This window comes from Maylandia zebra, linkage group LG5 (assembly GCF_041146795.1).
Source record: "Maylandia zebra isolate NMK-2024a linkage group LG5, Mzebra_GT3a, whole genome shotgun sequence".
Taxonomy (NCBI): domain Eukaryota; kingdom Metazoa; phylum Chordata; class Actinopteri; order Cichliformes; family Cichlidae; genus Maylandia; species Maylandia zebra.
Window position 1 is genome coordinate 29,525,690 of NC_135171.1, and position 144,179 is coordinate 29,669,868.

At 39.1% G+C, this 144,179-nt stretch overlaps 3 protein-coding genes and 2 long non-coding RNA genes across 7 annotated transcripts; 3 read left to right on the forward strand and 2 right to left on the reverse strand.

Moving 5' to 3' along the window:
* Nucleotides 1-3,190: 3,190 nt before the first annotated feature.
* Nucleotides 3,191-54,022, forward strand: rims4 (regulating synaptic membrane exocytosis 4). Of its 2 annotated transcripts, none has more exons than XM_004548853.4 (6): nt 3,191-4,465; nt 31,337-31,481; nt 38,482-38,594; nt 40,264-40,365; nt 42,698-42,834; nt 46,813-54,022. In XM_004548853.4, exons 1-6 carry the CDS (start codon nt 4,369-4,371, stop codon nt 47,029-47,031), a joined length of 813 nt encoding a protein of 270 aa, XP_004548910.1. In that variant the 5' UTR covers nt 3,191-4,368; the 3' UTR covers nt 47,032-54,022. The 2 variants fall into 2 exon arrangements, with proteins under 2 accessions (XP_004548910.1, XP_004548909.1); XM_004548852.4 differs by having other exon boundaries at nt 3,192-4,465; nt 42,695-42,834.
* Nucleotides 54,023-63,667: 9,645 nt separating this feature from the next.
* abraa (actin binding Rho activating protein a) lies at nt 63,668-68,896 on the reverse strand. The gene is made up of 2 exons (XM_004548854.6): nt 67,837-68,896; nt 63,668-65,374 (listed from the first exon to the last, which is right to left on the reverse strand). Exons 1-2 carry the CDS (start codon nt 68,467-68,469, stop codon nt 64,937-64,939), a joined length of 1,071 nt encoding a protein of 356 aa, XP_004548911.1. The 5' UTR covers nt 68,470-68,896; the 3' UTR covers nt 63,668-64,936.
* A 27,169-nt stretch (nt 68,897-96,065) lies between these two features.
* On the reverse strand, nt 96,066-98,190 carry LOC101485527 (uncharacterized). Of its 2 annotated transcripts, none has more exons than XR_013098669.1 (3): nt 98,072-98,190; nt 97,897-97,945; nt 96,066-96,977 (listed from the first exon to the last, which is right to left on the reverse strand). It is a non-coding gene; the product is annotated as an uncharacterized LOC101485527 (long non-coding RNA). The 2 variants fall into 2 exon arrangements; XR_013098668.1 differs by having other exon boundaries at nt 97,891-97,945.
* Nucleotides 98,191-99,179: 989 nt separating this feature from the next.
* On the forward strand, nt 99,180-103,325 carry lsm3 (LSM3 homolog, U6 small nuclear RNA and mRNA degradation associated). The gene is made up of 4 exons (XM_004548855.3): nt 99,180-99,296; nt 101,800-101,910; nt 102,083-102,178; nt 102,573-103,325. The coding sequence occupies exons 1-4, from the start codon at nt 99,276-99,278 to the stop codon at nt 102,651-102,653; spliced, it is 309 nt and encodes a 102-aa protein (XP_004548912.1). The 5' UTR covers nt 99,180-99,275; the 3' UTR covers nt 102,654-103,325.
* A 34,913-nt stretch (nt 103,326-138,238) lies between these two features.
* On the forward strand, nt 138,239-142,658 carry LOC101485994 (uncharacterized). The gene is made up of 2 exons (XR_191120.3): nt 138,239-138,458; nt 139,652-142,658. It is a non-coding gene; the product is annotated as an uncharacterized LOC101485994 (long non-coding RNA).
* The last annotated feature ends 1,521 nt before the right edge of the window (nt 142,659-144,179 follow it).

The following is a 144,179-nucleotide window of genomic DNA, read 5'->3' on the forward strand; positions in this document are numbered from 1 at the left end:
AAAAGAAGGAGGAATAAAACAAGGACAAAAGCAGGAAGAAAACACAGCGAGAGGAACAAAAATAAAAAAAAAGATTTAAAAAAAGAAAGCCCATACAAGGGGTTTGGATCTGGTTGATATCGACTGACCTGTCCATTTCAATTTTCGCCTGGCAGATGTGAATGCTCACCTTTATATTGGAGCTTCATGCTGTCTTTTTACTTCATGCTACGTGAAAAACATTCTTGTTGCTGTTTTTCCACAATAAACTCTTTATTTGTAGCATCATTAAGTGCAATGTATTTTTCCCTCCCATAGGTTGCACTTTAGTATCCAATATCTTTAGATTGGTTTTTGTCCCTGTCTCCTTTGAATGGATTTGTTTAAAAACTCTACAAGCTCCGAAAGGGCTCATTTCATTAGTGTTTTAGACATGTCTGTCAATTATAGCCTGTCCAATTTTAATTTACATGTGGAGAAAAAAAACAATATTTAAATTGTTCACATTAAACATTTATTGTCAGTGCAATTGATTCTTCAGGTGACTTCAGCTGGACAGATTGCATGTCTTATTGACATATTGGCAAACTAATGTAATAAATAAAATGTGGAGGACAAAAGCAATGAAATCTATGCTAACAGGATAGCCACAATAAGGAAGCTTGTGAAAGCACTGTCTAGAGATCTCTACAGAAAAAATGTAAAAAACAGCATTAAATTTTGATAATTATTTTCAGTCCCTATAGATAACTCAGTTAACTGTTAACAGTTGTAATTTCAAAATAAAAAATAGCACATCACACATACACAGGTGTGCATGTGTTTTTTGGAACTGGGATTTTCCAGTCGTATACACATGAAAATGCAAGAAGGGAAATAGAATTTAATTAAGCACTGTCAAGACCAACTTGCAGAGATATTACTCCAATCTTATATTAACATTAGCCTATTAGAAGCATAGAAACAATAACCCATTCTGAAATTTAAAAAAAGTATGTATATGCCCAGAAAGTACATAGTTGCATACTTTTGCCATTGCATGATACATTCTTGTAGTTTCTCCATACATTTAGTTTGTGCAAAGTTCCCTTTTAAATTTGTCCAAAGCACATAGAACATGCTGTGCTGTGTGTGGACCTTCATGTATTTCGGAATAGGTTTTTTTTGTTGTTGTTATTATTTTCTTTTTTGTTTTTTAGCTGTACGAAGTCCTTCTGGGAAAAACTACAAACCTGTCATACAAACAAATATTACAGAATATGATTCTAATGTTTTTAAAGTTAGCTTAGCTTTTACAATCTGCAGCAGTCATACTGATCCACATAATAGTGACAGGAAACATTTTTCTGCAAAATAATAACAGTCGCCCAAAGGAGGCTATTAATACACAGTACTGAGGTGTTTAGTGTGGTTTTGCTTCTTTTACAGCTCTTAAACAGTTCCTTTCTTTTGAGTCCTTGTCATGAAACGGTAAATATATTGTTTTTATTATCACTATAGTCATTTTCAACAATTCTCGAGCCAGGAAGCATTGCAGAATGGTGAAGATATCCAGACAGAGTTCATCAACATCCAGGAAACTGTCAAAATACAGAATACCCATCTGTTCTATGATCTGTCTGGCTTACTTTATGAAAACGCCACTGCTACACGTTTAGGTTTGGGCACCTGTATCAAAAAAACCCAAAACAAAACCCAACCTGTTTGATTAGGTTTCGGTAATAAAACTATGTGGTTCAGTTGAGGTTATAAAAAATTATATGTTTAGGGTCCGGCATATATGGTACAGTCACACTCGGGCAAAACAGTGGTTAGAGACTGAGACTGCACTATGACCACATTTTTGTGACTATTGCAGTGCAGCTCATTGGCATTGTCTTTGAAATAAGACATAGTAAGTTGTTGTGTTCAAAACAACTTTGGTGTCTCGAGATGCAGTAAAACGGCTATAAGATGGAATCAGTTTCCTCTCAGTGTGGCCTGTTTGTGATCGAATGGAGTCAAGTTGCTCATCAATTCAATCCTGCAATCCATTTGTGATAATAAGCTAATAACTGATAAATCAGTGAAGACTGCAAGCTGTTGCCTTCTGATGCAAATCTGGGAATCTGTCTGTGTTTATAAATCAGCAATTATTAGCATTAGCAATTATAGCCAAACCTTGGGTGAGAGTGATTGCTGTGAGTCCTGAATCGCGATTTTTTTTTTGGAGACAGGTTGCCTCCCAATAGTTGACCTATGCAATTGTCGTGTGATTGAAAGTGATCCCCAGAGGTTTAAAGTGTTGCATAGTCAACTTCTTCATGACAAGTTAGTCACAGTAACTAATGAAAACTGCATGGCTAGGTTTAGATAATATAGCCTACTTGGTTACACAATATCAAAAAAACTCTTACTCTTACTCAGTTGTGCTGAGTGTAAATAAAAAGCAGGGCAGTCATTTGCGTTTTTGTGACTATTTTATGTGCAACAGTTTACAACTTCTTTAACATCAAATTAATTTCCAAGAAATACCATAAACAGCAGTTTTCATAGTTGCATCTTATTTTTTTTGACCACAGTGCACATTAAACATTATATTTATAATTTTTTTTCTAAATTATGTTTTTGATCAATAGATTGAAAGCAACATCCACATTAAGCTTAATTAAATCTTATTAGTGTGTCCAGCTGGTTAGATAGAAATGCCTAAGGGTTTCTCCGGATATGAAAACACTAAGGGAAAATAAAAGTACAACCACTGACCCATTTTGAAGTTGTGTTTTTGTGGATTACTTTAGGAGGGTTGAGATCCTAAATAATATCATACCTCAGCTTCATCTTTCAGTATGGAAATTAAAGAAAGATGTATTTTTTTTACCATTGTAAAAGTGACTGCTGGCTTCTTTTATGCATTTGTGATATTTTCTCAAAAAAAAAGGTTAATGGTTACTGAAACATAAGGAGAACGAGTGAGAGACGATGTGCACTTGTACTGCCCTACATCTCCTCGACAATCCCCAAGCCACACCCATATTCCCTCATCCACATTTTGATTGGTTGGGCTGCAGGCAACAGTCTGCACTCTGTCCCCTCTCCCACCGCCTTTTTCCTGCCTTCTTGCTCTCTGTCTCTCCCCCCCGTTTCTGCTTTCCCCTCTCATCCATCCTCCCTCCCCCTCCAATTCCCCCCGCTCCATCTCCCTCTCCATGCAGCTTGCCAGTGAATGAGTCCAGTCAGACACAAGCTGTTTAACAGTGCAGTCTCTCTCTCTCTTTCGCTCACACATCTCTTTTACTCTCTCTCTCTGTCCTCTCCCGTCTCTGGAGCAGACAGTCAGTGGAGCATCGGCACGGCATCAGAGCGGCACAGGACTGACGGAGGAGGACGAAGTCGACAACTGCTGACAGAAAACAATTAAGAACATTTACGGCAGAACATCAATTGTAATACAGTTGAAAGCAGAGCAGAAGCAACAGATTGCCCTCACTTGCAATTGCTGCTACAACTGATGTTCTGGGCTTGGAAATGAAGCAGACTGGGAACAGCTCCTGGCATCTCGTGGTCAGTTTCTCTGTCTGAAAGAAATGCTTTTGCTCTGTACAAAGAGGAAGGAATTAACAGTGCTGAGCGACAGGAACCAAAAGCTTTGATTCAGTCGTAAAGCAACACGTTGCTGGGCGTCAGCACCACCTCCACCATCAGTGTCTCCTCACATCCACATCTTCCTTTCTACACTGGGATCTAAGGAAGAAATTCGAGCTTTGAATGCACAAACAGGAGGATGTTAGACTGGCATGCAGAGTGCAGAGTTTAGGGAGTTTTGCTGTGAATCAAAGAGCAAGATCTCGTTTTAACGGTGCAGGTGAGATCGGGTGCCGTCAGTAGTTCCACCTGACTCTCATTTTGACTTCTGACGACATGAGAGACATGAAAAGGACAATGCACATGAGGATCAACAAACCAGAAGCCAATAACTAGAGGAGAGATGACAGGAAAAGAGAGACCTAACCCTGGAGCACACGGTCACAGATAGATCCATAATTATTCTTTGAAACTATTTACCTGATCAAAAGTGAGCAACCTTGACGTATATCTTTCCACATTTCAGATTTCTATCATGTTTTTGCACCAGAGGACATTAATTTCACATACAGAGAAAGACGAACAGCAAAAACTTTATTTCATGTCAACTTGTGCCACCAGTCAGTGCAAGTAACTTTCTGCACCGATTCAAGTCGGTGTGAGTGCCTTGGGGCTCTCATTTGACTGTTCTTTTTGGAGTGAAGTGGATCTGCCGTGGGGGGCAGCTGACAACCATCCAAGACGCCGCGAGCCGTACTCCGCGTGAAAAATGCCCAGCCGCGCTTGGCCAAGCCGGCCGACCCGGGCCCGACGACGGGCCTCTACATGGAGAGGTCGCAGAGCCGCATCAGCCTGTCAGCGTCCTTTGAGGCCCTCGCTATCTACTTCCCCTGCATGAACTCCTTTGATGAGGATGATGGAGGTAAGTGGTAATGAAACACACACACATATGCGCAAACCTGCAAAGGACATCAACATGACTGATGGATTAATTCATAAAACACAGGCCTCCAAGATACATTATTTGTGTCTGTTAGGCAGTGAGTTATGTAAAACCTGCCAGAACTTGAAGGACAATCTCCTTTCAGCATGGGTTCATTGATCTAAAACCTAATAGGTAGTTTTTTCCTTTTTTTTTTTCAATTTTTAATATTCAATATTTTATCAGTCATTTTTTTTATAGTGGATGGAGGTCATTTAAAAATACCACATAAGAGAGCAGTGCCTAGCACTACAACCACAAAGACAGTAATATATTACTTTAATAGGAACTATTATCTATCAATATTTTACTGAAACAAAGTGAACAACAACTAAAAATAAAAGCAATCATCCTCTGAGACTGTCTGTCTATATCTGCCCCACTAGAGGCGCTAAAGTTATAAATATGGATATGTCATGTCTGCAGAGACTCTTGTGGCTTTGGTTGTCATTGTCAGTTTAAGCATTCTGTCAGGTATGAGAGTAAGCTGGTATTACTGTGTTGGACTTTTAGCAGAACTGTGGGTAGATAATGTGCATTTTCTACTATTCTAACACTTTGAAGAGCAGATATGTTAAGTGCATAAAAAGAAGTGAAAATCTTTACCAGTGATATCGACATTACATCTCTGTATGTGTGTCTATGACTGAGCGTGGCGCTGTGGTATATCATGTGTTGCATATGTTTGTCTCTGCGCTGTATACCACATATACTGTACGTTCATGCCTCTGTGGTTTCATTGTCAGGTTCTCATTGTTCAGATTGTCATTGCAACTATGCAGAGGGAGAAAGACAGCAAAGCCTATGCACACTTATATCCACTTTCATTGATGAGATTGCTGGTAGGATAAAGTAATTCCTCAAACTGGATGCATTAGATGATGTAATGTATTTTGCTCCTGAACTGGTATTATTGCAAACTACGTAACCTCTGATTCACTGTCGTATTAATCCTGCCTAGAAAACTGCATTACTAGTATCTTTTCTAGAGCCCAATTCATACTGGATTATTTGGCAGAGTATGCATTTTTTTCTGTTTCCTGTTGTTTGTTTGTTAAGTAACATTGGAGGACAATGAGCTGTGGTGGATAAACTGTGTTATGACTGTCTTTCCAAAGGAAACCACGCATCGTATCAAGGTTAACAACATATGTGGAAACGAATTGACATAAAGGGCAAAAGTGCTTTTAATCCATCTAAAGATATATATATATATATATATATATAAAATCCTGGTAAATTGGCTTCACCAGGGTTTTTATTTTTGGTATAAAGAATGTAAATGGGGAACACAATGTTCATGTATAAAAAAATTTATAAGAAACTTTTCATTGTAATTGAAAAAAAACAAATTCCACACAGTTAACATGAAAACAACAGTGAAAAACACACAAACACCTTCCTTACAATCCACTTGTTGTGGCTGTTTGATTGACTTGATTACCTTTATGAAATTACCTTTGTTTGGTTATAATGCATGTTTTTACCACACTATTAAGAAAAGTCATGTTAAAATGTATCCCATATGTTCATACAGTATATATTGCCAAATGATTTTGAAAATCTACACAAGTTTGGTGCATATCATTCTTAAAACACAGAAGATCAAAATTAAAACAAGTCTTAAATTATTTATGTGTTACTCTGTTTTGAAGACTTGGTCTATTTGTTAAAATGTAACTCTAAAACCAATAACTTTTAGAGTTACATTTTATGACAAACTCTTATTAATGTTGTCCACACACATGCAGAAGTGCTTTTTATTGTTTTTGCGGAAACCTACACATTGCAGAGATAGCCATAGATCTAAAAGCTGTGAGATCAAATAACAGGCTGGCCCATATACAGAGATGTGTATAAAATGTTCATCCTTAAGGACATTTTAACTGTGAATTTAAAAGTGTAAATGCTGCTCTTGTGTCACAGACATTTCTAAATCATACAGGAGAGATAAAAGGCCCAAACGGCAGCAGTCTGCATTTTTCTTATTTTAAAGACAGTTAGAAGTATTGGAATAGTTGGAACATGAGCCATTATTGGCTGAGACCACCTGTTATAATTATTTACATAGTAAATCATAGCAGTTTTCAAACCAACACATGCAGCAGCTGTGTCTAACCAAACCAGCGCTTAGAGGACTGTTTTTAGAAATATTGTGTACACCTGCGCCTGCTCAAGAGCACACAGACACACACACATTAGTGTGGTTATCTCTGTTGACTTCACCTGGACCCACAACACCAACACCCTGGAGAAGGACCAGCAGTGGCTGTACTTCCTCCGTGTGCTGAGGAAGAATAACCTGGACCGGAAGCTGCTGCTGGCCTTCTTCCCCTCCTCAGTGGAGAGCGTGCTCTCCTGCTGCCTGGGTGTTTGGTATGCAGGGGCCACAACTGAGAACAGGAAGGCTACGCAGAGGGTAACTAACACCACCCAAAAAAAATAATTGGCTGCCCTCTGCTACCTCATGAGGCCATAGCCAAATCCTCGTGTGTCAGGAAAACCAGTGCCAAAATCACAGGTGAACCCTTACACCCCGCCCACCACCCGTTTGACCAGCTGCCCTCTGGTCAATCAGGTCCCACACCTCCAGGATCACAAACAGGTTCTTCCCCTGGGGCATTCAGATTGTTAACAAACACTATCCCCCCACACCCCACCCACCTCACCAATCTGAGCCATGGTATGAGTAACCCCATGACTCAGGCCTCTGACATAGGGACTCTATTCAGACTTTTCTTTGCACTACTTTTAAGAACTTTGCAACTATTTTTTGTTCTCTAATGTCTGTCTTTCTCCTATTTTTTTGTATATATTCCTCTTGATTGTTTATCTTTCTCCTGTTTGTTATTTATTCCTGCTGTCTACTTTTTATATTTTATTCAGGCACAGTTGGTGTGGAGCACCCACAATCTCATTGTACATGTAGAATGGTATTCAGGATGAATCAAAACTAATACTCAAGCAGTCATTTCATGGTGTAAGCACTGCACGGGAAAGCTCAGTCTCTTACCAGCACAAGCACGCTCTTCTATGAGCACTCATGCATTGACAAATAGACGTATTCCCATGTCTAGACAAACAAATTTATATGTACAGGCATTTGTGATCGTAGGTATGCTGTATGAGCAAATACGCAGGTAAGCCTCAAGACACAAGCGCGCACACACAGGAACATGAAAGCAGTGTGTGAGGTAATCAGAGCGAAGCGACAGGCCGTGGTTTGTGGCTCTCCATCTAATTAAATGCTAATATGGCTGCTGATTGTGGCTGACTGCAGCTAAATAGAGGCCTGATTGCAGGTTAATTCTCTCTCTCCCGTTTTCTGTCTCATTGTCTCTCTCACATGCTCTCTCAAGCCTTCACTCCCTCCCTGAGCCATTTTCACTCTGCAGTTTTGAAATCCTGTTTGCAGGTTAGCTCTGTCTTTCCACCTTAAATTGCCTTTTAATCGCTTGACTTCTTGTTTCCCTTCCCCTTCCTTTTTCCCCTTCCCTTGCTCTCTTTGTTTCATTTGTCCTCTCTCTCGCTTCATTTCAGCTCAATTCAAATATGCTTCTCTGACAGCACAGGAAGGAGAGTACTGTTCTAACAACAATAAGAAAGAACAGGTGAAAAAGTAGAAGCAAGGCAAGACAGTAGCCCTATCTGCAAGGGTACATCTCACTGATGTGCTGGATTTAAATTTACTTTAAAAGAACTGCTAAAAGCAATTGTAGGATTTTAGAAGCCATCACAACTACTTGTTTTGACGGTCAGATGAGGAGAAGAAATTGCTTGGCTTGAGTGTGTTTTATAGCTAAAACACATCCATTTTATTCATGGAAGTATTTCTTAACACTTCTGCAAATTGACCTGTGTCCTGCTTGTTTGTTTGCTTAGCTTGGTCACTGACAGCACACCGCTGCCTTGTTTTGGAGTATATTTGCACTCTGTATTTGGTCAGTAATGTTTATCCTGTGTGTAATATTAAAAATGTAATTTATTATATTGGGATTAGATTGAGCTCTGAATAAGTATTACATATGACAGATATAATATTTACCTTTTACTGTCAAATAGAGGTGACACAATATGGAAACCTCAAAATTACATCACATGATTAAGGTGACAATCAGTGGGCAGCAGCATGGCTTCATGCCAGGAAGGAGCAGCGATGATGATGTTTGCTTTGAGAATGCTGATAGGGAAATATGCAGAAGGTCAGATGGAGCTACACTGTGTCTTTGTGGATCTACAAAAAGCATAAGAGAGAGGAAGAGTGGCATTTTATGAGGAAGTCAGGAATTACAGATAAGTATGTGAGGCTGTAGCAGGTCATGAGGACAGTGCGACAGTGGTGAGGTGTGTGTAGTAGGAGTGACAGATGGGTCAGAGGAGGGAGGGGTGGGATTACATTTGGGACTGGCTCTGAGCATCTTCGTGTTTGCAGTGTTGATGGACAGGTTGATAAATGAGGTCAAGCAGGAGTTTCTGTGGACTAGGATCACAGTGTGATCTGCAGTGAGAGTAGGGAGAAGGTGAAAGAGAGCCTGGAAAAGTGGAGGTATGCACTCAAGAGAAGAGGAGTAAAGGTGAATAATGCAAGACAGAATATGTGTATGAGTGAGAGGGAGACAGATGTAGCAGTGAAACTGAAAGGAAAACAGGTAGTAAGGGTGACTGCGTTTAAATACCTGGAGTTCACCACCTAAAGCAGTAGACAGTGCACAAGAGAGGTGAAAAAGAGAGTGTAGACAGGGTGACGAGGGTAGAGAGGAGTATCAGGAGTGATTTGTTCCAGAAGGATCGCAGCAGGAATAACCGGGAAATTTACAAGATGGTAGTGAGACCTGCTATGACTTACAGTTTGGAGACGGTGGCACTAACAGGAAGACAGGAGGCACAGCTGGAGATTTTTCTTGTGACTGATAAGAATGGACAGGATTAGAAATGAGCATATTTTAGAGGGGCGAGTCTAGGGCACGTTGACTTGGACCTGTGCAGAGGAGAAATAGTGGATATGTTGCACAAAGGATGTTGAATATGGAGCTGCCAGGCAGGAGAATAGGACAACCACTGAGAAGGACATTTGGAGGGTTGGTGTGACAGAGGAGGATTCTGAGAGAAATGGAAGGTGTGCAAACCCCTAAAAGGAGTAGCTGAACAAATAGAAGACGGACATATACAATATACTGATAAAATGGTGGTGTAAACATGGGGAAGGTTTAAGTACTGAGCTCAGGGTATGTACAAGTAATCCCTGGATTCACACTTTTCTAAATGTTCTGTTTGAGACAGTTTTTTCTGCTCACTCAGGAGAAAAAACAGCTTTAAAAGAAAGTGGTCTTAACAGGAAATGAGCTAAAGCACCTCCAGACTGGCAAACCAACTCAGGGGCCACACTACAACCCAGTATAAGATAAATAAGGATTATTTTCAACTCCATAATAATAGGTCCCCGTTAAAATGAAACAGCCACCACATAATTGGGAAAAGCAGAACAGTTGTAGGTTGGTAAAAAAAAAAGGACGACTGATCCTTAATTGTAAGCCTTTTAATTGACCAAATAAGTGGGAAATGAGCTGTGATTCATGTAAATAGAGTTTATGTACTCCCTGATAGTTAAAAAATAAACAACAATAAATGAATTCATGCTTACAGTACATGCCCCAGCTGATGACACACAGCCTTATGTAGGCCATGCATGTGTTATTAGCAATTCAGGTGTCAGGTTTCACCATTTAGGTGACAGACTGACAGCTGAGTTGATTCTCCAGGATTACGTTAATGTAAAATATGAAAGCCAGTCATCAGTGCATGCATTTTTTCCCCTATCATCTGTTTGAACCAACGTCCCAGGGAACAGTGAATCTCACAGTAATGGAGTTTATTCCAGAAGTAACTTTATGCCGTAAAGCGCAAATGCCACTTTCTTATTTTCTCCTTCTGGTTCTGACTTTACACACTTTGCTGCCGAATGTCCTCTTGTTGCACTCAGCTGTGCTTTTTAAAGGAAAGTGACGAGAGTGATAACATAGTGAGAAATGCTCCAATTTAGCGATGTAATTAATGAAAGCTTCTCAGTATGCGTTGCTGCATTTTATTCTGAGCTGATTCCCCCTTCAGTGGATGCAGAAACTAATTGTTGTGCCTCTTCTATGATATGTTTTTGTCAAATCTTCCTACAAAACTGCACCTGAGTGTCTACCATAAGTGGGATAAGTATCATCACTGGAAAGTAAAAGTAAAGGCATTCATAGCAGCACTCGATATTATTCCATGAAAAATGCTTCATGCAAAAAGCTGAACAATTGAGCCTAAAGAACTTGTGAGATGGTTGAATTGAAATGGAAAGCCTCATATCTTTACTTTATTGGATGAGTGATGTGTCTGAGCTTATTTATTTATTTATTTTCCAACAAGCTTTAATTTGTGTCAGTTGCAAATATGATCTCATATAACACAACATCCTATCCATCAGCACGGGACAGGGTCCAAAACCCAGAGACGCACACTGGTAATGTGTGAAAGATACAGAGAAACACAATCAATAAAAAAAATCAATGTAAGGTCCTTAAATTGTAAGTAAAAAATATTAGTCTTATTGTCAGTAAATTATTTAAATTACATTTGTGGATTTTTAGAAATCATCTGTATAAAGTAAACATCATCTAAATATCCATAGCTGTGGCTGGTGTTTCTGAGTGATCTACTTTATATAGACGACCTATGAGGTCACTAGTCTGGTGCTATTGCATGTTTTTCTTATTCTATAATACATTGTGTGATACTGTATTGTATTTTGCCATTCCCCAAGTTGAGCCATTTTATCTTATTTGAAATTGCATGTTATTGTGTTCTCTACACTGTTGTGTTGTTCAGCCCCTGATTGATCCTGCAAATTTCATTGTACTACCCCTGCTTGTCCAATTAACAGCTGCAAGTACTTTAAGTAGTAAATAAGGCTAGGACAATACTATATGAATGCGGTCCAGTTTTATTTTCCAGAGTCCAAAACTAGATTTTTTTTGTCTATCTGATTTAAAAAAAATGCTGTGTACAAAAAATACAACCAGCAGAGACAAGTTCTCTTTTTCTTTGAATGTAAAATGAAAATGAAAACAATAATGTTTAAGTGTTTTAGGGAGAACACTTTTTTTCCTCTCAGACTTGTTCTCGTTCACTCTAATCCTGCCATTAATCAGATAGAGAAAAAAAAACTCTAATAGAAACAGAACAGGCGCTCCTGGTGCTGCTGTACTGGGAGATTAATTGACTTTATATTTCATTGTGTGAGTGTGTGTGCTGCAGTAATTCTTTGCTTGTGGGAACAAAATGTTCTCATAAGGAGAAGGAAATTAGGAAAATCTTCCAAAGTGGTGATTTTATCCCTTACTTAGCTAATTTAGGATGAAATCTGAAGATCAACAGCAGGATTATGTACAGGTTTACACTTGGACTGCTCCTCTGCGAGGACACGTGTTAGTGTCTATTTATTTAAACTGCAGAATCCAGATTTCCTATAGAAACATTAAAAGAACTACCTTTTAGTTAGAAATGAAAGTGTTAAATGTGTGTGTGTGTGAAGTACGAATGTGCATCAGGTATTATGGCTTCATAAAGCAGCTAGACGAGATGTCACTTCTAAAAGGAGGATCTGGGACATTAGCCTTCTGCAAATCAGGAGAGAGAGAGTGAGCAGAATGACATGAAGGGAAATTGAGAGGAAGGGAGTTGGGACTTATGTATGATGAGCATAAGTGGAGCGAGTAAAGAAAAGAAGCAGGATGGAAAAATGACATGAAGAAAGAGGATATCAGTCAAACATCAGCTGGCGATAGATACGGAGGAATAGGACAAAAGTGGTAAAGGTGAAAAGAAGAGCATGAGGAGGGACGAAGAAGGTAAGACTGAAAAAAAGTACAATAGCACAATAGGTCTCCTTTTCCCTTCTTGCTTTAAAAAGAAGTTAAATCTTTCATGCTCTCTTCCTTCTTGCATCTCTTGTTTTTTTCTTTTCCTCCTTCCCCTGCTCCCCTTCATTGAATAACAACTCGTTTTCCTCTTCTGTTCTGCTGTGAAGTCACACAGAGGCCAAGTGTATGAAGAGAAGGCAGTGGAGAGATTAAGGAAAAGAGCAAAATATTTCCAAGTCAAAATAAGGCAAAGTCTGTGCAGTAGTGTTCTTTATGAAAATAACTGAAAGAAAGATGCCAAAGATATGAATTAGTAGCGGAAGAACTGAGGAGAAGAACAGAAAAAGCAGAGAGGTCTCTGGTGTGCTTCTAAGCTAGAGAGACGACCCAGAAAAGTCAAGAGTAAAAAAAATGGACTGCCAGGAAAGGAGGTCTATTCTATAGGGAGGGCAAGGAGGAGGGGCTGGAGGGAGGGAGGTAAAGGCTGCAGGTGTTCATTTGTTATACTGAGCAATATGGCAGCAGGGAGTGTGTTCTTAGGTGTGTTTTAGTCTGATGCGGGAACAGAGATCGAGTTGTTGCTTTAACACAGTGTTTTTCTCCACGGGGTACAAAAGCACGTCAGCAGCGCCACATGGCAGGGGAAGGTTTGATGAATTTCTTACCCGGAGATTATAATGCAATATGACATCCTCTTTAACAAACCAGCAGCTCGTCTCTTTTCACACCAATGGGAATGAAAGAGCTGCGAGGAGACGAAGATCTAATGTTGGCAAATTCTCTGTGCCGAATGTCGCTCACTGCTTTGTAGAAGACAGTTTGAATTTCTTTGAAGCCTTATTCAGATTGAACACAAAGCAAAATGGAAATCAAGGAAATGGCAAGGTCCTTTTAGAGACGATTGTTACTGCTTGAAAGACATTAATGAAATGCCTAAGAGTAATTATTTGGGCAGTAAAGGGGACCTCGGATCACCAGTTCAGTCTGAGTGAAAAATTTTTTTAAATATTAAATAAAAAAGAGGGAAAAAAGCTTAAAAAGGATGGTAAGTTTTTTCCTACAGCTCACGCTAGTACTACTCAGCTGCACAGCATTATGGTTTCATTATTTTCACATCACGATCAGCATCCAAAGCACAAAACAAATGCAATTCTAATTGAAAATAAAAGAAAAAGCACACACCACCATCTTTACTATAATAACGAATAGCTATGCCAACCACCACAGAACAGAGCCCCCTACTGTGCGCATGTGTTGCATTATTGGCAAAGGTTTCCTGTTTCAGCCATTTACCAGCTCTTACTCCGCATCCTTTGTGTGTCCTTCTTGCTTCCTTATGTTGTGTTACTGGCAGTATTGTCTGGTTGTGTAGATCCAAACAGAAACCAACATCCATTCAAAAACAAAAACATTTTTTGTTTGTTATTTTGTGTTTTAATGGACTCCAAAAGACCTAACAGCACTCATATTCAATCTGTGTGACATAAGCACAAGCTCAGATCAAGTCAAGCATTTGTTACGTGTGCAGATGCATAGTGTTGATACTGAATTTGCTAGCAATGGGTTCACTGAAAATGTGTCCTGCTACTACTAAGTTATCCACCTGCACAGTTCAACCTTTGTAAAAATCACACCCAAAATAAAAAATCTTTTCATTTAATTCACCCAGTGATTAAAATTATCCCAAGTGTAAATGGAAACTTAGTTGTGTAGAAATGTAAAAGATTTTGTCATATCAGTGCATCTGGCCAAGAGCAGCTCTGTATTTGCATGCATTCTGCAAATTGTAGCATAAAATGTAGTTTAAACAGCTGCCCGATTCCTCATTCAGCAGTATGTTAGGCAAATGTGATGTGAATGCAGCTGACCTTTAAAGCAGGCAGCAACTCATGAGGTTCTAATAAAACATGAGCGACTAGCTATCAGATATTGCGGCTTATATCTATTGCAAAAAGCATTCTCTTGGTGTAGCAGGCCTGCAAATGAATGGATTACTTGCTGACAGCGAGCTAGAACCATCTGGCACTCTGAAGCGTTCTTGCTTTCAGTGATACTAGATAATTGATGAAATAAATCGATTTCTATGCTGGACCCTATTGTAGAATTTGTGCTTTCCAGACACCATTTACACTGGCAACTAACTCACTGGGGGTGCTTAAAATAACTGATCTCCTTTTAAATACCCCTTCAGATTTCAGACTGACATAGTTCCAAATAGGGGCTGGACTCAGACACTAGGACGAGATGCAGGGATCCAAGCAAGGACTAAAAATAACAAGAAAGCCAAAGAATTAGGGAAAGGTAGAAAAAAAAAATACGTAAGATGAGTACAGAAATGAAATGAAGGTCTGAATGATGCCTGACTGTCTTGACAGGCTGCATTGTGACAGCCTGAGAGCAGGAAGTCAAGTTGACGTGGGTTTCAAGTGGAGACAAAGCCAGACGAGACAGCCTCTGCGATTCCTCTCCAAACATACCGTTACATAATGAATGAGAGTGAGATTTCATTCTTAATGCCACAGCCTGTTAACAGCCGTGCTTTGTGTGGTAATGACAGGAAGCCACCGAGAGGCAATTTGAATGTGTTGATCCGACGAGCTTTGACAGCCACCTCCCATTGTCTCTCATGACAGGTTAAAATCACCACTTCCTGCTCAGGCTCCTGGTAAACTGCTGTGATTACTAGAACCTTTAATGAGTTAAATAGAAATATTAAGTAAAAAAAAAAACTTTTCCTACTTCATAGTTTCCCCCTTTGTCCAATTTGTTTTTGGACTCTTCTTCCTTTCGTTCTTCTCTTTTATCATCATGTTTCATTGTCTTCCCTCACCTCTTTTCAGCCATCATTGCCTCTAATTTTCTGCTGTCTCCTTCACCTCCTGCTCTCACCTGTCATAATTTTTCCCCGCTCCTTTTCCTCTTTTGGCAGTCCTTTCTTCCTGTGCAGTGACCTGACTCTTCACCTCTCTGTTTTCTGACATTATGCCCATCTTCCGTGCTGTCAAAAACTAGCTATGAGTTATAGCAACTTGGATTTTATTTTTGTTGCTTGAACATCATTTTTGCGAGATGTTGCAGACACCACAGTCAGTGCTTAGACCCATTCTGGGTCTAAATAAAACCTCTCACTCAAATAATTCAATATATTGTAGAAAAAGAAAAGGAATTAATGACAGATTTATTATTTTAAAGCATCTTAGTGAGTGGAAATCTTGATTTCCCATACCCTTGTTTCCCTTCCTTACCCCTAACTGGTTACAGCAAATGAGCCGGGTTTGTCAGAGGTTTCTTCCTGTTAAAAAGGGGTTTTTCCTTTCCACCTTTGCCAAGTGCTTGCTTACTGATGCTTGGTGTTTTCCCTTTATTATTGTAGGGTGTCTACCTCACAATGAAGCACAATGACATGACTGTTGTTATGATTTGGCGATATATATATAAATAAAACTGAATTTGAATTAGAAACTAAATTAGTCCAACATCTGTATATTTTTTTTCACTACAGCTGTATTTTGTTGTGTTTTCTGTGTTATTATCATATTTCCAAAGAGATTTTTGGAAGACAAATACATTAAATGTGTCAGCAAAATATATTTTACACTATGTCCTTTTTCTGGCAAATAAAACAGCTCTTGTGTATACACTTAAGCAGCTTTTTAAGGGAGGACAACAATTGATATCTGAAAATTCATAATTTTTGAGAAAACATGCACTTTTTCTGTCCTCATAGAAAAAGTTTCAGTCCTTGTCCTTTCTTAGCTCGGCTAAAGGAAACATAACACTGTAAAGCGAAGAACAATAAAACGGTAATGGCTACTAAAAAGAAGAGACAAAACTGCAAAAGTAAAAACAAGGGTCCTGAAATCTGAATAAATTGGCAGTAATATGATTCAATGAAACAAACTCTTTAGAAAAACAACCAGTTAAACAGCTTTGAACTACATCTGCATAGTGTTAACTCACTTCAAATTACTACCAAACAGAATCTGCACAGTAAAGACGAATACACAGTGAACTACAGGAGACTCAGGGGCAGGCTGCTCACATTATATCACAGCACTGCCCGAATGACATCAGTGCTTCCCTTAAATTAGATGTCAGCAACAAGGTGAGTTTGCTGATTGGTGAGCTGGATGGGTTGCCTTTCCAATCAGGGTCGAATGAATCCTGGAAGCAGACTAATTGGCACTTGGGTCCAATCATGGTTCAAGGACTGCACAGCAGGATCTACATATCATGAAAACACAGAAGAGGTTAAGCAGATGGGTGGGTGACAGTGGTCAAGGCCATAACATTTGGCAAATGTTCTTATTTGAGTGCTAGATGAGATTTATTGCCACTCTCGTATCTGATAAATTTAAATTAAGGCTACAGCTAGCAGCACAACCACCCCACCTCCCCTCCTCATGACCTCCCCCTTCTGATGCTTTAATTTGTGAACACTTAAGAGAAAATATATCACAGCCACCGCTTTCATTTAGTTTTACTCGAATTTCTTAAATTTGAAATGCTCGCGAAAGAGCCCTTTTCATGAAACCGCATGAAGATAAACATGTGCTCCACCTACTGATGTCTCAGAATTTTAGCAGTAACATTTACAATCCGTTTGTTTGGTATCATAATGCTAATAAAATCAAGCTACATAGCGAAAAGCTTAGAAAATTATCTGATGCTATTATTGGATCAACTAAGCTCAGATTATCCAACGCTTTTTGTCTCTGTTCTTGCAGAAGTGTTGCATCTACACTAAGTAACTGAGTGTAAAGATGTTCACTGGCTCTAACTGAATTTTCTATGGAACATGTTTCTGTAATGAATATTAGGAGTTGCTGTAAAGATGTATGTAACATGCACTGAATCTAATATGATGTCCTCTCATTGGGAGAGATTTTGTGAGTAGAAAATAGTCCATCACTGTACAAAGATATGCTCATGGATATTTTCTCAGTAGTGTTCCAAATTCTGTTTGCAGCTCTGGGGATTTGTGGTCTCTTTTCATATAATTGAAAGCATTCATTTCAAAATTAATTAATTATATTTTAACATCTATTAATCGCCATTTACAATCCCCCAAGAATCAGTTTACCACCAAGAATTTTCTCTCCAACAGCACCTTAAGGACACGAAGACTTTTGTAGTGATATTTCGCTAGTTTATCAGAACAAAAAGTATCCATAATTCTTTTTTATCCACATTTCTGTCAAAATGTTGAAAGATAATTCATTTTACTGTGATAGAGGACTAACTAAAGAAAAGAAAGTAACACAGATGTTAGGCTTTTTGTTTAATGATAACATATGCAACCTGTCTTTTTCTATACATCCTTATTTACTGGGTCCTTTTTTATTTTTAGACAAACCAGGGGTGCACACAGTAGATTATCAATAATCCATTAAAAACAAGACAATTTGTCATCTGGCGTTATGAAATTTTAAAACTGTAACAGCTGTTAGAATATCAGAGTGAGCTTGGATTAGCTGGTACAAGAAAATATACTTTGAAAATAAGTTTTGGGCTTGTTACTACTTGTAAAAAAGGAAATGTGCTTTTTCAGGTCAACTCTAAGTTATGATGTGTAAAATACTTTATAATATTTTGGAGAAGGTTTCCTTAAAAATGACCTCTAGTGTCAGTATAAAATAATTCTAATATAGATCTACCTCAACTTTGGACCATTTCTTTCTAATTTCATTGTTATACTTGATTCTTCAGAGTCTATTTTCAAAAGTCCTTGCTCAGGCATTTTCTTGCTTTTAAAAAAAGTGCTTGTTGGAGCCTCTGCTTCCATTCTGGACCAGTTATTCCTCTTCACTGCCCTGCGGTTCTAATATAGACCTTGGCGGGAACAAATCACCATAGTGCCAGCTGTAATAGAGGTTAGAGGACTCTCTTGTGTGGATGTGAGAGTGAGTGCTTACACAAGGGCTTTTTGTGTGCACGTGTGAGTCCTTTATCAAAGAACTAGCCAAAATCATGTTAAATTTATTTCATTGAAAGGACCAACAAAATTGGTGCTCCTTAAAGTGATTTATTCTCCCTGCAGCAACACAAGAAAACTGTCCAGTCATCGCTTGTAAGTAGAAAAAGGGTTCTTGCACTGCCATTGATTTGATCAAGATATTATCACTGATAATGTGCTGGATAGAAATGTTATACTGGTTCAGACACTAGTCTGATAAGATAATCCTACACCATATCTGACTTTATTATGCTTCCTTTTCAGATTGTACAGGGACCTGTTTGATTACCTGAAACTAATCAGTTTTTTAAACTTAAAAAGTTGTCTTTTTAACTTTTAATCTTAATGAGGACAATATTTTTTGGTTTCTGAACATGTATTGTTCTGCATTGTACTGTACCTCAGGTCCAGTACAGTCTTTAGCACTGAACATCCACTTTTCTACCAATTAGCAAATGCTGGGATGCTAATACACTAAACTCCAATGGTACTTACTGCATGTTTTGCCTTATGGTAACTTTGCAAGTCAAAAATCTTTAAACTGCTAATCATTAGAGTAACAGTCAGAACATGTTGGGATGCTGATGTTAACACTAGTACAGTGGCTACAAGACTGCAAAGTTTTGCATGTAGTAAACTGCGAGATTTTTTTCCTTTTTGATCCGTTAAAAAAATAAAAAAAAACTATCAGGTTAGAGTCAAAACAGATGTACTAGATGAAAAAACGCTGATAGGACAAAGTATTTTCATAAAAAAAAAAAACAATAAAAAACCCAAAAAGTAAATAGTTATGAATTTGTTTGCCTGCAATTGAGTGAAATAAGTATTTGAATTCTGGCTCCAGTGGGCAAGAATCCAGTCTGTGCCCACATGGCACACAGATTGCAATTAATCAGTCATTAAATTACAGATCCTCCTGATCCTCCTGAAGTCTTGGGTGGTGGAGCAGGTCACCTACTAATCAGAAGGTTGGTGGTTCGATACCTGTCTGCTCCAGTCTACATGCCAAATATCCTTGGCAAGAAACTAACTCCAAGTTGCTCTCCAATGCATGAATGCGTGTGAACCAGTCCATTTACCATGTGTATGAAGCACACCTGTCCACAGAATCAGTTTCTTCCAGTCCAACCTCTCCATCACCATGGGCACAACCAAAGTCAAATGATGTCAGAAACAAAATTATAGACCTATACAAGGGTTAAATAGGCTACGAGGCCATCAGCAAGGAGCTTAGTGAGAACGTGACAACTGTTGGTGCGAATATTTGGAAATGGAAGAACTATAAAATGACCATCAAATGCTCTAAGTCTGGAGCTCTATGCAAGATCTTGCCTCATGGGGTGAGGATGATCATGAGAAGGGGTTGTGGATCAGCCCAAAACTACACAGGAGGAGCCTTGTTCGTGTGTAGTGTGTCACCATTGGTAACACACTACACCGGTAATGGCGCCCAAGGTCCCCTATGCTTGCAAGCATAGGGAACATGTACAGGCAAATGATACAGAGATGGTTTGGGATAAAGTTCTGTGGTCACATGAAATCAAAATCAAACTCTTTGGCATTAACTCAACCAGCAGTGTTTGGATTAAGTGAATACTATCTACCTCCACAGTCACACGTGGAGGTGGAAATATTATACTTTGAGGCTGTTTTCCCGGTAAGGGTACAGGTTGACCTCACTGCATTAAGGGGCCAATGGATGGGACTTGTTTTCATTCATAGGGCTTGTTTTGTAAAAACAACAGAACTGTAATTAAAAAAACATATTTTATGATAAACTCTCACCCTATCATAGCTGGCATAGGCTCCGCCCCCAATGACCCGGAACTGTAAGAGCAGACAAAAACGAATGGATGAATCTTCCCATATGGAAAAGAAATAGTAAAAACTTTCATGAGTAAATCATATAAGGCTTACATGATTTACTCATGAAAGTGGCCACTTTCTCATTACTTTCATATATTGTTTTAGTAAGTATCCAAAACATACAAGTTTCATTATATGATTTTTCAAGGGATCTTATATCTGTTTTCACTCTTGTATGCTTTTCATACAAGTTTCACACAAGACAGATACAAACTTTATAAGATTTATATATATCTTTTCCATATCAGTTTTTACCACCATAGGGATTTCATAAAATAACAAACTCTGCCGTTCTTTGCATTTTACACAAAATTATGTAAATATTGAAAAAAAGTTTTAATGGTGATCAAACATGCTTTGCATTACATAAAATTGTAAAAAATAATTAAAAACTGAGTATTTTACATTTCTTTCTATCATGTGAGTGTCTTATAAACTTCCTTTAGCTGCTTTGGCTTGTATCAAAGAGTAAAAAAAAGAGTTAAGTGTATGGGGTCTGTCAGACAACGAGGATAAATATGAGTTGTGTAATTCTCTGGAAAGCTGTTTATCACTTTGTTAAATTGCTTCAGTGGCAGAGTACTTACAGTATGGAGGAGCAGAAATAAATCATCTTTCTTTTTTTCTCCCTTTCATTATCACATTTCATCGATGCTGCCAACCCTTCATTTTATCTCTATCTTTTCTGTAGCTCTCGATCCTGCCACTCAAACTCTGTCTTGTTCTTTTTAATTTGGGCTTCTTCTCTTTTGTAACTCGCCATCTTGACAGATATTTTTCTTCTTCCAAGAGGCCCTGCCTCTTTACATTATTTTTTCTTCCTGTCTCTCTTTGTCTTTCTATCGGAAAATAACTAGCCTTTTGCTGAATATAACATCGCTTGTTCTTCTAACACAATAAATGTTTTATAGATGAGAAACAGTCATCCAGTATGTTCAAATCAGAGCAATGAGAATCTTAGATTTGTGTGGAAGTGGTATTCAAGTAAATAATGCATACGTATGCTGACGTCAGTGTCCTCATATCTTCCTTGATGTCACTAGACTGAGCACTTTTTCTCAGAAGCCACAGGGATGGAAAGAAATGATTCAATGAGGTTCTGTTAGTATTTTTATCCAGTGAGTGTTTAGCTGGTCTTACAGAGGGATTTGGGCTGGCTGTAGCTCAGGAGGTAGAGCAGGTTATACACTGGTAGATGGTTCGATCCCTGGTTGCTCCAGTTTGCATGCTAAAGTATCCTTGGGCAACATACTGAACGCCAAGTTTCTTTCTGGAATGTGTGTGAATGTTAGACAGGAAGCACTTGGGTAGAAAAAGCATAGAAAAAAGTTCTGGTATGAATGATTCAATGAGGCATGTTATATAAAGCGTTTTGAGTGCACGATCGTGGCTCAAAGAGTTGGCAGTTCGTCTTGTAACCGGAAGGTTGCCGGTTCAAGCCCTGGCTCGGACAGTCTCGGTCGTTGTGTCCTTGGGCAAGACACTTCACCTACCGCCTACTGGTGTTGGCCAGAGGGGCCAATGGCGCGATATGGCAGCATCGCCTCTGTCAGTCTGCCCCAGGGCAGCTGTGGCTACAACTGTAGTGTGTGAATGTGAGAGTGAATGAATGGTGGAATTGTACAGTGCTTTGAGGGCTCCGAAAGCGCTATATAAATGCAATCCACTATTATTATTATTATTAAGTGTTTGTAGTATATGATGTTCGCCCACATTAGAAGATCTTAACAACAAATATAATCAAATTGCTCATGACAGCATGAATTGTATTACTTTGTTGATTACGTGACCTTATAACTTCGTAATAATCCCCTTAATTAAAAGTCAATACTTTCCTTTATTAAATACAACATACACTGTGTTTGGTACTACTTTGTGCATGCCAATATAAAAATTTAGTGTAGACATTAAATGGTATTTGATACTGTCCCTGCTGTTTTCTTATGCACAATAGTATAGAACTTCAAATTTTCAGCTTCCTTTGAAATGCATGCACAGTTCATGGAACAAAAAGCTGCATAAATATACATGAGCGAGTGAATGAGTAGTGAATCATGACTGAGTTTAAAGCTTAAAAGAATTATTCACTAGTGAAAATGCTAACTAGTACAATGCCCATGTGACTTCTGAAGCTGCCGATGTGAGAATACTTCCTGCTTCTGATTGCCTTACCCAGGCAGCTCCTTTGGTTTAACTCTGTTAACAGTAGCAAAACCACTTGAGAAGTGTGTACTGTACATGAGACAGAATAACTTACCAAGATGGCCTGACCTGTTTCACAATATTGTCACATTTAACGGCTGATGACAAATGCCAACTTATTTCTAAAAAGCACGGCTTGAGGTTTGCTCGTAGCCATAAGTGTTGGGCACTTATTAAAAGTGATTTAAGGAAACAAGAAAAAAAGATACAGTAACTGGATGCTGGGAGATGTGCTAGACCAAGTCTGATACAGATGATTACACCATGTAGCTTACATAACCTAGAGGCACAGGACATTATTGGAAAAATAAAATTAAAAAAAATCTCCTGGTTAAGTAAAAGTTAACACAAAACAATTTATTGCTGATTTTTTGGTGCCAAAGTGTACCACTGTAAATCTTGTAGAATCCATAGATTAGCATATTTGGCAGCTCATAAATGACCAAACAGGTATTCGGCAAGTCTTGCAAAAACGATATGGCTTTTCATCATGTTGGAGGAGGAGGAGGTCAACCAGAGTGCAGCAAGTTCACTAATGAACCAATGACAAATGAAGATCTTTGTAACTGAGATTTTCAATCAATATAAAGGGTTAATCAGAATACTGGCAGCTCATCAATAACTTTTTCACAGGTCACAGGGACATTTCATTTCACCTGAGAGGAGATAACAGATAAGGCATGTACATAGAAGAGAAAGCTTTGATTTCATTCTCCTTAACTGCACCTATATTTCTCCCTCTGAAAGGAGTTTGTTAGCAGTCTAGTGTGCACAGTTTTCAATATATAATTTTCAGGTTTTGTGTGATGGCACCAATATAAATGTGAGCTGATTTAATCTTCTTGAAAATCGGGTAAAGATCACATCAAATCTGAAAATCTGTAAAAATGTTATATTACCCACAGTTTTTCATGGAGCGTCTTCAAACTTCACAGCAATATACTAGGCCTCGGGGAACATGAGTACCTAGTTTGGCTAAGCATTTGACCTTGACTAACATTGTTAGCACTCAAGGTCAATGATGACATTGAAATTTTTTTTTAAGAATCAAGTAATCAAGGTATCAAGTAATATGTCATATTAGAGGGCTTGGTGAGAACAGCAAAATGCACTTTTTATGTTTCCAATATGATGCCCTACAAAGTCACAATGACATCATAAAGTTTCACAAAACCACTCTAGATCTTAAAATCTCTGTCAATATGGATTTCCATATTACCAATTAGTGCTCTCTGAGAGCTGTTGTTGTATACAGTATTGATTTAAATATACAGTATATATGCTAAAACAGAGATTGCATGATGCATGATCAACATGCTCCCCTGGCCAACATCAATAGACTGGGCTGACCTGGGAGGATGGTCAGCTAATGAGGCCCAACGAACACCATAAAAGCCTGCGAATATACTCACTCAGTCACTCCCTTAAATTCACCTTGCACCTCCACATTACATCTATCTTCTGCTTAAATTGCTAATATGAATATAAAAAAATTCCCTACTTTGTTGAGTGTACAAGTTTTATTTTTATTTTGAAAAACTGAGACACACTTTACAAGCACATACTACTGTACATACTGTGAGAATCTGTACTTACATACTGTAGCTAATAATACAACTTTATATGGGAAATGCAGAAATAAGTACGTATGGTACACTTAATTAGTAGTGCCTGCTCATACTAATTAAATACCTCTCAGCTATGACTACATGCATGATCTGATGGATGTCTAGTTTGATGTCAGATAATCTTTGGCCTCAGTCACATCCTCGTTTAAAGTGAGATGAGGGGTGGCTACCACTTTATCACCCCATCTTGTTCCGTTTCATGTGCAAACTAGTGTAACAAGACTGTTACTGCGAGTGTCCTCTAACTACAAACACGATCTTGTGTTAGTGAGGCAGCTTTACTTTTTTATGCACATACACTAACTGTACAAAGACCATCTTACCAAACAGTCATGTATCTTGGTGTTAGGTTAGATAGCCTGTAAACAGGGAGCACCAATCACTGTGGTAGAGGCATGTGTACAAGGGACCCAGGTGCCATCACACTGCTGCTTAAATGAGAAGAAACTGATTAATTCACGGGCAGCAGCTGTGCCAATAAACTCCTGCAGCTGAGCAAAACTATCCTGATACTATAATCAGTCTGAAACATTGTTTGTCAGTTAATCTATCCTAATATCTTTGAGCAAGGCATTCAAACTGGGGTATCTCCTGGCCAAACACATAAGACTGTGACAGTACTCCCCAGTGTTCAAAAATAGTATAGCACACTCAGCAAAACCCTCAATTTCTAGGAAGGTTAAAAAAATGCTTATCTACCAATAAAGTAATTAGCGCTGACTCCTTCTTCCGGCGTTCAGTGTTCTGCTTTGCCCATCATATGTGGTGCCAAAGCTTTGAAAAGGCAGCTTCTTTTTCATCTCCAGCCTTAGTCATCGCTCGTCATCGTCTGTAGTACCGCTACCAGGAAAGTCATTTTTTAAATAAATGCAACTCTCTCAGCGCCTCCCAGAATCCTCTCAATCTGACAGGCACCTTATGCCAAATCATCTCTTTCTGTAATGAATAGTCTACTGGTGACAAAGTAATTTCACTCACTGGATATTGCTGTACATCCATTTAGTTTCATTTAACCACTGATTCATCCACAGAGGTTCAGACATGCAGCGATGACTGTCCCTTTTCCAACAAAGTATGCATTAACACATTTTTGCATATGTCATGTTATGAAGAATGGAAACAATAACCTGATTGACAAATTACATATAGATAATTGCTAAAAAAAATTTATCTGCAGAACTAAAATAAGCAGGGAGTCTGCTTTTAAATTGGCTATAATATGTACAGTACAATTTAGGAGGAGGACCTCAGAAGTGTGTGAAGTTGAGTTTTTAAACTTTATAAAGGGTTTCTCAGAAAAAAAGGTCCTTCCTGAGAAAAGAGGGAAGTTATATGATGCTACAGTTCACTCTATGGCAGTAACACTGACAGGGCTTTGACATGATAACACCCCACTGTGCAAGAAGGGGATGTATTTGTGATGCTGTTTGGAAAGTTGGAGAGATGTTGTCTGTAGCTGTACATAGAAAATTTGACCACACTGCCAAGATTATATTTGGCAGTGTCTCCTAAGTTGTGAATCATGAAGTGATTTTTAAAAAACAGTTTTCTTAAGTACTTTAGATACATTAATGATTCATAATGCTGGTGACTTTGCAAGTGCAAAACTTCTATAGAGCATGCTATTTAAGCTGCTTTAAGCTGCCTGAGACTGCTGTCTACAGTATCTGCAAGCCACATTGCAACCCACCTCTAACACAGCTGCTCCTTTCATGTCATATTTGTCTTAATTAAGGACATATTTGACATATATTCATGAATATTATTTGTATATGGGATTCTCGCTACTGCTGTCAAAGTGCCTTAAACTAACTTACACTCTATCATAAACATTCACACATATTTGCACAACACAAGCAAATACTTATTTTGTCATTTTTAGACATTTTACCAGTAAAAGTCTGAAATCAATTTTGGGAGATTTATGTTAAGGCAGATCCCAATTCACTGCAGAAATATCTGCCTATTGAGTGAGTTAGGCCACAAGGTATGACCTACCTTGTCTACAAGTCTCCCTGTCTGTATGTTGGTCAGATAAGTTGTCTGAATGGAGAGCGACTATTTTTGTATCTGCTCTGCTTTCATTAATATCTCTCTGCTGGGAGACAAACTAATGAGTCCTTGCTCACTGATTGCTACATCACAACTTTTGTGCGTCACCTCAGACACTTTTTGTGCTACATCACAGCAGGCACACTTCATCACACGCTGTGAACTACATTCACCAGAAATGCAGGAGGCTATTTTAGATTGGAGTGAGATTTTATTTTTATTCTTTTTTCCCCCTCTTTCAGAGGTGGAGAACAGAGAGGAGAAAAGACTGGGAGAAATGCCCTTGCTGATATTTATATAGAGATGACATTTAGGATAGTGGGGAAATGGTATTCACCTTTCAAGAGCATTAGGTAAACCTTATCATGTCTGAGGGGAATAATACCCAATTCTGATATTAATTCTTCACTTTTACAAAGATTTACTTTTTTCAGACATTTGATTACTTTAAAAACTTTTTAAGGTGAAAGGAAGGACAGGTCACTTGCACTTGGACCAGGGTTGGGGATGCAGTGAAAGAAAGGAGAGAATTCAAGTTGACAGAAGGAACCTTTGCAGTGAGCTTCCAGATTTCAAATGACTGCACCAGACTTAAGACCCGAGGCATCTGGAAACAAATAAACAACAGCAGCTGGTCTCAGAAGGAAAAGTGGCCGGGCTTGGCTTTCTAAGCAGATGCTGGCTGACCAACATCTGTCATCGTCATATCAGTAAACATTTGTATTTCAGGGTGATTATATCTGAATTGAATCAAAACAAACACATTTTTAGACAATATGTATATGTGTATATTAGGGGTGCAACGATATTCGTATAGATATTGAACCGTTCGATACAGTGCTTTCGGTTCGGTACGCATATGTATCGAACAATACAACATTTGTAATTTATTTTATCAATTTTCCTTCTGACGATGCTGTCTGCACTGTCGAGCGCAGATCCACTGAGCGCTCAACACAGACAGCATAGACCTGTGAGTGAGTTTTGGTCGCTGGACTGATTGTCAAAAAATAGGAAAAACTGCATACAGCTAAAAGTTTCCTGTCGTTCAGTTACAGGCCATGTTTAGTCTTGACTGGTGGTGTTGCCTGTATATATGTAGCAAGGTTTTCTGTCATTTTTATGACTTGTTAGCATGCAGTAACTGATGTGACTTCACTGAAAGCACTGAAAGAGATGCAAAGATGCGGGCAGGCAGGAGAAAGGAGAAAACATCGCAGGCCTAATGTTTTGTGCAAAGTGTTGGGGACAAATCAGTGGAGAAATGCTGCAAATAAAAAAAAAACTGTCAGTCCTCTAAATTTTAATCTTTTATCTTGATTGCCTGGCAAGATTGCCTTTCACTCTGCTGCAGATAAAGCATGTTCAATTGGATTGAAGTGAACAGAGATAATATCCCATCAGTGGCATGAAAAGGGTTGCAGCAAACCAGAGTGGTAGATGTGTCTCCGGCCATTACCCACCTGTTGTATTAGTTATGTAACTCTACTCCACCTCAATACACCACCCGTGACAAGAGGTGACAGGAGGCTACACACACACACACACGATCTAGTTTCCATTACTTCAGAGGACCTAACATGAACTTAAATGCATTTTCGGTAGACTCACTTTAAGCATAACCATATTTAGCCCATAATGTTAACCTCAAACCAAAGCTAATATTTTCTTTAACCAAGTTTTTATCCTAAAAACAAAGAATTTCTACCAACAGAATTTTGTTTTCAAGTAGAAGTTGTTTCCACATGTTTTGTGTCTACATAACATAACAACATAATGGAAACATGCACACAAACACTGAAGCAAGCTAATAATATGCCCCTGTGTTAAAATGCTCACAGAACATCCTCACCGCTGTCTCTGGTTTGACTGCAGTCTCCATAGTAATGGCATCTGTGTCCATGGCAACCATATCCGTGTCACTGCTGGTGACACAAGCTGTGCCCAAATCACTTCCTCATTGACTTGTGCATCACTGTTCATGTAAATAATAAGCAGTAAAGCAGTAAATTAAGAGATGAGAAAGACAAAGAAAACTTGTTCATTGTAACTGTTTTTCTTGACTTAATGATCTATAACATGAATTAACACGAGACTTGTCATGAATAAAGCTCTATAAATATGCTCATGTAAAACAGAATTCAAACTTGTACAGAAAAAGAGACAAAAAACCTTCCTAAACCTTTTCTACAACAAACTAAGAGAACTTTTGAGTTACTTTTTTCATTTTCATTTTACAAGATGGCTGCTAAGTGGCAGGAGTTGCTTCTTGCCCTATTTTTTTGTTAGAATCTTTTTAGAACACAAATTCAAACACAAGCAAAGTGAATGTCTTTGCTTAGCCGTCAATATCTTACAAAGAGTGCCACTGTCCAATAAGAGGATTTAGCCAGAAGTGAACTAATGGAAAGGACTTATTTTCCAGAAACGACAGGTAGATTTGGTTAAAAGCACTTGTTGTGAGTAAAGCTGCCTAGCTAAAACATAGCAATACAAGTAAAGTCAGCAAATGTAACACTGCTCAGCCAGCAAATATTAGCAGACTAACATTCAAATACTCTTATTGCTCTATCTACTATAAAACACAATGAGGACCTGTGTTGAACATTAGCAGTTAGCAAAGTTGTGCGAACAGCAAATAATACAAATTGTTTGTGTTACACAGCATTTGAAAGGCATTGCAACCATAAACTATTCAGCAATATTTTGCTAGAAGTCTGAAACTTCATAAAGGCCTTTTAATGTTAAGGAGATACTAGTAAAGACTGGCAAGACTTGTGACTCTTGTTACCACAATAGTTTGGCAGGAGGATTGGGAGTAAAGCAGATTTGTTTGCTCGTAAATCCAGATGCCGGGTAAGATTAGGATTAGGAAACTTATTTTACAACTCTAAAGGTTTTTATGTGGATATTCAGGTTGCTCACCATGTCACACGCATTACATCTGCATTCTGACCCAATTTTCTGTCGCTCATTATCTTTATAACCTTGGAGCTTTAAGCTTGTATTATAATATAAATCTCTCTGAATGGAAACATTACATAAATGCTTGAGATATGAATTGCAGCAGATGCATATTACTGACTTGTGCCTGTATATGTTTATGATATTGAAGGATTATTGCTGCTACACATTGTTGCACTCAGTCCACAGGGCTATATGTGAACTGGCCTTGGTCCACACTCGGCTGTCCTGTTTGTTTGCTTTGGTTCGGGTATAGTTTGATCAGTTTGGCTAAGAATCAGGTTCAGTTGCTGTAACTTTAGTTACTGAGAATTGTGTTCAATTTGTGTAGCTTTTAGGCAATTGGTGGCACTAGAAATTTGGTTCATCGGTTAATAGAAGTTTGTGCTGTGTAAAGCATGGTATTGGTATCAAATTCCTGGCTTACTGTATGTCAGGTGTGAGGTTTTGGAGCAGCATTTTCAAAGTGTTACCCAGTTCTCTGTAGTTACACTTTTTCCTTTAGCCACCATACCACACTCAAGACTTTTTCAACTTTTATACAAGGAACGAACCCAGGAATCAGCCATAGACTTAAGATAGAAATTATTCTGAAAGGGATGTGTGACAATGACTGATTCAGTCAAACCTTTTAAAGACTGTCTGTGACCTGTTTGTCGTCTGGAGTAGAGTTTAAGTTCCCAAGTAACATCGTCTAGTTTCTGAAAATATGCTTGTTTAACATGTAGATACATCTTAATTAGATAGTAGGAAAAATCAATGTCCCATGTTTAGTCATGCAAAGAACATATTACGTTTCTTTTTCTCTAAACAGTTGTTGGATGTCAGTATCAAATCCAAAATGGTTATATGGAAACAGCAAAATTCTAGGAAGTGCTGTGTGAATGCAGGAAAAAAAGGGATCTTACACATCAAAAACTTAAAAGCAACATGAATTATGCTAAGTAAGTGGAACAGTATTAAAGCTTTCTTCTGTCTACCAGTACTATGTTTTATTTTTCTTAAAAATTTCTTTCACTGCCTTGAATTTTTACCTTCACTGGTTTTCTGGACTGCACGCTATACTGACTTTGGTATTAATGGATGACAGTGCATCTGTGGACCAACACAGGAGATAACTGATCATACGAAACCAGACAGCAAGAAGAAGCAAGTAACCCAAATCTGCCAGCGTCCCGTCCCACTTGAACACGATAGAAATAGCACCATTCTAGGTCGCTCTTTAATAATTGCAGAACTAACTTTCACAGTACTGTGCCCATGTAGTTGTGTGTGAGAGTGTGTGACTGTGGGTGCCTTTTTGTTGACATGTATTTCATTTGGGGGATTTTACCCTTTATTCAGTTATTTAATCACGTTTGGCATTTATTTGAAAAACACTCAGCTTCACAAAATTAATGTGGCATGGTCTAGAATGTGTTTTAGGCTGATGTATTCGAGCGACTGTGGTGAATGTGTGTTGTCTTAGTGTGTTTTCCTTGCGGGTGTCCTGACCATTAAAAGGAAAACATCTTTCCTGTCCTGTTCTAAAAACAAGGTCGAAAGACCTCCTGCTAAAACACTTCATTATGAACTAAACCAACATGAACACCATCAACACACAAACACACACACAGGACACCTTGAAGCCAGAGAGTGGTCCCATAAAGTGCTCCACACATCGATTTTGTGGGCTACTTTGCAACAAGATGTATGTCCCTGCTTTAAGGAGTAATCGAGTGCTTTTGTCCTTGGCCTTGTTAAATTTCTCATCTCTCTGGTCGTCTTTCGTGTGACACTGATGAGGTCACAGCGGGACACAAACAAACCTGACATCCTCTCCTGTTTATATTTTCCAAACTACAAATGAAATATTAAAAACAGAAACTAGAGGAAAATCCTGCCACAACAAATGCCAGTCGCATGCAGTCACTCGCTTACTTTAAAGTTGATTTGAGTGTTTTATTGTACTCAGCTTATGTGATGAGATGTATAATAGTTGAAGGTTATTTATTTTAGTGACTTTTTGTCAATTTTTAATTAGAAGCTGATTTACTGCAAGAAAAGGGTAAATATCAATCTGTACTAAAACTGAACATCCTTACGTAGTAACGGCATTAGCAACACTGTAGACATTTCGAAACAAGGGATTGTATAAACTAAAACAACTGTAAGAATTTTAAAGCTAGCAGACATACACAACACTGTACTCTATTCACATGTAGCTGAATTCAGGTTTTATTTTTGTGTGTTTGCCTACTTGCAGTGGATACAGATGGCAGGAAGTTGAAGGGAGCTATCCAGAGGAGCACAGAGACGGGGCTGGCTGTGGAGATGCCCAGTCGAACTGTTCGCCAGGCTAGCCACGAGTCCATAGAAGACAGCATGAACAGCTATGGCTCCGAAGGGAAGTAAGTAACAAATACTGCTTTAATTAAATACCATTTTAACCACAAATACAGCATTCTGAGTCTGAAAAAACTAAACTAAACAAAAGCCAACACAAAAAATCCACATTTTGGTAAAATTACAAAAAGCCTGCTACAAACTTATTACATTAGGTCCTCTGCAATATGTTTTTACAGCTGTTTTTCTTTTTGTTTTACCCTCCTTCGATGGTAGTTTTTGTTGCTGTTACTTGGCTTTCTTTATTTTAGTTGTTTAGGAACAATTTCCCGTAAACTTTAGGCTGTAGATTGGATTTTTGTTTCAGTAAAAAGGACTAGGTGTTACAGTCCCTGATAATGCATTGCTTTAAATGGAGAAAATCTTGAGGGATGGCTGTTATGAGGAAAGGCAGCCCAGACACTTTACCAGTTTGGGACACATAGTCAGTAGTGGACCTTGGATTCATCGGGTGTTTCGGCCATTATCACTAGACACCCGCATCCAAGGAGGCCCTACCAGGGTTGATCAGGCCCTGGAGTGTGTCACTGGTTTATGTTAACTCGTTATTTCTCTTCTTCTTTCTTCTGAATTCATTTTGGATGTTGGACAATCTATTTGCACTTTAAACTATATCAGTAAAACTACTGAGACTATTTTGAAAATAGCACATTTTTGCAAGGATTCAAATTCAGTTCATTCAAACTTAAAATGAAAAAAGGAATATATTTTAGTGTATTGGAATTTCAGAGATTTGATTCCTTTGGTTGAGGTTTTGCAATCAGAAGATGCTGTCACGCCTTTGTGTTTTCAGGTTATTTTCTTCCTTGTGTTGCTGTGTTTCTATTACCTGTCATACAGGAAAAACATCAGCAATGTCTTTGATGCACAGGGAGAGAGAGAGAGAGAGAGAGAGAGAGAGAGAGAGAGAGAGAGAGCATACAGAGCACCTATGACATCAGCAGTAATAGTGTAGTACTACTGAACACGCTCATACACACACACACGGACACATGCAGATAACTGCCAACCTGGCTACCAGCTTGAATTCCTACTGTTACATAACAAGACAAGTCAGACAGACTGATGTAGGCTGGGAGGGTTTACAGAGGAACAGAGGAGGGACGAAAATAACGAGAGGATGATTGCATCATTGAGTGTGTTTGCGTGCATATTAATATTCCATTTATATTTGGAATATGCAAATACGTTGTTTATGAGCTTCTGCTTAAAAACATGGATTACTTTGCATAGTATGGGAAAAAAAACGAATTCATTAGCTAGATTTTAATGATGCTAGCTTATTTATTCTTTAGTAGCAGAAGCAAATCCTTTTTTAATGATGAATAAATCAAACAGAAGATGTCAGTCAGAGCCAACATACACAACTATATGAAAAGAAGAAGAAGACAACCTAATTGATTGTTTCCTAGAAGTCCACAGTGAAGCCTTAATAACTGTGAGGTAAAAAAAAAAATTAATGAAGGCATTACAGGCACAGATAAAAAAAAAATGACAAAGAGAGTTTTAGAAGGAGAAAGAGTGCAAGAAAATCTGTGTTCACACGAGGCTCTTTGATTTAGCTTATTCAAACTCTGCAGTCTTTACTGCTCTTCCACATCCAAGTCACTTTAGCTGAAAACACAGCACACATCACATCACGTCATATGTTGTCTAGCTTACCTAAATGGAGCTCTGCCTTTTACCACTTATACCACACACTATTAATTTAAAAATAGTTTAAAAAGCAATGCCACCTGGGTCACAGACATTGCTGATATGTATTTCTATTGAAGTGATTGTCCGACATAAAAATGTCGACATGCACCACCAAAATGTATTTGAATTGTTTTGCAAAAACAATTAAAAAAAAACCCCTCAAAAATAGTGGGTCACAGACCCAGTTCCCTGACAAATGTGACATGAAACATGGTTAATATTAGATAAAATTTGTTATCCTATGAAAACACCCAGAATGTTCTTCATGGTCCCAAAGTGCTGTGCCTTGCAGACTCACCAGGCTCCATTACCATCTTTGTTCATACTATACATGGTTGATATGACAAATGTAAACAAAAGATAACTTACACAATAGCTCAGAACAACTCAGGTCGCCCAGGACTTTTTTCCATTTAGTGTAAGTGTCGTCATATTGAGGTAAGTTCAAGTGTTTTTTTTAATGTTCAATATTGATTATTTTGTGCAAGATAAAAAGGTGTATGTTGTGACAGAAATCTAAAGAATTTTACCTTCTCTGTATTTTGTTATTTGGTTTAATATAGATAAACAGACAAGCTCCATAGTAATACGTTTTTACTTTATATTATCTCCCATTTTAAGATTTCCAAAACAATGTCAATATGCTTGACATCCCTAATTCTACACAAGAACAAGGAAGATATATTTCTATCTTAAATCCTGTGACTGATCATTGTCTTTTTCAAACTGAAATGAACATAATTTGTACATATTTGTGTTAATGAAAAATAATTCTTGTAAACATAACCCACATGGAAAATACATTGGGGAAATCAATGCTATCAATGTTCAAAAGATACCAGATCACATAGATTGTGTAACTAACTGGTGTTCCAGTATGTTCAGCTCTATTCTCCATGATTGTCTCATTTAGTTTTTTCTTTCAGTTCTTTTTTTTTATATATTAAAAGCACATTAAAAATTATATAAAACCAGAAACAGAAGGGGCCTTTAAAATCTGTGCATGCACCATGCTGCAAGCAACAAAACATTAAAGGGAACAACAGTTGACTCATTAAGCTGGCAACAGTTGACTCACTGCATCATTTAAATCATCCGCAGCAAACCACTGCTCATCTTCCTGTCTGTATTTCAGTCTTTACGTCAGCTGTCTGGCTCAGTCTGCTGATTGAAAAGCTCCATCATTCTCTATGCACAGTCATGAATAAGCACTTTGTTAGCTAACACCATCCAGTCACACTTATGAGCTTATTGATTTATGGTGGGAGCCATTCAGGATCCAATGCACGCACACATTCACTGTGGAAACTGAGGTAAATGGAAATGCGTGTCTTTGTGTAAGAGAGACACACAACTGTGACTCTTTCTAAAAGGAGACATCATTTTAAAAAATATCCAGGAAAAAACATGTTGACATTTTACTGGGTTCATGTTGTAAAATTATAATGTACTCCTGACAACCAATCCTTTGTCAGCGGTGCAAAGCAGTGCTTCAGCTGCACTGTGACGCTTTAAATTTTAGTGCAGTATGTGTGGAGCTTATGACAATGATGACAGAAAACATAAATGTAGTTCTGTTCAAATGATATTTTAACAACAGAAAGACAGATTTTTTTTTACCAATATATTTGTAAAATCTGCAAATATATTTCCATATTTATTTAACTTTAATGAAAGGTTGTTGTTGTTCTAAATTCCAGTGCATTACAAAAAACTGAGTAGTATGAGATCTTATATTTATGCAAAGTTCCCATCGGTTTCCCACTTGCGGTTTGCATTGAACGTCATATTTCTGCGAAACAGCAGTGTAATCCCCAGATGTGCTCCACACACTAACATAATCTAAAGCTCAGGAATTTATCACCCAGTAATACCCACTCAGCTAATGTTGTTTGACTAATATCTTTGCATGCGTACTCATGATACACATATACAAAGGTTTTTACCTCATTAGGAATGTAATTTCTTCAGTATACAAACATATTAATTGATGTATTATGTTAATTGCATATATGCAGCACTTTAATACTTTGCATATTACATTCATGCATTATGGTCACAGAAACAAAACAAAAGAAGAAAAAAAAACATGCTGTGATATACATAGACCAGCATGCTACCACATAAAACCACTGACACTCGAAGTGAATAATGTTGATCATTACATGATAATGCAAGGTTCTGTTTGGAAACCTCCTGGTATTTGTGCATGTTACTTAAAACCCACTTAAATATTTTTTTTCAGATGCAATTTCTCCAAGAAGGACAATGCACCACATAAGCTGTCCAAGAATGACTTGAAGTTACACAACAAAAAGCTCAAGATCCTGATCTGGTGTCCAAACTTCCCAGATCCCAAGCGTCCATGGGATGTATACAAACAACACAGGGGAAAAGATAAAGTAACGAGATGCAAATGAGAGTTTGGGATTATCTTTCATCCCCTAAAATTGACATGTCATTACTTATTATATGCTGCCACCTGAATGTAAATTACTAATTTAAATAATTGCTTTCCTTTATTGCACTGAACGACTTCTAAATTATTTTGTAATGAAGCATTTGCATACTTGGTTTGCAGTTAGTATTAAAGGTTAGACTTTGTGCTTTTGTATGACTTTGCTCGAACAATCTAATAACTGAAGACAAAGTCAGCATTGAGTGTCTAGTTTAAAAAAAAATATAATGATTTGTTCCTTATATGTGCACCCAAGCACTCTTGTGAAAGTGGGGATAATTTAAAATTGAGCAACCATAAAGTATGATAAAATATCAAAGTGAAGGCAAGGTGGAAAAACATGTAGGTTAAAGAGGGGAAGAAGAAGAAGAGAGGGGTATGGAAAAGAGATAAAAGTAGAGACAAGGAGAGAATGTTATCTCGTGGGGCTCGAAACAGCTGCAAACTGCATAATCTGAGAAAAAGGAGGAAAGAAAGAGACTAATGAGAGCTCTGGAGAGAAGGAGGAGAGGTGAAAGGAAAAGAAATGACAGTGAGAGAGGGATGTGTGTAGTTAATCTTTCCTGTCTTTCTTTGCTCAGTCTCTGGTTGGGAACATGGCTAATGACTAACGACAGAATGGGTTGACTGCCACTGGCTCCAAGTGGCTGTTAGAGAATGGTGAATTATGTGACATATACTACTTTCCCCACTCTCTTAAATGTTTTTTGAGTAATGAATAAATTCTCTACAGAACCAGTAGTCACATTGCACATTTGTCGTTAAATTAAATTATTGCCACCGTCCAAGTTACGAAAAGTTCATTGTTCAATTTTATGCATGCTTCAAGGTTGTGTTACCCTCACAATTGTCACTCACACCTCAGATACAGATACAATATATATACAGTATGTCTGTGTGACCTTTTACATCATGTACAGTGTCATTCAAAGGCATACAAACACTGCCTGCCTCATAGGCCTCTTTTTAAACATACCAAGTTCCTACAGATTTAAATGAATTCTTCAAAAATGCATGCATGCATTTTACTACAAATATAGTGCCAGGCAAAAGTTTGCAGTGTGTCCCAACTTTTGGCCAGTGTTTTACAAGCGACAGAGTTGGATTGTCAAGTGTTGAGGGGCATGGTGCGTAAAAGTCACCAACACTCAACTGACTCAGTAACTGGAGAGCTCCAAACTTCCTCTGGAATTAAAATCAACACAGAAATCTGCACAAGGCGCTTCCAGTTCCTGAGGGTGTAATGCCATTTCTAGGTGGTCCAGTGTGGTCCAGTCACTTTGCTTTCATTGGAAATTTCTTCAGTCGCTTAACTCTAAGTTGGAAAAGTTTAACCAGGGACCTGTCTACTCCAATGTCACCATTGTGTTTTTCTCCTTGTCATTTGTTAAAATTACTGTACCCTGTATAGACGCCACATTACTGCTATTCACTTTCTGCATAAATGGCCCTTTAGAGGTACAGAAGTTTGTCATCATGGTAGAGGTGGGTAGAGCGATCTAAATATCGATAGTACCGATACCATCGCTGGTATTGGTATTGGATCGATACCAGCATAAACACTTCTCCTGTCATGCAGGCACACTGTGCTCCACCTCCTCCTCCCTTCTCTGCTGTGTTTAGTTTTCCTGTGATCACGTGGCTCACCACTGAGCAGCGACATGCTGCAGTGAGTGAGAAGTACATTACAGCTGTAAATGAAAACACTGCAAACAGTGATGCATGCAGGCTATTCTCTACTGTGGCAAAACCATCAACTTGTACAAAGACACGAAAGTCCATGAAAAGAGAGCTTTGTCCTGGAACAAGCAGCAAAAGAAATGAAGAGAGGAGGAAGTAAATCCCTGACCCTGACCCCCAGCACAGAGACAGAGGTCACTGTCTCAGTCCTTTCATAGAAGCAAGGATAACCTCTATGAAAATAAGCTGGTAGCTCAGACAGGGTTGAAAGTAATAATTTACTCATGACTCATGTTGGTTCTTCAGCATTACATAATGTTGTTTCTTTAGTAGACTGATTACTTATCAAATATATTCAGATATTCAAATAATATATCCACAACACTGAATTTAGCTAAAGAAGTTATTCTGTTAGTGAACTATATTAATGTTTTTTTTAAAAATACAAGATAGCTGAAAGGTGTCCTTTTTATTGTGTTAACTAACTACAAGGTGAAAGTCACAGTGATTAGGCCATTAAAATGTATAAATCATGACACATCACTGCTGCCTGGGATGTTTTTGGTACACAGTGGAGGTCCAGCTTTTAGCTTTGAGGGGTATATCTGTGTAGACTTAAACTGTAGGGACGAAAACTGACTTTTACTATGCTCCTACTTTTGAGAGTGCATTGGTATGTTTTTATTTACACATCATGTTAGACTCGTAGAGCAATGGAAGAAAAGTGCTGTCGTCTATTGCTCATAGAACAAATAAACCCACACACTCACACACATATTTACTACCTGGCTGTTTGCCACCAAAGCACTTTGAGCTGATTTGTATACACGTAAAAACCACACAAAATAAGGACATATGGGGTCAAACTCTAGAGCCAACATCTGAGCCTAGTTTCAGGAAGCCAATTAAAATTTTGTGAGTTTAACTAACCTGAAAGGGGAGTGATAAATGGTATTCGGTTATCAGCCTTTTCTTTCTTTCTTTTTTTCAGTCCCTATCTCGTTATTCCTCTGGATTGCTTTTGTCCCTATTCTGTTACTCCTCTCTTCCATTGTCTCATTATCTTTCAGTCACTCACTTTCTTCTGCTAATTGAACTGCATTAAGCACTGTCTGGTCATGTTTAACCATCCGTGTCTTTGTCTGCCTGCTTTTTTGTTCCCTCTGCAGTCTTAACTACAGTGGCATGTGTCTGGCATCCGATGCTCAGTTCAGTGACTTCCTGGATGGGATGGGACCAGCCCAGTTTGTTGGGCGACAGACACTGGCGACAACATCCATGGGTAAGAGAAGACTGGAGTTTTAATTATTTTGCTACAGCCAATTCAATTTCTTACATTTCTGTTTCTGTAGAATAAAAATGTGTTTTCCATTTTTGATATACAGGCTGGGTCAGAAAATTAAAAAGAAAAAAAAAAGCTTTATACTCATAAAACTGAACCAAATGGTTCCTTAAAATCATTTTACATTGGCAAAGAAAGTGCCTCACAAATCAGCAGTCTTACTGTTTTTCTCATCATCTCCAGCACTTCACTTATTCATTTCCAGGCTGTATATACTGGATATATTGCATGAAGTCTGTCCTCTACAGCAGTGATTTACTGTAAGTGGGTCAGTTTCCTCACTGGCAGCCAGACAGTGTCCTTGGCCCAACAACAGTGACACTGACTGGACCAGCTCCACTCCAAACCTGCTGCCTGGTCCAACATTATATAATGTCAGAGAACCCAGAATAACTTGGCTTTCATCTGAGCTGTGTCACTTTCAAAGGAATACATTTGTCATTTTGGGGACATTTAGTTAAAACTTTTATTCCAAAGTTACTTCTAATGAGAGAAATTATTGCAATGTGCACGCAATTTTAATATAAAAAATGCAGATCATTATTGGAAGAAAACGCAGACAGAGCTATGATTAGAGAGTACATATGAATGATATATTTACTTATTTAGCAGTAAAAGCTTTGTCTCTTACATGTTTTACTGTCTTTATGGCTTTTTTCTGTGAGGAGCCAGCTGACTGGGATAAATTATAGTGTTAAGACTGAACCAAAACCATGACTTATTAAAAAGAAAGCTTCAGAGATGCTTGTATTGAAGTTCACACCATTTTGCTTAACATAATTCAAGGAGCTTGATGTTGGGAGACCAACAAGATATTTCAGAATCTCTAAATAGTTTTTATATTAAGCCTTTATATTATTACTCTATTAATAAGTAACTTACCATGATTTTTATTGTTGGTTGGGTTTATTGCTACAGAAAACATAATATGCAGAACGTTTGGACAGAGAGAAGTGTGCTCTATGTGATGCAGTATTTTGCTCTTACAGTAAACTGAACTTGCTTTGGGACCGTCTTTTCCTTGGCTCCAAGATTTGGTTTGGAAGTTGGATCGTATATAAAAAATGGATTTGGGTTCTGGGTCTGAAAAGGAATGCTAATGTGTCAAGTACTTTTATTCTTTCTAATGGTCAACCAGAGCCATTTCTCTGGTTCTCTGGTTGTGCAAAGAAGTCAAACTGAACTGAGGTCTAGAGAGTGTTTGAGAAAACAATAAGTGAAACTACGGTCTTGTACTCTAGTTTCACTTATTTGATGCAGTCAGATATTAATTTAGTAGGATATGGTCCCATGCAAAGTAAAATAGGACATAAGTCAAAGGATCCTTCTGTGATTGCTCATACAGTGTGACTGGCTTCTCATTCAGAATCACCTTCATAATATGACACGGCCATGGTCACAATGTGTAAAAGGCATTTGACAAACCAGTGCAGGATGTACATTTTTATACATGATGGATAGTTTGGACATGTCTAGCAACTGACTTGAAGTTACCAAGTGATCTTACATGATTATGTCTCACATCCATTTTAGTATCTTCTTCTAAAACTATTTACTAATTGTTGGGCTAATATTCACCTCCTTTAATCTCATTTTTTCACCCAATCAGGTGATGTAGAGATTGGACTGATGGAGCGGAATGGGGGACTGGAGGTGGAGGTCGTCCAGGCCAGAGGCCTCACCATGAAACCAGGTTCAAAGGGACCTCCAGGTTTGTCTGTGATCAGTCTTTGAGCTCTGTTTTTCAGAGAATACCATTTATACCATAACGTGAGGTGTTTTGAGTCGAAATTTAACATTTATAAAGCTGCTTTACTTCTGTTTGTACTCCACATGAATGCTTTACAAGCCAGCAAATAGTTTCACATACACAACAGCCTGTAGGGCATATTTAATACTAATGGGATATAGCTTCCAAAAACATACTTTTTGTGCTTGACAATATAAAAAATAGACGAGTGAAGGGGGGAATGGAGCAGAAGCAGGCGATGCACTAAATAAGTAAAAACTGCATTTGTCTTTGCTCATGCAGTAGTGAAATGTGCATCTTGATGCTCTGACTTCAGATTTTAATCCATAGATACAGTCCAGTATTAAATGCCTCCTCTGGTCAGAATGATCATATTGTTGACTTTGATTGTAGCGCCTCGCCGCTGCACAATACTAAAGCAGGCATCAATCCCAACTGGATAAGAGCTAAACACCTTCACTGAAATGGAACAAAAAGTATCTGGGAAAAAAACTATGAAGGAGAGATAAAAGAGAATAGGAAAATAAACAGAGGAAAGCAAACAAATCAGCATAGACCACTATATTGTAACTGAAAGAAAAACATGGTCATGACAAGGGAGGTATAGAGATAAAAGGAACTCCGTGTACAGTGTAAAGACAAGTGAGGTTTTGCCTGCAGATTTTAGTGAGCCAGTGTCTGAATTATTTCTATCCTGTTATCAGCACACTAGACAGAAAGCTGTGACCTGTGTGTAAGCTCCAGTACTGTAAACTTACATTAGAATGCTGTTAGCGAAACCATATGTTATTATTAGCCAATATTTCTTCTTTAAACCTGTACAAACAGTAGTAGATGCTTTTATTCTGACAGCTGGTCAAGTGATCATGAATGATCATAAATCATAGTTTTCAGTTTTTATCATTTTTCTTTTCAAAATATACAGATGATTGGAACTTTCTCCTTACTTTCTGGTCACTGTGAACAGCAAAATTTTGAACAATAAGCTTGTTCCCTAGCCTGTATTTTGCAAGGTTAGATGGGAGCATCACCACAGGTGTCTTAGAACATTCGAGGGTTACACATTCATGTGTTGTGCTTTCATCTTAGGCTTGTTGATGTGATTATACAACATTACAGCTTCATTCACAATTCAGTACTGACACGATCAACTGTTTGGTTCATCTCAGTTCAGCCTCCAAATTCCATTTGTACATTATAAGGAGTATTCAATTCAATTCAATTCAATCTTTATTGGCAGACTTCATGTCCATAGAAACAAGACAGAGACACACACACACAAGCCCTCCCCCTCCCCAAAACACAAGGTATAAACTTTAAAAAAAAAATATATATATATATTTATATATATTTATATATATAAATATATATATATATATATATATATATATATATATATATATATATATATATATATATATATATATAAATATATATATATATATATATTTATATATATAAATAAATATATAACATATAAAACATTTGTAAAAATATAAAACCGTAATATACCTAAAACACAATTACTTAAAAGAAATCAATAAATACACAAACACTTCAACCAGTGCTTTCTCAGACTGGATGAGTAACGGGAACCACTCACTGTCGGATCTGCGAGTGCTAAAATTATACTGTTACTCGAACCATCCAGTCATTCTCTAAAATTGAACATTAACTTTCTTAAAAGTGCTTTAAAAGTCCAAACACCCACAGCTGCAAACATCTGGCTGGCACTACCCCTTCTAGGTATCCTGCAAAGGATTCTCATCGCATCATTATATGCAACATGCAGCTTCTGCATGCTACATTGTTTGTAGGATGACCACAAGGGGGGCAGTATATAGCAGTGTACAATATGCTTTAACAAAGCCACTTTAACTGGAAGTGAACAAAAGCTGAATTTGTGTGCAATAGTATTTGCCTGCACATAGAGCTTACACCGTTGTCTCTATATGTCATCATCATCATTCATTTGCTCAGTAATAAAGTGACCAAGGTAGTTCACCTTTTTTTGGGCCACTTTAAACAAAGGGAAATTTAGCTGTTTATCCTGCTTAGTTCTACATATCAAAACAGCACTTTTAACAGCATTGTACTTTATGTCATATTGCACACCATTATTTGTTAGTCATTATTTTATAGCATCTGTTCAAAACACACTGTATGTGACAAATGCCCAGACAGTGTGTTGGAAGATCTTTTAGTCTCAACAAGATGAGCATATTTTTTTATCATATACTGAAAAACTAGAAATTAATCAGTCAAATCTATGTGTTTGCTGTCATTCTAGCAGCCTACATTAAAGTTTATCTTCTGGAGAATGGAATCTGTGTGGCCAAGAAGAAGACGAAATCAGTGAGAAAATCTCTGGATCCTCTCTACAACCAGGTCCTGGTCTTCTCTGAGAGTCCACAGGGGAAAGTGGTCCAGGTAAGATACACCTAACTTGACGTGCCATGCAGTTCGTTACACAGAACATTCAATTTGGGCATCAGCAGAAAATACAGAGAATGCTGATTCTATTGCAGGCTAATCATATCATGGAACCATTCAATATTTTATGAAAGTGCTAAATAAGAAGTACAGTGGGCCAAAGTTGGAGGTGCTTCGAAAGTTAGCATCCATAGACATTTTGTGTCATCTTTGTGAAGAAAATATATCTATTAAAGAAACATGAATTCTGTATGAGAGCATCAGCTTGCAGTGTCCTTACACCTAAAACACCCTCATGGCTTCCAATGACTGTCAACTGTGGAACAATCATTGGTACAGATCACTTTGATTTGTCAACAAGTTAACAACAAAGCTTAATGCGCAGCAAAAGGATTCCTGACGAATACAAAAAATAAGCTGTGAATTTACGTGTCTAATCTACAATATTGTGAAAAACCTGTAACTGTGAATAAATCCAAAATTTGGATTTTTTTTTTAAAGAAAATGCGTTTTGTTTTGTTTTTTACATAAAATTGTGACTTTATTTTTCACACTATTTTTACAAGGGTTTTGTTATGTGTGATTCTAAGTTTCAGGTGCCCTAAGTTTAATTGATAGATATTTTTGTTTTTTGTTTTGTTTTGGTTGCGTGGCTCCCTAAAAGCTATTTGGCACAGAGCACTTTCATTTGTCTAAAATGTAACACATAATTTCAAGTTTTGTCATCAAAAATGTTGAAAGAAGAGCAATTGGTTTTTTTTGTAAAGGTCTATTTGTAAACAGAATTGAATATTAAACAGGAATTAAATATGTCATTGGTGTTTCAGAGTTCACATTTTCATCATTCTGTAATATAATATCCATTAATATCCAGTACACTCTTCTTACATGATAGGATTGTTAATTAAATGGAAATTAACAGTATAATTTACATGTAATAACACTTTCTGAAATTTTTAAAAAAGGTAAGACACAAATCCTTTTGGGATTTCATCAGAAAATGCATCTAGCATAAAAAAAATGTCAATACCTTTTTAAAAAGTCAAATCTATTATAAGTATTTGTGGGAGCACAGATTTACTAAATATTCAAGAGTTATACATGTATGTAAAATTACATGTAAAGACCAGGCCATTGCTGTTATGATAAATCCACTTAATAGTTTTTATAAAAGTGTTTTCAATTCTATTTATGCATAGTATATCTTTTTCCTAACATTTAATAGGGATTAAATGTACACGATTTTGAAAAAAATTCCAACTAATAACAATAATATTCTGTCATTTTTGGCCTGGGTATTTATATTATAGCAGTGTTTGGCTATATTATTAGGTAACTGTTTTAACAAGTAAATACCGCTATTTAACATAAAACAGACAAAAAATACACAAGAGCTCATGTAACTTAAAGCTGAAAACTACATTTTAATTACAGAAAGTTGATGTGAGTTAATGCAATGATACATTTCTGTTATTTTAGAGCATTTTTTCTGGCGTCTCAACTGCCAGAATATTACCCTTTTATGTATTTTTTTCCCATCAGTAATCAGCAGGTAAAAATAGTATAGTGTTCAGTGGAGAGACTTGCAGCTCTTGCTCTGGCTGCTCTGCTGCTCCCGTCACTGTGTAATTAGCCACTAAACGCCTCCCTCTTAATTAGCTGCTGTCATGTCGCTGTCCTTCGAGTTTCATCAAACTCATTCACACTGGATAATGAAAATCGCTGAAATCAGCAGCACTTTTCAATTTGTCACTTACTGATCTAGCAAAGCAAAAAGCTGCTTAAGTCTACACTGAAAAGTCACTGAGAAACTTACTACTTGTGCCCAAAACCAACTCTCAGCTTTTTCAGCTATTTTTCCAGCCTTTCCAAAACATATCAAGTGCGAAATCTAACTAACAGCTGTTTGTCAACTTTTATTTTGACATCATAAAAAAACATTCTCCCATGTCCCCATTCTGAACATTTTATAAATGAGGCATGGCTATAAGGGGTAAATTAAGATTTTATATGGCGCATGACGACAAAGTGTGTAATGATTCACCAAATTCATGGTTAGGGGGTGGGCATAAAAGTTGTTAAATAGAGTACCACCCTGCATGATCACTTTATAATGATTTGTTAATTAACTAAAATGAGACTTCATTTGTCACACTGCCAAAAATAACTTGAAGTGAACACCAAGGGCCTGCGTGGGTGACAGAATGAAATTGTGCTTTATTTATTTACAGTGATACTAATATAAAACACTGCACAGTGAGGTAGATGAGTCCAACATGGTGAAAAAAATTGAAAGCAATGAGCTCAAGAAAAGATATAGTCAGGAGGAGAAAACAACCAGGGAGACTCAGAAACATGAGGGTATTACAAGGAAGAAGGCTGAGGGGGAATAGACTCAAGACAGTAATGTAAAAGGGAAACAATGAGGTGATGCACAGCACAGAAAGCCACGATGAACTAATGTTCACAACAAGGCACAAAGTAAAATAACACAGAATACAACCGGAAGCAGAGGATGCAACACAACAAGCATTTTGGAATCTGAAATGAAGTCGTTAAAGGCAGATGATGTTTTACTCGGTGTCAATAAACAACAAAACAACAAAAATGAGTGGCAGCTGTTACTGAATTCCTAAATTTATACTACAGTTATTTTCTTCTTTCTTTGATTATTATTAAAAACAGATCCAGGGTTTACTTTGTGTATGTTTCCAGTATGTGTCTTTTATCTGACTCTTTTCAATCATTTATTATTAAGCTGTCTCTTCAAACTAGGGGGAGGTTCTGCTGTCAAACTGTCAGCGGATTAGAAAATGACATGCTGGCTATTTGGAATAATCTCACTAGGTTATATGTGACTTTTATATGCTAGACCACAGACATGTAAATATTTATTGTAACATACCCTTACTTAACAAGGTGAGGTAATTCTGTCCAGTGCCATTGCTTATAGATCAACGTCAACCTGGCATCAGTGTTCAAATTCAGCCTGTCTTAACCTAATCTCTTCTGACACGACCCTCAAACAGTTATTAAACTTAGTGGTTATTCCAAAATAATGGGTATTAATCTTTCTGTTTACGCTGCCTAAGAAAGCTTCCCACTGGAGGGATTTGCTCCCATTCGGGCCCAGAAACATTAATGAGATCTAGCACTGATTCTGCCTTGTTCTCCGAGCATTTCTCTTATTCCTAGAGAGTGCAAACTTTGGATCTTGGACACTGCAGATGTCATCCTCCATAGCTAACAAACAACTGGTTTCTGCTGTTTTAACTCTCACTTCTCCCATTACCAATGTCTCTTTCCTAATTTGTAGAGGTTAAGGTTAAGATCTTTTTTGAAGAAAAATCAGAAAAAGAAATAGATTATCCTTCTTTGAAAAGCAGAAGACTAGGTTGAAATAGATTTGACCATTGAGTCTCTGTGGAAATCACTTGCAGACACACACTAACATATATCAAGGAAATCAGTGTGCTGGGATGTACAGACACACAAGACCAAAACATGAGTGGACACATTTGCTGAAGGATATTGATTATTTTGTCCACTCCTTGACAAGCTGCTGGGTGGTCTGAGATGAGTCCTGATGTTATCAGGATGTCAGGAGGCAGAGGACAACAAAAGTACAAACACACACAGGATTCCAAACACTACCATCATCCCTCTCTCTCGTGCACAGCACCTCTTTATTTAGTTTTATTGACACCTAACTCTTCTCTCTGCTGCTGTACCAGAGAGAATAACTATCAAGACTGATGGGTTTAGTACAGATGAGCAAGGCAACTTATTAACCTTATTCCTTTATTTTGTTTTCAGTCTTGAAGTAGGCTCTGTAAACATGCATTCTATCCCTTCCTGAGTCTATATGTAATTACAAATGCAGGAAATAAACATTCTGGTTTTTATTATAGGAATATATTTTAGTATATTTTAGAGTCTTACCTTCTAACTCTATATTACGACTCTCTTCCACAGGTTATTGTTTGGGGCAACTATGGACGGATGGACCGCAAATGCTTCATGGGTGTAGCTCGAATCCTACTGGAGGAGCTGGACCTCAGCACAATGGTTATCGGCTGGTACAAGCTTTTCCCTACCTCCTCCATGGTGGATCCAACAATGGCACCGCTCATCCGCCATTCATCCCAGATGTCATTGGAGAGCACCATTGGGCCCTGTTGTGAGCGATCATAAGACTCACGCAGAAATGTATAGTTTTGATGTTGCGGCTAAGTTTCCATTGCTTCAACCAAGTACAGAGTTTTTGTAAACCCTGCATTGCTGCACCTGGGTCAGCCAGGCAGTGCTGTCCCTGGAGCAGGTAGATGTAAAGTATCTCACTCAAGGCTACTTCGACAGGCCCAGCTACACTGGGGAATGAATCACTTCCCTAATTTGGAAATCAATTTACAAACCAGTTGGTCATGCTGGTTCTCATTGGAAATGTGTTATAATTCTTTGATATTGTATCAGACTATTTCCCGAGACTCATGGGAAGTACATTTCTTTTGTTGTTGCAACCGACCGCCCCCCGGAATTTTTTTTTCTCTTCAGAGCTCTATAAAGAAAAAACAAAAACCTTCTTAATGAGGATACTTCAAAGAAGGGTTTGGTTGCCGACATTGATTACATCCTATTGGGACCACGATAGACTCCAGGCTCAGCTCGCTTCAGCTACAGCCCTTCTTTACAGCCTACATTCAATTCCCCATCCCAGGACTGCTTGTTGTCTTTCTGTGTCTTCATTAAGGGGCTGGGCAGCTTCTGAGTGTTATTGTCTACCCACGAGTCCTAGGAGAAAGTGAGACTGTCCTCAAATTGTTTGACAAACCACCATCTCATTTTGAGGGAGCATTGATGGCGAATGAATGTGTGCATAGCAACTTGAGAGGCTTTCAAAGAATATATAAAGTTAAGTGTTGTAACTGACCAAGACATTACCTGGTTTTTAGCACTTGACCTGTATTACATTTCTTGTGTCACAGGTTTGGCCCATCATTGTTCACTTTATTTGGTAAAATGTAGAGAATCTGAGAGGTAGAAATATGAATGAAACCCCCATCATCTACTGGAAGGATGAAGATTTGGAACTGATTTTGTGGGTCAGGGCTAGTCCTGGCTTTCTCTCCTGTTAACTACATTTACCTGGAATACAAGGTATAAAGTGGTCAAAGAGTGAATTTATATGGCTTAGAAGAAGAACTACCACATTATGAGTTTAAAAAAAAAACGTGTCTCATTATAACCCCAAAGCATGTACTTTTTAAATTGCAATGAATCTTGGTATTAGCTGATTTTGCAGATTGTTTTGTCACCATTTTTGGAAGGTGCTTTTCAATCACATCAGTTACTGTTGTGTTTGGAATCAAGCACATAAAAACATGTATCCTTTGGGTTTAAAAAAAATAGCTGGGTGTTTCTTGAATCAACAGCACACCGATTATGTTCAATTAGAGATTTCCAGAGTATGGCACCAGATGTAATCAAAGTCCACCAACCTGAATCACTTCAGGCGGTGTGATATGTGAAAACATTTGACTCCTTCCTCTTGAATATCGTTATGAAAATGCTAGTTTGATAGTTTCACAACCACACTAAATTGGATTTTATGCATGCATTATATCGTATTAGATTAGAATTAGAATTCAAACCAAATAACCATAAATGCATGATCTTAGCATGATTAAATTATGTTAACCTTTATGAGGACACCGTCTACATCCGCCTGGCAAGAAACAACCAGGGTTTAATGGGCTCATGTTGAAGGTGTTTTACTCTTATTTAGTTTAATATAGTTTTCACATTCCACATTCACATGGAATACAGGAGGTAGTTTTGTATCTGAGCTGTAGCACTGACAAACAACAAGCAAATGCAATAGCAATCTGACGTCACTGACTTAACACATTGCTGTACATCCCAGTTTAAGTGTAGTTTCTTTTTAGCTAATACTGTAGAAATAGATTCCTCCCCGCTATTTTTAAAGCGTTGGCTAACAGTTCTCTAATAACAGTTTATACTGTGCCAATTTTTACCAGCAAGTGTCTTCTTCTTCCTTTTCTTCAATTACCTTGCGGCATGTGCCATTATGAGGGAGGCACAAAAACAACCACTTATAACATCTGACAGCAACATTCAGGCTGTGCAGAGAATCACCCCCTTTATTCTAAATTACAGTCCTAATCCACAGAACGTCAAGGCACCTGGTGATTAGCCATGCTACCACTCAGTACAGAGGAAAAAAGGAAAGAGAGGAAGGAAGCATGAAATGTACTTTGCATCATCCAAACAAAGGATCTGAGTGGACTGGCGTCAGGTTTTGTGGACTTCAGAAAAGGACACAAAAATAGGTGGAATTAAAGGAAACACAATGTGCACACTGTAGAGAAATTCATAGTTTATTGAAACGCAAAAGCATATGTATTTCATTTGGGCACTTTATGATTCTTAATGTCTTTTTATGTGTAAATATTGTTAGTGTCTTCTGGAGTGAGCCAAAGTTAACTTATCATGGCTGAGGTGGTTAATGTCAAAGCTCTGAAAGAGGGAAGTGATATTCTTGTTAGTTACTGTAAGATTGTAGCATTAGCTGGTAGCATTCGCATGACTAATTTAAACTTCTAATTAACAAACAACTTGATAAGACTAAGCATGAACTACATGCTACACAGCAGGAAGACTAGTGAAATACAGTACATTGGGTTAAGACCCAATGATAGTGGGGGTCAAAATATGTAGCAAATGTATTTAGATAATGATAAAGGTGACTAATTGTTTTTTTTCTAAATTAATAAAACATTCTAATATGAAGATTTTAAGCCAGTTTATTTCATTAATTAATTTATTGTTTTTGGGTTTTTTTTACTTTGAATGAAAATTTCAGAACCAAATTTTTATTAAATCTGCTTTTAATTTAATCAAATCACCCAATTTGGAGCAATTTTACTCTAAAAAGGGGCCTCTAAAATTGCCTCTCTTTTGCCAGTAGCAGTGTTGCAGGGATATTAATGCTGCATTTAGTTCCAAACTGTTTAACAAAATTCTGTAAAGCAATAATCAGAAAGCATCCACTCACTGTATTTGTCTGTTACTTGACAGAAAAATGACATGAGTAAGTAGTGATTTTCGCTGTGGTAAGATTCATCATTGAAAACAAAACAATTGAATTCATCATGAGGCATAAAGGGACTTTTTTTTTTTAAATGTGCAATTCCAAACTTTTACTTTGAAAAAAAATGTCTTAACGTGTCCATTTGTTGCATGTGCAGACAAATGACATTGAATGCAGAAACTGAAAATCACTTCCAGAAAAATGTCATTTTATTTTTTTCAATGTTTTTTCAACAAAACTGTCATGTAGTGTCTTATATCTGTAAAAAAGTGTTAGAACTCTGTATGTACCATACATACATATATACAAATATATAAAATTAATATATAATTAGATATAAAATAATGAACTCCCCTTACTTTCACTCAAGGAATGTGTTTGTATTAGTGCTTTTTGTGCCAAAACAGAGATTAGATTAGATATTTGATGGGTAATGGGTTGTTTTCCCAGTTTTGATTCAATGAAAGCCAGTTTCACAAAACTGGGATTCAGTCGTTCACCAAGCCATAAGCAGGATACATGCATCCAAATGATTTAGATTTATCTAATGGCAGCCAGGAGTGATGTAAAAAAACATCACTGAAGTTTCCCACCTCTCTATCTCTAACCTGCAGCCGCTCCCTGTGCAACATAAAGGAACAGATGTTTATAAAGCATTTATCAAAGAGACAATTGTTAACTGTACCATATTAAACTTTAAACAAGTTTCCCAAAATTTCCCCTCTCCAGTGGAGAAACATGACAGCAGTAGTGTGCGATGCATGCAGGAAATAATGGGGTTTTTATGACGTCTACAGATGCAGTCATTTGTGTGAATTTGGGGTATGATTTATTATTCGAATAATATTAATATTAATAATAATATTGTTAATAATAATAATAATAATTCTGTAAGTGTCTGAGAGACAGTTTATATGCCAGCCTTCTTACCAGGATTAAGAGTAACTGTTAATAATCATTGTGTAAATTTTCTCATGCAATGATTCGCCTTCATCACTTTGAGTTAGTCAGTGACACTGTGTAATTTTGAAGGCAAAATGATTGACCTGATGAAGTCTGTTAATGTTATTGTTGACATGTTCAGGACCAAAAATGTATGTTTTTGCATTCCTCCATGTTTTGATTGTGTCTGCCACTTGGATGTTAATTGTGTACTTCTATCAATTGTAATGTAAGTAGAGGCCTTAAACACACAATACACATTTTTGCCAGGGCTAAGGAATGAGAATTGGCACACTAAGTGATCAACGCAGGGCAAGAAAAGAGAGAAAAAGACATTTCAATCCATTATTTAAAACAACTTTAGTGTCATCTATGGAAATAGAAATCTGTGCATATGTTCTTAATGAATTTCTGATATACTGAACAAATGAACAAATTGAGCAAAAAAACTACTAATAATAAAACAATAAAAACATATTTTACAGGATAGATTCAACCATTTTGACCCATTTCTTATCAAAACATATTTTCTAAACTGTGCTGTTGTTTATCTGTTGATGTTTGGATGCACCTCGTTTTACTTTTATGTTTCAAATGAGGTGTTTAAACAAAACAAAAAGCCCCCACTAATCCTATCTTGCCGAGGTCCTTTTACACTGTTAAGGTTGTAATTCTGCAAAACCAGACCTTACTTTTTATATATTAGTGGTACTTGATTGTATACATGGTGCCATTTGGGACCAATGCCCAAGAAATGAAGAAAACTGTAGGGGAACGATTTTGTTACATGTATTAAGCTTCTTGTGTGTTTTTGCTCATATTTTTTAGGGTGTAATTTTTACATACCTGCTCCTTTGGCTGCTGCTGGCTTTTACACATTATAAACTGCCATTCACCTGGTTATAGCAAACAGTAGTATATTAAGATGAGTCATGTGCTCCTTCGGTCTTTATTTATATTAACTTTAAAAATAAATCAATGAAGAGCAGATATGTCGAGACAGTTGAAAATCAAATTCTTAAAAAAAATCACATTCTTTAAAATAAAATAGTCAAATATGAATATTATGCTTCCTGGCAGGCCAGACTTTCTGCTGCTAAGCAGCTGATAAGATTAGTGATGATATAATGTACAAGCACAGCTTGTGGCACTGAATATTAAGTACATTCAATAATACAATTCATTTGGGGATATTTTGGACTGTCAGAAAAATGCATACTTTCTAAAGACTCAGCACAGAATGCTAGTCTGGTGTGGTTAAGTGTGCTGTGTCAGCGATAAATGACCACTATGCCAAAAGTCTTTTAGGCCCAACACCAAGTTGTAGTGATAAAACGTATATGCCTAGGGTTTATGACCTCAGGGGAATCCTCCAAAATTTTGAGGTAAACAAAACATCCTTAATAATGACAAATATCTCTTACTTAAATTGTAAATTAAAATAGGCCAAAAGATAGTTAATGTTTTGCCCCATTTTGACAGAGATTATGTAGTTTGTGTTTAAATGTCAGCAAATAGCTTCAATATGTGTAAACTGGAGAACTACTTTTTCATGTAGTAGTCAATAAAACACCGAGCTAACCTTGGTGTACAATGGGTTAAGTCTGTGTCTGTTTTTGCAGATCAACCTAAAAGTGACACTGGAAAGATTTACCTTTGAAGAAGAAAAGAAAAAAATTTCTGTTATCTGCTAAAATCAGCCATATCTTTCCCCTCTGAAGTACATGAGATTTTACTCATTAGAAAGAAAGCAAGCACTCCTTGAATCGTTTTCTTTAGAGTGACAGTGTGTATGTTTCTTGACATATCAAATTATGTTCTCTCACAGGGAAGAGGTGGATGAGTGGGTGGATGAAAGGGAAGATGCTGCTCCTCTGTGGCTATTATGAAACAGTGGCTGGTGGATCCCAAAAGCAGCACATCTCCTCCAGTCCGCTGTGCTGCAGAGACAGCGATCCACAAGCTTTATTTCTTTCCTTCTTAGAGCCCCCAACTGCCTCACAGCCCAAAACTAACCCTCATAAATGTTTTCCCTCACACACCATCTGGTAGATTATCGCGTTCAAAGCATTTCATATTACCATGACTTAATACATTACACAGTTCGGTGAACCAAGTGAGAATCAAAGTGCCATGAGAAATCATAACTTTGTTTTTTTCTTTTCTTTTGGTTTTGTTTTGCTTTTTTTTTTGTTCTATTTTGTTGTTACTGTTTTTATTTTATGACTGTTTGGTGTAGATTTAGCTCTCATCTTTCTAGATTATATCTCAGTCATTCAGTTCTACACAAGTCTTAACTCACTGTTTTGCAAACATGGTTGTTTTATTTCCTCAGTGATACAAAGCCATCATATTAAAAAATTCACAGCCTTAAATTCTATTCTTTAAATCATGTGGTGATGTCTTCTAAAGGCATATGAGAATTGTCTAAACCATACATATTCCCAAGACCCCTAACATAATAAGGGAAGGCGATGTTTTGGTTTTAAGATGCGTAGTATAAAACAGTTTTACAGGCCTTCTTATGTTTTCAAGGACATGTAATATGGGCAACGTCTGGAAGCAATGTTACTGGAAAAGTTTTCCTTAGTGATGAGCATTTATCCAGGGAAAAATTGTTTTTGTCAGCTATACTTTCATTAGATAAATAAACCTATCCATTTTCTTTCTTCATTGTCTTTATTGTTGCACTTGCAATTTTTGCTACTAGAACATTAACAGCAGTAACAGTAAGGTATTTTGCCAGGTATCTGTTTAAACGCCATATTTTAAGAATTGCCAATCTGTTTAAATATTTGAAATACTGATTTGTAAGTATATTGCATTTTTTTTATTTACTTTATTCCAGTAGAATAGCATTAACAATCGTTAGCATTAAAGTACAAAAAAGCTGCAAAAGTCCATATGCATTGCTTTCCATTTGTTGCTCATGTTTTACTGACTTGAAGTCCTGAATGTTATCAGAAGAGTGACAAAATGTTGTAACTTTAGTTTTAGTCACTGCGCTGTCATTTAAAACACATATATTTGCAGATTCTTTGGGAAACCGTTATATTGTTGAGTAAATGCACAATTTGGTGTATTGTTATTCTATTCCAGCTGTCAATAAAATAGTTTAACTCCATCATTAAATGCTTTATCTGTTTTTTTTATCTATTTGTTTAATTTAAGGTGGTCATATAAAAAGCAGCAGAAAGACGTTCTATGCTTACAAAACATTGCTTATTGATTATTTGTACAATGTCGATATTATATTGCTTTATTTTTAAACAGCCTTTTTAAGATCTGGCCAAGCGCTACAGAAGAAAACAAGCCTATGGTTAACTCTGGGACATTTACTGCAATGTTTATTAATGCACATCATCCCTGTTAGAAAGAAAAAAACAAATACATCAAAATCCTGGAAAAGGAATGTCACATCCACTCAAAGGGAGACAATCAGACACATACTTGTCATACCAGCTAAGAAGTACTTTTGAATTATACTTGAATTTTTATTTTTCAGAAGGGGGCACAGTTAGCCCATAAGCAACATAACACTGACAAGCTACATAAGGGTGAGAGTCTGGTTTGGATGGACAGAGGACTACAGCTTTACAACAAAAGACACTTCGAGGTCACAGACTAAGCACTTAATTGTAACCTATATGTCATTTGATAAGTAATCTGCATCATTCAACATCAGTAATCATTATTTCACCTGTTGTTGGTTTATGTCACTCTATTTGACATTCTGTGCCTTTATGGAGCCCTTTTAGCCATTCATCGTGACTTTATTGATAACTATTTTATAAAACATAAATCCACAGTGACCTTGAACTTGGTGGTGTTGGTTCTTGTCAATGTATATGATTTTATTATTAGTTATTAGTTATCTTTCTCTGTGCTGAGTGACATTAATGCTTAGGTTTTTAGTAACTGCAAGTTCTTGGTTCCTTTCTGCCTCTCTGCCTGTGTGATTTTGCTCCTGTCCCTCTTCGAAAACACTTTATTTTGAAGGTTAGGGCCTCATGTAGGTTTCCATGCTTTTACTTCCCTTAAAGCCTGAACCATAAAATAATTGCCAGAAAATTCAGATTTCTTTAAAAAATTAAGTGTTTAGTCACCCATCTGATGAAAAAAAAAGAATTTGCATATTTGACTTTAAATTTGTATCATATGTGCTACATCAGGAATGCAATGTATTTATTTATTTATTTATTTTATGTATTTTTGGGGGGTGGTGGTGACTATGTAGATCTCTACCTGTAAATGCAATGTGTGTGTGGGTGTGTGTGTGCAGTTAGGAATTATTGGTGCTCTGTTATCATCACTGTAGACTGATCATCAACTAAAGCTCCTGGGAAGATTTTCTGTGAAGACTTGAGAAGGGAAAACAGAAATACAGAGAAAGACACAATAGAAGAAAAAAATAAGTAAAATGTAGACGAAGAGAATGAGATGAGAATGAGTTGGAGATAAAACAGAAGGGAGGAAGGATTCATTTTGCTAGATAGAGTCGCTAAGGATGACCAAGTCTGAAGCTTTAGTCTGTCTGTCTCTCCATATATATATATTCTCTTTTTCTCTAGTTCTCATCTTTTACTTACATCTACTATATTTTCTAACTTGTTTCCTTTTTTACTCTTTCATTGTGTCTTTTAATCTCGTATTTCCTCTATCACTATTTTCCCTGTCGTTCCCTGTCCCTGGCAGATGTCCAGACTCCCTGGTGAACAAACTGATCAGCTTATATTAATGTCTCTCTTTCCTTTTTTCTCTCTCTTGCAGTCTCTTTCTCTCTGTAATGCACACACAAAGCAGTTGCGTGACAGGAAGGCAGGTCATTCTAGGCAGGCACCCTCGCACACACACGCAAAGGCATGACTTGCATGCACATGCGCAGAGTGACAGAAAGAAAAAGACACAGACACACGTTTGTGCATGCAAGTGTACAGTAAGTGTGACTTGCATTGCAAAGACAGGAAATTAAACTCACACACTAAAATGGGATGAACCAGCAGGGGGCCTCTGATGGTGCAAATGTAAATTGAGACATAAATCATTCTGTCCATGCGGGAAATTACAGATCCAAACAAAAACAACATGTTTCATATGAGTAAAACATTGATTCTGTACAGGAAGGAACTGGCCGTTGAACAAGACGCTCCTTCGACTTACTCTGGCACCTCCTCTCACATCACTGTTGTGTAATGTAACAGATTCAGGGACTGCTTCTCGATCAAAATTACAAAAAAATTAATTTCGACTTGTCTCCTTGTGTTACTTTTTGCTTCCATTAACTTTTTGGTTTTTGTAAGTAATTTTGGTTTAAATGCCCCCAATTCTCTTTTTTACTACCTCATTTCTGCTTTTCTGTCTTCCATGGGATATCCTTTCCTGCCTCATATTGACAAAGTTATGTTAGGAAAAGACTGTGAACTATAAATAAAGTAAGCAAATAGAGATTGCTTTGCAAATGGTAATCTAAGGCTCTCTCTTTCAGAGCAAATAATATAGACTATATTTTTATAGTAAATATCTGTGTTGTTGTTTTTTTTATCAACCTTTGTTATTAAATAGTTGTGATTTGGAAGTAATATAAAGTTCAGTCTATGTGCACAGACTTATAAAACCTATTTAATGGATATAAGTTAAATGAGTGTATTCACTGGTAAGATTGGTAACTTCCTCATGGGGAACTGACCATTTCGTACTCTTACTAAAAGTGAATTTTGTTTCATTTTGTTTCAATTAATAACAAAATAATATCAAAAAACACAAACTTGTTAGAAAGCCTAAGTAGGATGACCAAACAGTCATGTAACATCACAGACTATCTGGTCTTTAAGTGATGACGTGATGAATCCTGCTTCTGGGCCCAATCTTTGTGTTTTTAACATGTTTTAATGCTTTGTATAAATAAATAAATAAATAAATTCAAATTTTATTTGTCACGTACACAGTCATACACAGTACGATATGTAGTGAAATGCTTGGACAACTGCTCGTGACCTAAAGAAAACAAAAAAGGAAAAGGCTATGAATAAGATAGGAAATAAATATGAAAAATTAAAAAGGGTAAATTTAACTAGGAAGGAATAAAATATAAATTAAGGTTAAAAATGAAATAACTGTACAACACAAATTAGAATGAAGGGTAAATTTAACTGGGAAGAATAAGATAAAGATAAATATATAAATTAAAGTTGAAAATTAAATAACTGTACAACAAAATACACAATACACAATATAGAACTATATAAGAATGTATGAAGAAATCTAAATATAAATAAATATATACACAATAACAGCAGCTGTACAAGCATTAACCGGAAATGAAGAATATAGTGACCAGTGTTGTGCAAAACCAAAGTCCAGAAAGTCCAGTGTGTGTGTAAGAACTGTATGTGTGGGTCAGTACTGTGTGGTGGTGTGATTGAGAGACCGTATCGCCTGCGGGAAGAAGCTCCTCCTCAGTCTCTCTGTGTTGGTCTTCAGGGAGCGGAATCGCTTTCCTGACCTCAACAGAGAGAACAGTCTGTTGTTGGGATGGCTGAGGTCCTTCACGATCTTCCTGGCCTTGGTCCAGCACCGCCTGCTGTAGATTGAGTGCAGGTCAGGGAGCTCGGAGCGGATGGTGCGCTCAGCTGACCGCACAACCCTCTGTAGAGCTCGTCTGTCCTGCATGGTGCTGTTCCCGAACCAGGTTAAGATGTTTCCCGCCAGGATGCTCTCTATGGTGCACGAGTAAAAGTTCCTGAGCACCTTGGAGGGCAGTTGGAAGTCTCTCAAGCGTCTGAGGTGGTAGAGACGCTGTCGGGCCTTTTTCACCACGGTGTTGATGTGACAGGACCATGACAGGTCCTGCGTGATGTGAACTCCGAGGTATTTGAAGCTGTCCACTCTCTCCACTGGGCACTCGTTGATGACAGGGGTCTGGTAGTTCCTCTCCTGCTTAGTGCTGAAGTCCACTATCAGCTCCTTTGTCTTACTGACGTTTAGAAGGAGGTTGTTCCTCTGGCACCAGTTCTCCAGATTCCTAATCTCCTTCAGGTAGGCCGTCTCGTTGTTATCAGAGATCAGGCCCACCACGACGGTGTCGTCAGCAAACTTGATGATGGTGGTGGAGCTGGTAGTGGCCACGCAGTCATATGTGTACAAAGAGTACAGCAGGGGGCTCAGAACACACCCCTGGGGGGCTCCAGTGCTGAGAGTGGTGGAGGCTGAGACATGTCCGCCCATCCTTACTGCCTGTGGTCTGCCAGTTAGGAAGTTGGAGATCCACTGACACATAGATGAGCTGAGTCCCAGATGCTCCAGCTTGGTGGTGAGTGTGGAGGGAATTATGGTGTTAAATGCAGAGCTGTAGTCTATGAAGAGCATTTTAACATAATTCCCCCTTCTAGTGTCCAAGTGAGTGAGTGATGTGTGGAGGAGATGAGAGATGGCATCGTCTGTGGAACGATTTGGACGGTAAGCGAACTGTAGTGGGTCCAGTGTGTCTGGTAGTGAAGAAATGATGAAGTCTCTGACCAGGCGTTCAAAGCACTTCATCACTACTGAGGTGAGGGCTACAGGGCGATAGTCATTGAGAGAAGCAGGGTGGGGTTTCTTCGGGACAGGAACAATGATGGACTCTTTGAAGCATGTGGGGATCACCGACTGAGATAAAGAGATGTTGAATATCTCAGTGAACACAGGAGCTAGCTGGTATGCGCAGTCTCTTAGGATACGACCTGGGATGCCGTCTGGTCCTGCTGCTTTCCTGGTGTTCACTCTTTTGAAGGCTCTCCTTACTTCATGCTCGGAGATGACGAGCACGTTTCCGGTGCTGGCAGTATCTTCCTGTCTGCAGCCGTTAGCGCCGCTAACACTAGCATTGTTGGAGACCTTAGCTGCAGCCTCGAAGCGAGCATAGAAAGTGTTCAGCTCGTCTGCCAGAGTCACGGCCGCGTTCGTCATACCGGTTGTTGGTGCTTTATAGTCCGTTATTGTCCTTAGTCCCCGCCACAGGCTCCTAGAGTCACTCTGTTGGAGTTGTGACTCTAGTTTCCTCCCGTAGCGCTGCTTCGCCTCTTTCACCGCCCTCCGCACATTATATGACGCGGCTTTGTACGGGTCCATGTCCCCCGTCATGAGTCCCGTGTTGTAGGCAGCGGTGCGGGATCTCAGAGCGTCGCGGATGGTTTTATCCACCCACGGCTTCTGGTTGGGAAACGTTGTGATAGTCTTTGTCTCCACGGTATCATCCGCTAGTTTCCCGATGAATCCCACAACCGCTTCCGTAAACACGTTGACGTCATCGTCGGAGCTGTTTCTGAACATGCCCCAGTCTGCGTCATCGAGTGCGTCCTGTAACGCGGCCACCGATTGATCCGTCCAGCGCGCGACCTTCCTCTGAACCGGAACTTCCTGTTTCAGCCTTTGTTTGTATTTTGGCATGAGGAAGATGGCGGCGTGATCAGATTTGCCAAACGGGGGGCGGGATTGTGCCTTGTAGCCGTCCTTGACCGTAGTGTAGCAGTGGTCCAGTGTCCTTTCACCCCTGGTGTGGCAGGTGATGTGTTGATAAAAGTTCGGCGCTGCGCGTTTGAGGTTGGCGCTATTAAAGTCCCCCGTCACAATAAGCGCAGCGTCCCGGTGTTGTGTCTGGTGCTGTGTGAGTGCCTCATGCAGCTCGCATAAGGCGGTGACCGTGTCCGCTTGTGGTGGAATATAAACGGCACTTACAATGACCGATGTAAATTCCCGAGGTAGATAAAAAGGACGACACATGATGGACAGTAGTTCCAGATTTGGTGTGCAGGAGCGTGTGAGAGGAACAACGTTCGCACTGTTGCACCAGTTGTTGTTCACCATTAAACACACGCCGCCTCCCCTTGACTTCCCCGAGTCCCGTGTCCTGTCCATGCGGTGAACCGAGAAGAACTCGGCCGGCTGAATGGCGTGGTCCGGCACCGCTGGGTTCAGCCATGTCTCGGTGAAGCAGAGGAGATTGCAGTCCCGAATGTCTCTCTGGTTCTGAATGTATCTGGTTCTGTTTATTCTCAAAAAGCCCCTAAAAACAGTCAGTGATCACTGTCGCCCTCTCTCGGTTTTTATTACCGCTATTTATTTTAAAGCTCGGTTTTTAAAACCTTACGACGCAACTACAGCCCAGCTCATGCAGCAGTATATTAATGAATAACCTCGGATTGTGGATGAATTATCTCAGTTGTTCTCCTGACTTAAGTTCGGTCCGTTTACAGCATCGTGCCATGCGATTACATTTGTCCCTGACCATCGAGAATCCTCACAGCAACTTTTATTGAGTGGAAAGAAATTAGCGTTCATCCTCCACCTTCACTGTTTATATTATGCTAACATAGCTGTGTCACTAGCGATCACGTAGCACATCATTATATATCAGCTAGCCAAACTAAAGTAACCCTACAAACGCCACTGCTATTTACTTTCCTGTCTTCATTTATGTCGGAAGTGATAGCAGAGCTGTACGTCTTAATTTGTTTCAGAAACCTCTCTGTCAGGACAGGCTATATTATATTTAGATGGAAACTAGCGAGCTAACTCCTTGCTAACTTCTAACTGCGTTCAGTTTAATAAATTCCGTTTTCATGGATGCCTGGATGTTTAACTTAATTGTTACACCTGGTAGAGCAGCCACACTGATCATTTTATTACAGATGAAAGAATTTAGACACTTAACTCTCAGTGATGCCGCTGTGATCGTTTGGCTTATGGACCTGCAGCGGAGTTTGGACCCAGACACAGCTAATGATGTTAGACTTAAAGACTGGATAAGTATTTTTCAATCAAGACAAGGCTATGAAAAAACAATTATAAAGTGAGCACTTCAAAACCAAAGTCCAGAGGGGCTTAAAATTGTCTCACTACAAAATCAGCAAGTGTGGGCTTTGCCATGAACTTCTACAAAAGGAACTTTTGTAACTTTTGTAGCAGTTATAAACTCACACATGTTATAAATGTCAATACTGACACAAGCTTATAAGCCTGCCAAGTATTGTCATGTTTTATTAATTTATTTTCCTGTGTAACAGTGGTAGTCTATAGTATAACTATATCTGTAGCATTTGATGCCATACAACTTTCTATATATCAAAAACATCCTAAAAAGAAAATATCATCTGGCCTCCAGCTTGTATTCAGTATTAAGGCTGCTGTGGTGACTAGCCTGTTTGGTTCGGTACCAAAAAGCGTGTGTCATTTTATTTCACTCTGAAAGTCCGATGCAAGAGAATGTGTCTGTTTTGTATTGCAAAACCCCAAAATGTTTCCCAAGAGAAAGTAAGGAACCTTTTTGATAAGTTATTATCAGTTTTGACAGGTGATTGTGCATGCAATGTGTATGTCTGACTAAGTGGTAATAAAAGTTCATTTAGATACCTTAGATAACTCTTCAACACGTAGACATTCAAGTTCTTACTTACAAGAACAAAATTTTGTATAAATAACTTCTAAATGTTAAATAATTGTTCAGTTCCTGATGAAATTATAGAAGGTAAATGCACATATACAGGGAGTGCAGAATTATTAGGCAAATGAGTATTTTGTCCACTTCCTTCTCTCCATGCATGTTGTCTTACTCCAAGCTGTATAGGCTCGAAAGCCTACTACCAATTAAGCATATTAGGTGATGTGCATCGCTGTAATGAGAAGGGGTGTGGTCTAATGACATCAACACCCTATATCAGGTGTGCATAATTATTAGGCAACGTCCTTTCCTTTGGCAAAATGGGTCAAAAGAAGGACTTGACAGGCTCAGAAAAGTCAAAAATAGTGAGATATCTTGCAGAGGGATGCAGCAGTCTCAAAATTGCAAAGCTTCTGAAGCGTGATCATCGAACAATCAAGCGTTTCATTCAAAATAGTCAACAGGGTCGCAAGAAGTGTGTGGAAAAACCAAGGCACCAAATAACTGCCCATGAACTGAGAAAAGTCAAGCGTGCAGCTGCCAAGATGCCACTTGCCACCAGTTTGGCCATATTTCAGAGCTGCAACATCACTGGAGTGCCCAAAAGCACAAGGTGTGCAATACTCAGAGACATGGCCAAGGTAAGAAAGGCTGAAAGACGACCACCACTGAACAAGACACACAAGCTGAAACGTCAAGACTGGGCCAAGAAATATCTCAAGACTGGTTTTTCTAAGGTTTTATGGACTGATGAAATGAGAGTGAGTCTTGATGGGCCAGATGGATGGGCCCGTGGCTGGATTGGTAAAGGGCAGAGAGCTCCAGTCCGACTCAGACGCCAGCAAGGTGGAGGTGGAGTACTGGTTTGGGCTGGTATCATCAAAGATGAGCTTGTGGGGCCTTTTCGGGTTGAGGATGGAGTCAAGCTCAACTCCCAGTCCTACTGCCAGTTTCTGGAAGACACCTTCTTCTAGGGCGATTGTGGCTCAAGAGTTGGGAGTTCGCCTTGTAATCGGAAGGTTGCTGGTTCGAGCCCCGGCTCGGACAGTCTCGGTCGTTGTGTCCTTGGGCAAGACACTTCACCCGTAGCCTGGTGGTCAGAGGGCCCGGTGGCGCCAGTGTCCGGCAGCCTCGCCTCTGTCAGTGCGCCCCAGGGTGGCTGTGGCTACAATGTAACTTGCCATCACCACTGTGTGAATGTGTGTGTGAATGGGTGGATGACTGGATATGTAAAGCGCTTTGGGGTCCTTAGGGAGTAGTAAAGTGCTATATAAATACAGGCCATTTACCATTCAAGCAGTGGTACAGGAAGAAGTCTGCATCCTTCAAGAAAAACATGATTTTCATGCAGGACAATGCTCCATCACACGCGTCCAAGTACTCCACAGCGTGGCTGGCAAGAAAGGGTATAAAAGAAGAAAAACTAATGACATGGCCACCTTGTTCACCTGATCTGAACCCCATTGAGAACCTGTGGTCCATCATCAAATGTGAGATTTACAAGGAGGGAAAACAGTACACCTCTCTGAACAGTGTCTGGGAGGCTGTGGTTGCTGCTGCACGCAATGTTGATGGTGAACAGATCAAAACACTGACAGAATCCATGGATGGCAGGCTTTTGAGTGTCCTTGCAAAGAAAGGTGGCTATATTGGTCGCTGATTTGTTCTTGTTTTGTTTTTGAATGTCAGAAATGTATATTTGTGAATGTGGAGATGTTATATTGGTTTCACTGGTAAAAATAAATAATTGAAATGGGTATATATTTGTTTTTTGTTAAGTTGCCTAATAATTATGCACAGCAATAGTCACCTGCACACACAGATATCCCCCTAAAATAGCTAAAACTAAAAACAAACTAAAAACTACTTCCAAAAACATTCAGCTTTGATATTAATGAGTTTTTTGGGTTCATTGAGAACATGGTTGTTGTTCAATAATAAAATTATTCCTCAAAAATACAACTTGCCTAATAATTCTGCACTCCCTGTAAAAGCGCCGTTGTGCGCAACATAACCACTTTAAATGCAACATTTAATTTCTCTCCTTGGGTTAAGGTGATCATGTAGGATATTGCATTTGATGTTCAAGTGCAGTTAACCAGTTTGCCTGGGTTTATTTATTTTTTAAATATTATTTTAGTTTGATGTAAAACATATATCTTTTATCTTAAAGCTTATGCTCTGCAGACTGTTGTTTTCACGCAAGCAAAAAGGTTTTTGTCAGAAACATACAACACACAACTCAACAATGACATACTAGCCTTGTCAGCTAGAGTGACCTAATGCAACACCACAGTCAGTAAACAAACTGAAATAAGCTTAGTATGCAACACAGTTTGAGTATATATATAGAAAAACAAAAGCAGCATTTAATTTTTATTCTTTGTTTGCTTCCACATAGCATGTGTCACCACTCTGACCACAACAATACTGAAAATAAACTAATTAACTAAAAACTAACTAAAAAACTGTACACATTATACAAATGCTTACAGTTTTTGTAATACATATATAAAGAACATCCACGCTTTCACTTTGAAAGAAGCAAACATTTGACATTTAAAGCACCTCTTTCATTTAATTTTAATATGAGATGATCCCATTTTAACATTTAAATGTTTGCTCTAAAATGATTTATTTCAAAAAAATCTCGCCTTACACAAACTTAACATGCAGAAGTTTTTCAAACTCATTCACATTATTCACATTACTGCATGTAAGCTTCTTTTTATTGTCATTTTCCCTTGTCTAAATATAATTACATTATTTTGCAATTAATTTTTGTTGTGTATGTCAACCAAATAAGAAAGCCATTTTGACCAAACATTTTACTGGAGATTAAATCTTTGAAAGTGAGCATGGTCCAGAGTAAACATGGTTGTAGTCCTGTAAGAAAGACTGGTGTAGTGTGCTTTTAAGTACTTTAGTTGAAAACTGAGGTTTAAGGTACATTTATATCCATTATTTCTATTTCTAAAGATGTCACATATTCCTACATAAAAATAAATGTTAGCTTAGCTTAATTTAACTATTTAGTCTTAAACTGTCATTCCAAAGAAGACGAAAAACAAAACAAATAAAAACAAACTAAGGAAACGCAGACATTGGTCTCATTAAAGTACTTTTTAACTATTTAAGAAAACAAACAAACAATAAACAAGACTAGTAAGTTGCTACCACTGCTTGCATGTTTTTAGCAAAATTAGCTAAACGAACATAAACTTCCCTTGTCAATTCTGTCATGAATTATTAGATGAAATTAACTCAAAGTCCTTGTTTGTTTAGTTGGAGACTCAGTAAAGCCTTCTACCATGACTGACATTGCGATGGATTCTTAAGGCTTCTAGCATGTAACATAGTTAGCAAGTTGAGCATGGTTTGCAAGCTAAAGATAGCTTCCCTTCACCCCATAATCTGTCAGGTATATGAGAAGAACTAATGACTCTAGCGTGTGTGTCTGTGTGTGTGTGTATGAAACATTAGATATGTATGCATGTTTAATTTTTAAACATTATAAAGATACTACATTTTCCTTACGTACATGACATTGCATGCTCAGAATGAGTAGTTGTTTCTACTGGAGCTCTGATGTATGAGATTTATAGGTACGTTTGCATACGCATAATATTTTTTCAATCCTTTAGCGTAATAATGACATCATCATCCTGCCCCTTCCACACCATCTCCCCCTCAAAGTCCAGCATCTTGTGTTTGCGGCAGCGAAGCAGAATGCCCACCACTTTGTCCGAGATTTTCACGTAGCGGTCAAAGAGACGGCCAAAAGTTATGATTGTTCTACCCTCTTTATCCTTGAAGCCCATGTCTCTTATAATCCAGACCATCTCCTCCATCTCCCTGTAGATGTGTTTCTGGGCCCTGTCTCCCCTCTCTGCTGTCTTGGAGCCTTCTTTGGGTCGTCCATAGCCAGAGTCACCCTTGTGGAGGCGCTGGGCCATAGCATACTCATAGTCAAATTCCTCACTGAAGGGATTGAGCTTCTGGCCTTCAATGTGCTGTTCGGACCACTGTTGCCAGCGACTTCTGATGTCACCCGTGGTGGCAATTTTAATCTGTAGAAAGGTTCAAATCAAAACTGAAAAATCCATTGAAACCTTTTCAAGGAAACAAAAGCGCAAAGCAACACATGTCTTTTGAAATTTATTAAAGAGGAGTACATAGGTCGTCAAAACATTTGTGTATTGTTCATTTAGCGCTGGGTGAGCTTAAAGCAAAAGAAAAACCTGCAGTGTATTTCATCACTATAGGAATCTGTAGAGTTATTAACCCTTAGTCCTTTTAAAAACTATGTTTTAGTTGGTGAAATTGATCCCTAGTCTGTCGATAAATACAGTGAGACTGCACATGTGCAAATAAAGAAGCATGGATGTAAATAAATGAGTACTTGGAAATGAGAACCTTATATAAACCAAAGGAGAGGGTGTCCTAATCTTTCTTTAGTATATTTTTTTCAGAAAAACTTTTTCCACCCCCACAGTTCCCCACTCCACCCCGATTCCCCTGGTATGTGTCTTAGCTTTCCAGAGCTTCGGAAGAGTGTCATCAGATCTCTTTGGTATTTGATCTATGAAATCTTGAGATGTGTCACGGAGGGACCTTCCACAAAACTCTGTGAACTTTCAAGATGATAATGCTGCTATTCCTTATTTTTCTTTCTATTAATGTCTCACCTTAGACTTTAACGTGTTGTGAATTGAACTGATCTGAATTTGTAACATTTGTTTTTACTCTATGCTAATAAAACAGTGTTGGCATGGATTTGAGCAGTGGTAAACACTTATTTACAATTTTTTTTTCATTAACTGCAAATGGCATACTTTAACTCGCGTTTATTTTAGAGGGAAATATTTAACCATGAGCTTTTAAATTGCAGCGTCGGTGAAATTCAATAACGCATGCATATAATATTTTCTGAATTTAGTTTCTTTGATAGGTTACTTCATTTTCATTTAACGCCTGATATGCTGACGTTAGTTAGCATTTATTACTAAAGTGCTACTACTATTGTTACTTTTTATGCTAATATATGTTTGCAGATAAATCATGGGTCATGTAAACTGGTTTAATTTGATAGGTGTTGTTTGCTGTCGGCACACACAGCCATTTTCAACAGTTCTACATTCTTTTAGCTTCTCTTTTGCCTTTTTACTAGCAGATAAAAGATTTATGAATAGCAGTGTTACCTTTTTGGTATGCCCATCACTTTTTTCTCTGTATTCCTTAAGTCTCGTTTAACTTGATAATGCACACCTTTGATGCTTTAACAGGATTTTTGAACAACACAAAGCAAAAATACACAGCAATAAAACAAAAATAATTTCAGAAACCATTTTTCTTCATATTTTGATTATAATTGCACTGTCTCTCTCAGTGTCTCATATTACCTCGAATTCATGTCCTTCATTGACCTCTCTCCCTTCACCCTGTTTTCCTCTCGCTGACTGTTCCACCTGAAGGTCAGGGTGTAACTATATTTATTTACATATATTCCACTGCACTGCATTCCAGCATGTGTTTTATGATCTGGACTTGCTCTCTGGCAACCCCTTTAACATGTCTAGAGGGCCACTAAAAAAGCCTTTGCCTTTTATGGGAGAGATTTCAGTATTGCAGTTATGTAACTGTTATGATGTTTGGTGTCCATGAGGGAGTTGGATTTCTTCAGGTGACATCAAAGGCACTTCTGCTTAATCTTGTTTATTCACACTGTGTGACTTGTTCTATTTTAGGGGAATTTATTCTCCTTTGTGTCTTTGACTGGGGGACATTTAATATAGTTGTAAAAAGCCGACTTGTCAAAAACTCTGCAAAATACTCCGCCTCTTTTGTAAGGCTGTCATTACCAAAACATTCAGTGACAGTTACAAATAACCTCTAAAATAAAGAGTTGTGGAGCTTTTCTGCTATCAGTGTGCTTTCACGTGTCTTTCTACACTTTATAATAATAACTAAGAAAAAGTATCCCTGAATAGCTTTTCTTCTCTTTTATTTGACTTATTATTTGAAATTTTTTAAATAACAATATCAATGTTGGGTACAGGGAAACGTGACAGTTAAATCTAATGCAAGTGTATCTAAAGATATTTTGAAGAAACCTCTTATAAAGATGTTGTGGTTAGATATTATGTAAATATCCAATTGTCTCTGACTTATGTTATCATTCATGTTAATGTGTTTCACGTCATGCTAGTCCAACAATTACTTTTCTTTTATTTTAGTATTTTGCACTTATTTTGCACTTATTCCTCCTCCCGTAAACCATGCTATAAATATATTTTTTAAAATGATTGAAAGATGAAACAACACTTTATAAAACCAAAATAGTAAGAAGAAGAATGTTTTAAGGGTTAAAGAAAAACCTAAAATTTTGGATAAATCTCTATGGATTTGTCAATGTGATCAAAATGTTGATTGATCTACCTTTAAACCTGAATACATTTCTAACAGTTTTTTTAAAACTATATTGATATTGTTTAAACGTATCGTTAAAGATCTTTGTTATTAGCCACTCTACCTTTGGCCTGTTGGTCTGCTTTTTAGACTGGAGCTCGCCATTTTCGGTTTTAGATTCATTGTTGTCGCTGAGCCCATTTTCCTCTCCCAACCCGCTGTCATCTGTGTCCACGCTGCTGCTTCTTGACCCCAACTTCTTCTCCTGGAGCTTTAGTTTCCTGTTCTGTATCCTCCCGCCTCCTTCTCCACTTTGTAGTGCCCTCATCTGCCGCCGCCGTGTTGGTGATTCGTTGCCCATGAATGGCTTGGTCTCCTCAGGACCTGACTCCATCTTGCCACGAATGGCATTAACTACATCGCTGCTGCTGCACTCGCTGCGTTTTGGCTGAACGGTCTTGTTTACAGAGCAGGTTCTGATCTTATTCTCACTATTGTCACTGGGATCTGCTAAGATTACACGTGGGGTAACTGTAAGTTTAACAACATGGTTGCGTTCTTTTTTATCTTCCTCCTCCACAGATGAAGGCATCCAGCCACTTGGCATGGCTTCTTGCTTGCCAGCATGTTCTTTAGCCCATCCCTGCCAACTTTTAGCCAAATTGGCCACCATAGCAGCACATTTTATCTTCTTTACAGTCCGTTTGAAAGCCTGTGGATCCCGGGATGAAACTGTAGCGATCCCACTGCTACTCATGGTGAATTTCCAACGTATTCACTTTTATTGCCCGTATAATAATCTACTCTTGCAGGTGATGTCGTTATTTCTAGCTTCAGTTTTGGTCAATTGGCTTAAGATGCCAAAAAGTCTTGAAAAAAAATTTCGTCACGTGAAAATTCTAGCGAGTTAACTTAACGCTTAAAAAAGGCTGAAGTGAATCTTAATGGATTCAGCTTCCTAAGGTTTCAGCTCAAATCTTAAAGACTTCAAACTTGTAAAGTGAATCTTTCCAAATGATCATCAGTGTTCCTCAGCCTTTATAGCCACGATGGATCTTTACGGAAATATCCACACCCTTCCAGATAAGTTGGTCAGTGGGTGAGCTGCTGGTGTGAAGAGTGCAAGGACTTTGACTTTAATCCCCTGCTGAAGCCCCTCTGGCTCCATACTGGCCTTTAAAAAGGGAAGGGTCATAAACGAAGTGATGGGCATCTAGTCCACGTGAGACAGGAAAAGTACGGTGTCACCATACTTGTTTCTAACACACACACACACACACACAAACATGCGCTGTGACTGTGGAGTGGAATTTCTCCCAGTGCTATCCAGAGAACAGGTGTCCACTTCATTTTTAGTGTCTCTGTGGTTTCTGTCATCACACACACATACTTGCACAACACAAACAGGCCTTTGGTCTGAGTCAGCCAGTAATACATAGGTGACCCCACATATATGTGCCTGAGTTTATTGTTTATATATAGGCATGTTTTCATTCAAATGCTACCTAAATTTATTAGATGACAACATGTGCTTAGATCACTTGTGGTGGCTCACGTACATACGAAGCAATAGGCGTGATCGCCTGCGTGTCTGTGCATGTGTGGGTAACTATTTCAGTCTCTGAGTCTGTGAATATGTGAGTGGATGTGTTATGATTCTAATAAGGCACAAGCACTTTGGACACTGAAGTGAGGATTCTGTGAAAAGTTTAAACATATCTATTTGTAAATTAAAAAGAGAAGACACTTCAGTCCATTTTATCTTCTGTATACTTGCTTACATTTTAATTAAGGTCTGTGGCTGTTAAATCTGATTCACTGTTTTCTGTCTGTTCATGTAATCCCAGAGTGGCACCGTGATGTTCAGACCAAGACTCTTCCAAAGCCACATCATCAACAGGACTCCTTGTTCTCACAACTGTCCCTGTTGCTCAGGATAGTTTATTGGAGTAATCTTGCTGGGTGTCCTGAGTTCAGATTTAAATGTTACATGATAGAAATTTGAAGTGCCTTAAATGTGCATACTACTGTAAACAATTTCAGTAAGTGAGGGAATTGTCCAAAATCTGTGTCTGTGTCTAAGTTGAAGAAATCTTTAAAATTAGAGCATTCAAAGACAAGTTCTGAAGCCTCTGCACTGCTGTCCCATTGCTCTGTTGTACAATATCAGATACCTTTTATGATTAAAAAAATCATTGAAATGATTTGCACAAGTGCAAGCTTGCAGTCTTTCACTTTTTCAATTTATTTATCTAATGCCTGTTGTTGAGTATGTGTTAAATTCCATATGATGCACCAGAATGACTTTAAGCGTCCAGCAACATTTTTTTTATTAATTAATTTATTATTTATGTATTTGTATTTTTATATGTATACATGTAATAAGAATGATTTTGTCGGTCCTAGTTAAGGAAACAGGTGTCACACAGTCATAATAAGTAGAGAAATTGCAGAATCTACAATAAATAAAACTAAGTATATCATTTTTAAATATTTGGTACATTCAAAACAGTAGTAATAGAAATGCAGATCCTTAACTATCGTGCACATGCCGCAAATAAACAGTAACTATTGAAGTGCATTGTAAAGGAAAATGTAAAACTGAGAATTATGTGCAAAATAGAAATTAAAAGTTGTAGTAGAAAATATTTCTTTTCTATCTATCTAACAGTAATTCTTTCTGCTTTGATATATGTGCCTGTAATCTACTGAGGGCCCTAAAAGAAATATTTATGCATGAACTTCTGTTACCTTGCTTTAAAATTTACATGACTTCAAAATAAATTTTCTTTAAAAAAAATGAACAAGTAAATTGACTCTTCAATTTAATTGATAAACCAAATAAAGAATAAAAATTTTGCATATGATGTTCATAATGCGTTTATGAAAATCAAAATTAATTCAGTCCTGCAAAAATATTTCTGTATCTGATACACAGCCAAACAAAGCTTCTGAGTGTCTGTCGACTAAAATAGCCAAATGAGGGGCCAAGCTGTCACCAGCTCCGGTTACTGGTGTGCATGTTTGTTTCTGTGTGTGTGTGTGTGTGTGTGTGTGTGTGTGTGCGTGCGTGCGTGCGTGCGTGCAGGCATTTAAGGTTCTCATCCTCATTCTAACAGGTGCTTCCTGTGCACACTCCCACCGTATGTTGTACACGGCAGGCTTGCACAGAAATAGACGTGCCTGGCACTAGAAAGCAATGAAAAAGGTTTGAGAGCTGGGTGTAATGAGTCACATATTTATACATGACTTAATCAGAGGAAAAGATTTTTATGCTGTTTGTGAACCATGAGTCACAGAATTATAATGTGATGTACTTTGTTGATCACTGTGGGAAAAACTTTTTGTGTTTCTGAATGTGAGACTCAGAACAGGTTCAGTGGATGAGCACACTTTATATGTATATGTATATATATATATATATATATATATATATATATATATATATATATATATATATATGTGTGTGTGTGTGTGTGTGTGTAAATATATATATATATATATAATAAACACCCAGCACGCCCCTGCGGGCGGTTTATCCTTCAAGCTCGGGTCCTCTACCAGAGGCCTGGGAGCTTGAGGGTCCTGCGCAGTATCTTAGCTGTTCCCAGGACTGCGCTCTTCTGGACAGAGATCTCCGATGTTATTCCCGGGATCTGCTGGAGCCACTCGCCTAGCTTGGGAGTCACCGCACCTAGTGCTCCGATTACCACGGGGACCACCGTTACCTTCACCATCCACATCCTCTCGAGCTCTTCTCTGAGCCCTTGGTATTTCTCCAGCTTCTCGTGTTCCTTCTTCCTGATATTGCTGTCATTCGGAACCGCTACATCGATCACTACGGCCGTCTTCTTCTGTTTGTCTACCACCACTATGTCCGGTTGGTTAGCCACCACCATTTTGTCCGTCTGTATCTGGAAGTCCCACAGGATCTTAGCTCGGTCATTCTCCACCACCCTTGGGGGCATCTCCCATTTTGACCTCGGGACTTCCAGGTTATACTCGGCACAGATGTTCCTGTACACTATGCCGGCCACTTGGTTATGGCGTTCCATGTATGCCTTGCCTGCTAGCATCTTGCACCCTGCTGTTATGTGCTGGATTGTCTCTGGGGCATCTTTACACAGCCTGCACCTGGGGTCTTGCCTGGTGTGATAGACCCCAGCCTCTATGGATCTTGTACTCAGAGCTTGTTCTTGTGCTGCCATGATTAGTGCCTCTGTGCTGTCTCTCAGTCCAGCTTTGTCCAGCCACTGGTAGGATTTCTGGATATCAGCCACCTCCTCTATCTGCCGGTGGTACATACCGTGCAGGGGCCTGTCCTTCCATGATGGTTCCTCGTCTCCCTCCTCTTTCTTGGGTTTCTGCTGCCTAAGGTATTCACTGAGCACTCGGTCAGTTGGGGCCATCTTCCCAATGTATTCTTGGATGTTCGTTGTCTCATCCTGGACTGTGGTGCTGACACTCACCAGTCCCCGGCCCCCTTCCTTCCGCTTAGCGTATAGCCTCAGGGTGCTGGACTTGGGGTGAAACCCTCCATGCATGGTAAGGAGCTTTCTTGTCTTTATGTCAGTGGCTTCTATCTCCTCCTTTGGCCAGCCTATTACCCCAGCAGGGTACCTGATCACGGGCAGGGCGTACGTGTTGATGGCCCGGATCTTGTTCTTACCATTCAGCTGACTCCTCAGGACTTGCCTGACCCTCTGCAGGTACTTGGTGGTTGCAGCTTTTCTAGCGGCCTCTTCATGGTTCCCATTCGCCTGCGGGATCCCCAGGTACTTGTAACTGTCCTCTATGTCTGCAATGTTGCCTTCTGGTAGTTCAATCCCCTCAGTTCTGACTACCTTCCCTCTCTTTGTTACCATCCGACTACACTTCTCCAGTCCGAACGACATTCCAATGTCATTGCTGTATAGCCTGGTAGTGTGGATCAGTGAATCGATGTCTCATTCACTCTTGGCATACAGCTTGATGTCATCCATGTACAGGAGGTGGCTGACAACTGCTCCGTTCGTAGTCGGTATCCGTAGCCAGTCTTGTTAATGATCTCACTGAGGGGGTTCAGGCCTATGCAGAACAGCAGTGGGGACAGAGCATCTCCTTGGTAGATCCCGCACTTGATGGTGACTTGTGCTATGGGCTTGGAGTTGGCCTCTAGTGTTGTACGCCACATCCCCATTGAGTTCCTGATGAAGGCTCTTAGGGTCCCATTGATCTTGTACAATTCTAGGCATTCCAGTATCCAGCTGTGGGGCATTGAGTCATAGGCCTTCTTGTAATCAATCCAGGCAGTGCACAGGTTGGTCAGTCTGGTCTTGCAGTCTCGGCTGACTGTTCTGTCTACCAGTAGCTGGTGTTTTGCGCCTCTGGTATTCTTGCCAATTCCTTTCTGTGTCCCGCTCATGTATTGACCCATGTGCCTGTTCATCTTAGCCGATATGATGCCTGACAGGAGCTTCCATGTAGTACTGAGGCAGGTTATTGGTCGGTAGTTGGAGGGGACCGGTCCCTTCTTGGGGTCCTTGGGGATCAGGACCGTCCGGCCTTCAGTTAGCCATTCCGGGTGTCTCTCGTTAACTAGCAGCTGGTTCATTTGTGCTGCCAGACGCTCGTGGAGTGCAGTCAGCTTCTTCAGCCAGTAGGCGTGAACCATGGTGCTGTCCAACTCTTCATACTGGAGACCCTTTCTTGGATATCTGCCACTGTGATGGTTACTGGACCCTGTTCAGGGAGGTCGCTGTGGTCTGCCCTCAGATCCACTAGCCACTGAGCATTGCCGTTATGGGTTGCGTCCTTCTCCCATATGCTCTTCCAGTATTGCTCCGTCTCCATATATATATATATATATATATATATATATATATATATATATATATATATATATATATATATATATATTAGGGGTGCAACGATATTCGTATCGATATTGAACCGTTCGATACAGTGCTTTCGGTTCGGTACGCATATGTATCGAACAATACAACATTTGTAATTTATTTTATCAACTTTCCTTCCGACGATGCTGTCTGTGTTGAGCGCTCAGTGAATCTGCGTTCGACTACTCCGCCTAGGCTGCACTGTCGAGCGCAGATCCACTGAGCGCTCAACACAGACAGCATAGTCAGAAGGAAGACCGCAGGGCAAGCTAGCAAGACACATGGACCTCCCCCACCCTCATTCAGATCTGGCGTTTGGAATTATTTTGGTTTTCATGTGACGTATGACCCTGAAGGTAAGCGAGTCATGGACTAAAGTAAAACAGTATGTTGGATGTGCCATGCAATGCTCAATTACATGGGTGGGAGCTAGTGTGTTAGCGCAGTTAGCTCGTTAACGTGTTGGCCGTCTAGCCCCACACACGGGGCGATCGGCGGTAGCTCGTTAACGGAGATTTGCCGTGTTGTGGCGTTAAGGTCATTTCAACGAGATTAACCTGAAAGCACTAGTGGGAACACAACGAATATGACTGCACATTTACGCCGACATCATCCTAGTGCAAAGACCAAAACAACAAGCATGCTACTAACTTTAGCCGAGTCATTTAGACAGCTGTTAGCACATGATTCTCCTTATGCTGCTGAGAATATAGCCCAGAAGAAGCGGATAGTATAGCTTTTATTTTGGAAAGAGACATTTCTCTGTAATAAACTCTCTTTTCCAAAGATGAGTGATTCCTCAATCAGATACAGGGCTTGCAATATCGCTAGCCCGACGTCCTGGAGCTAGCGATTTTTTTCAGTCGGGCTACCAAAATCTATCTCTGCCCTGCCCGTCGGGCTATTGTAGGAAGGAAAAATATATGTCAATGCTTTTGCATTCTTTCAGAAATGTAGCTGGGTAATTATGTCATTGGCATCTGTGAGCCACTGTCAATATGTGACATATTGAAATCGGGTTTGAATTTGCGCTTGTTTTTTTGCTTTCACTTTGCAATCGTGCGAACTGTGTATAGAGAGCGACAGCACTGATCTGTGAGTGATGATAATTTGTGCACCAATTCCTCTGACATCGTCTTATTAATCGTTAGCTTACTATGCAAACATGACAAGTGAAATCTCCCGCAGCAAGCTTAAACATGTGAGAGGTTGATTGCGCAGAGAATCGCTGAGCTTATGTGAGTGCGTGTGTAAAAGCAGCAGGATTTATATTTGACTACGATGACCTTCACAGACAGATATATATTTTAGTTCTGCTGAGCCAAATAAGACAGGTCAGGGTGAAGAAGTGACAGCCAAAGAAAAGCTTACCACAAAACGGAGAAGTTATGACAAATCAGACTATAAGGCAAAAAGAAAGTGCAGCTTTATGGTTTCATGGACAAAATAATTTCTGTGGCTGCAATATGACGAGCTAAATAACCAGGGCTGCACATAAGTGGTCCGCAGGTGCGCATTCGCTGTCAAAATAAAAAACACGCACAAGGGTTAGGGTTAAATTTAAAAACTGTACTTTTGAGTTAAAATATATATTTATAATTTTAATAAATGACAAATTAAAAAGGCATGAACATTTTTTTTGTATCGAAAAAATATCGAACCGTGACACCAAAGTATCGAACCGAACCGAACCGTGAATTTTGTGTATCGTTGCACCCCTAATATATATATATATATATATATATATATATATATATATATATATATATATATATATATATAGAGAGAGAGAGAGAGAGAGAGAGAGAGAGAGAGAGAGAGATTTGTCTGGAACTTCTTTACTGAAGAGGTTCACATTTGATTTAAACATTTTGACTGAGCTGTTTTTGATTATAAAACATAGCAAAGGTTTTGGTCCTAAAAGTTTTGTATTTTGACCCATATCTCCCCTTATCTCACATTGTCAGGCCTCCCTGTTCATACACATTGTGATAAGCTATCATTTTACAGGAGTGAATAACAAGCTGTGGAATGCATGGAAAAAAGCAACACAAACATTAAAGGTGTAACTCTTTGGAATTTGCATAAATTAAAGTCTTTAGATACTAAGTGAACTGAATTATTTGGCAAAATGTTCTGAAAAGGTTAAAAGAGTTACAAAGAGAGAGGTTTTAAGAGGCACATTCAAAGTCTCCATGTTGAAAGGCACATACGTTTGTGATCTCTCAGCAATCTCTCAGTGCACAGCCTTTCCTTGTGATATCATTTCATCATATTAATTCATATAAGCAGTTTATCAGTGATAACTGGAGTGCTTTAAGTGTGATGTTGTGCTTTTTTTCTTCATCTAACCAGCCAAATGGCTGGCCAAACCAAACCAAAGCATAAATAGTAATTCTGCTTTTTAAGTCATTAACAGTCTGAAAAAAAATAAAAAAATAAAAAGCCTTGGAGACCCTTCAGCTGGTTCACTGGTTACAGTCAGCAGCAGTAACATAAAAGCGCTCAACAACCTGCAGTCACACTGCATTTCAGGATGTCATTTCATTGCTTTCACTGTTGGAAATGAGATCCAAATTATTACTAATGCCAACTTAATGACTTTCAACTAGTTTTGTTGAAACTTACTCTCAGCACCGTGTCGTCTCAGATAATAAAGCACATACTAAGCAGCTGCTGTTTCAGAGTACTGTGTTTTGTTTCATTCAACATCTGCCAGATGTATTCTAGACTTCTTAACTCAATTGTGAAATTCTTCAGCTTCAACTATAACTGCAGGACACATGTCAATTGTTTTATTACAAAAACAATAAGATAACCTCAATAAACTGAGGTCATCTTTTGTAGCCATTCCCCTCATTATTTTATGAAGAAATACCATCTCTCAGTTTTGTTGTGTGAACTATTTTCTGATGTTTTACATTGTATTTAATTTAGAATAACATTTTTATAATATTTGATTTACATTTAATATGTTTAATGATGTGGCAGGCTAGTCCAATTTGGCAAAATGTTATTATAGCGACTCACAATGGTACTCAGTAGTTTGGATGACACCCACATGCTTGTATGCATGTCTGACAACATTGGGGCATGCTCCTAATAAGACAATGGATGGTTTTCTAGGGGATTCCCAGATCCAGACCAGGGCAACCCTGAACTCCTGCACAACAGCACTGGATGGATCGCAAAATAATTTTCTAGAGGTGTTCTAGTGGATACGTCAAGTGAGGGCCAGTCAATGGTATTTATTCCTTCATCCTCTAGGAACTGCCTGCATACTCTGGTCACATGAGACTGGGCATTGTGGTGGTCCAGGAGGAACCTAGGACCCACTGCACTACCCTGTAGAGCCTGACATTAGGTCCAAGGATTTATACCAATCACTAATATGAGTCAGGGTGTCATTGCCAAGTCTGTAGAGATCTGTGGATCCCTCTATCAATATGCCTCCCCAGACCCACCATTTAAACTGGTGAAGCTGAACAGAAGAGCAGCAAAATCTCGATATCTCTACAACTTCTCCAGACACTTTCACATCTTTCACATGTGCTTAGAGCAAACCTGCTCTGATCTGTGTAAAGCAGAGGGCACCAGTGATGGACCTGCCAATTCTGGTATTCTATAGTAAATGCAAATCACTGCTGGTCACTTTCTGATTGTTTGATCAGAGACATTCACACAAGTAGCTTGCTGGAGGTCATTTTGTGGTGCTCTGGGAGTGCTCATCCCACTCATCCTTGCACAAAGGAGCAGATAAGAGTCCTGTTAATGGGTTAAGGACCCTCTACCACCCTGTCCAGCTCTCCCAGAGTAACTGGAATGTCCTCCCTGCTCTTGAGACACAAGAAACCATGTGGAAATGGTACATACTGATGTGCCATCCTGAGTGAGTTGACAATGTAGCTTCCTGGTGTCCTCTCATGCCACCAATTTTTTAAGTAAATAAATAAATACATAAAAGATGTGGTGGAAAAAATATGCCTTCTGTGAAAGAGATGTTCCCTCTAGTGCACCTCTAGTTAATTTCAGTAATACCAAGCAGCTGAAACAGATTATTAACAATATGTTCCAGTGTTCCCGAAGTTTAACTCACTTGATGCTTTATCTTTAATATCAAGAAAAGACCATTATTATACACAAACAGAGACACACACAGATACACACAATATTTTTTTTGGCCCACACGAACTTTGCTTTTGGTGCAATGGTCATATTTTTTCTAACTGGGTGTCTTTTTTGTGTCTGCTGACGACATTGCAGCAGAAAGGAATGCCAAAAGTGAGATCTCATTACTAGTTGATTCCTCTGGCCAATTTGAGTGCCAATCCTGGCAAAGTGACACACACACACACACACACACACACACACACACACACACACACACACACACACACACACACACACACACACACAATGACTGCACAGACTGTGACACACTCACACTTCTATACTTGTAGGGTCCCTCTGTGATATAATACAGTCCCTAACACGTAATCCACCACAGTCACATTTTTAACTTTAACCATGATCCTAATAACAAAGCTCATTTGAAAACCTTGAGGACAAAATGACCAGACTTTCTGACGCGATCCACATTGTCCAAGATTCAAAAGCAGTAGAGAAAGTAGAAAAACCCTTAAATACATACAGATTTTACAGGTCAACACACAGACACACACACACACACACACAGACACACACACACACACAAACGGATATCCTGTCCAAGTCTCACAGCAGAAAGACAGATTGGAGTCAGTGTGAGAAGAGTGTAAAGAACGTTTTTCTGGCTGCCCATTGTGGGGATGACATCATTGCACAGACTTGGTGATGAACAATGTGTTCTGAGCCAACTCTGGTGAAAAGTGCAACTGTCCCTGGCTCTGTTTCCCTTTCAGACTGGCAACTGTCACACTCTAACGGTTTTTCTGTGTAACAGCAAACAACTCACACACACCATTTGCCTTTTGTAATGAGTGATTGGAAAATCACTGTACTGCCACATTCCAGCAAACCCTTGCTTTCAGAGTTAAATTCATGCTTGTCTTCTGTTTTTTTTTATTATTATTTTTTTATTAAATAATGATGGTGCCCAAGCATTTCAAAAAGGAGAGATTATTTGGAAGAACTGAACACGCTTTATTGTGATACAAAAATTCATTGATCTATTTGGCAATTAGTCTCCAATGACTCATCGTTGCAGAAAAGAATCCCCGGTGGTGATGAAGATGGAGATGGAGAATTGGATGGGCTCTGAGTGACCAGAGTGAGGTGGAAATGGGGGAGGAGGCAGGATGGAAGAATGAGAGACAGACTGACAAAAGAGCACTGAAATTAAAAGCACATTGGTTGGTGGCTGATTGGCTCACTTAAGGTAGGGAAGACGGTGATAATTCAGAATCAGAATCAGAATACTTTATTAATCCCGAAGGAAATTCGGGTTACAGCAGGCAGCACGCTAATGGCGCATGCGCACTTACAAAGGAATCTTCTGACCAACTTTACACAAACATCACATTGGGGAGACATGTCAGAAAGGTAGGCTGATAGGAAAAAAAACAACGAAAATACATAACATGAGGTAAGAGGAGGAGAAAAAAAACTCCACTCAGACTGAGCTCCTAGTGGGAGAACAGTTTGATAACAGATTAGAGGATGAAGATGTTAATTTTAGTTTGTGGAGGCTCATTTCCATACAGGGCAAGGATTTCTGTCACTTGTTTCTCCAATTTATCCTTTGGACTCTTTAATATTTTCAGAAGTAGATGGCAAAAAAATAAAAAATAATAATAATAATTTAGAGGATTTGTGTCTTATTTGGTCTTTAGTTCGTTTTTGACTTTGCAACAAACATCGATTTGTACAAACAAAAAATATTACATTTTTATTTTGTTTTTTTGAGTCAAATTCTACTTTAATTTTAACTATGTGTTTTAAACACACAGTTTTAGTTCTGTTTAGTTTTGATGTTATAATAACCTTGTATAACCTGCCGTCCTGGAAATGCCTCCACGAGGTTAACTGTGAAGTTATTTTGAAGCCCCTTATTTAAATGAATGGGGTGGTGATCTATAACTTAACTCTTCAGCAATGGAGTCTTTAATGGTGAGTGTGCATACAGGTCATAGTAGTTCAATTGTCAATTGTTACCAGGTCTTTTTGTAGCTCTCCACAAGCGGGTCTTAGCTCTTGGACAACTCTTCTGATCATACTTCTCATTTCTCCATCGGAAATCTGTGAAGTAATCTGGTGAAATGGAGTTATGGCCCCAACAGTGCTCACTGGAAGCTCAACAAAAAACAAACGAACAAGAAAACAAACAAAAAAATCCCTGAAGCCACTCATTTTTATTTTGCCTCGAACAACCAAGTACTTCTAACACTGAGCACTAAATACTCCACTTTCTAAAACTTACTATATGGTTTATCAATAAGGAATGTTTTAAGCCTCCAAAATCCAAGCTGGGAACTGCCTCCTATTCTACTTTTACATGTAACCAGGTCTCTTTAACCCTTTAAAACCTCAAGCATGAAATAACTGCCAGAAATCTTTAAATAAATATATTAATCACATCACATTTTAATCTGCATATATATATGAGTTTTAATTTGTATCACATTTGCTACATAAGCCTTTTTTATTATTTAGTCATGTGTCATGCAATTTATATCATTTTTTGAGGGTAAAAAAAGTCACGCTGATGATGTAGAAGTCTCAAAAACTCACAAAACACCTGTATCAAATAAAATACGCTGGTCTTGAAAGGGTTAAGGCAAAATAAATCAACATGTTAATCAGTTTTTATATTATTTTCTAACAGTGCGTTAGTAAACCTAATATTTTTGTGCGTAAGTTTTAATTTACTTGTTCGAACCAGCTTTCTGACTTGATCCATAAAAGTAATAAAAGTATTCTAAGCAGCACAGATAGTTGGTTTATTTGTTCAAAGTGCTTCTCCCATCTTGCAAGGAGTCCTAAAATAATCATTAGCCATAATGATATGCAGCGCCAGTTCTCAGTCGAAGCAGGACAAATAGTTGGTGTTCACTGTTGTTGCAGGTTTTGAATTTGTGCACAGTTCCTGTGAAGGACGATATGCATGCTGCAACACTTGAAGGTTGTTTATGTTTTTATTTTTGCCATTGTACTCAAGAGTAGACAAGGGGACCAGGAAGTGGGGCAGCAGCAGATCAGAGCATGAAGCTCCGTTGGTAACACAGGCAAGAGCCAGCCGGAGACAGAAATAAACCTGACAGGCGTTCTTTAGTTCTGCACTCCTCGCTCTGTTCCCTCTCAACTGTGAATATGACACAGCTGAGTCACATTGCGAATGGTGTGTGTGTGTCTGAGTGTGTGCAAGACAATTTGTTAATGTGCTGCTCAGTTGTATGTGCGCGTCTCTGTGTGCATGTGTATGCAGCTTTTTCAGATGTCTGTTGAAGCGTGTGTGCATCAACAGTAAAACCTAATAGGATCAGTCAACTTCAATCTTCTGCCTTGACAATACACCAACGCACCTATGCACAGCTCCTCTTTGAAGTGCGTGTGTGTGTGTGTCTGTGTGCATGTAAATCTAAAACCCTGCAGCTTGTTCTTATTCCCTGCTAAAGGCTAAGTAAAACAGATTAAAGTGGTTTATCATCTCGCCATTGTCATCTCTAATATAATCACACCACTGATGATTGAAGAGACAATATAACCAGCGATTTGCGTGACCCACTCATACAACTGTCATTAAATTCTTCAGTCACATTTAAACTACTCGAATAGTGTGTTAACAATTTTGTTTTAGGTTCCCAACCCTCTCTTTCTCTTCCTTCCATTTTTCCTCTCCCCATCATTTTCTTCTTTTAGACTTATTAAAGTCTTATTAAACATTTTTCTTATCAACATGCAACAATAAACTGCTGCATAACTCATTTTTTGTGCCACACTAAGCAATCAGTGCTTTTTCTTCTCTTTATACACTGGCCATTATTTTTGCATAGCTTGCTCTCCAGTGGACTTCAGCGATGTAGCTGATTTGTGATGCAGCTATAAAACTTCCCTGTTGTAGCACAGCGCTACATTTCTAGCACTCATTCCACTTATTTCTGTCCTCTTTCCTCCTCTGTCCATTTCTCTTCTCATTCCTGTGCATGAAGCACAGCAAAACGTATCAGTAAGTGGCAATTTATCATTACCTGACATTTTAAACTGTCAATTGTAAATATCAGCGTCAGCCTCAAAGATCCGATATCAGTCGGGCAATAAATATTTTTTAAAAGTAGGATGCATATTTGTGGAGTGTTAAATGTCACAGATATATTTACAAAGAATTTTAAGAAAAAAAAATCTCAGAACAGAATCAGTGAAAGCCTGATTATAAGGTGTGTATTTATTGAGAGACAACATTTGTAAATAGTCCAATATGTACTTAATTATCTGCTACTTCACATTTATTTGAGTCAAGAGGGAGGCAAAGCAACTCTCTGAGGAGGCAAAAGGTTAAAAATTGAAGTCAAATGTGTCAGTTTTCACTGAGAACTTTTGAAAAAAAAACCAACACATTAAGAGTAATATCTTCAGTTCCTTTGTTGGCCACTTCCGATTTTAAAATGCCCTAACAGTACAGCCTGGAACAAATCTAATGTATATCCCATGCTCCTCTTCATAACCACTGTATGAGGACAAATTGAGAACTCTTTAACCACTTTAAACAGGGTGGATGGATGGGCTGAGTATTTCAGAAATTGTTAATTTTCTAAGATTTCGCTGCACAACAATTTCTAGGGTTTGCATAGAGTTGGCTGAAAAAAAGAAAAAGTATATGTTGATGCCAGAGGTCAGAGAACAGCCAGACTCGTTGAGCTAATTAGGAGCCAAACTCAAGTAACACTATACAACAAAGTAGAGAAGAACATCTTTGACCTGTTAAACACACTAAACCTTGCACATGAGTACAGCAACAGAAGACCACGCTGGCTGCTACTCCTTTCAGCTAAGAACAGGAAACTGAGTCTGTAATTCACAGAGGGTCACCGAAACTGGATAAGAGAAGACTGGAAAGGATGTTACATGGTCTGATGCGTCTCCATTTCTGCTGCAACATTTGGACGGTAGAATCAGAATGAAAGCATGAAACCATCCTGTCTTGTATCAACAGTTCAAGCTGCTGGTGGTGAAATGGTGAAGGGAACATTTTCCTGGCACACTTTGGGTCCTCTAGTGCCAGCTGAGCATCATTTAAAGACATCTGAGTATTGTTCCTGACCATGCCCATCCACTTTGGTCAGAGTGTGCCCATTTGCTTATTGCTTCTTCCAGCAGTATAATGCACCCTGTCACAAAGCTCAAAATCATCTCAGACTCGTTTCTTGAACATGACAATTAATTCACTGTACTTAAATGACCCTCACAGTCATCAGATCTCAATCCAATAGAACATCTTTGGGATGTGGTGGAATGGGAGGTTTGCATTATGGATGTGGAGTCAGCAAATCTGCAGCAACATGCTATCATCTCAGTATGAATGAAAATAAAAATCTGAGTTTTTAAATCTACACCTTGAAGAATGAGTTCTGGAGGCAAAAAAGGGAAGTCTGGTTATTATTATAATTATTTATTCTGCAAAATTACAGAGAAGGTAGAAAAGCATTGTCTACAAATCCACATAAGGAAAGATACTTTTGAAATCTCCAAAAGCCATTGAAGCCTTGGAAAAGAAACTTCAAAATGACTTCTGGGTCAGGAGGCTAAAGAGGAGGGAAGGTCAAAAAGTCACCATAGTCATTTGTGTTAATTTCTCTGGTGAAACTTCAGATATTTTAGATGAGAGGAAACCTTTTAGTGGTGTTGGACGTGAACTCATTATTATTCACACTGTGGAAACTGTGAATCTATGAACACACTTAATGAAAATTGTGCTGCTTTTGCAAGTTTACAACAGTAGAGTCATCCATTTTCTCTTCGATTTCCTCTTTTGTCATCACTCAAACGCTCTTTCTGTCACCTCTGTGATAACAATACAGTGAGTATGCATTTGTATTATGAAGATTAATAAAGAAAAAAATATTATTTGAGCTCCTCTTTCTTGTTTAATCCCTCCTTTGCAATAATCAATCAATTAAGGGAGTCTTTAAATGTGGAAAATATTCAATAACATGTATTGCTGCATGGTGTAAATTCACTGCTCTATTCATTATAGTTTAGCAGACTTCCTCAAAGTGCAGCAGTGCATTTGTATCCAAACCCATTAGATGATTGAGCTAATATTGTGATGGAGCAGATAATGCCATCCTCAGCTCAATTTTCTTTACTCAAGGCATAAAAATGAAAGGTTTTTGGATAACAGCACTCAGTTGTAATTGTCCAAAAAGCTTGAATAATATTTCAGTGTTGCTACACCTATTTAATAGCCCCTATCGTTGCACATTCTTAGCAAATTTTCAATAGACAGAAATGAGTAAAAAGCATAAAAGAGTGCCAGCTCTTCTTCTTTACACAGGTCTGTTCTGCTTAAAATGTAATGAGAATTTTTTTTGGCAGGACAGGCAAAGGGCAAATACATAAAGGAGGATGTCTACACTAACTTCCATTATACATGATATATGAAGATTACATGCATGCCAAATAACAAGCTGCATTATAAATGATCCTCTCACTGTCTCTCACCAGACTCCAGTGCACAAAAAACTATTGCTGCTGCTGTCAAACGTGTTTTTAATATATTCATCACGTGCATCTAGCACAGTCATGTGCAGCTTCTTTGGTGCTTAGCAGTCACCGTCTCAGTTGTAATTAGGGACCTGTGAAAGAAATTGATGAATGCGTACTCTGGATCAGTGTTTGTCTGCGTTGTTTGTTTGCAAAAAAAGTGTGCACTAGCTAACAGGCTGTGAGATAAATGATGTGTCAGTTTATACACAGATGACTTCATAGATATTGCTGCTGTCATGAGTAATTTGATATATCGATGCTGTCAGATGAAAATCAAATACAAACAAACACTGTGCAATTCCATATTGCTTATATATCACCAGTTCACAACAACAGTCGTCTCAAGGTGCTGTATATTGTAAGGTAAAGACCTCACAAAGACAGCGAGAGTAGGAAAACTATCAGATGATTTTCAGTGAGCAAGCACTTCTGCAAAGTTTAGTGAAAGGAGGAAAGAGTGGAGGAAAATTACTCAGTGCATCATGGGAAGGTCCACAGCAGTTGGAGACTATAGCAACATGACTAAGGGATGGTTCAAGGTGAAATGATCCAGCCCTACTTTCTCACTTTGTGTTATGCACGTGAGCACAGTTGCACTGGAAACTGTTTTCATGCATTAATATTGTTATTTACCCTTAGTAACTAATGAAACAATGCAACTGCTGAAATCTAATTACAGTTACATAACTTCAGAACTAACAGTTAAGTCCTTCCATCTCACTCGCTTTTTTCAAGCCCTCTCCTCTAAAGAGAAGGTTGAAAAAGTTTATCTTCTATTTCCGGAGGCATCATGGGAATCATGATCAGCCGATGGATTTTGAGAAGTTGACTCTATGTGTGTCTTGACTTTATGTGTAAATCATCCCACACAAAAACCCTTGGCCAAACACAATAACTTCACTAAAGTAGAGATTGTCCCTACATCTCAGTGTACCAGTGATTTGTAATTTGTTTTTATTTGTTACTTTTCTTGAGGAATAAAAGGTTTTTAGTTATTTTGTCTAAATACACCACTGCTGAGGTTAAAGCTGGAGCAGCATTGCTGAAAATTACTTGAGTTTACTCAGATTAATGCACTAAAGATTAAAATCTGAAGGGTGAAGGAGATGTTAATCAAGAACAGTCTGTACACACAATCCTGAGGAGACCCATAATCAAGCCAATACAACTGATTATAACTGATTAAGGGTCAGAGCTCTACTTTATTTTTTGTATCAGTAAGGTTCCTATTATTAAAAGAAATATGTGATTTCTACTATTAAATACTTGGTATTAATGGGCAGCTCGTCCAAATTATTTGATTCAATAAGCTACAGAGAAATTAACATATGCTGTTCAGGAAATATACAAAGATAAATATCTATGTATCTAAAGATGTAAGTGATTTATAAATAAGGTTTTTCTCTATTATTTCTCCATTGTTTGTCTGGTTGAAGCTCGGTGATGAATGAATGTGTTAGCAGAGTCAGTGCTCCAAGGAGACATAGCGCTTGTGCCCATTAGTTTTCATTGTGCCATCCTCCTGGCTAATAACACACAGCTCCTGCTCTCTGCTGTGAGGAGTTGGTCCACCAAGGCTGACACTCTGATTTATGAATTAATGAACCATTTGTTATTACGGACAATCTCCTCATTGTTTCTGACCCTCCTGGAGCTCTCTCTATGTGTGTGTGTGTGTCTTTGTGTGTGTGTCTTTGTGTGTGTGTCCGGTGGAATAAAATAATTTTCACCCTCTGACTTACTTATTTGTGGTGTTTTGGTGCACTCCTCTTAGTGCTTGGTGTTGACATTGTTGGAGGAGGAGGAGCTAGTGACTTACTAACAAACATAATTAACTTACTGCTATAACGTGATGGAAAGTGACTTGTGTAGACCCAAATTTAAATATATACACACACACACACACACACACACACACACACACACACACACATAAATATATATATATATATATACATACATATATATATATATATATATATATATATATATTTTTTTTTTTTTTTTTTTTTTTTTTTTTTTTTAAAAACACCCAGCACGCCCCTGCGGGCGGTTTATCCTTCAAGCTCGGGTCCTCTACCAGAGGCCTGGGAGCTTGAGGGTCCTGCGCAGTATCTTAGCTGTTCCCAGGACTGCGCTCTTCTGGACAGAGATCTCCGATGTTGTTCCCGGGATCTGCTGGAGCCACTCGCCTAGCTTGGGAGTCACCGCACCTAGTGCTCCGATTACCACGGGGACCACCGTTACCTTCACCCTCCACATCCTCTCGAGCTCTTCTCTGAGCCCTTGGTATTTCTCCAGCTTCTCGTGTTCCTTCTTCCTGATATTGCTGTCATTCGGAACCGCTACATCGATCACTACGGCCGTCTTCTTCTGTTTGTCTACCACCACTATGTCCGGTTGGTTAGCCACCACCATTTTGTCCGTCTGTATCTGGAAGTCCCACAGGATCTTAGCTCGGTCATTCTCCACCACCCTTGGGGGCATCTCCCATTTTGACCTCGGGACTTCCAGGTTATACTCGGCACAGATGTTCCTGTACACTATGCCGGCCACTTGGTTATGGCGTTCCATGTATGCCTTGCCTGCTAGCATCTTGCACCCTGCTGTTATGTGCTGGATTGTCTCTGGGGCATCTTTACACAGCCTGCACCTGGGGTCTTCCCTGGTGTGATAGACCCCAGCCTCTATGGATCTTGTACTCAGAGCTTGTTCTTGTGCTGCCATGATTAGTGCCTCTGTGCTGTCTCTCAGTCCAGCTTTGTCCAGCCACTGGTAGGATTTCTGGATATCAGCCACCTCCTCTATCTGCCGGTGGTACATACCGTGCAGGGGCCTGTCCTTCCATGATGGTTCCTCATTTCCCTCCTCTTTCTTGGGTTTCTGCTGCCTAAGGTATTCACTGAGCACTCGGTCAGTTGGGGCCATCTTCCCAATGTATTCTTGGATGTTTCTTGTCTCATCCTGGACTGTGGTGCTGACACTCACCAGTCCCCGGCCCCCTTCCTTCCGCTTAGCGTAAAGCCTCAGGGTGCTGGACTTGGGGTGAAACCCTCCATGCATGGTAAGGAGCTTTCTTGTCTTTATGTCAGTGGCTTCTATCTCCTCCTTTGGCCAGCCTATTACCCCAGCAGGGTACCTGATCACAGCCGAGAGGCCGGGGGCACCCCACCTCCGAAGGGGCCCCAGGCTCCAGGCCCCGATAAGCGGCCGCCAAGGAGTGAGCCGGTGTGTACCTGGACGCCCACCCCCAGACACAAAGAACCACCAACGCACCGACACCTGAGGGAGTCCGCCACTGGCAGGGGAAGTGGTGGTGGGCGGAGATAGGCCTCCAAACCTTGGAGGGCCTGAGGTGTCCCCAGAGAGGTGGCGTCTGATACCCAACCTGACATATAGACACAGACATACAGGCACACGCAGACACAAACATCCACCCCCCCCCCCCCCCCCCCCCCCCCCATGCTCTCATATGCACTTACTCCACACTCAACCAACGTGGAGACAGACATAAAGAGACGCTGTACACACGATCACACTCCCCAAGCGTACTCTACAAACCGGGTCTAGGTACCCTTGCCCCTGGAGGGGGGAACTGCACCCAGACCCAGGTGGTGTTACCCTTTTCCCTGCGGTGGGGGGAGGCAGACCGCCCCGACTCCGCAGCAGCAGGGAGGCCCCACACTCCAGACCGCAGTCGGACGGCCAACTCCTCCTAGCCCTCCCGCTCCAGCAGGCCGCAGAGAACGGGGGTGGGAGAAGACTCCAAACCTCACTCCACCCGCTCATTGTAGTGTTGATGCATGTGTGTTCTAAGGTGCAATTAAAACCCAGGAGGGCATGGAGCTACCTGCCAAGGAGCAGCAGGTAAGCGCATAGTCCCTCCTGCTAGCCCTCAATGTCTACGTGTATTTAAAATTGAGAGGTGGGCAACGACGCCAGGGGTGAGGTGTACACCCTGATGGTAATTTGGACTCCGTGATTGTGCCCACCCCCAAGATCCTATATGTATGTGTAATGAGAGTGTGAATAATGTGAATGTCTAAGTTGTGGGATAAAATTGAGGCAGAGGCAGCTAGAAGGGGACGGGGGGGGGGGGGGGGGGGGGGGGGGGGGGGGGGATGCCTCCTCTGCACCCTGGTGACATACCCCTACTCCAAGGCCCTGCATGTGTGGGTGGTTGTGGTGGAGCGGGAAGAGGGAGGCAGCTGGAGATGGGGAGGGAAGGAAGGGAGGGGCAGGTAACCCCTCCCTGGGGCCAGCTCCCCCGCTGACCCCAGTAGGCACTCCCATACTCCGCGACCCGCCAGGGAAAGGGGGCCCAGGCCCATCCAGACCGGGGCCCAGTTCAGCAGCGCCCCCCGGCCCCACAGAGCCCGGGACAGTCCACCCAACCCCACCACAGAGAAAACTGCACCCACCCCACCATCCACTCATCTTCCAGACTACATAAGACAGTAAACACCCAGGCTGAGATCTTCCTCCACCTCTCCTGTATCTCCCCCTCCTGCAGAGAGAGTTCCTGAAGAGAGGAAAGCTCCTGCAAGATGTGACCATCTCCCCCACCAGTTGAAGAGCCCCCCAGGTGGCTCGGTGCACCGGCGGCACCCTGCTCCAGGGCTGGGCCCCCATGCACCCACCCGCCCACAACCCCGGCAACACACCAACCAGGACCCAAGCCCCCAAGGCCCGGCCCGGGCCCCAGCCCAGAGACGGAGCACCCCCAGAACCCCACGCCCATCCTGGACCCACCCAGGGCCAGCCAGGCTACCAGGTCAGTAACCCACGTCCGTCAGCACAGACCCTCCCCTAGCCCTGCTGCATGCAGCCGCGAGGAAACAGTCACCTGAGAGCCAACAGAGCCCCCAACCGGACATGACCGCTACCCCGGGTTGAGCCCCCCAAGGAAGATGCCTCCGGTGAACCCCCCGACGCCCTAAGCCTGTCCCTACCCCCTCACCAATCACAACAGTGAAGGCGGGACCAAGCCGTAAGCCATGTTCTAATGTGGCTCATTTCACAAAAGCGTGGAAGCAGTAACCTCCTTTATGTGTTAATATATGCAGTATATTTAGTTTAAATAAAAATTCATGGAAATGTACATCATCCTGAATTACTTTTCACACTGTTTCTGCATGATTTGCTGCTGCTGATAGGATGCCCCTCATCAAGAGGCAGTGTTATTCATTGCTGGTTTTTTTCTATTATGGAATGAATAATGAAGACTAGATGTTAATGTCCTCAGCAGGCCCTGCCGTCCTCAGCTCCTTCTCAGCCTGTGTTTAAAATAGATCCCTTAGAAATAGCTACAGAAAAGATAAACTGCTCTGACAAAGCTGAATGTGTGTGCATGTGTGTGTGCCTGTGTTTGCATTTCTTTTCACCAGTGCATACATGTGCACGAGTAAATTCATGTGTTTCAGTCTCCCCCATTGGCTTTGTCTTCATCCATAATTAAGTTTATATAAATCAGCCTGTCAGTCACAGCTGTAATGTGAAGCTCTGAATGACATTTTAATGACTGCAGGGCTATTCTAGGGTCAGGCTGACCTAACAGGTAGGCACTTTCATCACTCATATTTAGTATTTCATTATTCTTCTACTATACCTATACCCTTCCTTCCTTCCATTTTTCGACTTTCATCTCTTGGTCTTTCCTTTTCTTGACACAGTGTATTTTTAGATACTTGCATGGAATATAAATGTCTTTTTTTTAAAGGACAGACATTATTTAATAAAGCACCGGAACATAGTGACCAGCCAATAGCTGGTGCACTCGTTCAGTTTTGCTCTACAAGTCTTCTGAAAGTATCAAAGATCAAATAAACATAAAATGGGCAGATTTCTTCTGTAGTGGCTAAAAGAATAAAGATGCAAATAATATTACAGAGTTTTTTAAATGACAAATCACTTTGACACGTACAGGCCAGAAGCTTCAAATAATGAAATGGCTGCTGAATAATACAATGGCTCCTGTTCAAAAGAGTAACTATTGCTATAGTAATCAGTAATAAATAACTAATTACTCTTTTAGGCCACTCAGCATTTGGCTCAAGGTTAGTACAGAAGAACTCATAAAGGGAGGAATCAATTAATAGATGAACTAAACATTATATAGGGAATCTTCTCCCAGTTGGCAAAGTATTAATATTTTTGTTTAAAAGTCGGTGCCGTGCTGACTGAGCTGTTCCCCAAGATGGAAAACAAAAGTCCTTTTAATTAATTTTCCTCAAAGTCAGAAAAATATCGCAAAAGATGCCAACAGCAGTGAATAACATCACTCCTTTTATTCTAATTGTTGTAAATTCACTTACAAAAATAACTTCTAAACTGCTTTGATCACTCTGAAAAACACCTAAAGAGATTTTACTAAGCCATATGCCCAATATTCCAGGGAGATTCATTTGTTTAGGATTATATAATCACTTGAACCTTGAAATAAAGCAGAAATATAACTGAAATCATTTATGTTTAGATGGTGAAACAGTGACTTCATGTTTGGCCAGGCCACAGTCACATTTGGAGGTTTCCAAAAGAAGATGACGCACGACGACAGACTGTGACAGAATGACCAAAACAATAACACCAGTCAAGGGACAAATGTTGGTGTACATCGCCCTGGCTGGTGCTTATTTTTAGATTGAGAGCAGTCTGTTGATAGGATGCTGTAGTTTGAAACCACCATGTTTTAAGCACCATGTTTATTATGTCATTTGTCTGGACTCAAACCTTCCACCATAAGGCTTGGCTCTAAATTAGAGCAAAGATGAGCTGGTATGTAACGTCATCCAGGATATCAGGATGTGAAGTAAATTTGGCAGTAATCAACAAACACGGAGGTCGGAGGTCGCAGGAAGTTCTAAAATAAAAATCAGCTGTTCATCACTGGGCAACTCCACTGGTGGAGTCCAGACTTACATAAACTTTAGTCGTTGGGCCTGTAATGTGATGCCAACATGGAAGTGCCTTCAAGCTGCAATCTTTCTAACAGCCAGTATGGCTTTTTGTTGCAAAAAGAAATACAGTTATAAAGAAGTCTATAGAAAAATAGACTATAGAAAAATGTGCCTGCAAGTCACTGCAAGTCAGATCTACCTCCCTCTGAGGTTAGACTGTAAGGACTCTCTGCAGCCGTTATTCTCCTGTTTGTCTGACATTAAGACTTGGATGGCTCTTAACTTTCTACATCTAAATGAAAGTAAAACTGAAGTCATTGTGTTTGGGCTTCCTAAAGACCCCGACCTTTCCTTTGACTTTATGGAACCCCTAACTTCCGAATGTACTTCCTCCATTAAGAGCCTCGGTGTTACTTTTGACAGTGCTTTTAAATTTGATAAACAAATCAGCTCCGTAGTCAAGGGATCTTTTTATCATCTACGGATTTTAGCTAAAGTCAAGTCCTACCTGTCCAGGAACGATCTAGAAAGGGTGGTCCATGCTTTTATTACTTCACGGCTGGACTACTGTAACTCCCTTTATGCTGGTTTAGATCGTTCCTGTCTGCATCGCCTCCAACTGGTGCAGAACGCTGCTGCTCGCATGCTGACCGGTTCCAAAAAGAGAGACCACATCACTCCGGTCCTCTGCTCTCTCCACTGGCTTCCAGTTGATTTTAGGATTGATTTTAAAATTTTACTGCTGGTTTTTAAGGTTCTTAACGGTACTGCACCTCCTTACCTGGCAGAGCTTCTTAGCATTTACCGCCCCAGGAGATCTTTGAGGTCAGCAGACCTGATGCTTTTAGATGTTCCCAGGTACAGACTAAAGACTAGGGGAGAGGGGGCTTTTGCTGTGGCTGCACCCAGACTGTGGAACAGTTTACCTCCTCACATCAGATTCTCCACAAGCCTTGGAACTTTTAAAACTGCTCTTAAAACTCACCTCTTCTCATTGGCTTTTAGCAAGGTTTAACTTATTGTTTTAATTTATTGTTTTATCAGTGAGGTGTTTTATGTACTTGTGTTTTATTGTATTTTACATTTGTATTTTATTGTACAGCACTTTGGTCAGCCTCGGTTGTTTTTAAATGTGCTTTATAAATAAACTTGACTTGACTTGACTTAAATTTTCCTGATGTGTTTAAAGTCCCAGTTGTTGGTTTCAGGTGTTATTGAACACATATTGAAGTTAGTTATGTAAATTATGTAAAGGCTGGGACTACTTTGTGATTGACATCATGCTACCAAAAAATCATGCAAGTGCCCTGAGATTCTCAGACACTTTGCCTTTACACCAACTGCCAAAATGTTGATGTCAAAGCTTTGAAGCAGGACTTCAAGGGCATTGGCTACCTTGTACAAGCAAGACTGTACACCTTCCCTACTCCCCACTGGCTGCGCATGCCCTGCACCTTGAGAAAGCTAAGAGCTTCCGTTTGGCTCAGGATCTCAACTTCTCTTTCTTGTGCTTGCTATTACACTCTTTCAGCAGAGCACAACAGAGTTCATGATTTGATGGTTTTTGGTGGCTTAAATAGGGAAACACTGACATGTTGTCCTTTTATAAATGTTAATTGCACAACTGATGAGTCATGTGGTATCACTACAAGCATACGGTACACAGGGCCACCTCTTTAAGTAGTGTGGTTCTCTTAACTGGAACTGGGCAAAGAACACAGGGATCACACCAGACAACAAACTGGACTTGGAGCTCAAACAAGCTTGGAAACGTTATGGGTGATTGTGAGCACATCTTTAGTCTTAAATTGGAGTTCTTTCAGACACAAGCACACTTTTCTAACCGCTAAACACAGTTGTTGTGGCATTATCTGAGCTAAATTCAACTACACTCCAAATACACAAAAACAAAGTGTACTGTAATGCTTTAGATTTAGCGAGCCTGAGCAAAATGAAGTGATGGTGGTGGTCACACACACAGAACATACAGAATCACATGTAATGAGCTCTTTGCAAATAAAAAAGTAAACAATGGCATGTTTTCTTATTTCGTCTTTCTTTTTTGGAAGGCTTGACATCAGTGCAACGTGTGCCTTTCATTGACATATTAACATTTTTCCACCTTAGAGTTGCAAGAATGAGAAGTTGTTTAGTGCAGCTGCAAAGTTACTGGATGTCCTTTAATAAAGGACACAGAATGTGTAATAATTTCCCATCAGTCATTTTTGTCAGATAAGGTCTAATGTAAAAAAAAAAATTCCTTTAACCTCCTGTCATATTCATATGTTTGATTCATTAACCCGCAATGTTAAAAAACATCAAATGTTAAATCTGATGCAAATTTGACTGCGTGATACAAATTCAGGCAGCACTTTAATCAGAATTACTCCAAATAATTGGAGAAAGGCCTTACTCCATCCTTTAGTAATCATAAAATGTTGTTTTCACGGCTGACATTTGTCTTAATTGGGTCAGTGTCAGAATATCACAGTCTATATGAATATAGCCACACACACAGATACGAGTCTCAGCAAGCAGTAGAGCCGGTGTCATATTTCTTTAGCTGCACGTCCTCATCCAGATGGAGGTGTTGTTCATGTAAATGCGTCAATGTGAGTAATCTTCATGAAACAATGAAGTGAGCAGTGGTGGTGACAAGGTGTGAATCTGCTGTGAGTGTTTAAGGCTTTTTGTGTGTGTGTGTGTGTGTGTGTGTGTGTGTGTGTGTGTGTGTGTGTGTGTGTGTGTGCACATGACTGCAGGATGATGAAACTGGACAGCTGCATTTGGTTCATACCAGCTCCCTGCCTTTGTCTCCTTTTCTATTCAAACAATCAGTGCAAAACATGTTACACGATCAGAAAACAAACACTCTGCAGCAACAATGCTCCCATGTACAAAATTAGACAGATATTTAGATGTGTGTTTTCATAGTTCTTATGGAGTTTGTTATAAAGAAAAAAAACCCGAAAATTATTTGGCGCCCTTTCAAAAACAAGGAGACATGAAAAATAGGTCAAATTTGTCACTACAGACAAGCTTTGGTGAATATGTTTATTGTAACGCTTGTATGACCATTTGAGCATCATAAAATTACTGAAAACAAATACAAACAAAAGCCAAACATTACAAAACTGACAGGAGAAAAAAAAACACTACAAATCAGATGAAACTAACCTGAATTGAAATCAGAACTTACAAATGTAATAATGAAAAATACAAAGATATTATAGCCAAAAATGCATACTAACTAACTGGTATGGACAACTGACTAGCCTGCCCAGAGCTTGGAGTTTTATCAAGAATAAACCAGGATAATTAAACTATAGTGCTGCTTTCCCCTGGCTCACGTACTCTAAGTGTTTAAACACTCAAATGAGCTGCATTTCACTCTTTATCATTACTTTTAAAATTTTCACTGGCCCATTAGTACGCATTTATAACATATAAGTGACTTAAGGCTGATTTTACTTCCTTAGGCCAATTTAAAAAAAACAAAATCCCTTTGTTATGCACATATGCAATATAAAAAAAATGGTCAATGTCATATATGACACTGTCTTTCCTGATTTTATTCTCCTCAACTTTATTTTCACATATTATATTGGAAGCTCAGACTGAATAGAAAGAGTATTTTTGTGATCCAACACTGGCCTGCTGTGGCTACGAATGACACTGCATTCACTTTATTTTGAGAAGAAAATAGGCCTTATTCATACAGCCAACCTTTTATCCATTCATCTATTTTCTTAACCGCTTATCCAATTCAGTTTTTTTTTCTTATTGGGGTGGAGGTGGGGTGGGCGCTGGAGCTTATTCCACAGATGTAGTGACATACAGAGGGTCGGTAAGAGGAGGATGCTAAGAACAGGGTAAGATGGAGATGGACGATCCAAATCAGATTTGAGAGGCATCTTATAAATGAAAGGATTCGTTTTTCACTGATTTCAGTTATAATTAAGCTCCACCATAAAATAAATTACAGGTGTTTTATAAACAATTATTTCAACTATGAGCTTTTAGCCTTTTGTTGTATTTGTGTTTATGCTGTGTGATCTATGCAGACCTTTTTATAACAGCTGCAGGTTGTTGCTTTCGATTTTTGTATTATATCATCCTTTGTATCAATCTACAATACATATGATATCACTGACCTCATTTCAGGCCAGTAGAGGAACTCTCACTGTCCACATACACACACACACACACACACACACACACACACACACACACACACACACACACACACACAATGCCATTGTTACACAACAGGAAAAGCATGAATATGAAATAATCAGCCTACAATACAAATCTTCTGGCTTAAATGTAAAATGTGATTTTTTTTGATAGCTAATAGAAAGTCAGTAAGATCCGGTAACTGCAAGCGATGACAGACAGGACTCCCATGAAACGTCTTAACTTTGATTGAAGCAACTACCAATTAGAGCACTTACTACTGTAGACTCAGCACCGTTTTATGGACTTAAGTGTAGACAGGGCTTAACTGATCCGTATAGAATGAGGCTCAATCATATGTTGCATGTTTAGTCATTTGATGAAGCGGTCACTGATGGGAACATGAAAAGCTGGTGGCTAGGTGACACTGGTTGTTTACATGGAAATACAGCTCAGTTCAACTGGCGTGAAGATGACTAATTTCGTTTAGCCTTAAAATCATGTACCTTTGAGTAAGCTACACTTGTGCAATAACAAAATTAAGACTGGGTAAAAATAGCTTTGCGAAACTGGACCCTGGTTCTGTGTCTGCTGGAACACTCTTGAGACGCAGACTCTTTGGACTACATATAGTAAAGTAGGTCTACAGCAGATGACCTTGTAACACTGTTAATCTTCACAGTACAAACACTTATGACAATATGTTAAAGTGGAAAAAATGATAACTTTAATTCAGTGTGTATCACATTCAGACAACAACTCTGTATTTTCCTTGCTTAAAGCCGAACAGTAAACATTGTTCAAAGTGTATAAAACATTTGATCTGTGCTTCTTATTATTTGAAATGTAATACAAAAATAATTTTCTTTCTATTTACAAACAAAAAATCTGTACAAAGTTGAAACACCTGATAAATCATTACACAGTTTAGGACACTTGCATAATCTTTTGACTTTTTATGCTAATTTCAGCTGTGCTCCACTGAAATCAGTAAAAACTTCAATGCAGTAAAAGCAGGTGCAGCTTATTGTAGTGTTTCACCTGAGAAAATGTCTTAAAATCACCCTTTTTGACTGTCGTGTTTATTATAGCTGTTAACAGGACTGATTTGCAGTGACAGTTTCCCACAGCTTATCTGTTGACCTTCAACGACTGATGACGTCAGCTTCTGTCTTCCTATCGTTTAGCGCCATCTTTTGGCAGGTAACACACACAGAGGACCTTGACGAGCAGAAAGTGAGCAAAACAAAACAACTGTGAGTTTAGGCACCAGTTTCAGTTTCTAGGCCACCAGCTGCCAACTGTTTAATGGCAAACACACCCTTATCTGGTTTTGACATGACAGATCAAAGAAACAAGCATGCAAAAAAACCCTCACCCACACAAGCGCAGACATATTGCCTGCTTTCTCACAAAACTTTAACAAATTTACAAATATGAAACTGTGTGCAGTCAGTGGTCCTAGCACTGGGCCACACAGGTTGTTTGGCTTATCTGTAGCAGGGACTTCTTCCACCACACAGCCGCGCTGAAGCTGAGGGTGGAATGGGTAACAGCACTGCTTTGATCTGCCTCCTCAGCCTGCACACAAACCCAGTATGGAACACTGGACTGAACTGGGAGAGGAGGTGCACACGCAGTCAATCACACACACAGATTTACAGAAAGGAAAAAAAAAGAGGAAAGCCAGAGAAGAAAAACAAGACAAGAGAAAGAGTGAATAAAGTTAACTATTTGTAAAACAAAAAGATTTTCTGTATAAGAAAAATGCTGTTAATTGTAATCACATGTGGCAAGTGTGACCAAATCCAAACAAACTTAATGTGGAACAAAGACACTGGAATTTGTGAAGGATATGTTGCAAATATAAATACATTTGATTTTACTGTATTTTACTGGGGTTACAGTCAGAGATATACATAGAACACTTCTTTTGGAGCCACACAGAGGGAATATAACAATATCTATATACAGCTTTCCTTGTTGGGTATAGCATAGGCAGCATTGTTCGCCTAAACTTCAGTCATGATCTCAGCCTTACTTTCTTCATTTGCATTAGAAAAGTGTCTGTTCTGCACTTCTGACCTTTGCAAACTACAGCAAAATTTGGGAGATTATCTCAACATGTGGGACAGAGAATAACAATGACGACGATGACAACAACAGTAATAATAATGGTCTCACTGCGCAGTTGGATAAAAAGTGGGACAGCTGCCCATTCTACACGTGGCACCTGCCCAGTGTGACAATAGCGGAATAAAGTTATAAAAATGAATAATGTCCGGAAATGAATGCCTTCTTGCTTGAATTAATGCAGTAAATGCAGCTTTAGTTCTCTGAATTCAACTGCGATACTTGCGGTTTTAAAGTCAGTTAATAAATTGGATAAATTCAGAGTTATAGGGCATAGTTTCCTTTAAGAACAACAACAACAACAACAACAACAACGGTATTGTGGGTTTAACCTGTACTGTTTGCCTTATAGCTGTAATATTAAAGTATTGGATGCTTGTTTTAATATGAACTCACATTGACCTGTTAATGCGAAGGTCTGACACTGTAAACTTTTGTTGCGTTGCATTTACTAAAACAGAAAAACAAGACAGAATACGCCGCATCAGTAAGGTTGAAATTTCGTAAAGACATGAGCCATTAGAAACGGAAAAAAATGATGCAAATATATATATATAGTTTATGTTTAATAACCTACCTCTGATCTGCCGTTGCACTGTACGGAGATGCGGGGGATGGAAAAGTCTGGAAAAGCAGACGGGCAATATAAAGGACAGAGGAACTGCTAGCGTCCTCATTCGGGTTGCCAGGTTTGCACTTCACTCTCCTGCACGTATGAGTGCTTATTTGTATTTATTTGGATAAATCAAATTTACAGTTATAATTACAAGGACAATGACAATAAAAAATATTTAATTTTTGAATGTGTACCATGGATTTTAAAATAAGTTAGACAATAAATATTGCTTCTTCTCCTTCTTTTATTTACTCACTTTAGAGGTTGCTACAGCAGATCATCTGCCTTCATCTCTCCCTATCTCTACCATCCTACCCTTTCGCATCAACCCTCTGCATATCCTCCTCCACTGCATCCATGAAGCTTCTCTGCGTTCTCCCTCTTTATCTCCTTCCTGGCAGCTCCATACTGACTTCATTTCCACTATCCCTCTTCATCACATGTCCAGACCGTCTCAGTCTTACCTCTCCAACTTTCCAAACTGCATCACCTCAGCCTCTGACATACTCATTTCTAATCCTGTCCATCCATTCCCATCTTCAGCTCTGTCACCAGCTCCAAACCATCGATCGCAACAAATCTCACGACCATCTTGTAGACTTCCCTTTCACTCTTGCTTGATATCTTTCTGTCACAAATGCTGCTCAACCTGGCTTGCACTATATTCTTCACCTCTTGATCCAATGTTTTCCTTGGTCAACCCCAGGTATGCAAACTCATCTACCTTTACTATCTCTGCTCCTTGCAACTCCTTGCAGCTTTGCCCTCTCATTTACATATTTACATATTCTAACTTTCCTTCCACTTATCTCAAGAGCATACTTCCACCTCTCCAGGCTCTCTTCCTGCTTCCTACTCTCACTACAGATCACAGTTATCTGCAAAGATCGTAGTTAATAGGGTTTCCTGCCTGACCTCCACTGTAAACCTGTCCATCGCCACTGAAAACAAGCAGATCCCTGATGTAATCTCACCCCCACCTTGCCTATAGCTGTAACAACATAAATAATTAAAATGCAATTAAGTAATGTAACCCTATCCCTCTTCCATCGTTATGTTTATAGTCTCATCCAGGAGGCGTGCTTTGTGTTATGTGAAAACGCGGTTTTTTGCAGACCTGGCAACCTCCGCACTGGTTCGGTCATTCGACGCAGACTCAAACATCATGGCGGACGAAGTTGAGCAGGTTGGTGTAACTGCCTTCAATTCTGCTGTTGTTCTTTTAACAGCGTGCATGTAATTATCCCATGGGTGAAGAGGAGACAGGTTTACCCGTGTACTTGATGTAACGAGCTTATTGTGTAACTTTGTTCATAACTGATGTGGTAAAAGCGCGGAAGGGCCTGTCAAAAGCTAGCTGATTTAGCATGTCTAGCGTGTAAATGCTACCGCCAGTAGGATTTGCACCACTGTTCTTTAGGCAGAGCAGAGCGTGTTAGCGCAGGATTACCGCTAATGTATGTCCACGTTTAATTTTCTTTATCTGTTTTTAGTCTAAAGTTGGGTTAGTTAGGTCTGTAGCGTCTGGGTTGCAGTTCACAGCTATTTGGGCTAAACATTAAACAACTCACTGAAAACTCAGTTAACTCATGGAACACGACGTTTCTTCACTTTGCCTTAAATATTTTGGGTGTTTACACCAAAACTGCTCGAAAGGTCTGCATTTAATTCTGGTCTATGTCATTTAGAAATGATAATCACTCGATTATTCTTGTCACAGAAAATGCTAACTTGAGAAGAGACTTGTACATGGGGGTATTTGTTGTGTTTTTAATCTGTATTAAAGTAAATTCATTATTTTTGGTTCGGGCATAAGGAGTTTGCAAAGAAAGCGAGTGGGCAGAACAAGCAATAGGTCATTGCATCTCAGCTGTGCCTGCTGCTCGACCATATTAGAAAATATTTCACGTTTCATTTTACATTATTATGAAGTGCGACAGTTTCCGAATGTTATATAGTTTATTTTTTTGGTTTGTTTTTTATTAGTGTGTGTGCTCCAATATAGGACTGTTTACATTTTTTCATATCTATTTAGCCAGTGCTCAGGCATTTTTTGATGTTTGATGACCTGGGCCAAATTACAGATATGGTAGGGAAGACTAGTGAAAGTTTCCAGCTTTTATTTTTATACATTGTTTTATTTTTGGATATCCATGTACAAGTATTGCCTCCGATTTTGAAGTCCGGAAGAAAAAAAAGTGGATGGACAGAACATTAAAAAAAAAAAAAAGTAACTTACACGTAGTTAAAGTTTTAAATACATGTAGCTAAAATTACACAGCAATCATTAAATGTCCAAACTTTAGACCGTAACATTTTTAAGCAAATCAGGGATGATCCCACAGAAAATGTTCTAAGGCAGTTGAATGTTAATATCCTGTTGATATGTCAAGCATACATGTTAGGGTTGGGCGATATGGCCTAAAACTCATATCTCGATATTCTTTAGCTGGATGGCGATATACGATATATATCTCGATATTTTTTTTAAAGCCATAAAGAAAGAACAAAAAGAGTTCTTAGTCACGCTGTGTCCCAGATCTCACATCTTTATTAACATACAGCGTAGATGTACATGAAAAAATTACTCAGAAATAAATTATCAGCATTTATTAAATTATAATTCTCCATAAATAAAATAAAACAATGTTGTTTTTGTGGATAACAAAACGCTCACAATTGTGCAGTCAAAATGTAAATTAAAAGACGCTTAGCATAATAACAAAGACAGACAGATTTCGCAGCTGCTCTGTTCCCAACTTCTACTGCGTGACTGACACCCTTCAGTTTGAAATCCGCTTCGTAACCATGTCTCTTACAGGTGCCATTTGTGGTCCTTATATGCACACAATACGGTAATTTTACGTTGAAGCACAGTATGCGTTACACCGCGAGGCTCCAGACTACGGTAGCCGTAATGTTCCAACAATCCATCAAGCAGTGTGGCTTCGTAGCTTACCAAAGTCGTACTAAAACATTTTTGGCAGATTGCTGAGCGCCGTGTACCACATAAAAGCAGTTTGCGGTCAATAAGCACAACCAGAATTCATACATAAGGCGCGCTGTCGATTTCTTTATAGGTTATAGTCCGAAAAATACGGTATACGAGTTTTGTAAGGTAGTTTGTTTCGGGGCAGGAGGCTGGGAGACTTCGCGGTCTGGGATACAGCACACAGTTTCTCACACACTCTTCATTTTGCACTTTATGGTGCTGTTGTAAATGGTGAAAATACTAGTAGTGCTAGCTGCACGGCCTCAACACGCCCCACGCACGGGGCGACCTGCGGTAACTCGTTAATGGAGATTTGCCGCGTTAATACAGTTATGGCGTTAATGTCATTTTAACGAGAGTAACACTGCCGCACTAAAATAGTAATCTCCAAATGTTTTCTTTTTACCGACCAGCTCCTCTTTGATAGCTGCCGTGTCCATCTTGTCGTTACCTGCAGGTGAAGCGATGGGGGAGGGGGAGTTGTGTTCAGTGAAGGAGAGAGGCGAGGCAGAGTAACACAGCATAGAGACAAAAGTGGACGAAAGAGAGGCAAACTTGCGGTTCCACAAGTATAATTATAACGTAACATAGACTATATCGATATAAAGGATATTGTCACATCTCTTATCTTGTATAAAAATATATCGATATATCGCCCAGTCCTAATACATGTGTCATTTTTTTCTGTGTGCTGCAGCAACCAACTACAAACACAGTTGAGGAGCCACTTGATCTGATCAGGCTCAGTCTAGATGAGCGAATCTACGTCAAGATGAGGAATGACCGCGAGCTCAGAGGCCGACTTCATGTGAGTCTTGTGCTGGGTTTTGTTGTTGTTGTTGCTGTTTTTTTGTTGTTTGAGTGCTGCAGGTGTGACCCTGGCTGCTCAGAAGACTTTTTAAAAACAAGCACTTCAATTTCTTTTGGAGTGTTTTTGTCCTCTTTTACTTTGCACTCTTATTTGTTCTTGTTTGTCCCAGGCTTACGATCAGCACTTGAACATGATCCTTGGTGATGTGGAGGAGACTGTGACGACAGTGGAGATCGATGAGGAGACTTATGAAGAACTCTACAAGGTGCCACATCATTTTCTTTCCAGTCCCGTTGCCCTTTTGGTTTAAGGTGCTGGTGGTCTATTGTGGCATTGATCTGAGTTGAACCTGTTTCATCTTTTAAAACTGTTAATGTGTCATTCAGATAACAGACAGTACTTAATGGATAATATTTCACTGACTATTTGTTATATCATGGCCTCAAAAAAACGCTGCTCTGTTTTAACAAGGGTTAACATTACTGAGAAAATCACAGGGATCATCTTAACAACAAAAATGTAATTAAAGCAAATGCATGTTTTAATTTTTAAGTAAAATATATTTAGTCTTTGTTGTTAAACACATTTATTGGAAGCTATGTGTATACAATATTTTAAGTAGTGAAATATTTTAAGTGTGAATCTTTGTTTCGTTTCAGTCTACCAAGAGAAACATCCCCATGCTGTTTGTGAGAGGTGACGGCGTTGTCCTTGTAGCTCCACCTCTCAGGGTGGGCTAACTTCAATTACATCCCGGTGTGAAGCAGGGTTTGCTCAAGTACAATTTCAGCCCACAGAAGAGATAAAATCTCTTTTTTTGTCAACATCATCCACTCACATGAGACAAATGATTAATTTTTGTTTTGTTGTCAGATGTAAAACATGTCGATGGAAAGAAGAGAGAACTTTTGTAAGTCAGTGTTTAATAGGTGTTATTTTGGCAAGTTGCCATTTTTCAAGCCACATTTTCATTTAACAGGATATTTAGGCTATTTCAGAACATTAGATCAGGTAAAAAGTCCATTTTAAGTTCCAAAGCTAAGAATACTCATTATGTTTAAACATAATCGCATCATTTTAGTTATCTGTGACTGTATGTGCTCTTTGTTTAAAAAGGCTCACCAAACGTACCGCTGAGCGATATGTATGATTCTTAAGTTTTAAATTTTGTCAACTGTAACTTTGGTTTGTTCCGAGCAAAAGTCTGTCAGTTTACTCCAAACAGAAGATCTGTGAATATGTTGGGGTGTTTTTTGGTTTCTATCATAACATTTTAGTTGAATATTTTATATTTTTGTAGTACTGTGGAGGATGTGGGAGTAAATCACACACAGATGTGTCAATGTGTGCAAAGATTTTTCAGTTTGGTCTTGTAAAGTTAAATAAAAAAATAAAAGTAATTGGAAAATTTATTGATTGTCGTGTAAATAAGCTGAAATTTGTTGGCAGCTGTGACTCAGGAGGTAGAGTGGGTTGTTAACTGGTTGGTGGTTTGAATCAGCCAGCACATCAAACTATTCTTGGGCAAGATACTAAACCCCAAATTGGCCCAGGTTCGTTGGTTAGAGTGGGTGGTAAAAAGTGACTGAAGGTATGTAACTAAGTGCTAAGGGAACGTGTGTGAATGAGTGAATATGGCTTGTAGTTTGAAATGCTTTTAAGTACAGAGTAGAAAAGCTGTTTGCAAGTAAAACTCTATTTAGCAGACTGTATACAATTTTTATACTACAATATGTTGTTGATACAGTCCAGTTTGTTACTGTAGGTGTTATTTGTGTCATTATGCAGTTATATAACATTTTAAATTGCAAATGCACCACTGCATTAGCAACATTCTAATGTAACATCGGAGCAGAACTTTCAGGGTCTATTGCATGCTGTCAGGATTGTTGTATTGTTGCATTGTAACCACTAGATGTCAGTGTACATCTAAAAAAAAAAAGAACCTTCAGTTTAACAGGCTAGCAAGGATGAAGGTGATCTCTGCATGAAAACTAAATGGGCTGTTGTTTTTTTTTTTTACCACAGACTGACATTTTAGTTGGTTTAAAAAAGTTTAACTGAAATCCTTACATTTGATCACACTCACAACTAGATTACTGTAGTGCTTAGGATTACATTAACAACAACATTAGCAAGTTTAGAACATTTCACTTGTGATACAATGGAAATAATTTGTCTAGTCATTTTTTCTACAAATGTCTGGATGCAGAATAAGTCCAGGGCTGTGTTCTCAAAAGCAGGAGCTTATTAAGACTGAGAAAAATCTGGAATTTATGTTCCATTAAAAGAGCTAACATAAAACAGTTACCAGGGTAACAGACTGAGAACCTAACATCCACAAAAACTGTTTCTCCCCTCCTGCTGCACCTGATCCAGCTGACTGACTGAATTTCCCCGTTCATGCAGTCGACGTCAAAGAACACACTATATGTGCAAAGAACATAATGGCTTTGCACATATAAAATCCTTTTTAAATATAATCAGATATTTAGATTCAGTCAAGTCTAGCAGCTTTATTGTCATATCAACCATGTGCAGTGCTACAGTACACAGTGAAGTCTGTCATCTATCAGAGATGACAACCACTAGAATAATTTTCACTTCAGTTCAAAAAGTCTGAATGTACTCTTAACAACATTTTATGGTGTAACTCTGCTGATCCACATGTTGAAATCTAAAATTGTCAAGTTTGAATCTTCAAATCACCATAGTTACGCCCATCTGGATAAACTGGTGAGCACAATGAGGGTCATGTTGTTTGACTTTTCATTCAGTACCATCAGGCCGACCCTCCTGGGTGATAAGCTGACAGCGATGCAGGTTGATGCCTCTCTCGTGTCTTGGATTGTTGATTACCTGACAGGAAGACCACAATACGTGTGTCTTTAACATTGTGTCTGACAAGGTGATCAGAAACACAGGGGCACCACAAGGGACTGTCCTCTCCCCTTTCCTCTTCACCCTCTATACCACAGACTTCAGCCACTTCACAGAGACCTGCCATCTTCAGAAGTTTTCTGATGACTCTGCGGTGGTTGGATGCATCAGTGAGGGTAATGAGTACCAGGCTGTGGTTGACTCCTTTGTCACATGGTGTGAGCAGAATCATCTGCAGCTCAATGTGACAAAGACCAAGGAAATGACTTTCGGAGGACTAGGAAACCGCTGACCCTTGTATCAATCCAGGGGGTTGATGTGGACATTGTGGAGGACTATAAATACCCTAAAGTACACACTGACAACAAACTGGACTGTGTGAAAAACACCGGAGTCGGGAAGGGCCAGAGTCGTCTCTATTTTCTGAGGTGGCTGACATCTTTTAACATCTGTTGGTAAATGTTCAGGATTTTTTATGATTCTGTGGCCAGCGCCATCCTCTGTGCTGTTGCATGCTGGGGCAGCAGGCTGAGGGTCACAGATGCCAACAAACTCAAACTGATCTGCAAGGCCAGTAATGACGTGAGGATGGAGCTGGACTCTCTTAAGGTGGAGTAGACCTCCCATATACTCCCATCATGTGCTGGCCAGTCACAGGAGCACGTTCAGTGAGAGACTGAGATTACCCAAATGATTTTCTGAGAGATGACACAGAAAATCTACTCTCTGTACAACTAATGCACAGTACACAGTGCAGCAGTTGCACACCGTTAATATTTGCACATTGTCTACAGAGAAATAAAGGTTTAAAAAAAGGGGGCACATCAATTTCAACCATATATATTTAATTTGGGTTTTATACTGGGATATTTATAATTGAGCTATTTGTAAATATTAACTTTTTTGTTATATTTTGCAACTTTGCAATATTTTCACATTTTATATTATTTAATTTAGTCAGTTACTGTGCTTACTCTCTTGGAGAAACTGACCACATAATTTCCTTAGTGATTAATAAAGTATTCTTATTCTGACTCTTTATTTACTTGTTGCCATGATGAATCCTTGAGCTAAAAACCCATTCTTGTTCATCTCGGGGGGGTCAATCAAATCAGAATCTGTTGAACCTGCTTTGTGAAAGAGGTCCCAGGTAAGCAGCAATCTGTATGGGAAGTATGCAAACAGAGAAAACTGTTGGTATCATATAACTTGTTTAAAAAAAAGTCATATCTTGTTTTTGAAAACAGCAGAAAAATAGGAAGGATGTTATTGGTGAGTCTCTCCATGAGGCACTGTTGGTTAGTCAGTGGGTTTACCACCTTGGTTCAGGTTAATTGTTGCCTACTGAGAATTACAGAATTATTGTTGGATGCATTTCCATTATTTTTATATAGGCACTGATGGCCCACAGAGGATAAATCCATCTCGTGATGATTTATTTATTGCCACCATCAGCTTAAAAAATCCCATTGTCCATCCCCCTTAGCTGGAGTCCTCTGCTTAGTGCACTTTATACAGCGTAAACAAGCTAGCACAATAAGGTGGTAAACATTATAGTTGCTAAACATCAGCATGTGTGTTTGTGGGGGAAAGTTGGAATGCTGATTTTTTCCATTTGACTTTAAAAGAGCAGCCTCAAGTGCTGCGTTTGTATTTAATTCCCTTTCCCAACCAATGTTCTCCAAAGCCAAGACTGAACTTTCATCATCACTCTTACAATAATCAGCTTTTATCATTCTGTACTGTTCAAGGAATGTGTGGTTTGTTCAGATGGCCTCAGTACAGGACATACTAATGAAAGTACACACGGAAGAACAGTGCAGAATTCTTTATGACTGAGCACAATTCCTGCCTCTTGCAACACTTTATGTTGCAAGAAGCAGGCATATCCAAAACAATCCAATCCAATATCCCTGCACACGTTTACTGGGTTGCAGCAGTACTAATACCATATATAGTGAGAACCAGTTGTTGGGAGGTTTTAACACTACTGACAAGTAAAAACAACTAAAGTTATATTTTAGCTCCCTTTCTTCCTAAACCTATAGATATAGTGAATACTTTACCACTTTATATTACTGAACTGTGGACTCAGACTTTCAGATCACAAACTTTAGAACTCAATAGAGGTGGTCAGGCAGATGGCTGGATGAAAAAATATTGTATAACAGCTTTAACAAATTGAAGCTGACATTGTTGATATAAGTTACCCATATAACGTAAATCTTTTGCTGAAAATAACATACATTATGTAGTTACGGCCCAAAATGTGTTGTGTGGGTCACAGCAACCCTGACCACTAAAATCTAATCATGTTGAACCCAAATGAATGTTTTTGCCAGATCTGAAGGAAAAACAAGACAAACAAACCATAATGCCTCTGACCATGGCTATCACTGACATGGAAACATAAAAATATTTCCAACTATTACTCAATGCACAGGATGCTGAATTGAAATGAAATCTTCTCTTCATCCACGTATCAGTAATACAGCTGTGAAATATTCATGGTCACTTCAGCCAGACTGCCAAAAACATAAAAAAAAAATCCACAGTGGATTAAGTGGGAATAAGTAGCTGTCTTGCTGGCCTGGCTGCATCATAAACACTGCCCTTTATAAAAACTAGCTCCAAATAAATAATTCGACAATTTAATTTCCAGTGGATACAGGCAGTTTAATGGGGATTTCAGCATCTTGGAACTATGAAACAATAAGTGCAATACCAAAAATAGCCTTTTTTAAAATGCTTCCCCAAGAGCTTCCCATTCTCCCACATTTCTATAATGATAATAATTTATTAATTATAAATTAAATACAATAGTGAAAGTTTTTATACTAAAGGAAAGTCCAGAACTTTCATATTTCCTCAGAAGTTATGAGATAGAAAATGTTGAAAACAGTATTTGTCCATGCATTTTCTTGACTACTTTGAGGTCGGGATCAATTGCTGAACAGCACTTCAGGACCTGAGAGAAACTATGTCCAAGCAATGATAATTTTGAATTTCGACAATTTTGAACAATTTAGAGATGTCTGGCCTGCTGTTCAGGTCAAACTGTCGACCTGGAGCACCTTACGGTACATGCTAGTTAGTCCTCATCATCTGTTGAGAGGCACTGGCAGCCTGTCTGGGGCTTTCCTGGACTCTCGTCCTTCACCTTGGTCATCACTGTTTAATGCCACTTTGTTTGTGAGTGATCTTTGTTATGTGGTACCTGTCCATTCTGGCTTTTTGATGTTATTGTAGTGATGTTTTTCTAGAGTTTTTTATTTGAGAATTTTTTTTTTCTAGCAAAAAGATGTTGCATCATTTTCACTGATTATAAAAACTCTGATCTTGTTTGTTACTCCCTGCCAGCATTCCAATCCGTAAAGGAGAAAAGTTTTGACTCTACTCTTATGGAGTTTGGCATTTGTTTTCAGACAGTATTGCTCTGACTTTCAGATGGACTGGAGTGTTGCAAATGTTCCCTGTCCCCTTTCCTTCCCAAGACTTGCAGTGATGTCTTTTTGACAAGGCTGTCAAGGGGATCACCGTACACTGTCATGGGTGCCTCTGGCTTGGCATTTATGCACAACACTTTGGCTTTAGAGATGCTTAAGTTTAGACCTGTATGCATATCACTAACAGGTCTAATGCTTGAACAGCCACTTTCTTCCATAATAAAATATTTCAGCAACTATCAGACAAATTAGCATTCATTTTTGCACAAATATTATTATGTTTTAAAAGACAAATATTACATTCATAGCATTTTTAAGATCATAGTGTGTTCACTCCCCTCCCCTCCAAATAATCTACTGTTTCAGCTTCATGTGAGCTGAGGTGCACTTTGCCCAATAGGTAACTTACCAGTACTGCTTTAATCAGGTTTAAAGTGTCACTCCCTGTGCTCCACCATGCCTCACACATTTGGAATTGAAATAGAGCATATTTAAAAGGTTCCAGCTCAAACCAGAAACAATAATGGTGACCATAAAACCATTTTCTATGCTCCACTGTAAACTGAAAGGTGGTTATTGCTTGCTCTGCACATTATTACAGTACATGCCTGTGAACTATCCGTGCTTTTATCACCTTTTAGATGTCCTAACTGGGATCTAATGAGCAAAGCCAAGTCTATAAATACGTCTATAAACAAATACAGAAACTTGCTAAACTGTTCAGGACATATTAAATGTGTGATAATTTGTCTTGGCCTGCAATATGATGTAATTGTACAGTTATCACATGTAATAAAGGCACAACTAACGAACTATTTTGGCTTTGAATGTGCCAAAGATTGCTGGATTCAAAGTTCAGAGTGTTAATTATGGAGTCACAACCTGGTGCAATCTTCTGATCTAATTCCAGGGAAAAAATGTGTTCCTTTCATTACGATCAATATAAAGTATAAAATATATCTTGTATTACAAGATTCATTGTGAAGAGCTGGGGTCAAGACTATGAGAAGTCTAAAACAAAGGCTCAAAACAGTGTGTTGATAACACACTTAAGGAATGGCATGTTTTTCACTTATCTTCTCCCGGTTCCAGGTTTCCTTGGAACCATCATGATTGCCAATGCTTCACAAAAGAGCTTGCTTTCAGTTCTTATTTTTGATCAAGATGTGTTTCAGTTTCCACATGAAACATCTGTCTGAAGGAAATAAAGGTCCCACTGCGATTTAAACTCAGGTCAGTGTGCTAACCATTATACCATGGACCCACACACATAGGAATCTGTTTTGATCTAATTGCCCCCCAGAAGGCTTCTTCCAAATTATAGCTGTAAACATAATTCAGGACCCATGACAGGTATCAACCCAACTGTGACTCTAAATGGGATAAGCAGAACAAAATGGATGGATCATTCAGGTGCAATTTTAATCTTAACATTTACCATTAAAAAAATGTCTATCTTAATAGTCATACCCCACTGGGGTTTGACTACTGGAATCAAAGTCCAGAGTGCTAAACATTACACCATGGAACCACACCCTGCAGGTAAGAATCTCATGTTGTTCTAAGAAAAGTCAGCGTGTTCTTCGAAATAACAATAAAGTGATACAAAGTGTCGATTATCTCTAGATTTACAAGATCATATAATATCTACCTTCTAATCTACTTCTCAAAGACAAATTATCGAATTGCTAGAATCAAAGGTGATAGGAACAATGGGGCGGAGTCAAAACATATTGTAGCCATTGTATGAATAAAGGCATAAACATTAGATGGATGGGGGGAAGTTGGGCAGTTACAGCCTCATTTAGCACTGTGTTTGTATGTGACATAGTGAGTGACATAGCACTCTCTGCATTGAATCATATCTGTTATTAACCTCTGTCTCTCTTCCACAGCATGTCTTTATCCTGTCTTCCTTCTCTCACCCCAACCGGTCGCAGCAGATGGCCCCGCCCCTCCCTGAGCCTGGTTCTGCTGGAGGTTTCTTCCTGTTAAAAGGGAGTTTTTCCTTTCCACTGTCGCCAAAGTGCCTGCTCATAGGGGGTCATATGATTGTTGGGTTTTTCTCTGTATCTATGAAGCACCTTGAGGTGACTTTTGTTGTGATTTGGCGCTATATAAATAAAATTGAATTGAATTGAATTGAATTGAATTTGTATGTGCAGATACATTTCAAAACATGGAAGCAAAACTTCATTTATAGAGTTCTTAAAATAGGCAAATAGTGACTTAGCCCTTTGAGTGTTCTTGCAGAGCCTTTTGAATATCTTTTTGGCTCATTGCCTCTGTGACCTGTTAGTAGCAATAGTTAAATTAAAATTCTTCCTAATTTACACTAATAAAATAGAACACTGCTGCATTCATCACCTGCATGTCCTTTGGAGCTCGGGGGATATATTGACTGGACTAAACCATAAATGTAATTTCATTTTTTTAATGCAATTTTTCACAAGTTTGTGATATTCAGCACATCCCAGTGGCTGACTGACGGGACTGTCCTCAAAAGCTATGTTGTCGAAGTCTTTGATGTGGCTATCAAATAAATACTAAATGACTTCACACTTCAGAAGTCTTTGCACTTGTGTCAGGGATGCTTTCTGAGCTCTAATCACTGGAGCTCTCATGTGATGAGGCCACATAGCTCTGCATTCACACTCAGGCTGAGAATGCCTCTGATGTGGCTCAAGTTATTTAGGTCTGGCCCTGTCACTTTTCCACCAATACTCAGCAACAACAGTGCCTCACAGTCTCATCATTGATGGATTAAAGAGGCAAACTTGTGACTGACCAGTTGGTTTGGATTTCTTAGGTGCTCATAGATTTTTTAAAATGAAAAAAACAACAAAGTTTCTGTTCAACAGAGAGGTACTTTTATAGAAGTTTTCTACTTTAACTGAGCGCTGAGAGTGTTTTATACTACAAGCATCATTCACACACACATTCTTACTACACAGCACACACACTCACACTCCGATGGATACGCTGAAGGCAACTCACAGTTCAGTATCTTGCCCAAGGATACTCATAGGCTGTATCCCAATACAGGGTCTGCAGCCTTAAAGTACGCAGCCTCAACGATCCTCAAGGGCCGCGTACTCAAAGACCACTAAGGCCGGAAGTGCGAGGCTTGTGAAATGGGACGGTCTAGCCTCCGTTGCGCTGCCCAGGTTGCCTAGCAACCATGATACTAACAGCTGGATACGTGTCATACAGCTTTGTTTGACAGAAATGAAGGAGAAAATCTTTTGTTCATTTGTTTGTTTCTACATGAGCTTTGATCATTCTCTGTAAGATTAAGCTCAGCTATTGAACGGCGTATATTTAAAGGCTTTAAAACCAAGTTAGTACAAACGTCACTAATGTCACATAACTTTGCCGACATGTGGCCAACAGTAATGTTTTAATGTTCTTCGTTATTAAACATTTGTACATAAATAAGTGACATCATATTCAGTAATTACTTTTCACAGTTTACTCTTCGGCCGCTCCACTTCTGCCGTCTGCGGCAGAATTCTCCGCACCGACTGCCGCGCTATGAATTGTGGGATATATGGGACCACGAAGTCTACACTGCCACAGCCTTAAAATTCAGGGAAATGAAGGACGCATTTCAGGGCCGCATTTCGAGCAGCCTTTGAATTGGGACAGCCTTCGGCGCGCCACTGTGACGTAATCGGCCTTGAAATACGTACTTTAAGGCTGCAGACCCTGAATTGGGATACAGCCATGGACTGGAATGGCCAGGGATTGAACCATCATCCTTCTGATTGGTTGGGTTGCACTTGTCTCTTAATGCCGTTACCTGTATATTGGGGAAGCATTACTCTTTGCAGTACATGGCAGTTTTAAATCATATGGTTCACAGTATGTACCACTTTAGCCACACTTTACATATATTTATGCATTTACATCACTCAGCTACAATTTATACTCAGACTAGATCGTTTTGTGTTTGACATAATATATAAAATTGCTTGAAAGGAATCTTGCAAATAGGTCAAGGTTAGGATGGCCTTCTAGGCTCTCTCTATGACACAGTATATCTTTTCCAACGTATTTCTCAGAAAACATTTCGATGTAATGATTTTTATTGCATACATCTCCAAGGTCACACTAAAATTTGAACTCAGCTCTCTGGGTTTCAAGGCCAAAGTGCTAATTATTACAGCAGAGAATCACAAAAATGGTTTGATCTAATACAGGGCAAGTCTGTACTGAAGCCTTTCCAGCTCCACTCTGTTTAGCTGACGTTTGGTGTTCATCGACTCCTGCTCAGTTTTTATCTCCAGTTATACAGCGGGTACAGTGGATTTATTACAATATGTACTGTGCGCTAAAGCATACACAAAAAAGAAAAGAGTGTGACGAGCACTATAGAGGTGTAAAGCCGGGTGTTAATTCACTTGATGGCAGCTGCTGCTGACGTGCTGGTGTGATCTTGATGTATTACTTTTACCTAGTGTGTGTGCACTACATGTCAGTACAAAACCAAAGACGTGGTCATGTACTGACAAGTAGCAGCTTTGTAGGAAAAATGGCCATTACGTGGCTAAGCATTGTAGCCAAGCGTAACAGACAGAAGGACATGTAGCACACGTAAGCAAGGCTCCATACAAGTGCTTATTTAAAAAGGCATGTGTCCCACACGCACAAAAATAGACCATTTCAAGGCTTATGAGGGCCTGGATCAATGTGTCCTTGAATGAAAAAAAAAAACCAGCTCTTTTCTTCTCACTGAAGTGCTAGAAATATTACTGACCTCCTACTTTATGTCTCTTTTTTCTGTATTTAACACTAAGCATCTGTCCTCGAATGTAGGTTCATATCCACCTGCTTAGAAAAACTGAGTAAATGGGCAGATATCAGATGTTTATAGCATATTCTCCATACTGCTACCCCAGATTTCTTTATATTTTATATTAAATATTAAAAATATAAATGGGAAATAGCTCAAGACTGCTTTAAAAAGTACAAGAAAGCCTGTCTCCTTGGAAACAAAATAAAAAGAGTTTTGCACAGTCATGTATACTATCTAATCCATCTACAGTTTCTTTTTCCATTCAGATCACTCATGTTGTAACCATGTTACCGTGTTGGTGCTATTATGTACAAAAAACCATCTGCTGACATACACCTCCTGAGGTATGAGGAGGTTGGCGGTGTCACATGCTTGACAGACTGTGAAAGAAAAGCAAGTTTGTGATACTGGCTGGTGAGAAGATGACTGTATAGATGCATGTTCTCCTGTTCCAAGTTAGTAGAGATTTGGACTTGCAAAATGAGTATTGTTAACTGGAGCATGTTTTCATCTGAACACACTGTTCCATGTGTCCTTCTGTTACTGTGGAGCAGAGAGGGAAACAGTGTGGTCTTCACCAGACTGCATATCTGCCTCGGTCCCCTTGGTCATGTTGAACAGTTAGTTATGTTTTGTATTTGGTAGTTTTTGTCTGTGTGTGCGCGCATGTGTGTGTTATAAGTTACATAACATCATGTCAGTGCTGCTTGGCAGAACACACGTGTGATCTCATTACTAAATCCCTGTGGTTCTCTTGTCTGATTGATGTACATGCACAACATTTGTGTTTGTATATGAATTGATAGCTGTTTAAAATATACTTCAGCTTTTAAAGTAATTTATTGTCATTTCATAGAGGTATCTGTAAATAAAAAAATCTCCATTCACATAGAATAGCTGAATCGTGAAAAAAAGGGCTAAATTCCAGTTTGACTAAACTCTGCCAGGTGTTTCAGGAAGACACACCATATTCAGACTACCTGCACTTTCCTTCCACCATTGTAAATAACTCCAATAAGGTAGAAAACCACAAAGACTGTGAATAAGCACAGAAATCCTCTCATAACAGTAGCAAGTATAGCCCTTTGCTTTTACTGATGCTCACAAAAAAGAGCAAATAGTTTACTTTAAGATAACAAACCAAGTGTGTGAGAGGAATAATAATAAGCTTATAGGCCATTTAAACATAAGTTCCTGAAACCGATCCACAACAATAAAAGATGATTTGTGGTTTGAGTGGCACAAAAACGCTAATAAATGAGTGTAAATAACCTAGTTCCTGTTTCTACAAAACATGACAGTATTGGATTAAGATACTTGGCCCACATTATGAATCCTCATTTTTTGTTAGAATCTGCTATTTCCAAAATCAAAAAAAAGTTTTGAATGCTATCAGTTATTTAAATGATCTAAACTATTAGTTTACATCTTGCTAATTTCCTGATATCCACCATTGCAAAGGTCACTGATCAAAACGTTGTAAAAATAGACTCGAACTGACTCAATAATTTGTGACAGCCACGAGAATCATACATGATGCCCTCATTGTTAGAGAAGGTTAAGCAGCATCTTAGGTTCACTGACATGATTCACTTTCAGATTCATTAACTTTATTCATTAATAAGCAGCAGCACAGTGAACCGCAGGGACCAGAGAGCTGCTTACTGAATGTCGAATGTCACCAAGAGCTTTTCACTGACTTTATTGAAATGTCATCATTCATTTGAAACCCATGATATATATCTAATGTTTAATACGCTCTGATAACAGCTAATAACCCAACTGCACAGATTATTAGTGGGATTTGGTAATTTGAAACAAAATAGTCTGCTAGTGGGTGTATGCAAAATAACTTTCCTGACTTACTAGTTAAAAGCAGTTTAACATAAAGATGCTTGAAACTAAATGAGTTACCTACGTTTCAAAGTTTCAAAGCAGCTTTTTTGAAAACTCTTTTGATAGATTTGAATCCTGCTACAATTACAACACACACTGTATGGACAAAAACATTTGTGTTGCATTTTGTGGTAATGTTTTTTTGTTGAATTCACGATTTACTAACATCAGCACAAAAAGTGTGTGCTAGGAGCTTCATCAGATGGGTTTTCCATAACAGCTCCTGTAGGCCAGTACTAAATCAGAATCTTTTAAATCAATCTTTTATTGCCATTATGCCAAAAGCACAACAAAATTACATTATTATCTTATAATACTTAGACTCCATCCCCCATGTGACCCTGAAAAGGAAAAGCGGTAGAGAATGGATGGATATTATAATACTGACCCGGTATTTTATTATCAGCATGTCTAAAATGTTCCTATAGTTCACATTATGTTGTCCTCTGTAACCTTTAACTTTAAATTGATGTGTTTGTCAAGAACCAGGGGAAAAACAAATGCTTTCTGTGGGTGTTTCCTTGAATACTTTAAATGCTGCTGTGCTACCAGTGTTTATGTGGTAATAGCCTGCTGGGAACCATAACTCTTCTCTTATTCACCATAGAGCTGATGATGACTGCTTATTTCTTACAGCATAAACAGATGTTAGATGTACAGAAAGGAACATCTACATTACCAGCTTATCTGTTTGCAATTCGACTGAGATGCTAACTAAAAATTACAATTATTAAGCGAAGACACACTAATATGCTGTGTTTCCATCTGCCACAAATGACCCATTGTATGAGCTGAAAAATAACAGCCCTGAGGGATCTGTTACACAAGATATCAGGACAAAATGCCAGAAAATACCAAGATGCCATGACCGTTTTATGATGACAAGGCAGTTCTGCCTGCCGAGCCCGAGAGCAGAGACCCAGGCGCTACTGTGCATGTGTGCGTGTGTGCATGCATGTGTTTATGAATGTGAATTAGAGGTGCCACTTTGTCTTAAAATTGAGATCAAAATATCATAAAAGGAACTGATGTCTGTCCCTAGTAATTTGGTCATTATGCAACCGAAAATATCTATTACAATATTCCTTGCATGCACTTGTGTTTTTCACGTTTTTTCTTTCTCATTTCTGGTCACACGCTAGAAATACTGGAATCAACCACAGGCCAGACACCATGTTGCCATAATGAGTTGGTTATGGCAAAACCAGACTGTTAGCAAACCTTTTCATGTAACAAACATGTGAAAGTAGTGTGTGGTTTGTGGTTTTATCACAATCTTCCCATGACAGAGGAATGAAGAACATTATAAACAACATTATATAATCATATGAAAAATAAAATCTTTGTGTAAATTCGGCGCCCACAACACGTAACCTGAGTTCTTTCTCATTTCACAACAGTATATAAAAAATAATTCAGGAGGTTTTTGTGGTGACTGCAGACATTCATACCTGGGAGCTGCCAGCACGACCACAGTCTTCTGCAGCAGCTTTAGTGAAGTATTTAGGAGGTACATCTCTTTACTTCTCTGGCTTCCAAACAAACAACCCACTGGTCAGACTCTTCTTAGACTTCTGCTGCTGTTTCTTCTCTCTGTTTTTGGGCTGTAATGAAGGCTTCAGAGGGTAATGAGGGTAAATTCCTCTGAAATTGACTACTGGCACATACAGCAGGAGGCACAGGACACAGCAGCCTCCTTTTTGTATTGTTTTTCCTCTGACTTTCACCAGTCAAACAGAGCTTCAAGCCATGTATTTTTGTTAAACTTTCCACTATTTCTTCTTGAATGTATTTAGCATTCTTATTATAATTTCAGAATATGATGTATAAGTTGTGACTTTTACAGAAACATGAATAATCATATCTCTTAAGTTTCTCTCAGTTGCACTGGAAAGCTATATACACTGCTCCAAAATATTAAAGGAACACTGAAAACACATCAGATCTCAATGGAAAAAAAATATGCTGGACAGCTACACAGCAAAATCTCCAGTGTTAAATTAACACTGGAGAGTGTCTATATGGGTCCACACCTCTGAGTGTTAAATACAACACTGTTGAGTGTTAAATTAACACTTTTGACAGTGTTATATGTTTAAAAGTAACCTAGTCAGTTTTGAAGATTAACAAAGACTAACACTGAGCAGTGCTGATTTTCTAACACTGGAAAATAACTCAAAATGTTAGAAATATTCCAGTATTAGAAAATCAGCACTGCTCAGTGTTAGCCATTGTTAATCTTCAAAACTGACTAGGTTACTTTTAAACATATAACACTGTCAAAAGTGTTAATTTAACACTCAACAGTGTTGTATTTAACACTCAGAGGTGTGGACCCATATATAGACACTCTCCCGTGTTAATTTAACACTGGAGACTTTGCTGTGTTGGCATAGAGTGGGTAATGTGTTATCAACGAAAGGACACCATATCATTTAAGGAAATGAAAATTATTAACCTACAGAATGCTGGATTCAAAGATACCCCAAACATAAAAGTAAAAGAAATGAGGCAAAATTTCCTTCCAGCAATCAAAAATGGTAATCAATTATTGTTATGGTCCCCATGTGCCTGTATGCATGCCTCGGGGCGTGCTCCTAATGAGAAAATGGATGGTGTCCTGGGGAATGTCCTCCCAGATCGCCACCAGTGCAACACTGAGCTCCTCGGCAGTCTAAAGTGCAACCTGGCAACATCGAATGGACCTAAACATAATGTACCAGAGGTGTCCTTTTGGATTTAGGTCAGGAGAGCATCGAGGCCAGACAGTGGAATCAATTCCATCATTCTCCAAGAACTGCCTGCATACTCCAGTCACATGAGGCCAGACATTGTTGTGCATTAGGAGACACAGCAAACCTTCTGGCAATGGCACATACTGATTTGCTTTCTTCGAGGAGTTGGAAGTTGGACAGTCTATGTAACCTCTGTAGGGTCTAGGTATCACCTAATGCTATCAATGACTCTAGCAAAATGCTGAAATAGTAAAAGAAAAGAAAAAACACTCAGAAACTATAAATAGGAAAAAAAATAGCAGTGGCCTCTACCTGTAAAACCATTCCTGTTTTGAGGGTTGTCCCATTGTTGCTTCTCTAGTAGGTGTGTTGTTAATTTCATTAACACCAAAGCAGCTGGAGCTGATTCACAATCTGCTTTGCTACTTAACTGGCCAGATTAATATCCCAGACGTTTAATTGATGTGATGCCATACTTAAATTAAAAATCTTTCTATTAATTTTTTTGAGCAGTGTATATATCTACAGAACTCTTTATACATTCCTTTATATCTCTCCAGTAACGGTGAATGCATAAGATGATACTTCATGGACCATCATAATATGAGTCACATTGTTTGCAGGATTTTATTGGGACCGAGGATATGAGTCAGTACCTCTTTTTTACATGTGCCTTTAATAACGTGACTTCATATAGCCATGTGAGTGCATTTATTTTGATGTGATCACATAGACATCCTTTTATTCAGCTGAAGGGCAGCACTGACTCATGGGAGGGAAAATGTTCTAAAAATGTTTCAGAAGTGGTCAGAACTGTTTGTGCGTTACTGCGCACCCAGTGGTGAAATTATCATACACTTGTATTCTTAGAGATTAAGAGATTACGATTTCAGTTTAATGGCTTCTCTATAGAATTGTTTTACCTGTTTGGTTTTTATCAGTATTTTACTCTTATAATTTTGAATCTAATTATCCAGCAGCCTCAAGGGAAGAAAATAAACTTGATGCTGGCTGCAAAAATGGTACAGTCCCCAATGTTAGAATTTTATAGGAAAAAAAATGTTTATTCTTAAAGTCACTGTGGATACACCTTGCTAACCATTCTTGCATTCTTGTCCAAATATAGTAACTTCTGGTTCCAAAAGATGAAGACGGCTACAGGCAAAATCTTCAAGTCCATAAAATAAAATGTGGCTTCATGGTGCCTGCTGTCACTGCAGTCTGTGGGTCTCATTGCACTTTTAAATCATTAGTTACTAAAGCTACTTTGACCAGCATCAGTCGAGATCATCATTTAAAATGGAAAATGACCTACATGCTACTACACAGACAATTTGTCCATATAAGGTAAGGTCTAAATCAGGGCTGCCCAATCCCAGTCCTCGAGAGCTACTATCCTGCAGCTTTTAGATGCATCCCTACTCCAACACAGCTGAATCAAATGAATGGCTTGTTATCAGGCCTTTGCCAAACACGATGGCATGCTGAAGAGGTAATCAAACCATTTGATTCAGCTGTGTTGGAGTAGGGATGCATCTAAAAGCTGCAGGACGGTAGCTCTCGAGGACCGGGATTGGGCACCCCTGGTCTAAATGATAAACAAATCTGCATAAACAAATTTTACATTTGCATCTTATTTTCCTAGCAAAATCGATTGTGTCTTCAGCACTTACTAATAAGTTCCCAGAATTGTTTACATCTATGTCTTGCAGACAATTTTGATTGGTGCCTTACAAAACAGCATAGAACCAAAGTACATGTGAACACACTGGTGGTCAAAAAAAAATCTTACTTTGGCCATAACCAGCCATCGACTGCTTGGATGCCAGTTTAAATGCCACAAATCTGCAAATTAGTTTTTTTTAAAGTAAGCCATGATTTTTAAGTTATAATGATAAACTGTAATAATAGTAAGATTTTCCAACACCGGCTCAGCTTCAAGAGAGCTCACTGTAGCAAAAGATTCTACCTGTGTCCAATCAGTAACCCATGAGCTTTTGGTTATTCATTAGTGGGCAGAGCTATTAATCTTTATCAACCCTATTTGTTTGCATTTTTCTCTTTGATCCTGTCAAGGGACCAAACAAGTGTGCTTTAAGACCTCAAGGAAACTGTGTATTTTTAAATTATTAATTAAAGAATCATGCTAAAAGTTGTAAACATTTTTACAACGGTACTATGTCATTGCATGAAGTATACCAACCTTACAGTTATGATAAATAATAAGCACATAACATTAATAAGGTTAACAATAAGGTTGCAACACTTGAAAGTAAACTTTTATACTTGATTTTGTGATAGCTGTAACTACACATTATAGCGTGCAGTTTAATGGAAAACAAGCTGTTACATTTTAATTAGGACGTCTGTGAGCACCTTATCAACCTTGTTAACCTTATTAACAGCCAGTGTTGGGAAGGTTACTTTTAAAATGTATTCCATTACAGAATACAGAATACATGCCCCAAAATGTATTCTGTAACGTATTCCGTTACGTTACTCAATGACAGTAACGTATTCTGAATACTTTGGATTACTTAATATATTATCATGCTTTTTACAACAACGTGAATGTACTATTGCTGTGTGATTTATTACTATTACTGAAGGTCCGCGTCTCCGAACTGTAGTAAAGGGACCTCTGACTAATACGGCGGGGTCCCTGTCAGCTCGTAGCCGAAAAATAGCTCTACTTTGTTGTGTGGGTCAACTTTTCTTGCGAGAGACAGAGAGAGGCGTCAAACAAAACCCAAACAGTCCTGACCCGCGCCAAAATTAAACAGGAAAGTACCGCAGTGTAATCCATTTATTTCAACAAAGTAACTGTATTCTAAATACCACCTTTTTAAACGGTAACTGTAACGGAATACAGTTACTCATATTTTGTATTTTAAATACGTAACGGCGGTACATGTATTCTGTTACCCCCCAACACTGTTAACAGCAGGGTATAGTCAAATACTGGTTACCTGGCAGAAAAGCTGGAGATTTGCAGGATGTTGCCTGCAACTCTTTAACACCTTACTGTCGCTACTACTTATTCCACAACTTGCAGTACTTTAAACTGATCTGCTTATAATTTATTTCTTTGTACTACTTCAAAATAAGCACTGAAGTGATTTTAAAGTAACACAGCAGCAGATTGAACAGCTTGGGTAAGAACTGATTTATCACAGCATGTTTTTTTAGGTATAATCGGCATGGCTGCTTTGATTGGCCTGAATGCTTGCACATGAAGCTACAGCTGACTGCTGTTGGGTAAAGTCCTTATAAGAAAAATGTGTTCTTCAGATCGGGGGATGAAATTCTAGTATTTATCTTCAATCTGATACTTAGTACTAACTAGCTGGTGTGCATTTTTACTAACTGCACTTATGAATACAGCTTGGTAATTAAACTTGCTATGGTTTAGCTGATAGTATAGCACTCACCCAAGCACATCCAAATATTGTTATATCATTTGGCTCCCAAACATCCCAAACATCTAATTGGCTACATTTTTTTACATTTTTATACACTTTACACTGTCTATACAACGTATTCAAAAAAAAGAAAAGAAAAAAAAAGACTGGAACTGATTTGTCTCTCCTGAAAAATTAGCTAAATATACCACAAAACACTTTAGTGTTACTGTGACAGCTGCCTTAGGGCATTGCAGATGGAGTTTATAGAGGTGCAGTGTGAACAGATGCATTCTGTCACTGGATTATAATCATGATAAAGCTGCTTTATGGCTCCTGTCTCTGGTCATATTGCACACCTGAGTCTAGTGTTGGTGTGTGATACTTTAGCTACTTGTATCCATGGACATGAAGTATGATAAGGTTGCAGAGCCAGGCGGAGACCTCAGAGAAATTAAAAAGGCAGGTCACATGGCAGAAAGGGCGAGTCCACGTGGCAGCACATGAATGCAAAACTGGAGATACTGCTGGCCTGGAGGTGTTTGGTTACATCACTAATTTCTGAGCAACCTCTCTCATCATGTAGTATCATCAGAGAATTAGATGAGAGCAGCTGAAAACATCCTATAAACAGATACAAGCACTTACCAATTGAATTTTGCCTCTTAAGTAGGATGCTTTCTATAGATCTTTGCGTTGATTTTTATCTTCAAGACACTTTATTGTCTTTTTTTTTTTTTTTTTTTTTGGCCTGTCCCGTTTGGCTCTTTTGCCCTCAGAATTGTTGTCTAAAGGCAAATAAAGATGCCCAACGGATTTACTTTACCAAACTGACCATCCCAGCCTTTCCGTAATGGTCCATTTGATTCACCTTTTATTGTTTATTTTATTTTCACTTACTGAATACGGGACAGACTTGACTGGGGGAAAGAAGGGGAGAAAGAAAGAGGGAAAGAGAAACAGCTGAGAAGAGGGACGGGGGAGAAGGGCAAAAGACAAAAACCAACAGAACGGGCAGAGAAAAAAAAATGCATATATCAATCACCTGGGTCACCTGCTGAGAAAGAAAAAAGAAAGCAAACAGAAGAGAACAAGAGTAATAGAATAAACAACATCACAATGATATATGGGAATATGACAGTAAATACTAAATGTTAAACATTATTGTGCAGCACATAAGATCAACAGAACACAGTGTGCTTTGAGGTAGGAGCCAAAAAGGGTGTAGTTTGTGGGTGTGATCACCTGTGTGTACACCTGTGAGCATGGACGCGCTTGTTTTTTGTTTTTTTAAAAGGTTCCTTCATGTAATGATCTGCTAGAGGGTGTGGGGGGGCCACAGCCCCGTCCTCCAGGGCATGAAGCAGGTGTGGAGGAGATCAAAACTCCAGACATCCAGAGGCCCCCAGAACACAAGAGACCAAGGAAGACCAACAGAGGGGCAGCTGCGCCACTGTCCCGGAAAGAGCTGAGGAGAGTCCCAGATGAGGGCTCACTCAGCAGCCGCGGAGCAGAAGCCAGGGGGAGTTGCAGTGACGCGCCCGTGAGCTCCGCCGGCAGCCAGCTGCGCCTGAGTGACCGAGCCCCAGGCCGAGAGGCCGGGGGCACCCCACCTCCGAAGTGGCCCGAGCGAGCCCCAGGCTCCAGGCCCCGATAAGCGGCCGCCAAGGAGTAAGCCGGTGTGTACCTGGACGCCCACCCCCGGACACAAAGAACCACCAACGCACCGATATCTGAGGGGGTCCGCCACTGGCAGGGGAAGTGGTGGTAGGGGGAGATAGGCCTCCAAACCTTGGAGGTCCTGAGATGTCCCCAGAGAGGTGGCGCCTGACACCCAACCTGACATATAGACACAGACATACAGGCACACACAGATACAAACATCCATTCCCACCCTCATGCTCTCATATGCACTTACTCCACACTCAACCAACGTGGAGACAGACATAAAGAGACGTTGTACACACGATCACACTCCCCAAGCGTACTCTACAAACCGGGTCTAGGTGCCCCCGCCCCTGGAGGGGGGAACTGCACCCAGACCCAGGTGGTGTTTCCCTTTTCCCTGCGGTGGGGGGAGGCAGACCGCTCCGACTCCGCAGCAGCAGGAAGGCTCCACACTCCAGACCGCAGTCGGACGGCCAACTCCTCCTCCTAGCCCCCCTGCTCCAGCAGGTCGCAGAGAATGGGGGTGAGAGAAAACTCCAAACCTCCCTCCAGCCGCTCATTGTAGTGTTGATGCATGTGTGTTTTAAGGTGCATTTAAAACCCAGGAGGGCTTGGAGCTACCTGCCAGAGAGCAGCAGGTAAGCGCATGGTCCCTCCTGCTAGCCCTCAATGTCTATGTGTATTTAAAATTGAGAGGTGGGCAACGATGCCAGGGGTGGGGTGTACACCCTGATGGTACTTTGGACTCCGTGTATCGTGCCCACCCCCAAGATCCTATATGTATGTGTAATGAGAGTGTGAGTAATGTGAATGTCTAAGTTGTGGGATAAAATTGAGGCAGAGGCAGCCAGAAGGGGACGGGGGGGGTAGCCTCCTCTGCACCCTGGTGACATACCCCTACTCCAAGGCGGTGCATGTGTGGGTGGTTGTGGTGGAGCGGGAAGAGGGAGGCAGCTGGAGATGGGGAGGGAAGGAAGGGAGGGGCAAGTGACCCCTCCCTGGGGCCAGCTCCCCCGCTGACCCCAGTAGGCACCCCCATACTCCGCGACCCGCCAGGGAAAGGGGGCCCAGGCCCATCCAGACCGGGGCCCAGTGCAGCAGCGCCGCCCGGCCCCACAGAGCCCGGGACAGTCCACCCAACCCCACCACAGAGAAAACTGCACCCACCCCACCATCCACTCATCTTCCAGACTACATAAGACAATAAACACCCAGGCTGAGATCTTCCTCCACCTCTCCTGTATCTCCCCCTCCTGCAGAGGGAGCTCCTGAGGAGAGGAAAGCTCCTGCAAGATGTGACAATCTCCCCCACCAGTTGAAGAGCCCCCCAGGTGGCTCGATGCACCGGCGGCACCCTGCTCCAGGGCTGGGCCCCCATGCACCCACCCGCCCACAACCCCGGCAACACACCAACCAGGACCCAAGCCCCCGAGGCCCGGTCCGGGTCCCAGCCCAGAGACGGAGCGCCCCCAGAACCTCATGCCCATCCCGGACCTACCCAGGGGCAGCCAGGCTACCAGGTCAGTAACCCACGTCCGTCAGCACAGACCCTCCCCTAGCCCCGCTGCACGCAGTCGCGGGGAAACAGTCACCTGAGAGCCAACAGAGCCCCTAACCGGACATGACACTTTATTGTCAGTATACAAGCATAACAAGCAGTCATTACATGCAATTCTTTATTTTATACACTTTATATGTATAGAATAATGAAACACTGATCAAGCGTAGGTAGTAAGCCTTTCTTTTGTGTGAGTGGAAGCATGCCTCTTATAGTGCTAACCCCAACCCCATTATTTATTAATTATTTCTAAACAAAACCAATTTTAATCAGGTACTGTTAACATTTTCAGCACTGAGTCAAGTTTTCATTTCATGTGTCTTTATTGTGGTGAACTTTTTTAAGAATAAAATGCTTCTCATTTACTGTTGCAGCTTCAACTTCAAATTATGTCATGTAAAGTAAATAGTAACCAAGATTGCAAATATTCTTTTTTTTAATACTTATTCTATGGATCAAGTGGACATAAACTCTTGTCCACCAGTATGGTCATGGTAATTTTTTCAAAGTGCTAGCTTACATAGTGGAAACATGATCTGTGGACTGCATTGTATTTAGTAAATCTCTTTATAGTTGTTAATTTCAGTGGCTCCAACTTTGGACCCAGCCTTTTTGTGGTGCTAACAGCCAAGTAGGTGCACCAAGCATCTATTTATTTTGGGTGGAAATGTGTGGAACTGGGGGCAGCACGGTGGCACGGTGGTTAGCACTGTTGCCGCACAGCAAGAAGGTCCTGAGTTCAATTCCAACATCAGGCCGGGGTCTTTCTGTGTGGAGTTTGCATGTTCTCCCCGTGTTTGCGTGGGTTCCCTCCGGGTACTCCGGCTTCCTCCCACTGTCCAAAGACATGCAGCTTGAGGGGATAGGTTAATTGGATAATCCAAATTACCACTAGGTGTGAATGTGCGAATGAATGTGAGTGCGAATGGTTGTCTGTCCCTGTGTGTTGGCCCTGCGACGGACTGGCGACCTGTCCAGGGTGTACCCTGCCTCTCGCCCTATGACAGCTGGGATAGGCTCCAGCGCCCCCCGCGACCCTGAAAAGGATAAGCGGAAGCGAATGGATGGATGGATGTGTGGAACTGGTTGTAGGTTCCAGTGGAAAGGAGGTATGTGCGAGATATATGTATTATGTGACAGAGTGCTGTGTCAGGAGTAATGTCTGCAATTAAAACCTTTAATGGTATCCTCAATAAACTTTGAACTTTTGACCTTTAGAGGCAGTTCACTGAAATCTGTTTAGAGCAAACAAAAACGGGATTCTGACCCAGAAACACTAATCCTGTGTGGGTGGAGGTTTTAAAAATGTTTGTGCATTTAGAAAACAAAAAGCAATAGCAGAAGAGAAAAAGAAGAGAAAACATTTACTTTAGCAGTCGGGCAATGAACTGATTAGCTGCACAGCCCCATTTGCAGAAGCACACAGTGTACTAAGGATTCATTGGTTTTCCTGTCTGACCACATTTCCCCTATCTGTTTATTATTGTCTGGTAAAAAATTTATTATTTGCAAAATATATGAAATTATAGACTTATAACTGCACTTACAGTCATCAGCAGACTTCGAAAACATGTGCTGCTCTAGAGTTGTAGACAAGGTTTTTGCATGACAATGGCATGAGCCAGAGGCTGGAGCAGCATGTGGTGTAGTAAATATGTCAAAGCTTGTTAATATTTGCAGGTCTTGGCTTGTTATGACCACTGCAACAATACTGTACATGTCTGATGGTGTTAGTTTCAAACTGCTTGCTTCCTATTCAAGCCTTTGTCAAAGTCTGCAACAGCACAGTGCTCTGGGTTAATGGCATGTATGCTGCAATTATCAGAGACAAGTTGACAGGAGTTATTTCCGCTTGAAAAATATGAAAAAAAAACAACATGTTTTCCATTGGCACTAATGCCTTGTAATTGCTACTTGCTGACATCAACCTCATGCGGATAGACATCTTAATACTAGGATCGTCTAGAAATACTAGAATACCATTTGTTGCTTCTATACGTAACAGTTTGCATTTTCCATACAAGCCCACTGACAATTGTTCTATGTGTTGTTCTATAAATTCTATGTGCTGGAACTATTTCTGGTCATTAGGTTACCTCCTCAAGGTTTAAAATGGGCTGAATTATTTTGCCTTTGTAGAAATCAAGTAAATGATGTGATCACCATAGAGATGAAACACTACACATATAATGGTGGATTTACACCATTGAGCCTTGCTCTCAAAAACTGACATAAATGTAACATTGTCTGTGAAGTTGGATTTAAGAAATAAATGCTGAAAGTTAAAATTTTCAAACATGTTTAGCGCCATCGTCTGTCGTTACGGAACATGACATCATGTGGTTGTTTGGTTGGTTGCTTCTAATAGACTTATATTCATTTATGTTAGCTAACTAAGAGAATCAATAACTCAGAGAAAGAGAATGACACTAAAACTAAAAATCAGTCTAAGTGGATCATAGGGCTGCATCGACACCGATCTAATGAAGGCAATCCAGGACCGCTGGGAGACGACCTTACCTGCTGCAGCTCCGCTCCGGACACGAAAGGAGGAAAACAACAACAACTGACCAGCACCAGTCTGTCCATAGCCTAACAGTTGTGACAACAGTGTATGTGAAAAATAAATAATAAATCCATTTAAAACTAATTTAAATCCATTTACATGCAGCTAGTTTCTGTTTTTCATCATCACAAAAGAAAAAGTCACTCAAGTAATTCTTTCTTGCTTTTCCTCTTGCGAGAATAAATACTAAACATAGAACTAGTTACGTCTGATAAGATGAAAGTGGTATATTGTACATTTTTCTAGGAAAACTGATGGACTAATTTAACTAGTAAAATACATGTGTCCCAGCCCTTAATAAAAAAGGGTGGAAGTAGAGCCTGAAAATATGGTATGGGTGAACACCGGCATTGGATAATCATGGCTTATCACCGTCTGTTTCTTCAGCACCTGTGGGAGTTTAAATGGACAGCAGTACTACAGCCTCAGGAGATATAACAGCAGTGTGATATTTTTATCTAGTCTCATACGCTTGCATTTAGAGGCAAATCAGTTTTAATTTCATTTTCTTAGAGCAACCCTGCTGAAAACATATATATGTTTAAACAAAGCTATAGTAAATGGCAAATAGGCTGGAGTCTTGCCAGAGGATAGTTCAGCATGAAGATTAGAGGACCCAGGGACTGAAGCACTCACTTTATAAACCCGAAATGATAGTTAAAACTGAACAGTGCCTGTGGTTAGGCCTAAATGCTATTTTCAAAAAGAAAAGAAAAACACATCTGCAGAGTAAATAGGGCATGCACTACAGCTTAGGCAAGTCGTGGTAGAATATTTTGTTCATTTTAGAGGACTGGCTTGCCTCTAGTCTGCACCCATTTTTCCCAGTTCCCAGAAGAAGAGACCACACACTGTAGGCACATTGTGTACCAAACCAGAAACCCACCAAAGTGAAATATGCCAATGTTTTGCTTTTCATCCAAAAATAAAAATAAAAAAATTGAAAGAAATTTAGATTCAGATGTTACATAGTTGTCAGTTAAAAGCTGTTTACATAATTTGCTGGTTCTGATATCATGTGGCTTCTTAATATTTGCAGCCTGGTAATACATGTATAATCCTGGCAATAAATTTGTTTAAATCTATAGTTTTTAGTTTGAATTTGTTTTTGTTTTTTACCAGTTGTGGTGCACGGGTGGTCACCATGACAACTAATTTTATGGATGATATTCTTTTTTACTAAATTGACCGTAATTAACTTGATTTTGGTCATTTAACACAAAACACAGCATTTACAGTAAAAGTTGGTAAGCCAAAAATGAACAGTGAACTTAAAAACAGTTGAAGAATGTTGATTAAAGTGGGAAGCTTTGGCAGATGAATTCATATATTTGTATGATTAAGGAGCTAGTAATATATTTTCTTTTCATGACTTTGAAAAAAAAGGAGTGGTTTTATGGGACTGAATCTTAAACAAATATTTCTTGGGAACTCAACCACTTGTTTTTTATGGGCGAGTGTGTTTTTTCTTGTTAAATTGACGTGGTCGCACAATTTTCTGAATTTTTCAGCAGCTGCTTGATGGAGCTGTTTTGACTGTGCAGCTTTATGGCAACTGGCTGCCCAGAGTGTCATTGTGCCGCCACAAGGTCTATGTGAAACAGGGATTAAAGTATGCACTGCAGTTAGCCATGTGGTCTGCCACATGGAAGGAGTGAAGAAAATCCAAAAATGTAGCTGTAAGCTAAGCTTTAAATTGGCTCTCTTTTCTTCCTTACATTAATGATTCTTCTCCTTGACTTTAATCCTTACCTTGGGTGCCTTAATTGTTCTAACTGCTGATGCAATTGTTGATATCATGTTTCATAATATAAATTTATTAGATTTAGGTTGGCAGAAAAGTAAACATCCTTAACAGTTGGGATTGGAATTGATAAGAATTTAAGGCTGCCTATTCTGTTATTGATATCATGTATCGATTAAATTCTTCATTGGGTCCCCATTGCCTCACTCAACAATAAAACAACATCACATTCATGCAGATTAGGTGCATGTTGTGGGTCAAATGTTTGTGCATGTTGGAGGTATTTCCCTCTTGGTTGTGATCAGTGTTGGGGTCGTTATTCAAAAAAGTAATTATTACACATATTGCACAGAACAATAAAAGTAATCAAGTACATTACCTAATTACTCCAAGGAGAGAGTAATTCATTATACTACTTGTTACATTACGTTCATGTTATTCTGTAAAATAATTGAAACACACTAACTATCATTTAACGATATAAACAGGCCACACACCAACACAAATCCCTACAGCTATCCTGACAACGTGATCCTATGCATTCATTTCCCTTTAAGCAAAACAATCTGACCATCCTGGGCAAATAGTAAACAAAATTTTCAACCATCTTGGCTGAGGTATCATGTGAGCGTCTCCTGACATTAGCATAGCCATAGTCATTTGCATTACACTTTTAATATGAAACAAATAACAAAGAGCAGCTTTGCAAGAAATTTGTGAAATAAAAAACCTCAAGTTGCACACATGGAAAAAAAAAGTTGCGCATGTAACATATGTGTTAAATACTTGTGAATTTCACCCAAAACACTTTCTTTTTTTGGATTAAATATGTCATTTTTGCATCTCACTCTCCTACCTGTGTGATCTGAGTCTGTGTGCGTTCATGTGCATGTGTGCGCTGCGTGGTGACGTAGGCGCGTGCATGTGTGCCCCGGTCACAGCTCCTTTCAGCATGGCCGGAGGTAAGTCACTGCCACGTTGCTCTCAGCTAATTAAAGTTTGTTCGGATCCCAAGCTGCAGTGTGAATACAGCCGAACCGCCGCGTTTTTGTTTGTCATTAAGAGACTCATTCGGGATAAGTTTTGTGGAGGGCGGAGTTCACTAATATACACTTATAATGAGTTTTAGTCGAGAACGCAGCTAAAATGCTAGCATGCTAAGTTAGCCTGATCGCTAGCGGCTTGAGAGCGTACTCGCGGCAGTCTCTCTTTTTTTAACAGCATGCACTCTTTTTTCCTTCGTCAGGAGAGGTGTACTGGCAGTCGCATGACACACACAGATCGAACGCATATTTCTGTGTTGCAGGTATGGAGATGTTCTTATGTTTTGGAGATGCAGTCTTTCATTTATTGTTCTTATAAGTTGTTTTGATGTTTTTTCAGTGACATATTATTTATTTTGTGCTTTTTGTTTTTGAGAGCTTAAGTTAATGTTTTAAAACAATTTGTTGTATTTGATTCATTACATTAATGTACATTAATGAAGCTGCAGGCACAGCTCCTTTCAGCATGGCCGGAGGAGAGGTGTACTGGCAGTCGCATGACACACACAGATCGAACGCATATTTCTGTGTTGCAGAACACAACGCAGAACAACAGGCGTAACGCATGAACGGGTTACACGCACATAGAACCAGGCAGTACACAAACCAATAAACAAGTCTGCGTTTCTACAACAACATCAAACTGTAAGCTGATTTAAACACAACTTCTGTATTTAGTTTTTAAGTCTCATACGTTGGTCAATCCAATTGCCACAAAATCTGTTCCACAAAACACCTTAATTATAATTATGATGATTATAAATCTACCTTTGTATATTTGGGTACTGTGCAATAAGAGCATATATTTTCAAATGAGTAATGACGGTATGTTTCTGTCATTGTGACTGATTCTGCTACATATTGGTGGATATGCTGGCTGATCTTCATGGTGGCACACCGGGGGCATAGATTGGATGTGTTTCTAGAGCCAGAACTTTTTTGACATCTCAAATCTTTCAGGAAAGCACTTGTTGTTACTGTGCTCAGCAGCCCACCCACTGAAAATTCTAGTTTTTAAACTTTGTCTTAACTCATACAACACATTCCAAGTGTCTGGATGTGTTGCAAGTGGATTTTGTTACCTTTGGAAGGAGACAGATTAGCCCACAGACTGCTAACTGTAGTCTCCAGAGGAATCAAATGATACATGATGTAGCTGATATGCTCTACTCCTTAGTAGTTTCCTAGAATTGGCCTTCCTGGTAAGCCCCCAGAGAAGTTACCAAGAAGGCTCCCATTCTGACTTTCTCAGTGTTGTAGGTAAAAGAGCACTGTTTACTTTTTAATGAATACTAAATCATGTGTAGAGTCAAAGTAGAGATGATTTATCTCTGCAGGGAAAGCTAATTTCTCTCAGGGAACAATAACAGAAATTATATGATTGTAAGGAGCATACTTGATATATCTAAAAGCAAAACAAAACAAAAACAAAAAAAACACATCACCTGGCAATAAAAACATTAAAAAAACATGATCAGTTTCATAAAATCATTGCTTGTTTTTTTCTTATCACCTCTATCTTAATAATAATTGGAGGATTAAGAAATAAAAAGCACTAAGCAGTCACAGCTGTTATTTTGTTGACCCTTAATATTCTCCTAGTGCAGAGGCCACCAGCAGACAGGCTGAAAGTTATTGGTAGTGTAATGTATTTATGCTGGGGAGAATGAAGGTATATGAATTTAATCTTGTTTCAGTGTTGTGTTCCACATATTAACTCAACACCCACTTGACAAATAACTTCTGCAGTTCACAAATAAAACTGATTAGACTCAGATTTCTCCATCGACATTGTCTGTGACCAACAATGTAAAATATGCACTTGATATCACAAGCTCATGTACACAACACTGAGACGCAAATAAGAAACAACAAAATCATTTACAGGAATGCCAGGAAGGTTAATGAAACAAGGAACTTTCTGTTATGTAACCGAGCTCTTGTGTAGCCGCAGGCATTTGTTTACTTGAAATTCTGGCAGGAGCAATATGTTGATGCAGAACTTTATTTTGATACATACATACAACAAGCAGAGCCTGATGGTTGAGGTCATAAGCATAAACTCAATCCAATCAAACCTTTAACCATATGCACTTGAAGTATTTGAATATAAAAATGTAAATAAATTCACACATATAATATTTATGAATGTCGTCACATTATAATGTCTGGATAAAACATAAAACAACATTTTATTGAAAACAAAGCATAAACGAACGAAAAACCAATCTTTTGGTAGGTTAAGACTTCAGTACAGTATTTATATTTGGCTTGTGCACAGGTCGTAGAGTCAGATTTAGCATTAGCTGTTGAGGATTGTACCTTATTATACCTTTATGTGCAGAAACAATGTCACATTGGTGTCAATAATTACTGTTATGGTAAACTGAGTGGTACTTGTATAGCAAGTTTCTACTCCAAGAATCCAAAACACAAGCCTCAATCATCTGATCACAGACATTCGTACAAGTGCTTTTTCTAAGTGCTTTTAATCTAATATTCACACAGACACACACTCTGATGGATGCTTTGGTTTCAGTATTGTACACAAGGATACTTTGACTTGGTGATTGGAGGTGCCACGGCGCAAACCACTGACCTTCCAATTGGTGGACACCTTGTGCTACTTTCTGCCACCTGTGACAGCTCTCCACCTAATTTGCAACCAGAAAATCAGAACACTAAGTAATATGCTAATACTAGGAACTTTGTCAGGAAACAACATCCTCAGTCTGTGGATGCATTGCACAGACAGGGTGACTGTGGCTAGTGTTATGTAATATACAAATGAGTTACAAGAACTTTACTTAACCAAAACTGGAGCGCAGACTTCCTGTTTGTATAATTAACTGCATAATAATAGAAATCATTTGTTAGATAAAAGCTCCTCCTTGAATCGCTACCTTATCGTGATGGAGGGGTTTGTGTGTCCCAGGGATCCCAGGGGCTATGTTGTCTGGGGGCTTTTTTTGAAAACCTGTGCAAGTTATTGTAAGGAGTTTATGATTGAGGCAGTCTAACTATAGACAAAACAGCTTACATGTGAAAAAGAAATTTTAACGTGTGTGTGTGGATTGTGGTTTGGGACAGTCATTTTTCCACCCTGCTGATATAAAACCAAATGAAAATTCAGTAAACAGGAGTGGGGGGAAAAAAGCAGTTCAGAAATGTTTTTATCTTCAGGCGGCAATAAAGCTCCACTGTGGGAAAGAGACCTGAAATGTGAGTGGTTAGGTTTGGAAGCTACGGATGTTTTTGTAGAACTAATAAGACCACAAACACCAAGACAAACAAATCATTGACAACAGGATGGTTTGGGATGACTAATTGCAGTGTTACTCGAATATAACGTTAACGTTACTTTTCAGGCGAAGATTTTTTTTATTACATAAGGAAGTAAAAGTAAAAATAAGTCTTTCAAGTACTGCCAGCCTTAGTGTTGGTTGTCAGTATGGGAAACCGAGCGTATGACTAAAATTGTCAAACTGAACAGCAAGTGGTCTGGAATGTTAATTGGGTTAGTGTTTGGCCTCTCCTTCTTCTTATGATGTGTATAATCAGCTATCTGTTGCAAATGGCAGCTTGATTTGATTTAAATTGATATGAGAGTGTAAAGTGTCTTGTTGGTCTGTTATAATGAAGCTGGTTAAGGATTGTTTTAGGTCTTTAATCTATTGTCACAGTCCTGACTGTATGCAAGTCTGAATGCTTGTGGTGGATTTGGCTTGCTTCTTGGACGATTCATTATTTTCTGTCTTCTGGTTACAGTGTAATGGCACTGACAAAGTGTTTAGGTCAAGAGCTGTAATTGGCTTTATGCACGAGACTATCCATTATACAACTCTCTAACCACAGTATTTACTGCTTTCTAGGCAGTAAAACTGAAATCCTCACTGAGACAGAGGAAAAAAAAGATGTATACACACAAACAGGTCAGCTCAGTTATGCTGGTGGATGGCTTTGTGGATAAGCCTCTTGAAATGAAAAAGCTAAACGTGCCCTCAAAACTTTGATTAATTTCAGACTAAAATTAAATGACAGCTGCAAATTAATAATTATGTTGTTGTTCAGAATACAGCATTTATTTAACTTGCTTCAAACTACTATTTATTAGAGCAATTTATGTAATGAGCAATTTATGTCTAATCTCTTGGGTTAGGATTAGCAATTTTTAATCATAAATATTTTACGTACTGAACCAAGTGAAAAGTGTTTGACTCACAGCTAGCAACATGAAATTTCAATTTAACTTCAGGGAGATTTGAAGTTGATATGCTTAAACGACACTCATTTGTAGGTACCGTTCTGCACTGTGAAGGAATTACAAACACACTTAAGCTCTAGCTAGCAGGTATACCATGTTTCTATTCCCATTCTCCTATTTTCCTTTCTTTTGTAATCCACATCTCCCTGATATGTGATGATCCTTTCCCCCTCAACAGGTTAGTAGGTCAGAACACTCATCACATCAGAGTGCACCCATTCTGTGCAGTTGTGTATGCACACACAAACACACACACACAGATGTCTGGTCTGATTACAGGTGACCTATATTGCTCTCTGTGATTCAGGGTGATGCTGTGATTTTCAGCACTCTCACAGAAAACAACTTCCTCTTGTCTTTTTTCAAGCACAAAATGATGAATTGCCCAAACTCTTACATATATATATTTGAACCAGAAAAGACTGAACATCTGTCTAAGTGTTTTGTCAAGCTTTGTTGAATCTGACAGGTTTTATAAAACTGAACCTAGATAACTACACAAACATGATTGTGTCACATGATAATCTGATAATTAAGACCTATTTAAAACATTGTTTATTATTTTTAATGCACTGATATAAATCTTTTTCTAGCTTAGCAAAACAACACCTTTCTTGCATTTTCTTTTCCAATTGCTCAGCCAAGTAAAATGTGGCTTTCCTGCAGAGTTCTTTGTGGACCTAACCTCCTCATCCTAACTTCAGTAATACTTAAACAAACAAGTTATTGCCATCTAATATCTTGTTCGCAGCAGGGAGTAGGCAGAGGAGAGGGAGATTTTGCATGAGGGATTATGTATCCGGGGAGAAGCAAAGCAATTCTTTCTTCCTGTTTAGGCTGTTGTCATATCATATTAGCTCTTTAAGAAATAAAAATATTGACTCACTCTCCTTTTAAAAATGGCTTCTTTTTTTTTTTAAAAAAAGCTCTCTCAGTTATCTCTAGAAAATTCCTGCAGTAAAGTAAGCAAACAAAACCTCTTATTGACACATACAGCGATGCTAAACTTCAACACTAGACACCAGCAGGTCCAGAGCAACATATCGTTCCAGAGAGAGTAGTGGTTCCACTGAGTTGAGCCTGTCTCTTTAAGAAAGGGGGGCTTTTAAGGTAGGGTAACCAGTACTTGGTTTTCAGGTACAGTAAAGGCTACTTGAGAAGCAGGCATGCTTCTCATTGAACACTTGCTTTGGTTTCTACTTTGGAAGAATCTTGCAAAAGTTATGTAATGAACCTGGAAGACAAACACTGCTTGTTTACACTGCAGACACTAAGCAATATACCCTTCAGGCTTCAGTCTGTCTTTAGTTGTTACTGGGTTAGTCACCCAAAATAATGAAGCACCATACACTGAATATGAATATTTGAAAGATGCCAAAGTTCTTTATGGGGCTGCAAAGTCTGGTGTATAATTAATTGTTTGTGCATTTGGTAAAAATTGTTGTTTTAATTGGTGTTTAATAGTCTGAGCATGTGGTTATAGCCACAGTGGAATACAGACCACTGCTGTTAATCAGTTTCTAGCAGAGTGCAGAATAAAAGGCTAATTTGTTATGTTTACTTCCACTGTGCAAAAATTTGTTTACACATAAAAATGTCTTTGTTATTGAGTTGATGTAGGCATTATGCATTATGCAAAGCTAAATATATACATTGCACAGTAAGTTCTCAAAGCTATCCCTAGTGAGGTGTATGTCTTATACAGATTACAATAATGCTGCATTTGCATGGCTATGAAACACAATATGGTTTGTGTGTGTGTGTCTGTTTATTTCTTATATTTGGCTGATATTGGAAGTACATCTATTTTGACACTGCTCACTCAAACTGAACAGTTGATTGAATGTTTTACAGCCAGCACTCATATCATAGAGGCCCTGTTTACCCAGCGCATTCTTCCACCCACCTCAGCTGTCAGCAGACCAGCCGCACTGGTATAACTTTACACTCAGCTGACTGATGGCAAAATGAAACTGCCCATTTACTGCTCTCCTCCCTTCTCTTATTCATGTAGTTACACTGTTGAGGTGGATCATTTTCCTCAGCACACCCCTTCTCTTGTCCTCTTTGGCCTGTCAACTTCTGTTAAGGATAGCAAGTAACTGAAACTGTCTGAAAATGTGACAGTGTGGTTACAGGCCTCCAGCTCCTGTTTCTAAAAAATGCTGAATAATGATTTTCAAATGGGAAATTTTTGTTTTGACTTTGTTTCAAACTGACTAGGGTTGGCATTCACTTAGCTTTAGCATCACTTTGGGTTCTTGGCTAGCTTAGCTTTAGCATGCTATCTGTGCAGATACTTGCAAACAGCTAAAGTTGTGTTAACAGCATAATGCAGTTGTTTCTGTCCTGGATGTTGTTTCCACTTTACCATCCCACTATTGATCTTTTGTGCAGTAAAAATAAAAGTAATGTCTTTATTGACACTATAAACTGCACCACTATTTTGCCCCTACTTTCTAGTAGTTAAATTACTGCATTACTAAAAAAAATGTAATGTGATAACAATAAGTGTTACTTATATAAGTAAGTGGTACTTATTAAGTAACCTCTACAAGCTCTCTTCCACAAGCTCTCTACTCTTACTGTAGATCACAATGTCATCCGCAAACATCAAAGTCCATAGAGACTACTGACTGACCTCATTTGTCAACCTCTCCATCACCACTGCAAACAAGAAGGGGCTCAGAGCAGATCCCTGCTGTAACCACAGCCCTACCTTGAACCCTTATGTCATTCCTACCACAAACCTCATCACTGCCTTGCCTACATGTCCTGCTCCACCCTCACATGCTTCTCCCCCAGTCCTGGCTTCTTCATGCAGTACCACTTTCTCCAAGACATCTTAATTTCTAGGGGAGAAAGCCTGTATGTCATGCTGACTTAATGCCTTTTGCAGCTATTGTGTTATAGTTGAAGACAGAGCTTTTTTATTTATTGTTTATATTAATTACGTTTTTAGATTGACACTGTTGTTTTTCTTTTGTTTTTGTGTTTTTTGTGGACAAGTGTAACAACAGTCTGTGTCTTTTGTTTAAACATGTTCCTCATCAAAAGTAATTTCTCTCTTACGGTGTCAAATTGCTGAACTGCTCTTTCTGGCTCTTTTGTATTTCCTCTGCCTGATAAGAATTTCAGCAAAACTGTTTATACCTCATATGGATATGGATGTTTGGCTATTTACACAGCTTTGTATACTTGATTCTTCTAATATCAAGGCTGAGAAATAAAAGCCTTGTAGCATTTTTCCATACGGTCCGTCTCACATGTATTATTACCTTGTTGCTGTTCATCATATCTTTTTTCACTGCTTTAGGGGATAATAAAATGTTAAATTTAATAAAATTAAACTGAAACCAGTTGTTGAATCAGTGTCTTTGAGGCACATTTGTACTGTTCCATCCATAAAATCATAAATATTCTAATAACAACTAGATGAAGTGTGAAATGCTGTAAAATGTAAAAAAGCAAAGCTAAGAAGGGGTAAGCATTTTTTACATTCATTACATCTTCTATCCAGTTGCACTCACAGTTACGCTATGTTGTATTTGCAACTAACAGTAAATCTACAGCCATACATTTTTGTTGACTGGAGAGCCTCTTTTCAGCCACAACATCAACAGCATATACCTAATATTGTCTTGGAAACACTTTGGTAAGAGGCTGCAGATCTTTTGGGCTGACTTTGCCCTGACTTTGTGTTAAACTAATCCTAAAGTAATAATGGTATTTCTAACTACTGATATACCACAACTTTATCCTTTCAACAGCTGCTGAAAGTTAGGGAACCTAGCTGCTATCGGATATTTATATAGAGATCCTCCAGCTTCAAACTGTATCACCCTTCAAGGACCTGCAGTTCAAAAAAGCACCCCTCCGACAGCCAAACCCATCTGTCCTCTGATTGGATTGTTACATTTGTGATTGACATGACATTCACCAATCAGATGAAAGGACGAAAAATAGGGTCAAAGTTCGTACTTGTAACTTGTAGGGTTTTTTTTGGCTAAGTCCACACACAAATTCTTTTTACACATACAAATCTTTTTTACACACACACACACACACACACACACACACACACACACACACACACACACACACACAAATTCTTTTTACACATACAAATCCTGATTTACAAGTATAAAACTGATTTACAGGTACAAAATATTTATGACCACATTTTGAGCCCATAAAAATGTCCTTGTCTTTGGGAAGTGTAGTTACCTTGGGAGTAGACTGGACAGAGGTACCTGTTCTGGAGTTTGGTGCGTGATACATCGAAAACATACACAGGTATGATGGGACCCAAGGCTTTAAAACTGAAGACTTTATCATATTGAGACAATAAATGTTACTCAATTCACTTGTCTGTTGGTTTTTAATGTTGTGGCTTATTAGTGTAAATGCAACATCAAAGTGTTCAGGGCTCTAAAATATCACTAATTCTACTTCTTTTTAGACAGCAGCTGCAACAGCTACTGCATATCCTGCCCCATAAGATTAAACCCAGCCGAGATGCTGCAACACGGCTGGATGAAAAGATGTAAAGACACACTACAGTACTTTTTTGCCATCTGTTTTGCTAATACATTATACTTATGCATTTATTTATGGATTCCTGGTGTGGAATGTATGAGACATATTCCTGTGCTCTTTAGTTACCATGCAGGATTTTACGTTTTACTTATTGGTGCTGTCTTTGAGCTCGAGTCTTAAATTTATATCTTGGGTTAGTTGGCTGCATTCTGTGACTTTGCTGATTCAGGAAGACAGAACACAGTGACCTGGCACATGGTTGGTGTAACTCTTTGGCTCTTAATTTTGCTCCATGAAGGCTTATAGTTGTGACACTTTTGTTGTGTCCGCAAATAATACTGAGTTGAAGTGTTTTGTTTGCTAAAGTTGTAATCTATTCTGTTCATTATATCTGCAATTAAAAACATGAAAAATAGATGTTTAGACAAATTAGACTAAATTAGACAAAATGTGTTTGGATGAACCAGAGTAAGTCAGTTCCTACTGTCTTCAGTGCATCTATCAGACTGAAAAACACAAGGACGGGAGCTAGAAGAAAATAATGATGAGGAAAACAAATCCACAGAGGATTTACTAGAACAACTGGAAGTAAGCAACAGATGCTTTACTTATTCCAAGTTAAAGGGACAGGGATGAGATCATGTTATAAAAAATGAGTTTGTCAAAGTCTGAAAAGGATTCTGCATTTATTAAGAGGCTGCCTTGTATTACAAATAAAATTGTTTTTAAAATCTCAATCTGGCTTGGTAATGTCACAGTGTTGTGTGTGGAATGTAGATGGACTTAGATGCAGACCACTGCAGGCAAAACTTTAGACAAAAAGTGAGCCATGAGCAAAAAACACAAACACAACACACTGGGACACATCGCTGGGCTGATGTGTCGATATAATTCTATTTTATTATCATAATTATTTTCTTTTTGACACTATAATTATGCTGGCCATGGGCCAAGTTGAAGGGCTGTTGTGCATGTCTCTGAAAAAGCTGGGGCAGAAAAGCTAAGAGAGAAAATGAAAAAGAAACTAGAAACAAATGCAGCAAAATGTGTCAAATTAACCAATATGTCGGAGCAGCTGCAGCTTCTGCTGATCCATGAACAATAGTACCTGCAAAACCTAGTAAAATTAGTGAAATTATTCCTATTATATAATGCGATTATGTGACTTATTATTGCTATATTTCTGTGTTTTCCATATAGTACTGCACTGTTTTGACCAATCATTGTGGGCCATTTGGACAAGAAATGCCAGAGCTGACTGTTTTGTCCTGGTCCGGACCTGATGCAATGCAACACCTTAACAAAGTACACAGGGCGTACTGACTATATAAGCAGCAGAAGGGTACAAGACATCGGTACAGAGAATCAGGAAAATACAATGGTAAAGAAAGGAAGCATCGAAACAAGAAGGATGTACAACCAGAAACGGCTTAACAGGTCTGAAAGAAAGTGACTGGACTTCCTTTTTTTTTTCTTTCATGAAGACCATTCACCTCTCATCCCGAGCCTTTTTATTTAAAAATTTGCCATGGAAAAAAATAAAGAGTGCTAAAGAAAACAGGTCAGGGAGTTCAACATGATATTATGCTTTGTATGTTTAAATAAGAAATGCAGATTTGTCCTTAATGCCAGTGCACTTTTTTTTCTCCACACATTCTTTCCCACTCTCTTCAGGATGCATTCTCACCCCCCAGCTGTGGTCAGTACCGATCAGTTACACTGATGTTTGTGTCTGTGCGTGTTCTGTGTTGTGAAGCTTGACTCACATATCTTTAATACATTTAAAGACATGACATTGTGACTGTCAGCTTGACCTAAAACTCGTATATGATTGTAATTCCCATGTCCCCAAGAGATGACTGAACAAAGAGAGGATCCAATTTCTGTATGTTATCTCAGAACCTGAACTGTCTCCAAGACCAGTAGACTACATTAAGACCCGCAGCACCATTCTATGGATTTAGACCACTGTGCTACTTCAAATGTTTTGAATAAAATAAAGGAGAATATAACTGAACTTCAACACTAGAGTAACAAATTTCACCTGAGGATTTACTTTAGGTGATGCACAGTATGGGTATTTCTGAGACAAAAACAAAGCAATTTTCACCTCAGCAGGGGTGATTCATGAGGACAGAAATTCATCTGCAGCTGTTCCAAGCTGAAGTGTAATGTATTGTCCTCTACTACAGAACATGCCACCTCAAACAGTGCATCACACAGTCACATTATAACAAGTCAAAGAAGAAAGAGTCATATATGCGTGCGTGCGTGTGTGTGTGCGTGCGTGCGATCCTCAAACTCAGGTTGTCATGGCCGTTTGAGAGTTTTGTGCAGTCTTTTGGTTGATCCTAGGAGGGCACTGGTCTGAACAGAGACCTCTGATATGGTTCTCTTCTGCACTTTGTCATCCACTATATCTGGTTGGTTGGCCAACAGCTGCTTGTCTGTCTGGAACTGGAAGTTCCACAGGTGCTTCCCTGTTGCTCTCAGTCACCTTTGGTGGTATCTTTTCTGTCACTTCTAAACTATATGCGGCACAGATGTTTCTGTATTCTAAGTGCATTATTCCCATATGCTTCAATAAGACAGTCATAGTCCATGTTCCACAGAAACACCAGCTCATCAGCTTTAATGACTATCAGCCCATAGCCCTTATTCATCAAAACTTTCATCACATCCTCCCTGCCTGTCACCATGGACCGTCTACTATTTGCACACCGCCCCAGCAAATCCACAGATGACACCATTGTCCACTTGCTCCTCTCCATTTTTGCCCACTTGGACACAATGAAAGGGGCTTATTCTAGACTGCTATTTATAGATTACAGTTCAGTATTTAACATGATATTTCCCTTCAGGCTGGCAAATAACTGAGTGACCTTAGCTTGGAGATCCCATGTAGTTGGATCCTAAGTTTCCAGACTTGGTGATCATACTGGCTGACCACCAAGTGGCTTCTCACCTTCAGCACTGTACTCCCCCAAGATTTTGAGTTGAGCCTTCTTCTCTACTCCCTCTCCCTATGACTGTGTGGCTGCGTCATCACCATCTGAAAGGGCAGCTGCACCTGATGGACCACTTGACCTTCAGCAGGATAGTCCATTCACCTGAGAGAAGTGCCAACCCCAGCCGTCACATTGAGCAGGTCATAATCATCCAGGCGGATCATAAGGGATTCCAGTCACTCTAACAGAAGACTGTTCTCTATGCTCCCATCAGGGAGACACTACCATGTGCTCTGATTGATTGATTGATTAGCATTCAAATATCTCAGTGAATACAGAATAAAGATTACCACAAAGCAAGAAAGCACGAGAAAAGGCTAATCAAAAGGTATTGGCTGAAGCATATGCTTATTACGCCAACCCTTTTAACAAAAGATTTTTTAGCATGCAGCTCATATACATAGGGCTCGAAGCAAAGAGTAAAAGAAAACAAAGAAAACAAAGCAAACAAACAAAAACAAAACAAACAGACATCAAAAAAAACTTTCCACCTCAGATGAGTAACTACATTAACTTAAATTTCATTAAAATAATCAAAGCAAAATAAGCAAGAGTTTCAGTATTATTATTTTGGCTCCTTTCATTCTTGATTTATATATTTTTCTAATACTCTATTTTTAAACACATTTTTAAACAAGGAAAATGAACTACAACTTTTTAATCACTGTCATAACTACTCACAAGTTAACTCCTCTAACAGAAACACATCTCTGCTTTATGTTTGTACTTATCTTGTTTTTCTAAAGAAATCTGTTCCCCTTAAGTCATATTGACTCTCTGTGACTTTAAACAGCTTCTGAGTACTGCGGCAAAGCAAGTTATTTTGTGCTTTATACATTACCTGTGCCATTTTATATTCAACTAAATCATAAAATTTCAGGGTATTCAGATTAATAAACAAAATGTTAGTTGGTTCTATGTACTTTGATTGATTTATAATTCTTATAGCTCTTTTGTAACTTGAAACTAGGAAGAGTATTTGTTTTATATGCATTACCCCATATCTCTAGACAATAAGTCATATATGGAAGCAACAGTGCTGGCTATGAAGACAGTAAGAAGGAAGTAATACTCCTAGACCATCAGGGCAAGTTCACCTGACCCACTATCTACCACTAGTCAACTAAGTCCTTGACTATAGTTGTGATACTAGTTAGGTAAGTTAGTGAATATTTGAATAAATAACTAAATAAATGAAATTCATCTCCATTTGTCTTCTTCAGTGTCTTCTTTATTTGTGTACAGGTGGACTTTTACATATGCATTTAAATGCACTTTATATTTATACAATGATATATGTGGCAAATAAATCTGAATTTGAAAAAAAAATGTTGAAAAAGAATAACATGGTCTCTATTTACATCCTTTATATAAAATCTATGGTTTCATCCCAAGAAAGCTGTGTTCAATGCATTTTGACAAACACTTCACGAGGTACCTCGAGAACAATGAAAACTGTCATCTGAGCAGAATTTTCACTAGATCCCACAAAAGTAGTCGAGTCAGGAACACCTTTTTTAGCTTGAGGTGGTCTCTGCACAGTTTTTACAACACACACTGTGTTCTTTCAAACATGATGTTGGACAACAGAATGAATGTATAAGTATTATCTTCCCTCATACTTCAAAAAAGAGCTCAGCCTTAGGGAATAACCCACACTTGGTATCATGGGAAAAGCAAAATGTAAGGGCTCTGATACCCTCAACTGAAACTTGAGGATGGTATTCCTTCACCTCCATTGCATGCATGTTAGTCTTTTATTGCAGTATAAAAGGCAACAGGTACGATGCAAACTAATTTCCCATGCAATCCACTAGAGAAGCAATGAATGTTGCCATATTGCCTGAAAGAGTAAATGAAAGTATTTTTGGTTGTTTTGTTTTGTCTTCTCTTGCAAGTTTTAGTCTAACCTATAGGTGAAATAAACAAAAAAGCTTTGAATCCAGTAAGGCAACTGAGAGATAGCTCTAAATCAGCTCTAAGTTCATCTTGCACTGTACCAAGAACCTAAGGGCATTGGGTTGAACATTCTGTAAAGGTTCTGATGAAAGGTTGCTCTGCTGTGAGATTAATGGCTTTTATGGTCAGCCCATATTATTCTGCCTCAGCAAGAGCTAGGCTATTTAAAAAAATGTTTTTTTTTTTTTTTACTGAAACCCCCCCACCCCTCCAAAAAAACCCCAAACAAACTGGAAAGTGTTAGTTCAATTCTGGCAATTAGAGAGGTCAGGATTTATCCTGGGCAATAAAATCTGGCTCACAGCCAATTTTACCAGTTTTTACAAGAGTTTGGGTTTAGGTCAGAGGAAGCCAGGTCAGCACAAACCTCTTTTAGCAATACTTTTTCACAATTATTTTCAAATAACTTGGTAGATATGCTATTCTCTTGAGATTCAGTGTTACTCGAAAAAACAATCAAACAATGCAAAATGGAACGACTTTATGCCTTTTCTACATGTAGATGCACGACCTTGTATGAACTGAGGATGAGAGATGTGTGAAGGTTTTGGCCTTACTACTGTAGAATGTTGTTGACTCTTGTGAAAGCACAATGGGACACAGTACTGTGCCAGCTTGGCAACCTGCTATTTTGATCAGACTTAGGTAGGTGTTAAATTATATGACAGTCATGTGTGGGGGTGAGATTGTGTGAAATAAACTTTCAGAGTGAGCTAGAGGTGAAAAAAAAGAGAAAAAAACGGACGAAATGCTGACAAGTG

Coding starts and splice junctions, on each gene's coding strand:
- rims4 (XM_004548852.4), top strand. CDS start 4,369: ATGGAGAGGTCGCAGAGCCGCATCAGCCTGTCAGCGTCCTTTGAGGCC. Junction 31,482..38,481: donor AGCTATGGCTCCGAAGGGAA/GTAAGTAACAAA, acceptor TTCCCTCTGCAG/TCTTAACTACAGTGGCATGT. Junction 38,595..40,263: donor ACTGGCGACAACATCCATGG/GTAAGAGAAGAC, acceptor TCACCCAATCAG/GTGATGTAGAGATTGGACTG.
- abraa (XM_004548854.6), bottom strand. CDS start 68,469: ATGAGTAGCAGTGGGATCGCTACAGTTTCATCCCGGGATCCACAGGCT. Junction 65,375..67,836: donor AGCAGACCAACAGGCCAAAG/GTAGAGTGGCTA, acceptor ACCTTTCTACAG/ATTAAAATTGCCACCACGGG.
- lsm3 (XM_004548855.3), top strand. CDS start 99,276: ATGGCGGACGAAGTTGAGCAG. Junction 99,297..101,799: donor TGGCGGACGAAGTTGAGCAG/GTTGGTGTAACT, acceptor TGTGTGCTGCAG/CAACCAACTACAAACACAGT. Junction 101,911..102,082: donor AGCTCAGAGGCCGACTTCAT/GTGAGTCTTGTG, acceptor TGTTTGTCCCAG/GCTTACGATCAGCACTTGAA.